The 137,462-nt window shown below is 56.0% G+C and overlaps 5 protein-coding genes and 1 long non-coding RNA gene across 35 annotated transcripts in view; 3 read left to right on the top strand and 3 right to left on the bottom strand.

The window, feature by feature from the left end:
- Positions 1-7,729, bottom strand: part of TRIP13 (thyroid hormone receptor interactor 13) — a 17,659-nt gene extending 9,930 nt beyond the window's left edge. For 2 of the 4 annotated variants that reach the window (XM_031442455.2, XM_031442446.2), the window contains exons 1-5: positions 7,490-7,729; positions 6,552-6,717; positions 2,290-2,419; positions 1,538-1,593; positions 761-851 (exon numbers count right to left, since the gene is read on the bottom strand). In XM_031442455.2, coding sequence (XP_031298315.1) covers positions 761-851; positions 1,538-1,593; positions 2,290-2,419; positions 6,552-6,717; positions 7,490-7,581 — 535 coding nt within the window. In that variant the 5' untranslated portion in view covers positions 7,582-7,729. The remainder of the gene's footprint in view (positions 1-760; positions 852-1,537; positions 1,594-2,289; positions 2,420-6,551; positions 6,718-7,489) is intronic. The other 2 variants (XM_031442439.2, XM_031442433.2) reach the window with 2 other exon arrangements.
- A 62-nt stretch (positions 7,730-7,791) lies between these two features.
- Positions 7,792-34,394, top strand: BRD9 (bromodomain containing 9). 14 transcript variants are annotated; one of them, XM_064479160.1, is made up of 17 exons: positions 7,792-7,942; positions 8,497-8,711; positions 9,003-9,135; positions 10,545-10,605; positions 10,999-11,143; positions 13,541-13,576; positions 14,120-14,230; positions 14,878-14,990; positions 16,195-16,327; positions 17,868-17,943; positions 18,593-18,688; positions 19,287-19,419; positions 20,934-21,045; positions 22,553-22,591; positions 30,399-30,498; positions 32,431-32,711; positions 33,632-34,394. In XM_064479160.1, the coding sequence occupies exons 1-17, from the start codon at positions 7,891-7,893 to the stop codon at positions 33,671-33,673; spliced, it is 1,878 nt and encodes a 625-aa protein (XP_064335230.1). In that variant the 5' UTR covers positions 7,792-7,890; the 3' UTR covers positions 33,674-34,394. The 14 variants fall into 14 exon arrangements, with proteins under 14 accessions (XP_064335230.1, XP_064335240.1, XP_064335225.1 ...); XM_064479170.1 differs by having other exon boundaries at positions 14,875-14,990; positions 32,431-32,598; XM_064479155.1 differs by having other exon boundaries at positions 14,875-14,990.
- A 31,131-nt stretch (positions 34,395-65,525) lies between these two features.
- Positions 65,526-73,165, top strand: LOC116149983 (uncharacterized). Its single transcript, XM_064484599.1, has 5 exons — positions 65,526-65,609; positions 67,019-67,040; positions 67,148-67,328; positions 69,705-69,780; positions 72,774-73,165. Exons 1-5 carry the CDS (start codon positions 65,526-65,528, stop codon positions 73,134-73,136), a joined length of 726 nt encoding a protein of 241 aa, XP_064340669.1. The 3' UTR covers positions 73,137-73,165.
- Positions 73,166-74,842: 1,677 nt separating this feature from the next.
- LOC105102183 (uncharacterized) lies at positions 74,843-79,202 on the bottom strand. Of its 4 annotated transcripts, XR_010377827.1 has the most exons (4): positions 78,013-78,984; positions 76,738-76,847; positions 76,242-76,353; positions 74,843-75,338 (listed from the first exon to the last, which is right to left on the bottom strand). It is a non-coding gene; the product is annotated as an uncharacterized LOC105102183 (long non-coding RNA). The 4 variants fall into 4 exon arrangements; XR_010377824.1 differs by lacking the exons at positions 76,242-76,353; positions 76,738-76,847 and adding an exon at positions 79,011-79,202 and having other exon boundaries at positions 78,013-78,749; XR_004133599.2 differs by lacking the exon at positions 76,242-76,353 and having other exon boundaries at positions 78,013-78,983.
- Positions 79,203-79,442: 240 nt separating this feature from the next.
- Positions 79,443-102,838, top strand: TPPP (tubulin polymerization promoting protein). Of its 2 annotated transcripts, none has more exons than XM_031442532.2 (4): positions 79,443-79,544; positions 93,330-93,647; positions 98,914-99,067; positions 99,188-102,838. In XM_031442532.2, exons 2-4 carry the CDS (start codon positions 93,331-93,333, stop codon positions 99,380-99,382), a joined length of 666 nt encoding a protein of 221 aa, XP_031298392.1. In that variant the 5' UTR covers positions 79,443-79,544; position 93,330; the 3' UTR covers positions 99,383-102,838. The 2 variants fall into 2 exon arrangements, with proteins under 2 accessions (XP_031298392.1, XP_031298398.1); XM_031442538.2 differs by having other exon boundaries at positions 79,457-79,544; positions 93,327-93,647.
- Positions 102,839-106,821: 3,983 nt separating this feature from the next.
- On the bottom strand, positions 106,822-135,361 carry CEP72 (centrosomal protein 72). Of its 10 annotated transcripts, none has more exons than XM_064479081.1 (13): positions 135,265-135,361; positions 130,425-130,552; positions 129,576-129,768; positions 128,709-128,817; positions 121,382-121,560; positions 119,891-120,058; positions 118,550-118,851; positions 116,410-116,548; positions 115,247-115,443; positions 110,093-110,219; positions 109,083-109,159; positions 108,329-108,520; positions 106,822-107,259 (listed from the first exon to the last, which is right to left on the bottom strand). In XM_064479081.1, the coding sequence occupies exons 1-13, from the start codon at positions 135,341-135,343 to the stop codon at positions 106,948-106,950; spliced, it is 2,202 nt and encodes a 733-aa protein (XP_064335151.1). In that variant the 5' UTR covers positions 135,344-135,361; the 3' UTR covers positions 106,822-106,947. The 10 variants fall into 10 exon arrangements, 6 of the variants coding, with proteins under 6 accessions (XP_064335151.1, XP_064335162.1, XP_064335156.1 ...); XM_064479092.1 differs by having other exon boundaries at positions 119,927-120,058; XR_010377812.1 differs by lacking the exon at positions 109,083-109,159 and adding an exon at positions 109,871-109,968 and having other exon boundaries at positions 107,244-107,259; positions 108,329-108,440.
- Positions 135,362-137,462: the final 2,101 nt, after the last annotated feature.

Here is a 137,462-nt window from a genome sequence, read left to right as displayed (position 1 = left end):
AACAGGGAGGGCAGGAGGGCCAGTGCCCCACTAAACAGCTTCTTGCCCCACGTGTGTGTCACTCAGAACAAGGTCTTGCAGGACCCGGGTGACCCGTGTGGAAAATGCACCCAAGAGGGAATGCTGACTTTCTGCAAGTGTTTTTCATAATTCAAGAGAAAATATGCAACCAATTCTAAATGGAAAATAATTCATCACACTAATTAAAACATGTTGATTGTCTACTCTGACCCTGGTATTAAGACAACTTGCCAGCGTATATGTTATTTAAAAGACACTAACTACTCTCTTAAAATTGTATACAAGCCTACAATCTTTGGGTTGTCTCTCAATTCCTTTCTCTCTGGGGACTTAAAGAAAAAACAAAAAGGTACTGTTCCCCAAGAACCAGACAGGGTTCTATAAAGTGTGGCCTTTGCGGCTTACTACCTATCTAGTGAAGCTCTAAGGATGTCACAGAGAAATATGAGGTGACTGCTACCTTCAGGAGTCTATGACCAGCTGGGGAAACAGGCAGTTACTTGAAAGTTTAATAATAGTATAAAAAGTCACAAGGCATAATCAGGTGGCAGCCAAATGAAGGGTCAAGTAACCAAAGCCCAGAGAGCGTGAGCCCAGTAGGCTTCACAGGGGAGAATGTTCTAGGGCAATTCTGAGTCCACCGTAAGAGGAGCTACAGCTCCTCACAGAAGGACAAAGGTCCAAGCAAAAGTCTGATTTTGTGCAGCTTCTCTCGCCACGTGAAACCTGGACGCTTTACCGTGAAGCAGCACCACCCGGTTCCAGGTGATGAGGTTGCTGTCGACATTCTTGTCTGAAAACAGTAACGTTGTCATCACATAATCGAGGAGCTGAGTGAAGAAAGGAAAAATTCAGATAAAGGTATGAGGAAAGCCAAGGCTCCCACTACACGTGCCCTAAGTGAGCAGAGGGGACGGAGGTCCTCCAAGACTGCCAGCACCAGACACCGGCCGGACCCCGGTACTATTGTAAGGTCACTTTTATTTAAAATCCTAACCAACAAAACAACTGAGGGACACACCAAGTAAAAGCAAGCTCCTTCCTCTGGGACGACACGGCAGTGGACGAGCACATGGCTCGTTCACTAAAGAACAGCAGCCGGGCTCTGCAGTCAGCTGTGGCGGCCCCAAGTGGCCTGGGGTGGAGCAGGGCGGTGGGGACAGACTTCTAGTGTCCCCCTAGTGTGCAGAAGGACCCTTCCCCTTGGAGGGGGTTCAGACATGGTGGAACTTGCTCAGACCTGCCCACCTGCTCTGTCCACCCCTTGGCACTGTGGGTTCCTAAGAGTGTGACCCAGCGCAAGGGGTCTTCACACTCTGAACCCTCCCCCTTCTCCCTCGGGAACTCCCCAGAGACCAGCTCCACTCGGAAGCAATCCCAGAGGACAGACATCAGGACACGGGCTGCTAGTAAGCAGCATTCCCAGAAGTCCATCTGAGTCAAGTGTGCCAGAGAGCAGCACAATAATGATTCTACTTCAAATAATGGGGCCTTTTGGGAAAAAAGCGCAACTCACATGAGATTTGACTTCCACATCATACACCAGGCTGTCCCAAAGCCCATGGAATTCAGCTGAGAGAAAAAAACAAAAACCTAACTTTAGGAAAGCAAGCCTTGCCCCTACTGGTCAGGGCTGCCCTGAGCCGCTGATGCTCCCCACTGCTCCATGTGTGGTAGTCTAAGATGCTGGTCACAGGGATTTCAAATTTTTTAAATTGTTCTTAAAATTAAAGATGTAAAATAAATGATAGTCACATGTGACTCAGTAGAGGAGTGACCTTTCCATCGTATTATTATGCACAGCTGTCCTTGTGGACCTGCACCTGGACACAAGCACACACCCTAGACCCACCAGCCTCCCCACAAGCTAACACTTGGGCAAGGCAGAGTGGCAGGTCTAGTCTACATGTTAGGATGCCAAGCATAAAACTTGATGACTGAATTAATCCCAGGATTCTGTCTGCTAGAACCCATTGGCAAAGTTCATGGAGAAGCATTGAGAAGGAGGAAGGAGTGGGCCCGCAGGACTGACCAACTGGGCAGGAAAGAAGGGCACCACTGTAATTCTCAATGAGTGACCCACCCAAATGGTCTTATATTGGAAATCTCTCTTCTTTTGCGATATACTTTCCAGTTCATAACAGATAAAATGCCCTAAAATCCTATAAAACAGACAGACAAATCTTCTTGGCAAGTCCAAGGTGTGTGCCATCTTCTGACCCCCCCCCATATTTGGCATGCTCCACCTACTGTTAATGTCACAGGTACCTGCAGGCAGAACCCAATGATTTGCTGCAATTATATTTTCTGTCTCTTCCTCCAAATTTTCACTGCTGGGGCCATCTTCATTTAGCTGGAAGATGTGAAGTGCAATAGTGCATGCGCTCAAATCAATGGGCTGTGATGAGAATGAGAAGAAAAAACCAAATAAATCTACATAAATTGAAGATAACTCACTTTTAAATTCTAGCTATAAAAATTAGGAGCTATCCAATAAATTCAAAAAAACCAAAAAGAAAGGAACTCAAGCATAATACAAAAGAAAACCATTAAATCACAAAAGGAAAAACAAAAAGAAGAAAGGAACAAAGAATTAATATAAAATCTACTGGAAAACAAGGTTTAAAATGACAATAAATACATACTTATTAATAGTTACTTTAAATGTCAATGGACTAAATGCTCCAATCAAAAGACATGGAGTGGCAGACTGGATAATAAAACAAGAACCTACAAGAGACCCACTTAAGGGATACACAGTGAGGGGATGGAAAAAAAGATACTTCATGGAAATGGAAATGACAAGAAAGCATGGGTAGCAATACTCATATTAGACAAAACAGACTTTAAAACAAAGTCCATAAGGAATAACAAAGAAGAACACAACATAACAATAAAAGGATCAATACAAGAAGACATTACACTTGGTAACATATGCACCCAGTAAAGGATTACCTAATACATAAAATACTAACAGACGTAAAGGGAGAAATTGATGGGCATTCAATAATAGTAGATTTTAACACCCCACTGACATCAATGGACACATTTTCTAGACAGAACATCAATACGGCAACAGAAATCCTAAAAGACACAAGAGAACAGTTGGGCTTAATTGAGATCTCTAGGACACTACAACCAAAAGAAACAGAATACACATTCCTTTCAAGTGCACATGGGAACAAACTTTAGGATAGGCCACATACTAGGACACAAAATAAGCCTCAGCAAATTTAAGAGGATAGAAATTATTTCGAGTATCTTTTCTGACCACAATGGCATGAAACTAGAAATCAACCGCAGAAAGAAAAATGAGGAAAAAATGATCACATGGAGACTAAACAACATGCTACTAAAAAATCAATAAGTCAACAATAAAATCAAAGAGGAAGTAAAAAATATCAAGACAAACAACAATGAAAACACAATCATACAAAATCTGTGGGATGCAACAAAAGCAGTCTTAAGAGGGAAGTTCATAGTGATGTCTCCCTCAAAAAACAAGAAAAACCTCAAACCACCTAATCTACCACCTAAAAGAACTAGACAAAGAACAGACAAAACCTAAAGTCAGCAGAAGGATGAAAATAACAAAGAACAGAGGGGAAATAAATACAATAGATTAAAAAAAATAGAAAAATCTATAAAACAAAGGGCTGGTTTTTCACAAGGATAAACAAAATCAACAAACCTCCAGCCAGGATTATCAAGAAGAGAGAGGACCCAAATAAAGAAATAAATGAAAAAGGAGAAATAACAACTGATACCACAGAAATACAAAAGACCCTAAGAAAATACTATGAATAGTTTCATGCCAAAAAAAATGGACAACCTAGAGGAAAGGGACACGTTTCTAGAAACATACAGCCTGCCAAAACTGAATCAAAAAGAAACAGATCATTTGAACAGACCAATCACTAGAAGTGGAAAAGGATCTATTTAAAAAATAAACAAACAAACAACCTCTCTGAAAAGGAAAGTCCAGACCAGATGGCTTCCCTGGGGAATTCTACCAAACATACAAAAAGTAACTTATACCCATCCTTCTCAAACTCTTCCAAAAGACTGAAGAGGAGGGAAGACTCCTGAAGTCATTCTGTGAAGCCATCACCATCCTGATACCAAAAGTAGACAAAGACACTACAAAAAAACTTACAGGCCAATATTTCTGATGAATATAGATGCAAAAATCCTCAACAAAATATTACCAAACTGAATCCAACAACACATAAAGAGGATCACACACCATGATCAAGTTGGATTCATTCCAGGTCACAAAAATGGTTCAACATGTGCAAATCAAAGTGATACACCACGTCAACAAGGACAAGATGAAAGCCACATGACCATCTCAAAAGATGCAGAAAAAGCATTTGATAAAATTGAACATCCATTTATGATAAAAACTCTCACCAAAGCGGGTATAGAAGGAACATATCTCAACATGGTAAAAGCCATTTATGACAAACCCATAGCCAATATAATACTCAATGGTGAAAAGCTGAAAGCCTGCCCACTAAATTCTAGAGCAAGACAAGGATGCCCACCCTCCCCACTTCTATTCAACATAGCATTGGAAGTCCTAGCCACAGCAACCAGATGAGAAAGAAACAAAAGGTATCCAGATTGGAAGGAAAGAGGTAAAATTGCCATTATATGAAAGTGACTTGATACTCTATGTAGAAAATCCTAAAGATTCCACAGAAAAATTATTAGAATAAATGAATTCAATAAGGTAGCAGGACACAAGATTAATATACAGAACTTCTTTGCTCTAACAGTGAACTATCAGAAGAGAAAGTAAAAGACAAAAAAACCCTGTTTAAAACTGCATCCAAAAAAATACCTAGGAATAAACCTAACCAAGGAGGTGAAAAACCTATATGCTGAGAACAATAAAACACTGATAAAGGAAACAGAAGACGATTCAGAGAACTGGAAAGTATCCCTACTCTTGGGTTGGAAAAATACTGTTAAAATGGCCATAAACCCAAAGCAACCTACAGATTTAACATGATTCCTATCAAAGTACCCATGACGTTTTTCACAGAACTAGAATAAGTAATCCTAAAGTTTGTAAGGAACCAACAAAAGACCCAAAATTGCCAAAGCAATCCTGAGGAAAAAGAACAAAGCTGGAGGCATAACCCTCCCAGACTTCAAATACTACGTAGCTACAGTAATCAAAACAGCCTAATATTGGCACAAAAACAGATACACAGGTCAATGGAACAGAATAGAGAGCCCAGAAATAAACCCACATAACTATGCTTAGGGTGACATTCCTGGAAACCTGTCCTGGTATAATGTTATCGATCATAATTCTAGTCATTATCTTAAAGTGTTGTGTGTCATAAAAACAACCTAATTTCTTTTCCATTGCATTCTAATCAGATCTTTAACCGGTCATTTTTAACTCTTTTGTCGTTTACAGAGTTATTATTTTACTCTAATAGTGATACTTCTACAAGTATGTCTCATCTTCAGAGACATTCATAGAAAGGACTCTGAGTCCCAAAAGGGGAGGAAAGAATAAACATTTTAAAATAAGCTAATCTTAAATTTGAAATAAAGTAAGTCTTTTCGTCCAATCTAACAACTTCTTTTTAATACTATATAATCTTTATTTTCGACCATTAATATCTAATTTTTTATCTTTAAGTTTTTTTTAATTGAACTATAATTGATTTACAATAATGTATTAGCTTCAAAATGATTCAGTTATACAATGTTTTATAGTTCTCAGTGTACAGTTCTCTCACATTCCTGGTTAGGTTTAGTGGCCAACACCCACGACCTCCAGTTAGGCTGTGCGGACCTGCCCTTCTGCAAGAGCGTAGGAAGGCTCTCCTGCTCCCTTCAGGCTGGCCAAAATTGAGTACTGTGGCATCGGATTTCAGGGTGAAAAACTCTGACAATGCCACAAACATCAGTCCTAACAGAAGAATGGGGAGGCCCACCTCATCAGCAAATTTTAGCGCCAAAACAATTCTTCCAAAATGATTTGTTGTAAGGCAGGAATTGTACAGGTATAAGTGATGCGTCCTCCTGAGGCAGCCATTCTGGGTCACACTCAGCCTCTCACACAAGACTCGTCTTAACTCCCCCCCACCTGACACAGTCTCGGTAAGGCGGTGGGTGACACAGTCTATACGCTGGACTAGACGAAGAGCCCCCAGAACTCTGAAGGTCCTGACACACGCTGAGCACCCCACAAACAGCTGTTGACTGAGAGAAGAGAGAAGGCACAGAGGCCTCATTAGCATGGCCCACTGCTTCATCGTGGTGCACTCCCAGTCTCAGTTTCTGGTCTGTCTCCTTCTGCACCAAGAGCATCCTGACAGCAGGGCCACGTCTTCTCCAGCACCTGGCTCCTGACTGACAGCCAGGACCTGTCTGAGGCCAAACCAACAGATGAGCCAACCAGTTTCTGACAACACACTACCAAACAGCAAGCACACGACCACGGTGCCGACTTTGTGACCAGCTAGGGGCTGGCTGTTTCCTGGCACTGAGAATCAGTAAGTTACCTGCGAGTCTTTAACCTTCAGCTCTGTGTCAACAATAGACACAGACTGCACATTTCTGGTCAGAAAAGGCTCATCAAACTCAGTCCACGTGTAATCACCAAACACGATGTTATGTCTGTTGAGTAGCTTTCTGACACTCAGCTTTATATCTTCTTTTTTTGCAGTGCTAGGAAAACAAACGAAACACATAAATCAGGTTTAAAGTAAAGCACATTTTAGTAGTAAGTGTCTAAAACTCCAGAGCACAGGTGAGAAAGTGCAGCAGTTAAGGGTGTGGGCCGAGTGGGCCAGCCTGGGGCCGGAACCCGGTCGGCCCCCGCGGGCAGCCGCACGGCTGACCGGGAGCTGCCTCGAGTCTCTGTCCTCAGCCTCCAGCAGAAGGCAGCAGGCGACAGCTGGAGCTGGTGCTCGCTGGGTGCCGCTGAGGGGTGGTCAACCCGCCTGGCCTGCTGGGGACAGCGCCCCGCACACGGCGGGCGCTCTGAGCAGCAGGAAGCGTGCTCGCTGTGACCCAGGAGGGAACGAACCCGCACCGAACCCGCACCGCGGCCGTCAGGCGTCTGCATCTGGCCAACTCCCCGCCAGCGGAGCCCGCTTTCAGCCTGGCGCCTCCGGCCGCCGCTGCCCTCCGGTCAACCCCGGCCCTCCTGCTCCCGCTCAAGGCCAGCCGCTACCCTGCAGCCCTTGGACTGCGTCGGGGGCCAGTCCCACGCCCCACCGCCGGCAGCCGAGGGGGCTCAGGGCGGGGGGCCACGGACGGTCCCCGCACTTAGAGCTCCCGGGAGAGGCCGTCCAAGCGCCCGGCTTTCCTGGGCCGGGTGGGTCGGGTCCTGTCAGGTCAGGCGGGGCTCGGGGAGCGGACTAGGCCCGGGGCAGGTCCGGCCAGGTCGGGGTCGGGCTCAGGGTGGGGACCAGGCCCGGGCCGGGGCCGCGCTCACCTCCCGCTCCGCTGGTGCACCTCCACATGGACAGTCGGTGCGTCGGCCACGCAGGACAGCGCCTGCTTCAGGTCGCCCACGGCCTCGTCCATGGCGCCGCCGCCGCCGCCGGGAGCCCCGGGGGCCCGGCCGGAGCGTGGCCGCCGCCGCCTCTCACCCCACACCGCTGCCACCGCTGCCGCCACCGCCGCCTCAGCCCGCCGGCCGCGCCCGAGCTTCGAACCTGCCGCGCTCGGCAAGCCGCCCCTTGACCCGGAAGCGCTGGCGCCGGCGGGCGGGGCCACTTCCGGCCGCGGCGTCCGCTTCCGGTGCGTCCCGGGGAGCTCCGCGGGCGAGGCGGGCGGCCAGCCGGGGCCGCGGGGGCTCCGGCCAGGCTCGCTGCTGCCCTGGGCGCCGCCACCATGGGCAAAAAGCACAAGAAGCACAAGACCGAATGGCGCTCGTCGTACGAGGGTGAGGCTTGAGGCCGCGGGCGCGCTTTGTGACGCCGGGCGGGCGTTCGCGGCGGCGGGGCTCCCGGGGACGCGGCTCCCGAGCGCCCGGCCGCTCCACTCCCCGCGGCGTCCTGGAGAAGCGCGCTGAGCGTCTCGTGTTCCGAGGTCTCCCGCCGTTTCCCCGCCTGTGCCCTGGTCCTGCCGCGCCCGGCCCCCTGTCAGGGACGCCGCACGGGGGCGGCTGCAGGGCAGGAGCCGGGGGACAGGAGAGCGGTCTGGCGCGCGCTCCCTGACAGAGACGGAGGGCCTCCCTCCTGGCTCCCCGAGGATAACAGCCTGAGGAGAGGGAAGGGAAGGGGAAGGAGCGCCCTGCCACTGCCTTTCGCCGGGCATCTTCCCCGATGGTTCTGGCGTTCGCCTGCGGTCCACCTTAGTTCAGCCAGTCCCCCCTCTTCCTGGGCCTTGGTGTTCTTCCTGTGACTCCCACCTTGGAACGGCCATGCCCCCGTCTGGGCAGTACGTGTCTTGAAGCACCGTAAGCACACAGGGTGAAGGCACCACCTCTGCCTACAGATTACGCAGACAAGCCCCTGGAGAAGCCCCTGAAGCTGGTCCTCAAAGTCGGAGGAAGCGAAGTGACGGAACTCTCGGGGTCAGGCCACGACTCCAGTTACTACGATGACAGGTCGGACCATGAGCGGGAGAGACACAGAGAGAAGAAGAAGAAGAAGAAGAAGAAGTCTGAGAAGGAGAAGCACCTTGACGACGAAGAAAGGAGGAAGCGAAAGGTGAAGGAGGGCGCCCAGAAGGCCTGGGGGCAGGCGGCACAGGTGCTTCCCCGCCTTGGGAAAGGGGCGCTCTGTCTGTAGCCAAGCGCGCACCCCACAGAGTCAGTCGCTTCAGTTCTGGCTGTTGGTGAAGCGGCCGTCGCCTGAGCCCTGTGGGGGGGTTGCTTGTCAGGGCGGGACCCTGGAGCAAGAGGAGTCTGGAAGAGGGCTTTCTCTCTTGGCTCCCCTGAGAAACAGGAGATGTGTTTAAAGCTGCTTGGTTGCTCTCACTGCCTTGACCCTGCCTGACAGGAGGAGAAGAAGCGGAAACGGGAGAAGGAGCACTGTGACACGGAGGGGGAGGCGGATGATTTCGGTCCTGGGAGGAAGGTGGAGGTGGAACCGCCCCCCGATCGGCCAGTCCGCGCCTGCCGGACGCAGCCAGGCAAGTGCTGGTGTCTCCAGATCCTGGAGCTTTAAGCTGGTCGCTGTGATGCAGTAGTCGGCTTCCTCTCCTTCGACAGAAGGAGGAGGGTCTTCTCTTCTGGGGCCTCACACAGAGCAGCTGAACCTCAGGCTCTTTAAACTTCTAGAGCTGGCCTTGGCTCACCCCTGTCCTGCCTTTTCTTTTTTTGAGTCCCTGAGCTAAGAAGAAGTTCATCGTAACAGGGGGAGGTTAGTGCTGAGGTCAGTTATTTAGGCCATTGAAACGTGCAGCTGCACTGCCCCCAGCAGAGGAAGGCTTCCGGAACGCTCAGGACCCTGTGACCTGTGTTTGGTCACTTCCCTCAGTGCCCTTGGGTGGTCAGGAGGGCCTGGGTCGGAGGCAGGTTTGCTTTCCAGGCATTTCTTTTCTTTGATTTGCTGGGGGAGGTGGGAGGTATTGCAGTCATGGAGTGTTGTTTCCTGATGCCACCCCACCCCTATGTGGAGTCATTCCTGTGATGAACTGGTGGCGCTCAGGCCCGTGGGAGCAGAGGTCAGGCACAGAGCAGCGCACCTGCAGAGTTACTGCAGTGACAGGTAATTACGCGCTCAGTCTGGTTACCTGCCTGTTTGAGGCCCTACGACTCGCGTTTCCCCAGTGTTCCGGAAAAGCCAGTGATCTCATGATGCTTTCTTGGACCTATCCTGGTCACTCTCAGGGGGTCACTCTTATGGGCCTGCTAGTCTGCGCTCATGTTGCCCTTTAGCCCTGGAATGAGCTGTTTCTCCAAGGAGCCCTGGCTCCTTCCCGACGAAACCGAGATCTGGGTGCTGGGTGTGGACCCCAGTGGACGGAGCCAAGAAAGACCACACATGCATACTCTTGTAGAAGGAAGCCCATACTGACCTCTTGGTTTACATCTCCCAAAACCATGTTTTCACACTGTGGGTCCAGGGGCGGAGTTCACAGTAGGAGTCTCCACAGGAGCTCCTCTGTGGGGTGTACTTTATTCCCATTTTACAGATGAACAATGGCCTGACCAAAAGTTTAGAACTCTCAAGTGAAGTGGTATCGGTGCATCCAGGGTCAACTTCTATGTCCACAGCCTTTGCTTGCTCCTCCTCACCTGGTCTGGACTGTGCCAAGAGGGAGAGGGGCCGGGGACAAGCTGATGAGTGTAGCTCCCTGTGGTGGTTCTGAGGAATGTTGGCAGCCTGAGGGGTTTGGGGGACCAGTGCCGGGGGTGCAGCCGAGCTTTGTGGGGACCAAGGCCGCGTCTGCTTGTCTTCATACCCAACTCTCATTTGAACCTAAAAAAGTGTGAAACAGGAAGTAGGTAAATAAGTACCATGAATTGGAAGCCACTTTCTAGTGAAGTGATAATGAAGTCCTTTAATCCAGTTTTTTTCTGCTTTTTAAACTATCAGCTGAAAACGAGAGCACGCCTATTCAGCAGCTGCTCGAGCATTTCCTGCGCCAGCTCCAGAGGTAAAGAGCTTGTGCAGGGACATTTGGGCTGTCTTCTCTCTGCGGCAGGCTGGCCCCCCATCACTTCACCTCTCCTGGGGATGTCCAGGCCGCTGGGGTGCACGTACCGTTGGGAGCAAAGCTGGGGGACCCAAGCACCCCTCCGTGCTCCATCTGCCGTGAGTCAGCACGGGGGTATCAGAGACGCCCTGATGTAGCTGTCACGGCTGGAGCCAAGGATGGTAGTTTTGGAATTTTTAGTGTATCCAAAAACAATTTTAAGGAACGTAAATTCCATTTGTTATTTTTAAGAAACAACCTTAAAATTTGGTCAGTTGTATCAAATGTTTTACTGTGAGAGATTTTGTTTTTTAGTGGTTTTCCAGTGTAAATAAAGATGTTTTCTGTTTTCAGGAAAGATCCTCATGGGTTTTTTGCTTTTCCTGTCACGGATGCCATTGCTCCTGGATACTCGATGATAATAAAACATCCGATGGATTTCGGCACAATGAAAGACAAAATTGTAGCTAATGAGTACAAGTCAGTCACGGAATTTAAGGTGCGTTAATTTCAGCTCCTGAAATCATCGTGAGGAAGCTCCATGTGTGTTCACGTCCAGTGGATGCTTCCTGCGTCTTCGGTCTTTTCCAGTCTCAGGTGTCTGTATGTGCTGCACCAGCACGGCGTCAAGGAGGTGGGTGGGCTGTGGCCTTCTCCGTGTTTTGGTCTGGAGCTGGCCTGGCCCGCATGTCGCTCCCTTCAGGCGCGCTGCTCTTTAAGCTGCTGTGCTGGCGCGGAGAGACGTGCTGCCCAGCAGGGGCGCGTTCCGTGTGGCCTGGCTCCAGAATGGGTGTTTATAGAAACATAATTTTCCTGATGCTTAGTTTTGTCTTGTAATATCTGAGAGTTTAATTTTTTTTAGGATAACATATTTTTATATTTTCTGAGTACTATGTTCTTAACTCTTTTTTTATTAGCGGCTGTGAAAGGTATGGCTTGTTGGCTTTGAAACTCAGGGGAAAATCAAAATGAGTGCTTGACAGCACACGACAGCATCATTTAGAAAGGGCATTCGGTTTCTCTCTTTGGTTCAGTAAACTTTGCAAAAGCTTGGCTTTTCTGTTTTTACTGATTGGAGGCATTTCTGAGGGGGTTTGCTGACCTGCCGGAACAACACAACAGACTGAGGAGAGAGTGAGAGAAAAGGAAAGTTTCCATAGGCCGATCAGGCAATACCCCCACGGGCAGGCAGTTAACAGTAATCCGTGCCCTGCCATCCTCGACCTTTCGTACCTGGGAGCCCCCAGTGTGGTCACTTGCCCAGTGACAAAGCCAAGATGCGAGTAGCATCCACCTCGTTCTCAAGAGAGTTTTGCACCCATCACAGTTGGGCCCTGTAACGGGGGGGGGGGGGGCTTTCTGGCATCAGTCCCAGCCCTGGAGACCCTGGCACAGCGACCCGAAAGGGGTCCAGGTAGCGCCCGCTCCATTAGTGTGGTTGGTGTCGGTGGTCATTGTCCATCCTGATGTCCAACTCACCTGTGCCAGGTGGGTGCCAAGTGACTTGGTTAGCATGATATACAGGTATTTCGTTTAATGTGCTTTTAGTGTAAGTTGCTCACTGAGAGGGAAGGTGTGTTTCTGACGGTACCAGAGTAACTATCTGTAGACATAGTTTTGAATTCTGTGGAGAAACCCCAGTGGTAGAGGGCATGCCCACCTCTCCTCCCCTGTTGCTTAGAAGAGCCAGGTGTTGGCTCTCGCTCCTGTGTACGTCTGAGCTCCTCCCAAAGAGAGGGAGGAGGCTGTTGGGAAGGAAGCGAGGGACCTGTTGCTTTACTCCTCTGACATGCATGTGTCACACTCAACACCAGGTACAGACTGTGGCACACTTCCACTGGAATACTTTTTATGCAAGTAAAGACCAATCAACAGTTACGAAAATTTTTCAGAAAAAGTTTTTAAAAATTATTCTTTAATTACTCAGCCATAAAAAAGAATGAAATGCTGCCATTTGCAGCAACATGGATGGACCTAGCAATTACCATATTAAGTGAGGTCAGTCGGACAGAGAAAGGTAAGTATTATGTGACATCACTTATATGTATTTATGTAATATGTAACTTTGCTGTACCTGAAATGCAGTTTTTTTTAACATTTTTTATTGATTTGTGATAATTTTACAATGTTGTGTTAAATTCCAGTGTAGAACACAATTTTTCAATTATACATGAACATATATAGTCATTGTCACATGTTTTTCTCTGTGAGCTACCGTAAGATCTTGTATATATTTCCCTGTGCTACACAGTATAATCTTGTTTATCTGTTCTACATTTTGAAATCCCAGTCTATCCCTTCCCACCCTGCAGTTTTTTTAAAATTGAAATATAGTTGATTTAAGTGTTGTGTTAGTTTCACATATATGGCAAAGTGATCCAATTTTTTGCATATATGTGTGTTCTTTTTCAAATTTTTATTACAGGTTATTACACAATACTGAATACAGTTCCCTGTGTTATACAGTAGGCCCTTGTTCATTTTATGTATGATAGTGTGTATCTGCCAGTCCTGAACTCCTGATTTATCCCTCCCCCTTTCCCCCCAACCATAAGTTTGCTCTCTATGTCAGTGAGTCTGTTTCTGCTTTGTAAATAGGTTGACTTGTATCACTTTTTTAGGTTCCACATGTAAGTGATACCGTATGGTATTTGTGTTTCTGTGACTTTGTTTAGTATAATGATCTCCAGGTCCATCCATGTTGCTGCAAATGGCATTATTTCATTCTTTTTTATGGCTGAGTAGTATTCCATTATATAAATACACCACAACTTCTTCATCCAGCCTTCTGTCGATGGGCATTTAGGTGCTTCCACGTCTGGGCTATTGTAAATAGTGCTGCTATGAACACTGGGGTGCGTGTGTCTTTTCAAATTCGAGTTTTCATTTTCTCCAGATAATGTGCCCAGGAGTGGGATTGCTGGATCATAGGGTAAGTCTAGTTTTAGTTTTTTAGGGAACCTCTACTGTCCTCCACAGTGGCTGCCCAGTTTATACTCCCACCAGCAGTGTAGGAGGGTCCCTGTTCCCCACACCCTCTCCAGCATTTATCCTTTGTGGACTTTTTGTTGATGGCTATTCCGGCTGGAGTGAGGTGACACCTCATAGTGGTTTTGATTTGTGTTTCTCTAATAGCAATATTGAGCGTCTTTTCATGTGCCTGTTGGCCACCTGGATGTCTTCTTTGGGGAAATGTGTGTTTAGGTCTGCCCATTTTTGGATTGGGTTGTTTGCTTTTGGATATTGAGTTATATAAGCTGTTTGTGTATTTTGTAGATTACACCCTTGTCGGTCACGTTGTTTACAAATACAGTATTGTAAGTCAGCTGTACTTCAATTCTAAAAGGTTTATTTTTTAAATCAAAGAGCCAGATTGTTTTCCACTCCATTTCAGCCTCTTTTGATAGGATTCTCAACTCTTTGCTGTCACCTGTGTGATGTTTCAGACATGACGGGTTCTTTCCTTCTCCTTCAGGCCGATTTCAAGCTGATGTGTGACAACGCCATGACGTACAACAGACCAGACACCGTGTACTACAAGCTAGCCAAGAAGATCCTCCACGCCGGCTTTAAGATGATGAGCAAAGTAAGATGCCTTCTGACGGCCAGGGGCCTCCGCCAGGCTCCTCCTCACTTCTTTAGGCCAAAACAGAAACACAGCAAATGACACACTTCTATCCATGCGTCACTGGCCATCGCGTGGGCCCTTCCACACTAGCGTAGACCTCCCAGCCGCCCTCTCCTCCAGGCACCTCCTCTTCTGCTCCTGCACGCGGCCTGGCCACCCCGTCTCCTGTAGGGTTGGTGCAAGGCTCCAACCTGTTGGTCTGACTGGACCGCAGCCTGCCCTGCAGGTTTGCTTTGAGCGCCGCTCTCTGAATCCAGATGGCTGTCCTGGCCGTCCCAGCAGCCTCCCCGATCTCTCCCGTGAGCCGGGCTGCGTGCGTCAGGTGGCCAGGGCAGTGCTTTGCGCCTGAGCAACCTGTAGGTGAGGCGCGGCTCGTGCCCTCTGGCCTGTGCCTGCCCTGCTGACTCTGCCCCTTGGGCTGCCCCACCGTGGAGGGCTAGCGGTTAGGCCAGGTGAGACCAGCCCCATCCCATGCCATCGTCACGGTGCCTCGGCTGGAGGGAGAGGTAAAGTCCCTGCTGCTCTGTGCTTTCTGATTCTAGGAGCGGCTGTTAGCTCTGAAGCGCAGCGTGTCGTTTATGCAGGACATGGATTTCTCTCAGCAGGCAGCTCTTCTGGGCAGCGAAGACACAGCCGTCGAGGAGCCTGTTCCCGAAGTCGTGCCTGTGCAAGTAGAAACTGCCAAGAAATCTAAGAGGCCGAGCAGAGAAGTCATCAGGTAACGGCCGGCCGCCTGGGCCCACTGCTCCGCGGGCTGTGGGCGAGGAGGTGCTCCCGTGTGTTGCCGTGGCTCATGGGTGGTTGGGCCACACGTGCAGCCTGGTGGGAGCGTGCCCTCCACAGGAGCTGGGTCCCTGTGCCAGCCCCAGGTCTCGCCAGGCAGCTGGGACATAGCTCAGACCCAGTGCCCAGAGGAGAGGGGCCCTGCTCCTTCGCCCATCTTGATCGTGAGCGAGGGACATGGTGGGCGGGTGATGAGTGTCACTGTTAACACCGGGGTGTCAGGAGACCTGGGCCCTGAGGTTAGTTGTACGGGGCGTTGACCTTTCCACATGCCAGTGCACCACCATCCTGCAGCCAGCACGTCACTTGTCCTGGGAAGGGTCCCCTGAGAGACATAGGCGGCAAAGGCTGGGACAGCCCCCCACCACGTGTGCGCTGTGTCCCAGGTGTGGGCGCCAAGCCCATCTGTCGGCCCTGCGCAGTGCCCCCACTGACCTCACTGCTGTTCCACGTGCGTGCTGTTTAACAAGTACTCGTTGGCCCTCTGCTCCCAGGAAGTGCCCTCCATGCAGGACCTGCGCGGGGTGTCCCAGGGACACAGTCGTGCCGCATTGGCAGCCAGCATGCATCATGGTGGGGAGGTTGCTTCTCTCGGCACGCCGCCCCAAGCTCTCTGCTCCTGCTGCTGTGAAGCCGGGACCTGCAGGAAGGCGGCCCTGCCACAGGCTCCAGGTCCCCACGGAGGCCTTGCCCCATGGCGCCTTGCAGGGACTCCGCCCACCCCTGCAGCCCTCCCTCAGGGCTAGCGCCCGGGTCCTCCTCCCACCCTGGCCCAGCCCACTGCCACCGCCTCAGGGCCTCAGCCCTGCGTGGGGTGGTTGTCACTTTTGCTGGTGGCCCCTGGAGTGACTGGAGTGATGCTGTAGTGCAGGAAGCTCCCGACGAGTCACATTTTTTCTCTTGCTCTTAAAGCGATGAAGCGGGCAGGTGCCTCATCAGAAACGCTGACTCTGACTCAGCTTAGTGAAAGCGTTCGTTTGCTGTGGGTAGAGGTTACGGGAAGGAATTTAAAGTGCGCTTGGCGCTGCCCCCAACAGCCTTCTGGTGTGACCTGGCGTGGGCATTAGGGACTGACCGGGGCTGAGGTGTTAGCTGCCTGTGCGCCTCCTGGCGACTTGGGTGGTATTCCTGCCTCACAGCTGCGTGTTTGAGCCGGAAGGAAATGCTTGCAGCCTGACCGACAGCACCGCAGAGGAGCACGTGCTGGCCTTGGTGGAGCACGCGGCCGACGAGGCCCGGGACAGGATCAACCGGCTCGTCCCCGGGGGCAAGGTAGCACCCCCGCATGGCCGTGGGCTTTCTGCCAGGACGGTGGCACAGCTGTCACCTTCTAGAGGTGACCGTCAGGTCTTGACAAGTATCCGGTCGGAGCTGAACCCGTGTTCCAGGGGTGCCCTTGTCCTCCCTGGCTCATCTTGGGATGCAGACAGCACGGGGGGACCTCAAGGGCAGGAAGGGTGTGGTGTGCCTACTGGCAGAGGTGCTGACCCCATCACTGCAGAGGCTGAGCCCCTTTCCCTATGTATCATGTCTCTGCCCCACCACGGTCACTTACGGGCCTGACCATGGTGTGACAGCCGTGAGCCTGTCCAGAGGCTGCTGGTCCTCAAAAGGAGGCCCCACCATTCCTTGAGCGCCTGCCCTCTGACACGAGGACGTCCTAGATTGGCCCCTACAACGGAAGTAGTGTGAGTCACTGCATGTACAGTTTCAGACTTCCTCGAGGTCACGTTAACCAGGATGCGGTGGAATTAACCCTAGTGTGTTTTATTTGACCTGATGGATCTAAAGTCTTATTTCACGTGCAATCCACAGGAGACCTTACTGGGCCTCACAGTATTTTTTCGTGCTGAGTCTGTGAAGTACACGCTGGGTTGTGCGTAAAAATTTTAAAATGGTAGTTTGGATGTGGCAGGTTGTATAAAACACATGAAGTTTAGCCGCACCTGTTTCTTTTGATTTCTGACGTGCCTGCTAGAAAGTTTGCGGCCCCCGTGTGGCTTGCGTCAGAGTTCTCTCTGTTGGGCCCTCTGCTCTGCACCCCTGTTGCCCTTCAGTCCTGGAACCAGCGTTTCTCCACGGAGCCCTGGGTCCTCGGTGGAGGGTGGCACCAGATACCGAGGCCTGGGCGCTGGGCAGGCACATGCGTGTTCACATTCACCCACAACTGTGTTTTGCACAGTAGCCTCCACGTTGTCCAGCACCTGCTTCAGATCTGCTCTGCTTTTCTTTCAGTTTTGTAATTCTGCAGTGAGAAACCTGACATCTGTCACCCTTAATGCACTTACTCGATCAACAGTGACCAATCTCCCCCCACCCCCATGCCCTGCACACCTTGCTCAGGACCTGGTTCCCCTCCCAGGCCGCTGCTCCTACTTGGACACCTGCCACCCCACACCCCACACACAGTGCCTCCCCTTCCTGGGCCCTCCTGACGGGAGCCTGTGCAGGAGGGGCTGGTCTTGTTTGGTGGCTGGTTAAATGGAAGTAAGTCCCCACGTGCTGTGGAGGTGGGGTGTCTGGGCCTCTTGACCAGTGTCTCGTGCCAACTTGTTCTGTCCGGGCTGTTTCTGGGGTCTCAGGAGCTCCTCTTAGAGGGGTCACGAGGAGTTTGATCGCACATGAGTGCAAGTGGGTCTTCAGTTAAAATCCAGGGAAGGTGTGAGGGGCGTCTTTTGGTCTTGTTTGTGGGAAATGAGTGACCCCGTGGCCGTTCGGGATTTACCCGAGTCAGGCCACGCTCACAGGCCTCTGCTCAGCCGCGGGAGCCTAGGGCTGCCCGGGGGCGGGACTCAGGCCTGCTTCCTCGCAGATGGGCTACCTGAGGAAGAGCGGGGACGGGAGCCTGCTGTACAGCGTTGTCAACACAGCCGAGCCGGATGCTGACGGTGGGTGCCCACGCACATCCTCCTGCCCGTCACATCCCGTGACCTGGAGACTGTAGCCTGCCTGGGGGACCCTTTCCTGGCCCCATGCCTGTCTGGTGTCCCGCCCCTGCACGCTCCCTTGGCAGGACACGGATGTGGTCAGCGGACAGGGCGGCCATGCCCGGGGTTGGGGGAGGGTTCCCCATCCGGATGAGTGGGTGTACTCGGCGTTCACGATGGGTGTGGAGGGTGCGTGCTGACCACTTTGACATTTAGCTGGAACGGATCCTGACGTTCTCGATAGAAGAGCAGATGGGTGGTCTACGCTTGGAGAACGTGGGATGGTCCCCTGGGGGACTGAGGGGTCCCACTCAGCCCATGCAAGCAGCACCCACAGCACAGGAATGTGCTCTCGGGTGTCCGAGGTGGAGGTTCTCTGTTGCTATGACTGCACATGGGGGGCGCAGGGGTCTGCTGTGTCCTGGGACTGTGGGCTGACTGACTGCAGAGTCAAACTGCAGTGCGGTTAGGGTTTGAGGGGGCAGCCGGCTTCTGCAGGCCTGACTTCAGAGGGGCTTCCCAGGGAGCCCCCAGGCTGCCCGCCTGCCCACTGCACTGCCCTGGGCCAGGGGCTCCGAGACCACGTGCTCACGGCCCTGTCCGCTTGCAGAGGAGGAGACCCACCCAGTGGACCTGAGCTCACTGTCCAGCAAGCTGGTCCCAGGCATCACCACCCTGGGCTTCCGGGAGGAGCGGAGGAGCAGAGGTGAGTGTGCGCCACGGCCTGCCCACCGGGGTTGCCCCCATGTCCTGGCTGGGAAACTGACCGCAGAAGTAGGTCATCAGAAGTCTCGGGACGAGAAGCCGTCTCCCCAGCCCTTCGGGTGGGTGGGTTTCCTCCTGGCGCATAGAGGCCGCCCTCCGAGACGGTGGTGGAAATTTCATTTCCTCGACGAACCATCACATTTCATCCCCTTGGAGGCTTGTGACGCTGCCGGCAGCAGAGAGAGACCGGAGCGTGAGGCTCTCCCCAGAGTGGGTGGACAGCATGGGCGCCTTGGCTGCGTGGGTGCTGGTGCCGGGCTCTGTCTTGTGTTGGCATGCTCGCCTGCACAGCACTTCTTCCCAGGGATGTTTGGCCATGTCTGGGGACACTTTGATTGTCACCCTGGGGTGCTCCTGGCATCTAGTGGGTCAGGCAGCGATGTTGCTCCCTCTTCTGTGCCCAGGACACCGCCCTCCGGCCCCGAGTCCCCGCGTGTCCCCTCGGCAAGGGCAGCCCTGGGGATGTGCCTGTGGCTGGTTGTGCGCGGAGGCGTCTGTGGGTGCAACCTGTGTCCTCACGTGTGCCTCCCCTCTCCCAGTCACGTTTCTGTCCAGCGCCAGCACTGCACTCTCCCTACACAACAACTCGGTGTTCGGGGACCTGAAGTCCGACGAGGCGGAGCTGCTGTACTCAGCCTACGGGGACGAGACGGGTGTGCAGTGCGCACTCAGGTGGGTCGGGGCGGACATGCAGCATGGCCGGAGCCGTTTTCCTGTGGGTGGTTCGGGCCAGTTTGTGGGTTCCAGGAAGGTGGTGGCCCAGGCTGCAGCTTGAGGAAGAGTGTGTGTGACCCACTGGCATGTGTAGTAACAGTCGTACACAGGGTGGCCCTGGTGGCTCTGCTCAGGCCGCCAAGACAAGGCTCCACGGCCGGCCGCTCAGACCACAGTCACCATCTCCCGTCCAGGAGGCTGGAGTCTGAGACTAGGGGTCTGGGCTGGATCTCCTGGTCCTTGGCCTGAGGGCACCGGTCTTCCCTGGGTTCCGGTGTGGCCATCCCTCCGCGAGTCCCTGTCCCCACCTCTTTCCTGTAAAGACACCATTCTAACTTACCACCCCTAGAGGGTTTGTCTCCAAGGGTGGTCACGTCCTGAGGTACTTGGGGTCAGGGCTTCACTGGGGGAGTTTTGGGGACAGTTCAGCAACTCACCGGCTAAGGTGTCAAATTAAGATCATAGACGTAGCACTGCGTTTCTGGGGAACTCTTTTGTATTGTTTTCTGTGACAAAGTAGAAGTGAATCACTCCTGCAGAGCTGCAGTAATTTCTGTGGGGAAAGTAACAGCCTTGCTGTTCTCTTCAAGAAATGGAGTCTGTCCTTATTAGATCTGCATCTTACTCTAAAAAGAGTGCAGAACGTGACTGAGAAACACACGGGGTGCGCCGCTCGCTGACAGTGGGCGGAACCCAGGCTGGGCCCTGTGTGTGAGAAGAGGTGACAGTGGAGACCCAAGGACAGGATGGCGTCACGGTCCTCCTGCTGCTCCCTGTGAGCCTGCCACCTGCTCATGGCTCTTTAAGGGCCCCAGGGACCCCGCCCCACCCCACCGCAGTGCCTGCTCCCGCCAGCCGTGGCCCCAGGACAGCGGCCGCCCCGGGTGCTTTGTCCAAGGAGCTCCCGGCCAAGGCGCCCGGGCTGGTTTTGCTCCCGGGTGCGCTGCCGCCCTCCCTCTGTGTGGGAGCCGCTCGGAGCCTTCCCCCGGCTGCGCGGCTGGGACAGGGCCTGTCTGCCGTGTCCTCTCTGAACGCTCTAGTTAGTTGTAGTTTGGTTTTTTGGAAGTCGGAACAGCTCTGAGAGGTGTTGGGGAGGGTCTTACTCCCTTGCCCTCCCCGTGTGGCCCCCACACTGTGTTCTCAGTCTACTTGCATTTTTAAAACCAAAACAAACAGGTGTGGAAACGCTCCTGTTGTGAGGTTAGCATGAGGTACATCTGTGTGCGAATACACTCTTCTTCACTTGGGTTTATTTTTACCAGGTTTTTCCCGAGATGTTCATAGGTTTTTTGGGTCGGGGGCCACTTTGAAAATCTGGTGAAGACTATTGTCCACTCTCCAAAACCACTCCATCTAGGGGGGCTGTGGCTCAGGGAGAAGCTCCCCTGTGGAGGGACGTCTGGGGCATACGGCTGGGATGGCATGTGGGGCCCTGACCCCCCCCCCCGGCCCCATCTTGTCGCGGCCCCCAGCCTGCAGGAGTTTGTGAAGGGCGCAGGGAGCTACAGCAGGAAGATGGTGGACGACCTCCTGGACCAGATCACGGGCGGAGACCACTCTCGGATGCTGTCCCAGCTGCGGCAGGTGGGCTGTGCCCGGCGCTCCCGTGGGAGGAGCGTCCAGCCTGGGTGCGGGTCGGGGCTCCTCCCTCGCTGGCTGTCATTTACCGTTTGTCTTCACTGTGAACGGTCAGATATCCTTCCAGGAAGCTGACAAGTACTGAGGCCCCTGGGGCGCACAGGGTTCCTGTCACTGTGCAGCCATGCTTCTTCCGGACGCTGTCGTTGTCCCTCGTCTTGAAGTTTCCTTTGCTGTTTCTCAGAGGACAGATTGGCTCAGGTTTTCTTCATCTGAAGAAAGTCTTTATTTTACCTTCATCTTTGAAGCTCGTCTTCCCCGGGCGTGGAGGTCCAGGTGGACGTCTTTTCCTCTGCGTACAAAGACGTCTGACTTGCATCGTTTCTGAGGACGTGTCTGCAGTTGCTTTTATCTCTCTCCCACGTGTAACGTGTCTTTTTTGGTGAAGATTGAGGATTGGCAGACTGGCCCACAAGCTAAGGATAATTTTACATTTTTTGAAGATTTAAAAAAAAGAGAAGGTGCTGCAGCTGGTGTGGGGCCGCGAAGCCCACGTGTTCGCTCTCCAGCCGTTTGGAGAAGAGGCGCGGCCGCTGCTCTGGCTGCTCCTGAGTGTTTGGCTTCCTGCCTGGCGGTGCAGTTGGTCCCTGTGTGCGTGACTGTGTGCGTCCTTGTGTCTGATCTGCTTGACGTTTGCCGAGCTTCTTAGGCCTATCAATTTGTAGTTTTCCTAAAATCTGGAAGATTTTCAGCCCTTGTTTCTTCAGATGTAGTTTCTGCCCACACCCCCCTTCCGTCTTCCTAGGTTCCAGTCTGATCACTTTTCTGAACGCGAACCACATTAGAGTCGCGTAAATGACGTCCAGTACTGACACGTGCACGTTGGCGGGAGCTTGTGTGAGGAGATAGTGTTAGTGTTTACTTTTTCTACTTAAAAGTTGTGAAGTTTCTAACACAAGCAAAGCTCAGGGACATTATCTTGAACAAAAGATCACAGATACAGAAGCATGTGGGCTGACTGTTCTAGGTATGTTCACAGAACAGGGGTGTGTTAAGGACAGGCTCCTGCCAGGTTACAGGACAGCAGCTCAGTGCAGTGAGTGGGCTGTGGTCACAGAGTAGTGGTCAGATGCATGCCACCTTCCAGGCTAATCCTCCTCCAGGTTAAGCCACCGGGCCGGGTGATTTACCTGAATTGCCCTGGGACCAGTGAACCATGTCTGATTTTTTTCTTTTGTTTTATGCCACCCAGGGCTGTGGACCCAAGGTTGGGGTGCTCTCACTCCATCTCCTCGCCCCAGGGTGGTCTTGTGGGCCCTCAGCTCCCAGGTCTCAGGAACCAGGCCCCTGTGGGCCAAGTTAGTGACCTCACACTGTCTCACGCAGGGCTGCCGGGATCACAGCATGACGTGATCTGACTTGACAGCTCAGAGCTGTGGCCAGGTGGGTGATGGGCTGTCCTTCTTTGTAAAATTGTTTCAGAAAACTTGTTCTTGTCTGTCTTGCTTTGCAGAGGAGAAACGTCCCGATGAAGCCTCCTGACGAAGGGAAGGTGAGTTACACGGCCAGTTAGTAGAAGCCTGGTAGTCAGGGTCTCCGTAAGGATGGTTGTGTTTGGCTTTTGAGATGGGGTGCTTGAGAAGAGCTTCATGCTTTAGTTAGAAACTGGTGAAGTTGCTGACGAGATGATGTGGTGGTCCCCCGACCCCCAATTGCAATGACTGGGGGTCAGGGTGTGAAGCCACGTACCACGTGTGGGCAGAGGAGTTTAAGGTGCTTGAGGGGCGGCCCACGCGCCAGGTAGCGCACTTCATCTCTGGTGCGGGGGTCGCCCAGCTCTCCTGGCAGGCGGAGATGCCAGCCTGCGGTGCTGCCAGGCCGGTGCGTGTGCACCGTGTGCTCGGAGCGAGACTAGGCCCTGGGGCCTTGCCCAAGCCTGGGACACATGCTTCCTATCTGAGGAAACTGTCCTCTGTGGTCCAGCCTTAGTTTCCTCTCCTGCCCTGGAGTAATGTGCGCACGTGGGCACACCCATCTTTGTACATGGCCATACCTGGCTGTGCTCACGCCCCATGTTGCCAGGACACTGGGCAGGGCGTGAGGCCCAGGCTGCGGGGTCACCAGGCCTCGGTGACGGGCCCACCCTGGGCAGAGCATCAGGTGCTTATCTGGATGGGGGCCCTCTGAGCCACGGATACCCGGGGATGGTGCTGTGGTTGTCTCCTGTGAGGTGTGCGAGGTGGCCTGGGTGCTGCCGGGGTCTCTGGGTGACGCAGCCCTGCACCGTCTGCAGAGGGCTGGGACAGGCTGCAGGTGCCTTGAGCGGGATCCACACACCCTGCCCAGCATCAGGGCCTCTGCGGGTCAGTGAGGGAGCTCCTGTCACCTTGGTCGTGCCCACCCCTCTCCTCGGCTCCACTCGGCCTTCCCCTGCATGTGGCTGCAGCCTGGTGTGGACACGACAGGCCGAGGCTGAGGCCTCTGCCTCGCTCAGCTGGCGGCGCCTGTGCCCTCACGGCATCTAGCAGCCTGTCCCGTCAGCACTCGGCTCCCAGGCCTTTCCTGCAGATGTAGTGTTCACGACGCTTTTATTTTTTTCTTTTAACACCTTTATTGTGATATGGTTCCTGTCCAGTAAACTACACATATTCCACATGTACACTTTGATGAATTTTGATAGCTGTATACACCCACAAGACCACCACCACAATCAACATAGCTAATATTTCCATCTCTCCCCAAGAGATGCAGATCTCGAACTCCCAGTTTATCCTTCCCACCGTCTTTACCCCCTGGTAACCGTAAGTTTGTTCTCTGTGTCTGTGAATCTCTTTCTGTTTTGTAGATAAATTTATTTGTGTCTTTTTTTCAGATTCCATGTATAAGTGATACCATATGGTATTTTTCTCTTTCTGACTTACTTCACTTAGAATGACCATCCCAGGTCCATCCATGTTGCTGCAAAAGACATTATTTCATCCTTTTTTATTGCTGAATAGTATTCCATTGTATATATACCACAGCTTCTTTATCCAGTCATCTGTCGATGGACATTTAGGTTGTTTCCATGTCTTGGCTATTGTAAATAGTGCTCCTGTGAGCATTGGGATGCATGTGTCTTTTCGAATTAGAGTTCCCTCTGGATACGTACCCAGGAGTGGGATTGCTGGATCATACAGTAAGTCTACTTTTAGTTTTTTAAGGAACCTCCATACTGTCCTCCATAGTGGCTGCACCAATTTACATTCCCACCAGCAGTGTAGGAGGGTTCCTTTTTCTCCACACCCTCTCCAACATTTATTGTTTGTAGACTTTTAATGATGGCCGTTCCGGCTGGTGTGAAGTGATACCTCATTGTAGTTTTGACTTGCATTTCTCTAATAATTAGTGATATTGAATATCTTTTCATGTGCCTGTTGGCCATCTGTATGTCTTTTTTGTAGAAATATCTATTTAGGTCTTCTGTCCATTTTTTGAATGGGTTGTTTGTTTTTTTGATATTAAGGTGTATGATCTTTTTGTATATATTGGAAATTAGTTCTTTGTCAGTCACATCATTTGGAAGTATTTTCTCCCATTCTGTAAGTTGTCTTTTCATTTTGTTGATGATACTGTTAGCTGTGCAAAAGCTTGTAAGTTTAATTAGATGCCATTTGTTTATTTGTGCTTTTATTTCCATTACTGCAGGAGCTGGTTTGAAAAAAATATTGCTGTGATTTATGTCAAAGAGTGTTCTGCATATGTTTTCCTCTAAGAGTTTCATAGTATCTGGTCTTACATTTAAATCTTTAATCCATTTTGAGTTTTTTGTTTGTTTTTGTATGTGTGTGTGTGTGCGTGTGTGTTTGTATATTGTGTTAGAGAATGTCCTAGTTTAGTCCTTCACAGGTAGCTGTCCAGTTTTCCCAGCAGCGCTTTTCTCCATTGTATATTCTTGCCTCCTTAATTAGTTAACCATGAGTGCGTGGGTTTATTTCTGGACTTTTTATATCCTGTCCCACTGATCTGTGTGTCTGTTTTTGGTGCTAGTACCATGCTGTTTTGATTACTGTAGCTTTGTAGTATAGTCTGAAGTCAGGCCCGTTCCTCTTTCTCAAGATTGTTTTGGCTATTTGGGGTCTTTTGTGTTACCATACAAATTTTAATATCTTTTGCCCCAGTTCTGTGAAAAGCGTCATTGGCAATTTGATAGGATTGCATTGAATCTGTATATTGCCTTGGGTAGTGTGGCCATTTTAATGATACTGAGTCTTCCAGTCCAAGAACATGATATATCTTTCCATTTGTTTCTTTCATCTGCAGTTTCCTTCATCATTGTCTTACAGTTTTCAGAGTACAGGTCTTTTGCCTCCCCAGGTAGGTTTATTCCTAGGTATTTTATTCTTTGTAGTGCTTTGGTAAATGGTATTGTCTCCTTAATTTCCCTTTCTGCTATTTCATTGTTAGTGTATAGAAATCCAGCTGATTTCTGTATATTAATTTTGTATCCTGCAACTTTACCATATTCATTGATGAGGTCTAATAGTTTTCTGGTCAATTCTTTAGGGTTTTCTACGTATAGTATCATCGTCTGCAAATAGTGACAGTTTTATTTCTTTGTTTCCAATTTGGATTCCTTTTATTTATTTTTTTTCTCTGATTGCTATGGCTAGGACTTCCAAAACTATGTTGAATAAAAGTGGCGAGAGTAGGCATCCTCATCTTGTTTCTGATCTTAGAGGAAATACTTTCAGCTTTTCCCTGTTAGATAAGATGTTAGCTGTGGGTTTGTCGTATGTGGCCTTTATTATGTTGCGGTGTGTTCTGTCTGTGCCCACTTTCTGGATAAATGGATGTTGAGTTTTATCAAGAGCTTTTTCTGCATCTGTTGATGATCATGTGGTTTTTATTCTTCAATTGTTAATGTGGTGTATCGCATTGATTGATTTGCAGATATTGAAAACCCCTGCATCCTTGTAATAAATCCCACTTGATCATGGTATACGATCCTTTTAATGCATTGTTGGAGTTGATTTGCTAGTATTTTGTTGAGGATTTTTGCATTTATATTCATCAGTGACATTGGCCTCTAATTTACTGTTTTTGTGATCTCTTTAGTTTTAGTATCAGGATGTTGATGGTCTCATAGAGTGAGTTCTGAAGGGTTCTTTCCTCTGCAGTTTTTTGGAGTAGTTTCATAAGGATAGGTGTTAACTCTTCTCTAAATGTTGGGTTGAAGTCACCTGTGAAGCCAAATGGTCCTGGACTTTTTGTTTGTTGGGAATTTCTAAATTACTGATTCAGTTTCATTACTGGTAATTGGTCTGTTCATAGTTTCTATTTCTAACTGATTCAGTCTTGGCAAATTGTACCTTTCTAAGAAGTTGTCCATTTCTTCTGTGTCGTCCTTTTTGTTGGTGTATAGTTGCTCGTAGTGACCTCTTATGATCCCTTGCATTTCTGTGGTGTCAGTTGTAACTCTCCTTTTTCATTTCTGATTTTATTTTCTTAGGCCTTTTTTTCCTGATGTGTCTGACTAAAGGTTTATCAATTTTGTTTCTTTTTGAAGAACCAGCTTTTAGTTTCATTGATCTTTTCTATTTTTTTTTCAGTTTCTATTTCATTTATTTCTGCTCTTATCTTTATGATTTCTTTTCTTCTACTGACTTTGGGGTTTGTTTATTCTTCTTTCTCCAGCGGCTTTAGGTGTAAGGCTAGGTGGTTTACCTGAGCTTTTTCTTGTTTCCTGAGGTGGGCTTGTGTCGCTGTAAGCTTCCCTCTGAGAACTGCTTTTGCTGCATCCCAGAGGTCTTGGATCATTGTGTTTTGTTTTCATTTGTCTCAAGGTATTTTTGAGTTCCTCTTTGATTTCTTCCGTGGTCCACTGGTTGTTTGGTAGCGTATTGTTTAGCCTCCACGTGTTTGCAGTTTGGGCAGTTTTTCTTTCTTGTAATTGATTTCTAACCTCGTAGAATTGTGGTCAGAAAATATGCTTGGTATGATTTCAGTTTTGTTAAACTTGCTGAGGCTGGCTTTGTGGACCAGCATGTGGTCAATTCTGAAGAATGTTCTGTGTACACTTGAAAAGAAGGTGTATTCTGCTTTCAGATGGAATGCTATATACATTATCAGTTAAGTCCATCTGGCCAAATTGTCATTTATGGCCTCTATTTCCTTACTGATTTTCTGCCTGGCTGATCTGTCTGTTGATGTGAGTAGCGTGTTAAGGTCCCGCACTATCACTGCATTACTGCCTATTTCTCCTTTTATGTCTGTTAACAATTGCCGTGTATACTGAGGTGCTCCTGTGTTGGGTGCATATATATTTACAGTTGTCACATCTTCTTGGATTGACCCCTTAAGCATTGTGTAGTGTCCTTCTTTGTCTCCTCTTGAGTTCTCTGAACATCTTTGCCATCATTCCTGTAAACTCATTCTCAGATAAATTGCCTGTCTCCTCATCGCTTATTTCTTTTTCTGGGATTTTATCTTGTACCTTGGCCTGGGAGATATTCCTCTGCTGCCTCATATTGTCTATCTTTCTATTTGTATTTTTAGGTAGGTTAGTTACATTTCTTGAGCTTGGAGAGGTGGCCCTCTGTGGGAGACAGCCTGTGCGTCCCAGCAGTGCACTCCTCTTTTGTCATCCGAGGGCCAGGGTCCAGCTGGTCCCAGTGTAGAGTCTGGCCTGTGTTTGTGGCTTTGGGATTATTGTTTTCTTATTTCTAGTATCTTCCCCTAGTGGGTGAGGCTGGACTAGAGGCTTATGCAGGGTTCCTGGCAGGAGGAGCTGGGGCCTGCTCACTGCTGGGTGGAGCTTGGTCCTGGACCTCTGGTGGGTAGGGCCGCGTCTAGTGGCCTTTGTGGCTCAGGAGGTCTGCTGACGGGTGGGGCTGTGCTCCCACCCAGTACGTTTGGCCTGAGGCTTCCCTACAGGCTGTTGGGTGGGTCTAGGTCTTGGTGCCAATGATCCAATCACGATGTCAGCCTCCAGGAAAGCTCATGGAGATGAACATTCCCAGAATGCCTGCCACCAGCTTCTGTGTCCCCTTAAGTGAGCTGCAGCCGTCCCCCACGTCCCCAGGAGACCCTCCAGATCCAGCAGGCAGGCCTGGCCCAGGTTCCTACGAAACCACTGCCTCTGCCCTTGGACCTGGTGCCCACTAGACTCTGTGTGAGCTTCCCAAGGGAATGAAGCCTCTGTTTCCCCCAGTCCCTGGGGCTCCCGGAGCTAAGCCCCCTGGCCTTCACAACCAGACGTCCTGGGGGCTCCTCCTCCTCCCAGTGCCAGAGCCCGGGCTGGGGAGCTGACGTGGGGCTCAGAGTGCTCATGCCTGTGGGAGGGCCTCTACACTCAACTGGTTTCAGCTTGTGGGTCTCCCACCCCCAGGGATATAGGGCCTAGTTACATTGTGAACATACCTCTCCTACCATCCTGCTGTGGTTCCCTCTTTATGTTTCCATTGCAGAAGATCTTTTTTGCTAGGCTCCAGTCTTTTTTCACTTGTGGTTTGTTGTAGTCATGAGGAGAGGCAAGCTCGTGGTCCTGCCACCCAGCCATGATGACCTGAGATCCCAATGTTTACGGTTCTTTTAGATTTAACTTTTTTTTTAAACATTTTTTACTGATTTGTAATGATTTTACAATGCTGTGTCAAACTCCAGTGTAGAGCATAATTTTTCTGTTATACATGAACGTACATTCATTGTCACATTCCTTTCTCTGTGAGCTACCGTAAGATCTTGTATATATTTCCCTTTGCTACACAGTATAATCTTGTTTATCTGTTCTACATTTTGAAATCCCAGTCTATCCCTTCCCACCCCGTTAGATGTAACATTTTTAACACACTCAGAAGCATAGGTTTTCAACAGCGTCTTGGGATGTAGGTCCTCACACGTGACAGGTTAGCGGAACTGGCCAAGGAATAGGTGAGCACGGCACTTCCCTGTAGGCGGCCGGGGAGCACAGGCTGAAGGGCGCCTGGGTGTGTGTGTGTCTGCGTGTGTGTGCACACACATGTGCCTGTGTGTGCATGTGTACACGTGTGTGCCTGTGTGTACACTAGCTGTTGTCTGTTGTGCTGAGGAGACCTGAATGCCCTTTTACTGACGAATAAGATGTGAGCAAACCAGTGTTTTCCAGATTGTCTTCACCAGCTCCCAATGGCGTCACGCTTCAGGGTCGTCAGGCGAGCTGTGAAGTGGTAGCCTCCGTGTCGGAGGAGCAGGGGCTTTGGCTCTGCCCTGGGTGCGTAGCTAGTAGCTGTAAGCCTCAGTCTCTGGTGAGGAAACGGTGGCGGTGGTGGGTTCTGTAGGACTTGGTGGTGACAGTCGGCCCAGGGGCCCAGCGCATCGTGGGCTCTGTGACGCGAGCTCAACCTGTTTGCCCGTGGCCTGAGCCAGCACTGTGACAGTTCCTCTTGGGAGAACAAGAACCAAGTGAACCAAGCTAGTTCCCAGGCCGCTCAGGCCAGGACAGCCGGGTGCCCCTTGCTGTGTAGCCGAAGCCTCCACTCCCTCCTTCGCGGTTCCTGTGACTTGCTGGGTGGCAGTGGACCCCTGTCCCCACTGTGCAGGCCGGAGAGGGCCTGTCTGACGTGGAGCCTCAGGAGAGGGCTGGAGGGCAGGCCTGTGGCCTTAAGTGTGTGTCGTGACGTGCGGGCTTGTTTGCTCTTCCGTGTCACGCGGGGAGGGCACTGTCATTCGACAAGAACTTCCCAGCAGTGACTTAGGGTTCAGCAGAAGCACGAATGTGTGTGACTTGACAGAACTGAGGGCCTCAGGGTGAGGTGGTGCCCCTCCCTTAAGGTACTGAAGACGGCCCCTCGAAGACTCACTCCGAACTTAGCAGCATGTCAACTGTAAGATCCTAACGTCCTGAGAGCAGCACACCGGGGTGGGAGATCGTGTGTGTGGCGGAGAAGACGGCCGTCCTGAGTGGCGTGGAGCGGGAGTGGGTGTTGGGGAGGGCTTCCAGAGAGGAGAGGGGTATGCCGAGGGCCAGGAGCGCGGTCAGCCACAGAGTGCACCCTCTGGAGGGATGCGCACCCTCCGGACAAAAGAAGGAGGGAATGTGCTGGTTTGGAATCCGCCGCGCCTGCTGGGGGGCTCCTGAAGAAGAGCCCGGGCCCTTCAGGTCTCGTGTCCCCCCCGGTTCCCTCAGCGCCCGTAGGTCCCCAGAGGCAGCAGCCGTCATGGTCGATGCAGGTAGAGGCGCCCGCTGCTGAGCTGAGGCCCCGAGGGCCCTGGGCACAGGTGGGTCCTCCCCGCGCCCCAGCGTGGACACGCCGTCGCAGGCCTGTCCTACCTGTGGGTGCGGGGCTTCCTGCTCGCATTACCTGCTGACTTGGGAACACCTTTTCTTCTCTCTCCTGCAGGCTGGAGACCCTCTAGGGGACGGTGGCTCCGCCCTGGACTTCATGGCCGTGAAGTCGTATCCGGATGTCTCTCTGGACATCTCCGTGCTCGGCTGTCTGGGTAGGTTGTGCCGGGTGCTCTGTGCGGCCCCTGTGCTGCCTTTCTGCACAGCCGGGGGTGGGGGTGCTGCCCGACCCTGCTTCTGGCCCCCCGTCCTCAGAAACACCCTCCCCGGTGGCTCCGGGGGACCTCAGGCCCCGTCCTCAGGGCTCATCCACTGGGCAGTGGATTGTGCGTAGGCACGGTTGTGTGTGGTCCCTGGCCGACCCCCTCGGGGGAGGTGCCTCTATGCTCCCCGTAGACCCCCTCGCCCACCACTGGCACAGCCACCCCACTCCTGGGGACCAGGGGTTTTCATGCTGCAGCTTCCTCCCCCCAGGCCTGCTGGACACGCTGTGTGCTGCCGCAGTGGTCTCCCCGACAGCCTGTCTGGAGACATCTTTGGGGTCACATGGGATCTGGAGCTTCTGGCGTCAACTGGGGAGAAGCCGGAGATGTTGCTGAACACTCTCAGGCCCCAGGGCAGCCCCAGAGGTCACTGAGGCTGGGGTTGGAGGACCGCCCTCGGTCAGCAGGGCGTCCGTGAGACCGTTTCAGAAGGCACAGGCCATGTCCTGCCACCACCCAGCCTGACAGCCTCCGCCTGTGGGTGGGAGTGTTTGGACCTTCCGTGCTCAGTGCAGCTACTGGCCCAGTGGGGTTCCAGTCACCACCTGTCGTCTCCTATATTCCCAGCTGACCAGGGACCACCCCAGCTTTGGTGACTCCCCGGGACTCGGCACGTAGTCACGGCCACGGCTACAATAGTGGAGAACACAGGCTGCGGGGTGGGTTGGTGGGAGTCCGCGGGTGCGCCGCCTGCCTGGCCTGCCCCGAGCCCAGACGCGGGGGGTGCCAGCGGGTGACTGGCACAGCGCACATGGGCTGCACGGCGGTTGGCCACAGCCCGCCCCTCAGTCGCGCAGGTGGGAGGCCCCTCTTGGGCCGGCTGTGCCTTCTCACCGACTCTGCCTTTTCTCGGGCTGCGTCTGAGTCTTCCTCTTGACCACTCGTCTCCGGAAGCTTGGGTCGTGCGGGCCCCGGTCTGCTCTCCTGGTTTGCTCTTCTTGGATTGTGCTGAGCTTGTCGGACCCGGAGGGCTGTGGCTTCTGTCAGATGTGGGGGTTTGGCTGTCGTCTCTTCATCCGCTGGGCCCCTGACTCTGCCCATTTGCCTCAGGCCTTTTTCTCTCTGCTTTGCTGCTTGCCCCGTGCGGTGGCCTGCAGGCCCGGGGCCTGCCTTCCACGGTGACCAGCTCAGCCCCCGGGGCCCCTGCAGACACCACTCCCGCTGGCTTTCCTGCACCTTCCCCGTCTCACCTCGTCACGTGTCCTCTGCCTTTTTGAACACGTGGCACGTGTCCCCGGTGCTGTCCCCACATCTCGTTTGCGAGGTTCCTTCCTGGGGGGGCCGCACATCCCTGCTTCTCCGCCTGTCTGGTTGTGGTTTTTCGGGGGTCAGACTCGGGGGCTACCTGTTGGGCGTGAGGTTGGTTGCACGCCTTTGGGTGCAGTGGGCCTGTCCTGACAGGCCGTTAGGCACCTGAAACGCCAGACCCGGTCCAGCTATTGTTTGAGGCGTTCTCGGGGCGGAGCAGAGCCGGTGTCCAGTGCAGGCCGCACCCTCCTGGGGGCTCTTGGACCCCCCCAACCCAGCCCCTAGGGGTCCCAGCTCGCCCAGGCGGGCCTGTGCCTGCCTGGTGTCTGCAGGGCCTCCTCTGCTCACCGCCCTGCTTCCTCCTGCTCAGGACAGGAGAGCGGCGCCTCTGTGTCCGGAGGCTTAGATGCGACATGGTGCTGCGGCCGCCGCCCACCCCATCGTGGGCTGTGCCGCCCGGCCTCCAGGCTCTCCCCGTGCCCGGCTCCACTCGGGGTGCATGGTGACAGTGAGGCCCACGCTGTGGACCGGAAGTGCAGGCCAGGCTGGGCCCATGCCGTCGTCCCATGTTTGCAGGGAAGGTGAAGAAGGAGCTGGACCCTGATGACGGCCACCTGAACCTGGACGAGACGGCAAAGCTCCTGCAGGACCTGCACGAGGCACAGGTGGAGCGCGGGGGCTCCCGGCCGTCGTCCAACCTCAGCTCCCTGTCCAACGCCTCCGACAGGGACCAGCACCACCTGGGTGAGGGGCACCGGGAGGGTCCTGGAAAGCCGGGGCTCTTGTGGGTGCCCAGTGCAAGTCCGCAGGCAGGGCCCTGGCCCCTGGTCACAGCAGATCACCACGGCTGCCCCGAGGTGCGGGTTCGAATGGAGTCAGCCTTGCACGGGTGCGGGTCCAGGTGCTGGCTGTCTGTGGGTTGTGTCCAGGGCCGAGGCTGTGGGCCCGGCGGCCTCTCGGAGCTGGGCATCGGGAGCGTGGGTTTCTCTCTGCTGTTCCTGCTTTTCGTCCTGGAGCAGCGTGTGGACAGGCGTGCTCCTCCAGGACCCTCTCTTGGGGAGAGCTCATGACCTTTCCTGGGCTGGGGACCCCATGGTTACTGAGCGAGGGCGGGCAGCTGTTTCAGGCCCCTGCAGGGGTGTCACAGGCCCGCCAGGAAGGGCGGCAGACACTTGTCCCCTGGCCCCGTGAATGAGCTTGGTGGTGTGTCCCTGAGCCGCTGTCTCAGCCCCCAGGCACAAGTGCTCAGCTACTCTCGCACACAGTAAATCTTGACGTGTTTGGGGTGAGGTGGATGATCAGCTGTAGGGATTTGGCTGAAACGGTTTGAATAAGGACCAGCATCTTTGGGCCTGTTACCCTTGTGAGAGGTGGCACGCAGAGGAGCTTCCAGGTGACCCTGGGTCAGCTCCAGGGATGGGGACTGCAGGATCCTAGTGGACTCAGTGACCCTGGAGCTGCTAAGGGCTCGGACTTGTCTGCAGGGCCCCTGGCCAAGGAGCCCTCGTTCCTGTGGAAGCAGCAGCCGTGCTGTGTGGAGGCTCAAGGCAGAGTGCTTTCTGTAGGGTGGCCATGGCCACTGCTGGGGAGAGACGCCCTCTGCCCCTCCCGGGAGCAGTGAGGGGTGGCCTGGACCCTGGGAGCCGTGGCTCTGTGGCTGAGACGCTCTGCTGGCCTGGGCTCTGGCAGCTGTGGTCCTGCAGACACATGGGCCTCCTGGGCCACGAGGGCGTGTGGAGATCCTTGGGGTGAAGTGTCTGTCTTCCCACAATTGCAGGAAGCCCTTCTCGCCTCAGTGTCGGGGAGCAGCCAGAGGTGACCCACGACCCGTACGAATTTCTTCAGTCTCCAGAACCTGCGGCCTCCACGAAGAACTAGCCTTGTAGTGGTCACTGATGAGTGTTTATTTTTTAAGTTTTTATTTGCATGTACAGAGTTTTTGTCACGAGACAAAAAGTTTGGTTTTGTCCCCTTGGGCGTGCGGGAAGCAGCCCCGGGGAGGTGGTGAGTGTCCCTGAGGTCCTGTCAGCCGCGCAGGGGTGCAGTGTTCCTGCAGAGAGCTGCGGAGGTCACTCATAAAGGGTGTGAGACCAGATTCGGAAAAGCTGGTGTGGTCTGTGTCCGAGCTCCTCAGGGTCGGTGAGGTCCTCCTCTGGACGCACCGGTCCTGCCCCACGCCCTCCGTGAGCGGCCCTCAGGAAGTAGACGTGGGTGGTTCTCTCTGTCCCGTTGGGGGTCCTGCCTGTTCTTTGTCCTCCCATGTCCCCACATTTCTAAGGCAGGTCTCGAGGGTTATGTGGGAGGGAGGGTGGCCACCCCTCCTAGCCTGGGACAGACGGGAGGTGGGGCAGCGCCCCCTGGTGGCCTTTTAACCCGCGTGTGAGGGGAGGAGTGCATTCTGTGGGAAGACGGGCCTGTCCTGCCGAGTACGACGAAGTGTTAGGTGTCCGTAACACGCCCTTTGTTCTGGATGTGTTTACTGGATGCCTGTTTGTGTGTGCAGAATATACATACAGATCTTAATAAAAAGATTCACTGTGTGATTGCACGTGGTTATTCACAGCGTCGCTCGGTGTCCACTTGAGTGACTTGAGTAAAAACCTATCATGTAGGTTGGAGGTGCTCCTTCCTCCCGGTGTCTCCTGCCGTCTCTCGGCTTCTGGCCCAGTTCCTGGCATTGCAGTGATGTCCAGAGTGGCTCTGCCACCACTGGACTCAGGAGGCGGGGCCCCACAGTGCAGCCTTGTGGGCGTGGGTCCTGGGGCCCCTTCGGAGCCCTGCTTCTCCCTGGCCCGCAGCCTGAGTTCTCCAGTCTGTGCTAGCGTGACTGGGGGTAGGGCTGTGCTGGGCTGTGAGGCCCAGACTCCCCGGGGGTGTGGGCTCCACCCTAAGGGCTACGTCAGACAGAGTGGACACGACCCCCACCCAAGCATGGGAGAGGCTTCTGCCTCTGGACCCAAGCAAGCCGTGGGCACACCCTAGGGGTGTCGCAGCCATGAGGTGGGGCATCTTCCTAAGGACACCGGCAGGACCCCAGCCGACACCCACAGACACTCTGGGGATCAGAATGGCTATCCAGGTGGCCGGGGTGGAGGGGCCTCGGGGCCACACTGGCCAGGCGTTGGCCGCAGGCCAGCCCAGCAGGCCCTCAGGTGCCTCAGCCCAGGGGACTCGACTCGCCGAGGAGGGCAGTGCCGGGAGGTGGAAACCACGCCTCACCGAGAACAGACCAGCAAGGGCGTGCGTGAGCGCCAGGACTGTGCTCCACCTCCGTCCACTGCTGCCCGCCTGCACCTCACCTGCGGTGAAGACCCCCACAGTGAGGAGTGTTTTTTCTGGACCTCGGACGTGGCCGAGCAGGCTTGAGCGTGACTTACAACGAAAGGTGTGAGCAACCTGGACTCCGGGCCTGTTGCTCAGTCACTCTGAGAACGAGGTGGCGGGTCTGTGCTGGGGACGGAAGGGCACACTGCAGCTCCCGGGAGCCAGGTAGGTGGGTCTGATGCTCCCCGGACACACGTAGTGCAGGGAAAGGCTTGGTTGCCCCGGGTGGGGGTCATGGCTTCGCAGATTTGCGTGCTGAGCAGGCCCTGATTTTGTAGCTTCTAGTTATTTTCATGGAGCAAGGTCACCCCTGAAGGACAGTCATTTCTCAAAGGTGTGAGCAGCTGAGGCCACCGGGCGCCAGGTCAGCCGGGAGGCCCGCACCTTCTGCAGACTTGGTATATTCCTGGTGGCCTCCTTCAGAGTCGCGGGAGCCGCCCTGGGGCTGGCTGGACTTGGGGGGCACCTGGCGTTGAGGTCATCGACCCCCTGCATGTGTCTGGAGAAGCGTGTTCTGTGCAGGATGTAGACACACAGGTCTGCTGGGGTCGGAGCAGCGCCTGGCGGGGAGCTGCCCTTTCTGCGGGCACCTGTGTTTTCAGTTACCAGAGAGCCTGGTTCTGGTCTCCCCCACAGCCTGGGGCCTCTGCTGCACGGTCAGCTGAGTTTCTCGGGGCCTGGGACGTTTCTCAGGGCTGGATTGTGGGCAACACCGTGGACAACGGCGAATTGGAGGCTGTCTGATACTGTCCTGGCTCCCACCTCCTGGGAAGGGGCTTCTGGGTGGGGAGCAGCGCAGCTGAGCTCTGCCCAGGCCTGCCCACAGGCAGGTGCTGTGAGCAGGCAGCCCTGATTCCTTGGGTCCCAGGCTGGTGGTGTCAGAGGCATCTGGGCCCTCAGCTCCTCCTGCCCGCCCACGCCAGCCATGGCCTCCAGGGACGCGTCCCTGCCGTCCTGATGGAGGCTTTCTCTGAGGACGGTGCTCTTGGGCCAAGGGCACGACTGTGGTCTGAGGAAATGGAGCCCCAGGTGAGCAGGACGGTGAGGCTGGGCGGGCTGGGTGGTGCAGGACTGACCTGGAGCGCCAGCCCGGTGGGCCTGGCTCCCCGCCAGCAGAGAGGCCCTGGGCCCCACCCACGGAGAAGCCCCTTCCCTCATGGTCCTCGATCCCACACAGAGGGTCTCGAAATCTGCTGGCTTCCTTCGCCTTGTGCCTCTGTCCGTCCGGGCCAGGCCGAGCTGCCCGTCGGGAGGCCGACCGCTGGCCGCCACGGGCACCAGGCGGCAGGGCTGCAGCACCACATTTCAGACGGCTTGGCCGGCCTTCTGCCTCCGAGACGGCCCAGGCAGATGGGGCCTGTGGGGCACGCCTCCATCCACCATCCCTGTCCCCCTGGGGAAGGGGGGGCATCGATGATGAACCCACATTCAGGCCCTCAGGCAGGAGCCCTCAGACCCCACAGGCAGGGGCCAGGGATCTCCTGAGCTTAGGAATTGAGACCCAGACGGGAGACGCCTGACCCAGTGGGCTGGCCGTCCTGGCCTGAGCTGCCCGCTCAGCTCAGTGTCCACGTCCCCACGCTCCCCAACTTGCCTTCTGCTGTTGCCCTTTCATGGCCACAGAGGGGGCAGCCGGGCAGCAGGCTTGGGTGGCACTGTCTGTGCCACACTCCCCAGGGTGACCCGGAGGCACCGCACCCTGGACAGAGCCTGGATCTCAGCTCCTGGAGCAAAACCAGCTGATGGGGTCAAGCGTGAGGAGCAAAGTTGGGACAGACGCCTTGGCCGCCCTCCCCCCACCCCATGAGCCACCGAAACAGACTCCAGCTGTTAACTGAGGGCTGAAGTTAACTGAGGGACCGTGGGGGTGGTGGGGGTCTCTCCCCCAGGAGCTCTTGGGCCCATCCCCCCTCAACCGCCCCGCTCTGCCCCTGCAACTGACTGTGATGTGTCCCCAGGGGCGGGGCCTCAGCTTTATGATGCTTCCTGGGTGCTGTCCAAGTGTCCACCGGGAGGCCCAGCCCTCTCACTTGCGCCTGGACTGCGCAAAGGTAGTTGTGCCTTTCCGCTCTGGAGAGGCCAGCCACATCGGACATGGCTGCAGCACAGTTCCAGAAGCCGCTGGGACCTATGCCCCGTGACAGGTAAGGAAGGGGTCGTGGTGTCGCCCAGCCCGGCACCTCGTCCTGGGAGGATGGGGACAGGGTGGGACGGGGCCATGTCGCACTGTGGACAGGAGACACAGGGACAACCTGCCCCTGGCTGGCCGGCACCATGGCTGGCTCAAGGGCCTGTGGGGAGCCTGTGGACCCCGGCCGTGGCCATGTGGGGCACATGGAGTTGACAATGACCTCAAGCGTCACCCCAGCACCAAACAGCCCAGAGACCCAGGGTCGACAGGAAACGAGTCAGGAATCAAACTGGGGCAAAGAGGGGACCCAGGCACCAGCATGCCCCAGACAGGGCTCATCCCCGAGCCCAACGTAGTGGTCTTCCCACAGCCCGGTCAGACGTGTCCCAGAGGAAGTGACACCAGGACAGGGCACCAGAGGGCGGAGGAGGTGGCTGATGGGGGACCCAAGCTTCCACGCCCAGGAAATAGTTCCGAAAAGGTGGAGAAGTGAGAACTGGGCCCAGAAACCTCAGAGTGCGTGTGTGTAGTGTGTGTTGTGTGTGTGTGTGGTTGTGGGTGTGTGGGTGTGTGGGCGTGTGAGGTGTGTGACGGACGTGGCATGTGTGTGGTGTGTGTGTGTGTTCACAGGCAGCAGCTATGTGCAGCTGCGTCTCAGGCCGGGTTCGGAAGGGAGCCTCTGCCTGCTGGCCCTGACCAGTTCTGTGTGGCGGTTGCGGGACTCCTGACCGCCTGCTGTTGCTCACTGAGGCCCTTCTGCCAGGCGGGCCCACCTGCCGCAGCCTGGGTCCTCACCAAGGCACCCCTCTCTCCGCCACCCTGCATCACCAGGATGCACCACTGTGTCCATCCCCAGGGATGCAGGTGGGGGACAGTCCATCTTGGGGTCAAGGCCTGGCCCCAAGTGAACATTGCACGATGTTGGATGGAGGGGTGGCTGGAGGTGCAGGGAGGTGAACAAGCCCTCACAAGCCAGGCGTGGCTCTGACCATGTCCTCTGGGGGGCCCTTGTCCACACAGGGAGACGGCAGGGGGTGCTACTCAGGCCTGGCCACGTGCTCACTAGAGGGGGCGGTGGGACGAGGCAGTGCCAGCCTGCGCTGTAGGGAGAAACTTCTGTCTGCTCCCTCCCAGCTCCCAGGATTTGGAAGAACCCACGCTGGCCCAGATCTCCAGCACTGAGTCCAGCAAGGAGAGGCCTCCAGCCGTGGTCCGCCAGGTCTGTGTCCACTGCGTTTGGCTGGGGTCCTGTCGGGTCACTGCGGTGTGGGCCTGGCGAGGGGCTGGCAGACGAGGCCCAAGCGGGAGCGGTCAGCTCTGCCGGGTTTCCTGCAGACCCGCAGTCGTCTCTGTGCCCTCTGCTGTATCAGCACAATTTTTGCCAGATTTGATGGAGAAAATCTTTTCAGAAAATCTCTCAGAAAGGTTGAGTTGGTGCACCTGGGTCTCCACACCTCCCAGGCCTTTCCCGCCCGCTCCCTTGGGGACAGCCCGGCTGGTCCAGTTCAGGACTGAAGACGTTACGAAGCCCGAGGCCAGTCAGAGCCGGTGGTGGGCCATCCCACTCCTGGACGTCCGCAGGCCTTGCTTCCTCCAAGTTCACACTTTCATCACCGTGGGTGGATTTCTTTTGTTCATGGTCTAATTCTTGGTGTACAGCTTAGGTCCAAAACCTGAGGTCTCCTCGCAGGACAGACATTTCTTCACTTTTTCTCTTTGTTTCTTCTCTTAGAACCTCTTCATTTCCTCATCCAGAAACCCTAACAGCTCAGCGTCCACGTTGTGTAGTGCTGTGTTGTGTCCACGGCACTTGAGTTCACTCAGGGGCACTGCTCCCCCAGCTGTCTGCCCCGAGACGCGCGCCGGCCCCTCAGCGCGACCTCCTGGATCCCCAGGGTTCGCCTGGGCAGGACCTCCCCTGCCGGTGGTTTCTCCATCTGAGTGTTTCTATTCGGGCTCATGTTTGAAAACCAAGCTGGCCCTCCTGAGCACTAGTCCCCTGGTGCCTTGGTCTTGTTTCATGAAACTGAAGTCGCCCATCTCCCTGAGGCGCACGCAGCTGCGTCTCCACACAGTGTCACATCCAGAGAACCAGGGTGGACAACCAACAGCAGGGGCCGGCCGCTCAAGCCCACTCTCGGGACGCTCCCCGGGGCAATTCACAGCCCACAGAAGAGGAGGCGAAGCATACTTCTCAACATTCCTGTCTCTTCCCAAAGTAACACATTTTTATCAACTACTTTTTCTCTGTGTTTCATGCTAAAGAGACAGTGAAGGCTGCGTACAGGCCCTAATGTGGCAAAGTTTTCTAAAACTCCTCAAAGTTCCACCTATGGCAGCTGGTAGCATCACCCACCTCCTCCGACACCCCAAACACCCCACAGTCTCCCTGACTCCACGGTCCCCCTTCTCGGCAGCCCTGACCACCTGACTGGCCAGAAGTGCCATGGTCCCTCCCAGCTGCCACAGCCAGGGACTCCCAGGTGCCCGGAGGCCCCGTCCCTGCAGAAAGAACACAGGACCCTGGAAATGTGGCCTCTCCCCTGGCTCCAGGGAAAAGTGCAGGGCCCCTGGTGGACACGTGTCGCGTCACACCAGCGGAAGCTGGCTTTTCCTGCACAACTGCTGGTGCCCTGGGAGGAGGGCCTCTTTCTGACGTGGACCCCCTGCACCTGAACGGTCTTCTGATGAGTCCTTGTGCCCTGTAAACCCTCCCTGACTCGCTGCTGGAGGTGGTCCCCTGCCTTGAGGGATGGTAGCTGCCCGCCTGGGGCCCGGGGGACACTGTCACCACAAGCCACCCTGGGAGATGCTAGGCGGTGGCTCCAGCCCCAGGGTCTCCCCGGCCACACGCACCGTGGGCAGGAGTGCTTGGCCAGCCATGCTTCCCGTTGTCTTGCAGATGCCCTTCTGTGCCAGGAGCTTGCGGCGGGTCATCCCGGAGGCCTCAGCCATCAAGGCATCGCAGACCTTGCCGCCCCGCCTATCCAGGGTGAACGGCTGGTCGAGGCCCCTCCACTTCTTCCAGGCCATAGCCTGGGCCATGTTCCTGTTCCTGGCCTTCACTACCTTCGGCGTCTTCATCCCCTTCCTGCCACCCAACTGGAGATACATTGCCTACGGTGTATCCTTTCACGGCACCGCTGCCATCTAAGGCGAGGGATGGCGCGGCCCTGCCCTCCAACCCACTCCCACTCTCGGCCGGCACCCCCAGTGTCATGGTGCCTGAAATCCCCTCTCCGTCCTCCGTCTGCCTGCTGGCTGGGGCTTCTGGCTACAGGTCAGAGTTTCACGGGGGTGCCTTCCGGCAAGGGTGCAAGGGGGGGTCCACAGACCCGGCCACGTGCTTTCCCACCATGACGAAGCGGTCGGTCCGTGTCGTCCAAGAGGAATGGTGAGTTTCCCCAAGGAGGGACTTGAGGCGTGTGTGTGCCCACCGCCCTCCACCAGGCACCTGAGTCCTGCTCCCCCACAGACCGTCCACCAAGGTCACACGTTTGTGACCCCCTCCCATGGCAGAGCTCTGGGCGCCGAGATGTCTGCTTGGATCCCTCAGGGTGGGCATCAGGGTAGCGAGAGACTCGACCAGGAAACCTGGGCCCACACAGAGGGGGCCACACCTTAGCACCAGTGGACGAGCTGTGCTGCTGCCCACTGGGCACTGGAACCAGTTTCCAGAAGCAGGGTGTTTGTGCCCGCATCAGGCCCTCCTCAGCAGGGAGATGGCCACACTGCCCGCTTCTTGGCCTGGGAGACCTCACTGCTGGCCAAGGAGAGGGGCCCGGGGTGCAGAAGGGGGGCCGTGGGTGGGCGAGAGGGAAAGGGAAGGACACGCGAGCCTGACCACGGCACCTTCCAGCTTCAAAAAAGCAGAGGAGAGAGGCGGACCCCAGGGGCTCGGCCCTCGGCCTCAGCGTGAAGACCCTGCCGCCCTGTGGCCGTCTCACACACACACTGTCCTTAGAAGTCCCAAACACCAGGAACCTTCAGTGGGACTCCCGGTCTGTGTCTGGGACTTCTGTCTCCATACCACCAGCCTGTTATCCCACCTAGAAAGTCCCATGGGCTGCTCGCACGTATTCCTTAATATCAGACTGACGTTCCCCCGTTTTCTCAAGGAGTCCACGCAAAGTGTGGGCTGCGCAGGCCGCCCGCGCCTCGGCTGGTCAGAGAAGACCGGCCTCCACGTGGACTGCCTCTCATGCGCCTGTGGCTGGTGCTGAGGCCACGGATCCTCAGTGGTAAGGTTGTCGAGGATCAATTTCCTTAACAGAGAAAAGGCCTCTCAGCTTTTCTGTTTCATCTTCTGTTTTGGCCAGCTGTGTTTTTTAAGAAATTTGAATATTTCATCTAAATTGTCAAATTCTTGGAGGAAAGCGAGTCACTGGTTTCCAGCTGTCCTTCGGAGTCTGTAGGGGCCGTGGTGATGTCACCGTGGTGTGTGCTCTCGGTGCGTCAGGCCTCCTAGGGTTTGGCAGTTTCACTGATTATCCGAAGAATCAGCGTTTGAGCTGACCGACCTGCTCTGCCTGTTCTCTTTTTTAAAATTTTCTGCTTTTACTTTTACTGATTCCCTTTCAAATTACCATGGATTTCATTTGCTCTTTTACTACTTTCTCAAGGTGGAAGCTTAGGTCATTGATTTTAGACCTTCTTTCTTTTTATTATACTTAAAGCTGTAAACTACCCTCTGGGCCCAGGCACACTCAGACCCACAGACACACAGATACACACAAACAAACACACACGTGATGCGCAGCCACAGACCAGCCACACCGTGTACGCCCACACTGCCACGCACACGGGCGCAGGGACAGAGGCCTCCTCTGTCCTCCTTGACCATCCCATCTGGCCGAGACGATTCCGTCTCTAGGGCCAGCTGCCCTGACCAGGCCCCACTGTCGGTGCTGGGGTGCCCTTCTCTGGCCACTGGGGGGCACCAGCGTCATTTGGCGCCATAGGGCCAGGCGTGGAGGTGACCCCTGGGCTCTGGGAAGGGCAGGGTCCCCGGGTCATGGTGGTGGGACTTTAGTGGGCCGAGCCCAGCTGGTTAGCAGGGGAGCCTTGCCAGGGGTCCAGGAGAGTGTTCTGAGGGGAGACTAGTTACAAAGGGACCCCTTTCCAGCCACTCACCCCCATGTTCCCTCGTTCGGTCCTTCCTGCAACAGCATCCTGTTTGCAGGTGGCAGCCGGGCCCGTGTGGGCCGGCCCTCTGCCATGGCCAGAGAACAAGCCTGCTGGGCCGGCAGGACCGCAGCCCAGGCAAGGGTGAGGCAGTGTGCCCTGCATAGCCCTGCTTCCCTGGGCCCCGGGAGGAAGCCGTCGTCCAGAGAGGCTCCTAATGTGCCAGGTCCCAGGGAGTTCCAAGCCAGGTGGGCAGGCATCCGGTGCCCTGGACACACATGGGGGAAACGCAGGCCCTGCCCCTGCCCCCGCCCCACGCCCAGGTGACAGGTCTTTGTTTCAGTGATGAGCTGTGGGTCCCCACTGTGCAGACCCTGCCCTGGCCTGAGGTCTGAGCCCTCGGCCCGGCCTCCCCCATTCCTGGGGCCCTGAAAATGTTGGACCCACAGGAGCCGAACAGCAGCACGACCGGTCCTGGGTGCCTCCAGCCTCCTGTCCACTTGGGCCGGGCAGCTTTCTGAAGCCACAGTCACAGCCCCACGTCACCCCACACGACTTGTGTCTTGTCACAGTGAGCTGAGCAGTCGCTGTACGACCTCTCAGGCACCCTGTCTTGTAATCTAATGGCCCAAAACGTGCTTCCTTGGAGGTCAAGCCCAGGGTCTGGTCAGGGCTCAGGCCAGCACAGCATCCTGCCCCACAGTCTGGCGCCCCGGGAGGCTGCTCCTTGCGGGTGGGCCGTCCCTCCCCATGGTTGGAGCACTTGCAGGGGTCCTGTCCTCCCATTCTCCCATCCTCTGAAACTCCCGTAGATGGTAATTACGCCCGCAGCAGGGCAGCTTAAACCGAGAAACGTATTGTCTCTCAGTTCTGGGCCCAGAGGCCCGAGGTCGAAGCGTGCCAGGACCTGGACCCCCTCGGCTGTAGCTGCTGCTTCTCTGCACCCTCGCAGGCCGCCCTCTGCGTGTGTCTGCGTCCTGATGGTCTCTCCTTATAAGGACCCCTCCCCTGACGACCTCATCTTAACTTGATCATCTGCAAAGACCCCATTTTCAAGTAAAATCCTCACAGGCCCTGGGGGTCAGGACTTCAGCATCTCTGGGGACACAGTCCGGCCCCAGCAGTGGGTGCTCACGTGCTGGGCTGTGACCCACTGTCTGCACCCTCCTTGGACCGTAGCTTAGCTGAGTGGCCTTGTGGTCTTGGTGGTGGCCCCTCTCTCTGCGAACAGTCACTCCACGTTCTCACCAGCTCTCTGCCGAGCTCGGAGCTGTCCCCGCCCATGGGGACTGGCACCTTCTCCTGACAGCACTGGCCCCTGGTGGTGCCCAGTCTGCGCGGCCCCTCCTGCCTGACCCAAGTGGTGTGTGCAGGATGGCGTCCCTGCCTGTTCAGAGCTCAGACTACCTGGGGGGGCGTGTTTTCCAGTCCAGTTTCCTGCCTGGCACCCGCCACTGGCCCAGCGGTGTCCCTTAGGCCCTGGCAGCTGCACTGGGGTGCCCTTCTCTGGCCACTGTGGGGCACCGGCGTCATTTGGTGCCCACAGGGCCAGGCATGGAGGTGACCGCTGGGCCCTGGGAAAGGCAGGGTCCGTGGCCAGGGCAGCGGGACTTCAGGCAGCCCAGGGGAGCCAGGAAGGAGCAGCGCGGCTGCCCGCTGCGTGCGGGAGGGAGGGCCTGGGGCGTGGTGGGGACCCTGTGTTGCGGTGGGGACGCTCGGGTGGGGAGGGGGTGCCGCTGTGATGAGACGTGACTGGGGCAGCTCGAGCTCCGCCCGCCGGGCTCCCGCCCTCCTGCCGCAGGACCGGACGTGTGTCCTGGGCTGGCGCCCGGCGCTGTTTATTTACTGAACGCAGATAGTTGCTAGGGGACCTATGGCTTGTCCTCAGGGCTGCCCAGGGCCGCTGCCTCGCTGTGGAAGTGAGACTGGGAACCCGGTTCTTTTTATTACTAACTTGAACCTAAGACTCTCCTGAGATAAAATTACAGCCAAAAGTGAAAGCGGGCAACTGAGGGTGTGGCTCGCACCCTGTGGCACCCTCTACCCGGGGGCCCCGACGGCCACTCGGTGCCTGGCCCATGGCAGGAGCGGCCAGGTCGTCTTGGGCAAATGCAGCCAATTGTCGCTCACCAACGCCTCTCCTGGGGTGACCTGGTGGGTCAGACGGGGGGCTGGTCTCCACTCACAGAGGTGGGTGTCACAGTGCCTGCAGGGGACACCCGATGTCCAGAGGCCGTGACTGCTTCTCCCACTGTATCCAGGCAGCACACTGCCCTGGGATCTCGGGGTCCCCCAGAAGCAGCGCCCTGAGAAACGCCTGCTCATGGCACCAGCAGGTGTCAGGGGCACAGGAAACTAGCTGCCTGCTAGGTTCAGGTCAGGCACCCGGGCCCTCCGCCGTGAGGGCTACTGTCCCAACATGCTCTCCCTGGTGCTGGCCTCGTGTGGAGCCGAGTGTGGACGTGCAGGTGGATTGCTTGGGCCACACTTCAGCCACCCACCTGCTGCCCTCCTTGCATCCACCTCCGGCCCCTGTCTGCCAGCATCTGACAGCGACAGCTCCCCTCTAACTTCCCAGAGGAAGGGGCTGCACCTGGGCTTCCTGCCGCATCTCCTTGTCCCAGCTGCCATCCGCGCTCCCGTTGCCCTGGTAACCACACAAACAGTGCTGCGCGTCAGAGGAAGCTCCGGGGGTGGGTTCAGGGGACCAGCATGCTGGGGTGGAGTTGGGGTCACGCGCTATGACAGTGCGGCCTAGCCACTGACCTCCTGCCCACGGGCCCGCCCCCTGGACAGGAGCACAGCTCAGTCTGCTCGTCAGCAGAGGCCCAGGCTGTACCCACAGCCCCTCCTGCAAGGTCCTGCAGCCACGGGAGGAGCCTCCGTGTCACTGCATCCTTGGTGGCACTGAGGGATCTGGCCAGTCCTGTCCCCTGTGGGCTCCCCCGGGCCTGACTGGTTGTCACCCATCTCTCCTTCCCTCTTTCCACATCCTGCTGGCTGTGTGCCTGCCCACCCTTGGCCTGGGCACCAGCCTCCCGTCTGGACCCTGGCCCCCAGCTCCCGCTCGCCCTCATGGTGGTCTCTGTGTCCCCAGCCAGGCCCAGCTGGGCCCTGTCACTTCTGCACCCACAGCTTTGGCCAAACCAGCTCACCCTGAGTCTCGCTGTGCACTGTGGCTGTGTCCTACCGGCCTTGCCCAGGCAGCACCACGCCTGTGAACACAAGCCCTGAGCCCCTGGGCGGCTCCGCAAGGCTGAGCGTTGCAGGCGAGGCTGGCAGACCCTAGACCCAGGGAGGACGCCCTGCTCAGAGCCTGCGCTGCCCATGGGCCTCTGTACAGCCCCCCTGGGGCCTGAGCCCACACAGCTTTGCACCCACTCCGCCACACAGAGGACACCTCGCAGGCGATGGGGGAGCATTTCCCCGCCACACCCAGGCCGCCCTCGCAGGAGCCGGGCCTGTAAACCCTGAACCCTCCTGGCTCAAACTTCATCCTGGGAAGCAGGGCAGGGCTGACAGCGAGGCCAGGCTGGCGCTTCGGCCCCTTCTGTTTGGTTTCCATGGGGACAGTGTGTTGGTCCCTGGAGAGGAGGCGGAGCGGGTGGGGTCTGAGGGCTTGATTTTACCCTGGGAGCCCTGGAGGGAGGGGGAGCTGGAGAGAGCCTGAGGGTCCTGGAATGGGGGAGAGACAGACAGAGACAGAGACAGAGAGACAGAGACAGAGACAGAAGCAGAGACAGAGCTCGTGCCCACTTGCCATGAGGCTCACGGGTGGGAGTCTGCACCCTCCCTCCCTCTGTCCCTCCTCCTTTTCTTGATGACACATGTGGTCAGCGCGGCCCCTCTGCCCCAAGTATCCCCCCACCTCCGATGCCCATGGCACACGCTGGCCTCTCCCGCTGCCTCAGTGAAGTGCGGGCGAGCCACAGCCTCCAGGGTGCCCTGCTCTGTCCCTTGAGAGAGAAGGATTTGGGCTGGGTCTGCTGGCCGCAGGGGTGCAGGAGGGGTGTCCTTGGCCCCTGCCGCTGGCCAGGCTCTGGTGGCTCCCGGTGGCTGGGGGGCCCGACACCGGGCCTCCCCTCGCAGGCCCTGGTGGGGTGCTGACCAGGCCGAGTCTTTCCTTGACGCACCTTCTGCAGGTGACTGGTGGACTTTTCTTGTTCCACTTCTTGGTCCACGTGATTGCGGTTTCCATCGATCCGGCTGATACCAACGTCCGCATGAAAAAGAACTACGCAGAGCCTGTGCCGACCTTCGACCGGTCCAAATACCTGCATGTGATCCAGAACCGTTATTGCCATCTGTGCGAGGTCACCGTGTGAGTGCCGCGCAGGGCCCCCAGATCCGGGGCAGGAGAGCCCTCTGCCTTGGGTCTCTCAGATGAACCCCTCTCCCCACCCAGGTCGCAGCCCAGGCTGGTCAGGGCCCGGGGACCTCGTGGGTGATGGGGAGGGATCTGACTCCGGCCTCAGCCTCAGGCCCGGCTGCCACATGGCAGGCGCACATGGGGAGGCATCGCCGCTGCGGGCAGATGGGGACTCCGGCATCCCCACTGCACAGCCTGCTGACAGGTTCCCCCCTAACTCTTCCTTCCAGGAGCGCAAAAGCCAAACACTGCAGCTACTGCAACAAGTGTGTCGAGGGCTTCGACCACCACTGCAAGTGGCTAAACAACTGCGTAGGGACCAGGAATTACTGGTGAGGGCAGGGCTGGGCCCTCTCGTCCTCCCCAGAGGAGGAAGCCCAGGACGGCAGGGCTGGGGGGAGCTCCGGCCTCACTCTGGCTGGGTCCCTCCTCCCCCAGGGTGGGCTTCCTTGCTGGCTGTTCACCTGGAGGTCTGGCTGCCCTCGGTGGAGGGGGGAGGGGTGTGGCTCTGACCATGAAGAGGACCAGGTGGGCCAGGCTCCGAGGGGCCCCACAGGAGGTTCTGACAGGGGCTCCAAGCACAGAGCAGGCGGAGCTGGGCATTCCCAGAGGGGCCAGGAAGCCTCGTGGACAGGGCATGGGTCCCTGGGCAGAGTCAGCTGGATGGGCCGGGGCCTGGCCTACAGCAAGGGTCACTCAGGGGGACAAGAGGCCCCAGACATCTTCCTCCTGAGCCGGTGGGGTGTCCACCTGCCCCTGGACAACATTCACGGCTGAGCCCTCACATAAAGACAGGAAAGAGTGATGAACCAACTAGATTTCAGGTGAACAAGAGACTTTGTTCAGCACTGAAGCGCTCAGGGCGAGTGGCAGACAGACTGGAAGAAGGCGTCTTAGAGCTCCTTCTGGGTGCTGCTGCCCGGAGTTTACGTTTTCGATGAACAGACCATTCTCTGTGTCTTTGTGCAGGAAACGTGTTCGGGTCTAATAGCGAAGCCCAAGGGCCCTTGCGGGTGTGTGGTCCCTAGGCACAGAGTGGCCCAGTTCCCGAGCGCTGAGATCAGCACGCTGGCTTCTGTGCCTGTGGGCCCGTGCCCTCCCCACAGGGTGGCCCGCACGCCCACCACGTGGCCACGTGCGGATTCTGTTCACCAGTCCCGGCTCCAGGCTGAGGGCCACAGGGCTCATCTGCCATGATTTCAGAGCTCGGTGGGCCCAGCGACTCGTGGCCAGGAGGGAGCCCCACAGGGGCTGGGCCGGGTTGGGCTGGGCCGGGTTGAGCTGAACGCGGTCCTGCTTGGATGGTCACACTGTCTCTGAGCCTCAGTTTCCCTGCTGTGAACTGGGTGGTCACCCTCCTCCAGCCTCCTGTGGACTGAGTGAAAGGTCACGTGCAAACTGCGCGGCAGGTGGGGCCGCGCGGCTCAGGGATCGGGGGGTCACCTCTAGAGCTGGAGAGAAAAGCCCAGAGGAAAGAGTGAGGGGAGGAAGATCTGAGGGTCAGGCGTGGGCTTAGTGGGGCCGCCGGCCCCATCCGTGCGCACGCCGGCTGGCCGTCTCCCGGCGCTGAGCCTGGCTCTGCCTCTCCCGCAGGTTCTTCTTCAGCTCCGTGGCCTCGGCCTTCGTGGGCATGCTCTGTGTAGCGGGCATCTTGCTGTACATCTTCATCCAGTACGTAGTCAACCCTGTGGAGCTGCGCGCGGACCAACACTACCGAAGTACGTGCTCCTGCAGCCCCGCTACCTTCCCAGTGAAGTCTTCATCCCAGGGGAGGTCAGCCTGGCTTGCCCCAGGCTGGGTGGGTGGGGTGGGCACTGCAGCCTGGCGCCCCCACCCCTGCAAGGGCCACAGGCCAGGACCCACCCCCCAGCCCAGCAGGTTCCCAAGCCCACAGGGGGCAAGTTTGGGACCCAAGGACACTGGTGTGGTGGCTCCAGGCTGTGCTTCCAGTAGCATCAGGCACCCAGAGTGGGGTCTGCCCCCCGTGACTGCCGTGGAGGGAGGCAGGGCCTGCAAAGCCCTGTGTGATGGGCCGCCCGCCCTGAGCCGGCCGTCACCTGGGCGGGGAGGCTCTCCCTAGGCTGGCATTCCCTCCCCCACTGCCAAGTTCTGTGGCAGGTGCCACCTGGGGAGAGGCGCTGTGCGTCAGCAGGTGCTGGAGGCGCGCCCACCCTGTGTCCCCATCAGGCATCTCCAACGAGCACACGTGGGTGCTGTTCCTCCCACTGTTCCCGACAAGGACGAAGACGCCGGTGGTGCTGACCTTAGGGGCGTCCATGCTGCTGCTGAACGCTGCCAACCTCCTGCTGCTGGGGCATCTGCTCTTCTTCCACCTCTACCTGAGTACGCGCCCCCGTTCCCCCACCCCTGCAGGCCTTTCCCCGTCGTGCTCACACGTGTCCCGGGGCAGGCAGTCCCTCGGTCAGTCTCCACCAGAAGCCAGCTCAAAGCACAAAGGACAAATTACAGGAAGAGGAGAGACCCCCGAGAGGGGCAGCAGGGCTAAACTGGTCCAAGGAGACCTGAAAGGTGGTCGAGCGAGATGTTATCCACTAACCGACCTGCTGAGGGGAGGGCGGTTTCCTAGCATCTCTGCGGCGCTGCGTGTGGCAGGACCTCCCCCACCCTGGGAAGCGGTCCCTGGAAGAGAGGCTCGCAGGAGAGGGGCGGGGGCCCACTGTGGCCGTGGGAGCCGGGCCGGCCGCACGCCCCCGGCTGAGCCAGAGAAGGGCACAGCACCAGCACTGGGCGCCCCAGGCTGCAGGCGAGGCTCTCCTCGCTGCGTAGCTGGCGGGGGCGGGGGCGACAGGCAGTTTGCAGACAGAATCCCCGAGCACCAGGGGCTGGGGCAGCCACTGGGGATGACATGGGGAGTCGGCAAGGACGAGAGGGGAGCCCGGAGAACAAAATCCTCCGGACTGAGTGCCGCTGGAGATGGAGGGACAGGAACCTCCAAGAGGGCAGGTGTGCGCCCTCACTGATTAAGGGGCCCAGGAGGCCCTCAGGACGGGATACACTGTGTTCAGGACTGAAGGGGCGATTTTAGGGTCTTTGAACATCAAAGAGTAGATTTGCAGGAGAAAGTCGGGCTGTTGGTTATGGTCAGTTATAGTTAAATTACCCTAAAAGGCAGCTCCTTTAAAACACGCATCCATGACCCTCAGTTTCTGTGGTCCGGAGTCCAGCAGAGCTTAGCTGTCCCCCGGCCCTGGGTCTGACCCAAGGCCTCTGTCAGGACGACCCTTCCTGCTCACCCCTGGCTGCTGGCCAGGCTATCTCCCCAGGAGCTGTTGGCCAGTGGCCTCCCTTGTCCTGCGTGTGGACGCCCCACGCCGGAGTGGCTCAGGCCAGGGCATGGTGAGAAAAGAGCATGGCGGGGCTGGGACCACGTGGATGGGAGCGCCCCGAGGCAGGGCTGCTGAGACAGCAGTGGGGTCAAACTGTGACGCTTGGCAAGGGACATTGTGACAAGTCCTCAGCACTGAGTGTGTGTGAGACCCTTGGTGAGGACGCAGAGAGAGCCAGTGATGGTCGGAGGAAACCCCGAATCACGGAACAAACAGGAGAGAAAACGCCTTGAAGGGTGTGGGGGGAGTCAGGGACCCCCAGCTACCAGCTACCTGGGCACCTGCCACCTGGGAAGACCAGGCGACTTTCACTCAGTGTCCCCGGCCCCGGCCCCGGCCCCTGCCCGTGGGGTGCTGAGTTCTGTGTCTGCAAATCATTTCTGACTCCCATCGGGTTACGAGGTGTTACAGGAAACTCGCTCGGGAGAGGGTGAGCTCTGGGCGTGCTGACACCTGATTCTGATGGCATTTGTGCAAACTCGGGCAAAAGAGTGAACAAATGTCCACTCATCACTGGAATATAGACAAGTACGAGTTTACATCCTCAAACCGGCTGGGTCTGACAGGGACGGAAGACGGGGCGGGGGAGGCATCAAGAGAGATAAGTCAAGCCAAACAAAACCAAAACCAAAACCAAACCCAAAACAGAACAAAGCCTTGGAGAAGCCCCAGGGAGGGGCCGGCCAAGAGGGCTCCGAGCCCAGGGCAGGCCCAGTGGGGCGGCAGCCTCCGTGGTCCATGGGCTGTCGGGGCCGCAGCCCCGCTGCTCCTCCGGCTGCAAGTAGGCTTCTGTGGGCAGCCCTTTTCACTTCCCAGGAATAATTGTAAACCATCTGTTCTCACGTCTGTCAGTTTTTAGAGAAAGAAAGATGGAAAATTTGGCCCGTCTATGAAGGCACGGGGCTGAAGCAGGCCCAGAACCCTTTCCAGCACCAGGGTTTCTACTGACAGATGTGTTTGACATTCACTGTTAGTGACCTGAGCACTTCTGCCCCAGCCAGAGCCAGCCAGGCACAGCACTCACCACATGTGCACGTGTGGGCAGGGGGTGCAGGGGACTCTCCCCAGCGGGGCTGAGCGGGGCCCCGGGCACAGGTGGGCCAGCGTGCGTGGACGGATGGCCACCTGCCCTGCTCCTCTCTCCCTTCCAGTGAACAAGAAGTTGAGCACATATGATTATGTGATCTGGGGCCGTCAACAGCGCAATTTGGCTGCGTCGCAGACAAGAGACAAGGCCTCACAGGTGGGATTGCTACAGGTACCACCATCTGTCCTTCCCCACAGGCTCACGCGGGCAGGAGGCCCAGGTCACCTGGCAGCCAGCACCTCTTCAGCGCAGTGCTTATTCCTGGGCATGTATGTGGCTGTGTGTGTGCGTGTGTGGTGTGTGTGACACAGTGCGTGTGTGTGGTGTGTACGCGTGTGTGTTTGGCGTCTCGTGTGCACGTGTGTGTTGTCGTTTCCACACTCACTCACCACAGGATCAAAGCACAGGGCTCACCTCTTGCAGGCCCCCCATTTCTGCAGCTGATCTGCATCAAAATGAAAAGCATTTACTCTTCAAAGGTCACCACTAAGAAAGAGACAGAAATTATTTGCGAGTCATATACTTGCATCCAGAATATGTATACAACTTTCAAAACTACGTCACAAGAAAAATGGCCAGTTTTTTTCTAAAAAGGGCAAAAGACTTGAACAAGCCGTTCACCCAGGAGGATCTGTGGGTGGCAGATAAGGTCAGGAAAAGACAGTCAGCATCATTCAATGCTAAGGAAACAAATTAAAAGGGCACTGAGACACCACCACACAGCCATCAGCGTGGCCGGAACCAGAGACCTGCATTGCTGGTGGGGATGTAAAATTGCCCGGCTCTGCACCGAAGTTTGGCATTTTCTAAAGAGGGGAATTCAGATTTCTCATGTGACCCAGCCAGCCCGCTCCCCGTTCCTATCAAAGTGAAGACACGTCTGCGTGTTACAGGGGTTGAGGGGAGAGCTGCCTGCAGTGAGATCCTGTCCCAGGACCCAGGAGAATCTGAGGTTCCATTGCTCAAAATCAACTAAAATTAACTTCAGTTTTGAATAAGAAGAAGCCTAGTGTCTACCACTTGTTTTTCACTTTATGAATTTCCATTTATTCCCACAGAAGGCACATAACATCCTGAGTTCATCTGTACGTGGGTAAGTCGTAATCATACTAGTTTTGTGTCTGAAAACAGCTATTTATCTTCTTAACTGGCTTGCTTTAAATTTTGTTGTTATTGTTAACGGAAGTACTGGGGATTGAACCAGGACCTTATGCACACTAAGCATGTGTCTACCACTGAGCTGTATATCCCTCCCACCCCTTAGCTGGCTTGCCTTAAAGAGTCTTTCTTACTCCAAGGACTACCCTCCACATTCTTTGCTAGTATTTTCATAATTTTTATTTTCTTTCTCTACATTTTGGCTTTCAAGTCATCTTGAACTTATTTTCGTATTCACTGAGATAGGGGCCAAGGGGTTTTATTACAGCATGACTACTGGTTGCACCTCACTGAAGAAATGATACCCCTGTTCTCATCAAGCTGCAAAGCCCTCTTTCTGATTCCCCGAGTCTCCGTGGGCTCTGGGCTCAGACCCACTGTGGACGTGTGGGTCTGCCCCGCTGCCGTGGGTCCTGCGGGAACGCCCTGTTGCTCCGGCGGGACTTCTTTTAGCTGCCTCTTTTTGTCTAGCAGTAGAAAGCCCCCTTAAGACTTTTGTTTTTCATTACATTTGACAAGTCTTTCACATGTTTGTTTTATCATATAAGCTTGAAAGTCATTTTGCGCAGTTTCAAGAAACCTGGAATTTGAGCTGGAGTTACATCAGGTGCACAACTTTATGAGGTAGAGGGGGTGGCGTCAGCCTGCCTCCCCACCTCCACAGCTCAGCATCCTGCAGAGACCCAGCCAGGAAGTCAGTCTCCTGGTGACGGGCGGGGCCGGAAGTGCAGGCGCACACTCCCCACTGCGCTTGGAGCTCCAGCCATCCTGGTGGGGAAGATGGGCTGGGGTCCGGGGGCTTCACTCCTCCCCACCCTGCAGCCCAATTGGCAAAGAGACTTTGTGAGTCAGAAAAGGGAGAAGTCCCCATTAGTCAGTTTCTGAAAAGCTGAGAGTTACTGCAGATCTTTGCTGAGTTTAATGATCCAGGAGAACAGTTGAGTGTGGAAAGACCATTCCCTTTCAATTAACCCGCTGGTTTTTTCTTCTAAACATGTTAGAAACCTGATGGGCACTAGCACCATGAACACCTAAGTCATTTTGAATTTCACTTTCAAGTCTCGTTAACTGTGGTCCTTTCAATAAAATCTAAGAACATTTTTCATTTACCCCTTTCTGGCAAGAATGATAGAAAACTAACTGGAACCAGGGTGGTAACTTACACTCTAAAACCTAACCTAAACAAAACCAAAACCTTTTTTTTTTCAGATTAAGTCTAATCAATGCACGCTCATTATAGAAAACTTGGAAACTGCAAAACTTCCCAGTGTGGAAATGCGTACCCCTAACTGCTCCCTGCCCACCAGCAGCCATTGTGGGCGTTTTGATTAATATCTTTCAAGTCTCCCTTTTAAATATTTTTCCGTGCATTATATGCACAATGTTTTGTTTTATAAAATTATGATCATACCGTAGAACTCTTTAGAAGCCTTTAAAAAAAAAACTCCATATATTGTGAACCTTGTTTAAAGAAAAAACAAGATTTTTATGAATATAAATTACTCCATCTTTGGGAAGTACCATATTCCTCATTTGGGGAATATTATTTCTTATTATCAATCTGGTCTTTTGCAACAGGGAAATGAGCGAACCTTACTTACTGAGAGGATTAGTTATGTGGGGAATGTGGCTCAGCACCACGCGCGTCTACAAGCCCTCCAGACCCCGCAGGCACTGAAACGCCAGTGGCCTTTCTTGTGGCAGAAATGTCTCTGTGGTGATCTGAGAGTCAGGCTGGTGGCCGACCTACAGGGGCTCACAGCCAGATCTGGGGGGAAGTTTGCCGTGCACGTCAGAACTCAGGCCTAGAGATGTGGGAACACGTTTAAATCGTGGTGCTGGGCTAATACCAGAAAGAAAACTCATGCGGTGGAGTAAGATGGCGTGTTTCGGCGGAATCTCCGGGGGAGCTTCGCAGAGTGGGGCTCTGGTAGCTGGCGTCACACTGACTGAGTGGCAGCACTTCTTCTGGGCTGTTCACCTGCAGGGGCACCGTGAACACAGCCGACCGCAGCGGCTGACCAGACAGGATGGAAATGAAAGGGAGACTCTTTGTGTCCAGTTTTAAAGGGGTCCCCTTCAGCTGGCGTCCAGACATAGCAAAGTCCACCAATTTAGTGGCTTAAAACAAGACTCACTACCGTGTGGTCCCCAAGGGTCACAGGCCGGTGAGCCCGATGGGGCCTCTGGTCAGTGCTCCTCAGGACAGCAGTCAGGGTTCACAGGGCAGCATTCTTTTCTGCAGATTTAGGGGAAAAAATCTGCTTCTAGGCTGACCTGGAACGTGGACAGTCTATTATGTCCTCCCACGGCCATGCTGCCCCTCAGTCCCCAAGTCGGTGACAGTGGGTCAAGTCCTCCTCATGCCTGAGGCCTCTCTGACTTCCTCCTCCTCCTTCAGAGTCTCCTACCTGGAAACAGAGGACAGTCCTAGAGCCTCTGCAGGACGTTGGCACAGGCCCCCGGGGATGCTGTGGCCCTGGGGCATGTCCCCGCGCGTTTGTACAGGAGCCGGGCAGCACTGTACCCAAACTTGAGTGCACGGCCCGGGGGGGCCCGGGAGCAGAGGGCCCCTCTGTGGCACCCCCTGGCAAGCAGTCGCAGGGCTTTACACATGCAGCCAACTCGGGCACACAAACAACTCCCAGGGCCGCTCCTCTGAGGCCCTGCAGATAAGAGGAAACCACAACCAGGGTGCCTGTGGGGTGCTTTCCAGCCAAGCGAGCACCCCCCTCACTGACATCAGTCTTCCCTTCCTCATGCCCCACCCTCGCAGGGACAAGAGCAAGTTGTTCCTGCCCTCATCCGGGCACCTGAAACAGTTCACCTCCCCGACCACAGAACTGGAGAACCACTCGCTGCGGCTGAAGGTAAGCCCAGGCCACCGGCGAGAGTCCGACCGGGGCCTCCAAGAGTGAGGACAGAGCAGCATTTGGAACTGCTTGTTGCACTGAATCAAAGCATGTGCGTGGTACCCAGGGTGCTCCTCAAAGCTCCTCAAGTTGGGGCAGAGGTGGGTGGGGAAGAGAAGAGAGAGCGTGGGACAGAGCTGCTGTTTAAGGGTGGGGCTCGTGCTGCGAGAGATGCAGGACGAAAAGTGCTTCAGTGAAGGAAATGGATGTCCGCGTGCGCCAGCTTGGAAATGCACCAGAAAAGGACGGATGCGACAAGAATACACCGAAAAAGGCCAGCAGCAATAGAACCTAGGTGCTGAGTGTTTGGGTGTTCTGGACAATCCTTTCAACTTCGCTGGATGTTTGGAAATAAATGTTAGGAAGTAACTCTGTGTAGGTGACAGACGTGGATGGGATTGCAGGCTCCGTGTGTGTCTGAGTGTGCCGTCCGAGTGTGCCACAGCACGCCTTGTCTTCACAGGCTTGTGCAAGCAGGGCAGGCACCTTTAAGGCCACCCACAGGCCAGGGGCCCCAGGGGCTTCTGAGGGTCATTTTCAAGTGGGGTTTGTGACTATGCTGATTACTAAAGGTTACAGGCCACTTCGTTTTCTCTGTGTAAGAGTTGGAATAGACTTTGTCACTTAAGAAAGGGACTTACTAGTCTACTTAATTGACACAAATGATCAGACTGAGAAGAAGAAATAGATAATTTGAATGGACATATAACAGGTAAAGATACTGAACTGCTAATTTTAAATTCCCCACAAAGAAAATCCCAGACCCTCATGACTTTATTGGTGAATTCTACCTGATATTTTAAGAAAAAAAATTATGCACGAACTCTCAGAAAATAGAGGAGGAAGAAACACTTCCCAACGCATTCTGTGAGGCCAGCACATAATACCAAGGCCGGATAATGTCACCAAAAGCAGATTAGCAGAAGCCAGTATCACCCATGGACATAGAGGCAAATACCATTAACAACACATTAGCGAACCAAATGCAGTCCCATATATGCAGGGTCGCACACCATGGCTAGGAGAGGTCTGCTCCAGGAATGCAGGGTCGGCTTAACACCTGAAAATAAAGTACAATAAACACATGACATGTCAATCAGAAAGAGCATTTGCTAATAACACATTTATGATAAAAACAATTTCACAGCTGAGAGGGAGAAACACCCTCAGTCTGACCAAGAGACTGACAACACTGACAGTGAACATGTATTAGCTCCCACCAAACGCTTTCCCCTTGATGCTGGGGCCAAGGTAAGAATGTCCATTCCACACTTCTCCTGGACATTTTACTAAAGTTCCAGGTGGTGCAGTAGAGAGAGAATACTAAATTAAAGGCATATAGATTTGAAAGTGAAACTGCACTTAACTACATGACCCTAACAAATCTGCAAAAAAGCTCGTAGAAATAAGGTTGCTTGGCCAGGTGGTGGGATACAAAATCAATATTAAAAACAGTCATACGTCTATATACTAGCAATAAAAAATCTGAAAATGCTATTAAGAAAATTGTTTCATTCACAGTAGCATCAAAAATAATAAAATAACAAAAACAAGTACAAACCCGTATGTGTAAAGCCAGGAGCTATTGCAAGAGAAGTTAAACACCCTCCAGGTGAAAGGCTTACCGTCTTCACGGGCTGGAGCGCCCAGTATCGTCACGATAGGAAGAACTTCCCCCAGCTGATCTACAGGCTGACCATGGTCCCCGCTGAATTCCCAGGAAGTTTTTTTCTTTAAGGAAAGAGCAAGTTGATCTCAAAATGTATATAGGAATTCAGAGGACTTGGAGTAGCAGGAATAATTTGGAAAAAGAACTTCAAAATTCACTGTGAAGCTACAGTAGCCAAGACAGTACGGCGCCAGCATAAGGACAGACACACAGACCAATGGACAGAATGGAAACTCCAGAAATAAAACCTTCACATTTCTGGCCAATGGACTTTAAACCAAGGTATCAAGGCAATTCAATGGGGAGAAATGTGAACATTTTCAGTAAATAGTGCTGGAATAATTGGATAACCGCATGCAAAATTAAAAAAAATGAACGTAATGCCCCACTTCACAGCACCCACACAAATAGCTCAAACTCACCCACGAAGCTAACTTTAAGAGCTAAACTACAAGCTTTAGGAAGAGAACAGAGGAGAATCTTTGTGATCTTGAGTTAGGCCAAGTTTTCTTTAATATGATACCAAAAGTACAATTAAAGAAAAAAATGAAAAATTGGGCATTATCAAACTTAAAAACATTTGCTCTTTCAAAGTCACCATTACAAAAATTAAAATGTAAGTCACAGACTGGAATAAATATTCCAAACCATGTACTTGTATCCAGAATATATAAAGACTTCTCAGAACCCAATGACCCATTTTTTTTTAACGAGCAAAAGCCTTGAACAAACTGCAGCAAACGGGTGTTTGGGGGGCAAATGAGCACGTGCCAAGGTGGGCAGCATCGCCAGGGTTGGGGGCGCCAGTTTATAGCCCTGGAAGACACCGCTGCCCATGAACTAGAGGGGCCAAAGTACAACAGACCCATGTGCCAAGCGCTGGTGAGTCAGAAGTCTGACTCCCAGGCCGCACAGCGAGCCGCGGTGGGCGGGGTCTAACACCTCCGTGCTCCCTCCGTGCTCCCTCCGTGCTCCCTCTGTGCGGCCCCGCCGTCCCACTGCCGGGTCCTCGCAAGCTCGGAACACGGCTGGGGAAAGGCACTGCCCGACCTCAGGAGTCCCTGCAGTGCCGTGACTTGAAGTCAAATGACAATAGGTTTGAATTTTCTGCAAAATACCCTAAGTAGCAACAATTTCTCCTTTTACAATGTCTTCATTTTCATTCCCCCTCACAGGAAGCTGCCATCAGCAAGAGCTGGTCGGTGCAGGGGTAAGTCAGGGCTTCCTCCAGATGCTCTGTCTGAGGAACAGCCACATTCTCCTCTCAGCTCAGGTGATGGAACGCTTTTAGACGGCGTGAGAGCGCAACGGGAGACAGAGCTCTAGCTTGCCATTACTAACACTGACGGCCGCGCCTGTAGCTCGTTCTCAACTTACCTCACTTACAAAACGACAGAGCCTCTGTCCCTCCACACAACTGACCGGAAGTCAGGCCATGCCCGTCGCCCTCTGCCAGTCAGAGAGCAGGGCCTGCTGGCTCTGAATGTCTTTCTATGACCTTCGATGACGTCTGGTCTCATCCAAGCTCTAAGGGTCAGGCCTATGCACCTTGTGTCAGTGTTGCATATTAGCAAACGCTAAGTTAATGACCTCTCTGTCCCGGAACACTGCACACACGCACATGAAGTGCGCACGGCCTTTCCACCTTCAAAATCACAAAGCAGAGAGTGGCCCACTATGAAGGCCAGCATCGCGGGGACGTGCGCACAGTCTCCGCGGTGAGCCTGTGAGCTCATCTCTTCGTCGGATGTGGAGAACAGGGAACGTGCTCGGTGCTACAGTAGGTGCTTCCATTTGCTAGGGCTGCCATGACAAAGCACCGCAGGCAGGCGGTTTAAAAACAGAAGCGGATTCTCCCGCTGTCTGGAGGGCAGAAGTCTGGAGTCAAGGTGTCAGCGAGGGGGTCCTCCTGAGCACGCGGGGCCCGCTCCGAGCCCCTGTCCGTGGCTTGTAGGTGGTGGTCTTCTCCGTGTCTCCCCACGTTGTCCTCCCTCCAAGCCTGTCTGTCTCTGGAGACAGACTCTGCCTTTTTATAAGGCTGCCATTGGTATTGGATTATTACCCACCCTCACGACCTCATTTTAAGTTCATGGCTTCTGAAAGACCCACTCTCCAATTAAGGTCACGTTCTGAGGTCCTAGGAACTAGGGTTGCAATGCAGTCGTCCCGTGGTACCCTTGGGGGGTCGGTGTCAGAAGCCCCTGCATTCACCAAAACCCACAGATGACCACGTCACACGGTCAGTCCTCCGTGTCTGCAGGTTCTGGATCTGAGGACTCAACCAACCACAGATGGAAATTTCAATCCAAGCTTGGGTGAGTCCTCGTACGTGGAACCTGTGCACACGGAGGGTCCAAAATAAGCACACATAAGTGGGCCCACACAGTTCAAACCCATGTTGCTTTGCCCTCTTCCAACACATGAAGTAATTCACCCCATCACAGCTTCCCCCAAGTCAGACACGACTGACTGGGACACAACGAGAACGTTCACCTTTAGGTGAGCAGTACTGGTCACGGGCTGGAGAGTGGCTCTGAGAGTAGATCTTAGAAGTTCTCCCCTCAAGGGAAATAACTGCAGCTACCTGAGGTGAGGAGTGCTGGCTCGCTGTGCTGATCGCTCCGCAGCACATACGAAACCGAATCGTGTCGTGAGCCTTAAACCTGCACAATGTGCCAATTATTTCACAGTAAAACCGGGGGCAAAGCTACTTTTATCAAACGCTTTTCACGAGTGTTTAGCTAATGGGTTTTTAAAAAGATAAAAAGAACGAGCCGCTTGCCTGCACCGTCCCGTGTGCACAACGCCCCTCTCCAGCCCTTAGGTGATGCCCTCCAGGCCCTCCCAGCCTTCCCATCGCGCCGCAGGGGCACTGACTGCCGAGCCGTGTGAGAGAGGCCACGCGGGGTCCCTGTGGGGCGCCCACCCCCACCCTGCACGGCACAGCCCTGACCCCTACTCTGGACGCTGCTGCTACTCCCCTGGCCCAGTCCCCCAGAGGTTACAAACTCTGCTGACAGGGTCCGATGGCCACATGGGACCACTCAGAGATGGGGAGGGCCATGGGGGCCACATTTGGATGGTAGGAGGTGGTCTTTAATACTAATAGTACCTAACTGAGTCTTAAAAATTAAACCCGTGACACACACTCAGGTGTGACTTCAACGGCAGGGCAGTGGGTGAAACCCCCACCCCCGACGCCCCCAGTGCCAGCTCGAGGGGAAGGTCTGTGCAGCTGCCGCTTTCTGCCACGCGCACAGGCCCCACAAGAAGCCCGGGTGGTGCCGCACGAGCCAGCCTGCAGCCTCCTATTTTATACGTCCCCCCAAAATATCGTGGGCAACTTTTATGACACCCCACACAGGTGCCACTCCTTGTGCCCAGGGACATGGTGCCGGTGCATGGACAGACCTTGGGTTAGTCAGCCATGCCCCCGGGTGAGGCAGACCCCAACCGCCCTGGGCCTCCGTGGATAACTCAGCACAGCTCTCTTGTGATAGTTTAAGGTTTAACACCACAAACTCCCACAGCCTCGTGGCTTACCACGAGAGAAATTCGTTCTCTTTCGGGTTGGCGGCTAGAAGCCCAACCAAGGGGTCGCAGGGCATTGTCCGCAGCTCTGAGGAGCCTGCTGCTGCCGGCCCGGGCCCCTGTGTCCCAGGCTTGAGGCACCTCCCGCTAGCCCTGGCCAGCCTCTCCCTGGAAGGACACGGTGAGTCAGGGGTCGAGGGCCCACCCTCGTCCTGGGATGAGGACACCTCGAGGGCCCTAATCACATTTGAAACAAGGAGGTCGTGGGGGGACACGAGTTTCTGGAGGACACTATTCAGCTCACTTACCCCGTCTACGTTCACCAAGGGACCCACGACCTCCGAGCCACACCACCGCTCCTCTCAGAGACCCCGAAACTCCTTCCCACCAAACCCAGGCCTGGCCCAGCCCGGCCCTGCTCCGCATGGACCAGCCTCCCGCTGTCCAGGCTTCTCCCCCTGCTGCCCTTCCCCTCCCCGGGGCCCGGAACCCGAGCACAAACGCAGCTTCCCAGGAACTGCCGGCTTCCCGGGTTCTGCAGGAGAAGCAGAGCCACAGTGTTGAGCGCTGGGCGGTACCGCAGCCTTCGGCGGCCCCCCGGAGCCTCCCCCACCACAGACAGGCTTCGCTGATGCATGTGCCTTCCCCCGCCTACCCCCACCAGCCTGAAGTCCCTGGAGCTCCTGTCGTCCACTGCACTCTCCATCCAGCCCTCCACCACCAGCTGCAGCGAGAGCTCCTCGCTGAGCCAGGTGAGCCTCAGGCCTGGGGGGAGCCGGGTGGGGTCCCGCCCCCGAGAGCGGGGTGAGGACGCCAGCATCGGGCTTGCTTGTCTGATGGGCTTGTCTGAGCGTCTGTGGTGGCCCCAGGAGGCTGCCCAGGTGAGGAACAGCAGAAAAATCAAGTGAGTGACACAAAGCATTCTCAACTGCGGGGCCGTGTGTGAGACAGAGAAACAGGCAGGGAAGCGTGTGGCTCAAGCCTGGTGCAGTGAAACCAGCCGGTGTCCCCGACAGCACTCTGTCCCCGTGGTCTCCACGGGCCACTTATCATCCCAGACAAGGGCTGCCCTGAGAGTCTCTGGGCAGCAGGGGCACAAGGTCCCTGCATTCATCACCGAGCCGTCGGAGCCCGGGGTCAGAGTTCAGTTGGAGAGACTGGGGCTGGTCCTCAGTGGGGCTGGCATGACCTCCAGAGGCAGCTTCCGTGCCCAGAGAGGGGTAGAGTCTGAGGGTCTTCGGTTTAACGCCGTGACGAGGTCACAGCTTAAACTATGGCCAGTTACGGCATGACCTCCCCCCCAGCCACTTCCCGTGACCCCTCCCGGCACAGCGGTGGCAGAGGCACTGACCATCTGGTGGCGCCCCAGCCTGGCCCTGCCCTCTCATGCGGTGGATGTCACACTCAGCACAGGGGCCCAGACAGTGCGCTCAGCCTCCAAGAAGCAAATGATAAAGGTGCACGTGCGGACCAGGCCCGCCTGGTTGTAACGGTCTGTCTGAATGGCCGAAGCCCTTCCGTGGGCGCCGGCACTGTCACTGTGTTTCCCCCGACTTTGTGCTCCTGGAAGAAGTCACACACTAGAACGTGTGCGCTCCTGTGTTAGGCACAGCCTTCCCTGATGTGGCACCACAAGCATGACTCTGTCACCATGTGAGACGATTACACAGCCTGCTCAGCTGGCACCCCCAGCATCCGACACACAGCGGATGCACACCGTCCACTCTCTTAGATGCCCAGTACCGCCACCATGATGTGCATTAGCACATCAAGGTTATTTTTAAAAAGGGCTTCCTTTGGGCAAACCCGTTAATAAACTCGCGACCCAGGAACTGCCCTCCCGAGAAGAAAACAGACCCTAAGGGTTCCTGGTGCAACCCAGTGCTGCCGGCTCCCCGGGTGGGGAGCCTGTGCAGACCTCCTCCTCTGTGAGCCGAGGGTGACAAAATCATCTGCCTCCAGGTTTTCTGGTAGAGATTAAACAAGATAACCCACGCCCTGGCACAGCCCCCCGCACGCAGGAAGCACTCGAGTGCCTGTTACTAGCAAAGACCCAGCCACGAGTGCGGACTGCGCTTCCCTGCAGAGGTGCTCACGGTGACACGCTTATAATAACGAAAGCCTGAAGTCACCAACAACCCAAATTTAGGTGAACGATTACGTAGAACAGGCCGGATGCCCAGTCCTGATAGACGATGAGGATTCTGGCTTTGAAGACGAGGCAATAAAACCGTGCATGCTTGTGATCTGGTAAGCAGGGAAAGCAGGGTCTAGATCACACGTGCGGCATAGCTGCGGCCACATGAGCAAACCCCAAACCTGTGACTAGGGAAGAAAAGACTGACAGGAAATGCGTGAAAACACATTAGGGTGACTGAACCTCGGAAACTGTTAGCTAAAGTGTCATGTGTGCTTGCATGATTTTTAGAGTAAAAATGTATTAAGTAATACTTAAATTGTTTTAGTTGAAAAGAGAAGGAAAAAATGGTACATTGGGCCTCATCAAAACTTAGAGTTAGGGTTGAGGTTAGATCTGAACAGACTTCACCAGCGGGACCCGTGGCAAGTGAGCACGTGGACAGACGCCGACACCGTCAGGCGGTGAGGAAACGGACTAAAGCCACGGTCACGGCCGCCACGCCCCACCGGCGGGGCTCTAACCGGAATGTGCACCGACACCCCGTGGGGCTGAGACACGGGGAGGCCAGGCCATCGGCACCTCGAGTCAAATTCGTCCTTTCATGTGGCCCAGCCACCCCGTGCCCGGCTTTACTGAGAGAGTGGAGGATGGGCACATGGGGCCGCCATCACAAAGGGCCAGAGCCCAGGGTTTTATGTCCTCAGGTTCTGGCAGCCAAGCTCTGAGTTCAGGGCGTCACTGAGTTTGGAGTCCCCTGAGGCCCCATCCTTGGCTGTGCCCTCCGTGCTGTCCGGCAGCTCGGCCCTGATCTCCTCTTGGCACAAGAACACAAGGGGCAGGACCACCCCCGCCGTGGCCACATTTAACATCATGGCCTCTGCGGAGGCCCCGTCCCCAGATGCGGTCACGTTCCAAGTCTCCAGGGCCAGGACTTCAGCACATGAAATGGGAGGGGACACAGTTCCGGCCGGAACTCGGGGGTGGGGGGAGGGGCCATGCCACCAGGGACCCTTCCCTGGACCCAGGAGCCCCCGAGGTAGCGTGACTCGAATCCACCAATACTGGGCTTGAATGTGGGGGGAGGCAAGCGCAGGTCAGCAGGGCTCCTTCCTAACCTCAGGGATGACCGTTCCCACCCTCTCGCCAACAGGAACTGGCCGCCCAGCTGAGCTCACCTGCACTGAGGTGAGTCTGAGAAATAGCTCTAAGCCCATCTGAACTCAGATTCCTCGGGACAGTAATTCCTCCGCAGAGGCCACAGGGCATGGACAGAACACGAAGCTGTTAGTGGCCGCCCCCGCCTTGCCGGCTCCTCCGTGTGCCCCCACGCCTCCCCGGCTCGAAGGGCCCTCTTTCCTCCTCCGCGTCTTCCTGCACTGACGTCTGGGCTGACACGCAGACACAAGTAGGGCTCACGCATTCCTCTCCCTGTGAACGTGCGTGGGGCCAGGTCTGCATCATGATGGGTCGGGGGCCAGCGGGCTCCAGCCGTCCCGGCCGGCAGCCCTGGGTCGGGGCGACTTTGAGATGAGGTTTGAGATGAGGGGAGCCTGAGTCTTTAGTACCCAACTAGGTGTTCGTTGTACCCATCTAAACACAGCAGTAACAGCGTGCGAAATAAAAATACCCCCGCCGCGGAACACCACCTCGAGGGCAATGCCCACACAGAGCATGAACACCTCTCCGTCCCTCCGCACGCTCACAAACCCACTCACGTCGACAGGCTAGGCCAGTGGGCACGGGGGTCTGGGGACCCGTCCTCCTCCCCCATTTTATTAATGGACGTGTTCTGGGGGGACCAGCGCCGTGTCCCCAGCAGCCCAGCTCCACGAGGAAGTCCCACCGCCTTCCTGAGTCTTGGTCTGGAAGCTCCAGCGTCCTGGGCCTCGGCCCTGGCGGCGTCCCTGTCTCCGCAGCCTGCAGCCCAGAGGCGCAGGCTTCCTGGACAAGACTTTGGAGACCAGCCTTGAAAGCCTCCGTGCCGAGAACACCCTTCTGCCAGGAGGAGGGCAGGGTGGGATGCTGGCGGGTGGAGGCCCTTCCAGCTCTGAGACGCACCCCTCCCTCTCTGCTGGAGCCTTCTGTTGTCTTCAGTCCAGACTTTACGTCTCCAACAGGAAAATGAGCTAACCCTGTTTCATGGAAGGGTTACCTGTGTGAACAGTAGTTACACTAACACGGTGTAAGTTTGCAAATCCCCTGGCCGGGATACACAACCAAGTCTGGCCCTTTTTTGCTGCAAAGTGTTTCTAGGGTAAACCTGGCAATTTGCTCAGGTGAACAAACTGGCATCTGGACAGCCGCGGCCAGACTCACTCCAACCACACTGACCGCACAGCTGAGCCCCTGCCCCTGGACACCAGGGCCTTGGGCTCAACCTGGCCCGAAAAAGCCCCCTTAGGTGGTGCCTGGTGTGTGAAGATGCGGGCCTGGGACACTGAGTGGAAGGGGGGCTCCACTCCCAAAGGCTTGCGGATGGACGGGTGGGGCTTCTGGGCTGTTGGTCTGAGTGGCAGCCACATTGGTGCAGAAGCTGACCCGGTGGAGGGCACGGAGGAGTGCAGAGGGCCCGCTGCGCACGGGAGCTGCTTGTCCAAGGGTGAAGGGGCTTCAGCTGCTAGGACCCACCAGGCGGTTTGCTTTAATTTTCTACCAGCGGGTGGAAGGTCTCTCAGCATGGACGTCCTTCCCATGTGAGCCTTGGGCCTGTTTCTCACAAACCCCGAGCCCCTGAGTCCCCCCCACCACCATCCGAGGCTGTGCAGGCAAGCGGGAGACCACAGCGGCAACACTGCAGGACACAGCAGCCCTGCGAGAGCCCCCCCACAAGGAGGGGCTTCCCTGTTGACGTGGGTCTTGTCCCCTGCCACCCCAGCAGAATGAAGCGTAAGGAGTTCCTGTCGCCGTCCAGGTGCCCGAGCTCCGTCAGCAGCCGCAGCCTGGAGGGCTCCCCGTCGCTGCAGGTAAGGCCGGGCGTGGTGGGGCCCACGGAGGAAAGTCAGGCCCCTCCAAGCCTGAGGCTGACAGGGCTGGATGGCCTGTGTGACAGCGCAGCGGGGCGGAGCGGGCGGGGCGACGCTCAGACGGCGGGAAGCTGAGTGCGGGAAGTCGTGTGTGTGTGCGTGTGCGTGTGCCTGTGTGTGCGTGTGCGCGTGTGTGTGCGTGTGTGTGTGCGTGTGTGTGCGTATGCGCGTGTGTGTGCGTATGTGTGCGTGTGCGCGCGCGCGTGTGTGCGTGTGTGTTTGTGTGTGCGTATGCGTGTGTGTGTGCGTGTGTGTGTGCGTGTGTGTTTGTGTGTGCGTATGCGTGTGTGCGTATGCGTGTGTGTGCGTGTGTGTGCGTGTGTGTGTGCGTGTGCGCGTGTGTGTGCGTGTGTGTGCGTGCGTGTGTGTGCGTATGCACGTGTGTGTGTGCGTGTGTGTGTGTGTGCGCGCGCGTGTGCGAGGGCGCGCCTGGTTCCCGACGCCCTGTCAGGTGAGCGAGTTGGCGGGCAGAGATGCCATGTACTCGACTCGCTGTTTAACGGAACAAGACCTTTGATGAGCCTGAGCCATGAGTTTTGATACAGCCACATTTACAAACATTTTGGAGATAGTGCTGTTTGGTCTTGGTTAATAACTCTTACACCCGAAGATCTACCAGAGAGACTTCTACACTTTATGCCAAAAGTGTTAAATTTTTGATTTTGAGACCAGAGTCCTTATTCTGCTGTTTATTTGTATGAAATGAGGCAGGGGTCCAGGTTCACCTCTTCCCACAGGATTTCTGCCCTTTCCAGCTTCATTTATGTTTTGGGGAGTTTTTCGTTTTTGTCTTGTTTACACCGCCATAGACCACCGAGGGCCGCGCAGACGAGGGGGTCTGTGTGAGCCCAGCTTCATTTATGTTCAAAGTAATTACCAGCAGGGACTTACTTCTGCCAACAGCTGTCTGTATTCCGGAGGTTTTCTGTGTGTTCTCTGTTCCTCAGCCCCTGCGTTGCTGGCCCTCTGTATTTAGCTGAACTTTGTTCCTTGCCATTTTGAGTCCTTTCTCCTTTCCCTTTCTGTGCATTTTTGTGCATTCTCAGTGGTTGCTTTGAGGCTTATAAGTAACATCTTAAATTTACAGCAGCCGCTCTGAACAGCAGCGGCTTAGTTTCAACAGCACAGACACTGCCCCCACACAACCTGGCCCTCCTGCCGTGGAGAGCGCCACACCGTGCACCATGAACAGAGACGTGTAGTTGCGCCATGCATGTAAGTCACATGGGGGGGGCGTCACCAGAGAAAAGCACACTGCCACCGGCTTAGGCGTTGACCTGTACAGGCACCTTGCCCTGCTCGCCGCCGCTTCTGTGGCTCTGAGTTGCCGCCCAGTGTCTGCATTTCAGCCTGAAGACTCTGGAGGGCCATGTGAGCTGTGCAAGCTCCTTCAGCGTCTCTGTAGGGCTGGTCTGCTGGTGGTCAGCCCCCTCAGCTTTTGTGTACCGGAGACTGAGTTTCTCCATCATTCTTAAAAGATCGTTGTCTGGGGTGCTGGAATCTTGGTTGGCGGGCGTTTTTCCTCCAGGACTTCCGCGGTGGCACGCCCTGCCTGCCGGCCTCCGTGGAAGCTGCCCAGCAGTCGGCTGTTGGTCACGCCGGAGGTCTCCTGCCTGAGTTAGCAGCTTCTCTTGCTGCTTTCAGAATCCCCTCTTTAGGGTAAGAATCCAGCTGTTGCAAATCTGTGTGGATTTTCTGAGTTTGTCTTGCTTGGCGTTTGTTAAGCTTCTTGGATCTGTAGATTCATGGTTTTTAAAAATCGGATTTGGGAAGTTTTCAGCCATTATTTATTCAGCTATTCTTCTGCTCTGTCCCGGGACCCCCACAATGCGTGTGCTGCGCCCCTGGGTGGAGGCCGTGGGTCTGCCAGGCTCCGCACACCTGCCTCCATTCTTTCCTCTGTGTGGTCAGAACGGAATGGGTGACTTCCGTTGTCATCAGGTTTTCTGACCCTCTTTTCTGCCCGCTCACGTCTGTTGTGCTTTTGTAGTGAACTTTTTGTTTCAGTGTTTGTGCTTCTCAGCTCCAGGGTTGGTTTGGCTTCTTTGCACGCTGCCCGCCTCTTTGCTGCTCCGCTCCTCTGTCCATGCTCCAGTCTCCTTATTTCCTTTAGCTCTGTATCCGTGATGTCCCCCGGCTTCCCGAGCGTGTTTAAGACTCTAAAGCTGATTTAATGTCTTTGTTAATTTGGAAGTCTAGGCTTCCTGTCTCTTTGTATGTTTTATGGCTTTTTGTTGGTAACTGGACATCCTGAGTCTGGCAATGTGGTGGCTCTGGTAACGGACCCTCTCACTCCTTAAGTGTTACAGATTGTTGCCTGTTGAGGGCTGGAACTGTGTGTTTGTGACTTTTCCAAACTGCTTTGGCAAAATGCGTATTTTGAGTCACTGAAGTTTCTCTTCCATTATCCCTGTGGTCAGCCAGTGACCTGACAAAGATTTCCTTAAATGTCTGGCTGCAAATGAAGGGGGAAAGATTCTGTCTCTTTACACATTCAAGTAGATGGCACGGAGGGAAGCTGCTGCCACCAAGGAGGCCAAAACCTAGGCAGGCGCCTGTGCCCACCGTTGGGGCAAGGCCGGACCAGCCAAAGCTCACAGCCTCAAACCCCCACAGTGCAGAGTCCCCAGTGGTCGCCTCAGCCAGCTGCTCCCCACGCAGCCGCAGCAGGGCTCGAGGGCCGGGGCAGGGGCTCCGTCCCCCCCAGATGCTCCAGGACCGATTGGGCTCCCAAGCGAGATACAGTGGTCGTTGCTCCTTTAGGCAGCACGGTCGCTCAGTGGAGGGCCGGCCTCTGAAGCCGCCCGCCGCACCCCTTGTCCTAAGGTAAACTGGCGCTGCATCATTCGGCGCACGTGGAGCACACCCCCTCAGCACGCCGTCTTCTGCCTGTCCTCCCTGCTGCGCCTGCCAGGCTTGTCACCCGCTTCCACTTCCACGCGAGGCAACGCTTCGCTCCCCTCACCGTCAGAAACCTTCAGGCTTCTGTGGCGGTGCCTCGGCCCACCTTTCCTTCTGGAGCCCCCCTTCCTGCGTGTGTTTCCCTCCCACGTCCGCCCCGAGGTTACCGCCCCCACCGCTTTCCTCTGGGGGCAGACGCTCTGTGGCTCCTGCAGATCCAGAAAGCCTGTCCCAGCACCCAGCGCCCCGCTGCTCAGCCCGCAGGTGACCCGGCGCGCTGGCCACGGGAGCCGCGCCCAGCCCCGGGGCTCCGTGAGGGCCTCTCGTGCCTCCACAGCACCAGCCTCCGACCACGTCTCTGGGCCCGTTTCTTTCTCCTCTTCGGGGAGTTGTCATTTCTGGCCCAGCAAGGGTTTCCCTTCTACTTTCCCCCTGAAGTTATATTTTTACTCATTTATGTATCTGTTTACCTCTCAACTATAAATCTTAAGTATTGGATCAAGGAAGGGAGCCACACCGTATTGCAAATGTGCTGTTTTGGTAAAGACGTCTCCTAGTGACGTTTTTCCCTCTAGGTCTTGCAAAACTTCCAAAGAAAAACCTTGCATAGTCCCAGCCGCTGGTTCATGCCACACGCAGCACTGAGAGTAGAAGTACCGTCCCTGGCCCTTCAGCGAGTCTGGCAAGAACTCTGGTCACCCCTCCTGTCTGTGACGAGCAGGCACCAGTCCGCTGGGTCAGGGCAGCACAGGGCAAGGAGCAGAATGCTCGCCTTCAGATGTGGGTGAGAAACACTGGGGCTTCCTGGTAGCCAGAACTCAGCACCATCAAGCGGCTGTGTGGAGAAGGTACCCTCACTTCCCTCCGTTTTGGTGCCCCACCTACACGCCAGGCGAAGCGCTGGTGTCTGTCCTGACGCACATGCAGACAGAAAGCCGACACCCTTCCCCCAGTGCAGCCATGGTCCTCGCCCCACACAGAGACGGGCGTTCTGAGAGGTGCGGTGCTGCCCGGGTCCCGTCGGGGAGAGGCAGGTCTGTCTTTCTCCACGACGCCTTCTTGCCGCCACGTCGTCCCCTCTGGCCGTATGACGAAAACCGCATTGTATCTTCCCAATTATTCCTCTTTCTGTAGGTTGCAAGGGATCAACAACAGGAAACAGGGCAGACAGCAGCCGGAGATGCTGCTGAAAATGAAGTGTTCGCTTCAGGTAAGACATTCTGTAGTCTGGGTCATTTGAGAGCTGCTCAAGTTTGATTCTCTAGAGAGTTAGATGTTTGCTAAAGAAATAGGAGGAAAGAGAGAAATCACCGTGGAAAGTCAGGGCTGGAGGCTTGTCTCCGTGTTGTGCAGGACACACTCGAGCCCACCGGACGGTCAGCAGCCAGCTCCCCGACGCCCTGCGCGTTTGCCCTGCCCCGCCCCCGCCCCCCCCCCCCCCCCAGTGCCAGGAAGCTGGGCCCAGGAGGTGGAGCTGGACGCCCACTGAAGCAGCCGCCTGCAGGCGACTGCACCTCACCAAGGGCTGCTCTGGGCGTCCTCCCGCCCGGCCACCAGTCTGGGCTCTGGATCCCGATGAGGGACGGGGACCACGCAGAGCAAGGGAGCCTGACCTTCAGTTGAGACAAGAGGTCCAGCGTGCAGTACGCGTGCTCAGAGTCGGCGCCGCCGTGGCCCGCCTGCCAGAGCTTCGAGTAGTTTCAGGCAGAGTGTTCATCATTGGCACGTCTTCATCCTGCCAGACTGCTTTTGAGATGGTGTCACTCAGCTTTTAAACAACGGACTCCGGGACGATTACGTTCCTTCAGGGCACACAAGGTGCTTCTGGAGGGCACACGTCTTCTCAGCATGCCTGCGATGTAGGACTCAAAGACTCCGACTGCTGGGAAGGAGACAGAGACTGGGCTTGACTCTGACGTAAGTCCACGTAAGGTGGACTACAAGGGCCACGAGGTACGGACGGCTTAAACGAGAGGGAGAGGAGCAGAGATGGAACAATGGAGTCTGCAAGTTGATTACTGGGACGTTCACGCTCTGGACAAAGCGCCGGGGTGTGGGAGGGAGCGCCGGGCCCGGCGCAAGTCTCCCTAGAGGGGATGGTGAACTGCCAGGCAGTGAGGGATTCTCAGGCCGGGGACGGCGGCAAAGAGGAAGCCCAGAGAGAACCCCAGGGCACCTGCCAGCCTGCTGCCCTCGGTTTTCACAGATGCACAGGAGGCCAGTTCAGAGCCAAAGTTGGGGTAAGTTGTCCTATAAAACTGGGACCCCCAAATGGCTGTACCCCACTGTGGAGGTGAACCAGAGGGACCCAGCTCTGTACCCACAAAGGACACAGGAACAACTGGCCTTCTCAAACCTTGGAGGTGAGAGGAAAAGAGGAGATCACTCACTGCTGACTGCAGGGAACTCCAGGCTGTCCCCGGCTCTGCGGCAGGCGGGTGGTCCCACAGACCCACCAGCTGAGACCTGACACAGAGGGAGCCAGGCCCAGCCCCCTGGGAGCCAGGCCGAGCCCGTCCGAGGAATCACCAAGAATCACAAACAGAATTGCAAGAGAATGAGCAGCTTCAATAAAAAGTGACTGACCACACATGGAAACAAAGCCCTTGAGTGAGGCCAACAGAAGCACAGCAGAAACAGACACACAGAGACTTCAGGCCGGAGGCAGAAGATGGAAGCACAACGTGACTATGATGATTTTCTTTAGAGAAATGAAAGGCAAAGTTTAGAATATCTGGAGAGAACAGAAGAATGTTTTAAATTACCACTTTTGAAAAAGGACTGAATAAAACACACAGAAATGCAAAAAATACCCCTGAAATGTACAAATTGACTGATGGACTCAACAGCGCAGCAGTCACGGCTGGAAACAGCCCCGGTGAGAATGGCAGACGAGGACCCTGCCGGAGTCGGTGCACCGGGGCCAAGACACGCCGAACATGAAGAGGAGGGCCGGCCGAGGGCGAAGGCTGTGCTTCCTGCGAGCCGAGTCCCAGAGAGAGGAGAGAGAAGGTTGGGGAGAGGCAATCTTTAAAGAGACAATGGCTGAGAATTTGCCAACCCTGTCGTAGGATACAAATAAAATTAAATAAAATTCTAGACATATCATGAGCAAACTGACAAAAGGAAAGATACTTTAAAATATCTAGTGACAGATTATCTTCCAAGGAGTCATTCACGAACTGACCTCGCTCATCCTAATGGAGGCCAGAGCAAAGCTGAGTCGCACCTTGAGCAGCGAGCGTGCTGGGAGGGCCTCGGCAGCAGCACCCCACCAGCGGGCCTGGTCAGAGTGAGGGTCACACGGACGTTTCCACACGTGAGTCACAAGCGTTAGGGGAAAATGGACAACAGCACTTCTAGAAAACGAGTCACTGGGAGTAACTCTGACAGAAGACGCGCAGGACCCGTGGAGAAGTTACAAAGCTCAGGGGTGCTTTCCAGAGGGGCCGTGTCGCGCTCACCGAGAGCAGGCAGCGTCGCAGACCCAGGCCCACCGGACAGGCTGACGCGGCCTCCATGCCCTGGGGAGGAGGAAAATGGAGAGGGCTTTGGTTTCATCTGTGATGGTGAAAAACGGGCGGTAGACAGCAAAGCTGTTTAGAGAGCCTGGCTGCGTGTGCGAGGCACACTGGACGCGTGTGACAGCGGAGGGAAGGCTGCCCGCGTGCTCACCTGTTGGCCACGGAGGTGGGAGGGGACGTGACCAGAGAGGACGCACAGGGTCCCCACCCGGGGCTCCTAACCTGGGCTGTCACTCCTTCATTTTTCTCTGATGTGGTGAAAGTTTTTATACTTCGCAATGAGGGTCGTGGAGACCCTCGGCTGCTGTGACTAGGGTCGGGCGGGGGGAGCCGGGCTGGGGAGGAGGGTGCTCCAAGCCCCAGCTGCGAGTGGGCTCCATGTGGGCCCCCAGGTGCTCTCCTGGGGGCCAAGCCGGGAGCCAGCCCCACCTCCCAGCAAGAGGTGCAGGAGCGCCTGCCAGTCTTCACGGGAAGGCCAGCCATGCGCTGTGGCCGTGGGGGCTCCATGCTGTGTGCCCCCTGCGCCCCTTCCTCCTAGGTGCCCGTGGTAACAGTTCCTTTACCCACAGGAGCTGAGGGTCCTGCACTGGCCGAGTGCCCCATCCAGGAGCCCCTCTCCTCCGAGATCCCGTCTGGGGAGTCGGCTCTGGAAAACCTCCCACTCCCGCACTCTCTGCAGGATGGCAACCAGGATGTGCAGCCCCTGAGGCCCCAGGACGCCCTCCCTGGACGCCAGGAGTGCTGGGTGCTGGAGACCACCGTCATCTATATGCCAAAGCTGGAGGAGGAGCAGGCCATCCAGGAGACGCCCCGAGGACAGTCAGAGCCTGAGCAGGAGGCAGCTCTGTGGGCCACCCGGTCGGCCCAGGGCCTGCGGGCCGCTCAGAGGGAGTGTGGGATTGAGATGACCTCTCTCATCCGTCTGGAGCAGGGCTGCCCCCTCCAAGGGGCCACCAAGCCTGGGGACACTACCTCCTTCACTGTGATCACGATGCCCAAGGACTCGGAGGAGCCCAGGGACGGGCCCCCTCCGGGCGTTTAGAGCAAGTTCATCCCCCAAGACCCCCAAGAAGCCCCCCCCCCCCCGCAGAGCTGGCCCGGCTTCCACTTGGAGGCAGAGACGCTGGGCACCTGATGCCCACCTTCAGACGCCACCTGCACAGGGCCTCACGCTCTTCCTAAGCAGGGGAAGAGGAGGGAACAGAGCCCCACTCCGGTTTGGGCCGCTTGGAAAGGTTTGAACGAGCTCTGCGTCTCACTCGCTTCGGAAGCTGTGCTTTAGCGGCAGCGCAGGTTCCTAATCACGTCTCTGTTGTTCCAGAAGGAGGGCGGACTCGAGGCGGGCGGGGTGCAGTGTTTTCACTTTCATTGATTGTCAGTGTTGATAATGGTGATGAATTTAAGTAGCTTTGAAGAAAATTCTTCAGAATTCCTTAGTCAAAAAAAAAAAAGAATTCCTTAGTCAGTTTTATAGAAAGTCATAAAACTGAATTGTAATGGCAATAAGCTTGAACTCAGTCTTGGTAGACTTTAAGTCCTTGCTTCCGGTGGAGGGCTGCCGGTGAGCCGGGCTCAGAGCTCTCGGGTCCCCCACACCTGAGCCACCCAGCGCTGGGCTCTGAAGCCCGGCGTGAACAGGCCTGGTCTGGGCCCAAGCCAGGCCCCAGGTGGGAGCGGCCCCAGCCTCGTAACCGCCACTTCCCTGCCCCCTAGCTGGCCAGGCTCTCGCCTACACTGGGTCACCACAGGAGGTGCCCTGGTGGGCCCAGTGGCAGCCACACTCTGGTGCCACCGTGGTCACGCTTGCTATGACCATGTTTCCTGGAGCAGGTGGCCCTGGGGCAGGCTCCTTAACATTCCCGTTTCCTCCTCCGTGGGCTACGTGAGCTACGTGGTAATGACGTCTGCTTCCCAGAGGCCTGACCCTGCAGGACCACCTGTGTGGTCCCTCGTCAGGTGAGCACACGTGGTCGAACACCAGTAGACCCTTGGCCTCACCTGCTCACTCCCATGATCTTCTTCAGTCGCTGAGTCTGTCTCCAGGTCCTTCCTCCTGACAGCTGTGTTCTCCCTTGGGGACCACCAGGAAGACCCCCGTGGGCCCTTGGGCCTCTCCAGGGTGAGCCAGCCCTCCTGCAGCCACGCCCCACCCTCCCTGTCCCCATCAACGTGGTCAGTGGGCCCTGCCTCCAAGCTGGAGGCTGCTGACCCCTCCTGCCTGCCTCCTGGGGCACCCACCCCGCACCTTCTCCCTGCCCACCCCCAGCCCCCTCTGCCTTCCTCCACTGGGGCAGGGTCCCTCTGGGCTGCTAGCTGCACTCTGGCTCCTGCCCCAGCCCCCTAAGTCTGCAGAGACCCGTCCCCCCCAGACCTGCTAGTGGACCTGCTGTCACCCGAGTGACTTGACTGGATTGTGGTCACAGGAGCGGCCTTGACTGCACGCGTAAGAAAGTCCATGTGGGCTCCTGGGGGAACCCAGCCTCTCACCTGACCTCGACCTGAAGAAAGGTGAGCCTCCAGCATCCGGGGGGGATGGTCTCTGCCTCCCACTCAAGCCCAGAAGCCAGACGGCCCCCTAGTAGGAAACAGGTTCAGAAGCTGGAAAGCACTGACCAAAGGATGGGCAATACACCCATGCCCACCTGAGTCACGGATTTGAACTAAGACCCAGCAAATGAGACATGAAGAAAGGGTTTCCAGGCTGCAGGATGGAGGTTTCACTACAAAACAATTAGACTTGCTAAAAAATGCTTTTTTTTTCATTTTTCAGTTTTATTAGGTAGAATTGTTACACTTTGCACATATATAATGTATTATATGTAAATACACGTGTACAACACACTGCACATATTTGTTTCCGTTTACATACATGTGCTGTTCATTGTTTCTAAGAACAGTTTAGATCTTTAGCTTTTTAAACTTACTTAGTCATCAAAGGAATAAAGCCAACCACAAAATAAGGATCAACAGAATGCGGTGATCCAATTATAAAGCACAGTCAGATGTGCTTCACATGTTCAAGAAATCAGTCATTTAAGTTACAAATAATTAGTTCATTTGTGTCCCTTTTTTCAGATTCCAGATATAGTGATGTCATGTGGCACTTTTCTCTCTCTGGCTCACTTCACCTAGAATGACGATCTCCAGGTCCATGCATGTTGCTGCAAATGGCATTACTTTACTCTTTTTTATGGCTGAGTAGGATTCCATGTGTATATATACCACAGCTTCCCCATCCAGTCATCTGTTGATGAAAAAATGCATCTTTATGGCATCCTCAGTTAAAGAAAGTAAGAAAATCGTCAAGAAACTAGAGAAAGAAAGTGAGCTTGGAGGTGAAGCGTGAGCACACAGAAGGATGGGGCTTCTTGGAAACCAGGCCTTGAACCAAAAGCAGGGCTGACTGCAAGAGTCCAAGGCTAACTCGGGGGCTCGGGCAGAAACGAGCTGAACTAAGGCTAAGAGCTTACACCGCGTAGGTTTCTAGGCTTCAGAGTTTAAGATCGATCCAAATAAGCTCACGAACAAAGGCCACAAAGAAAACACACCAATGTGAGTGGGAGTCAAAGGCGACAATAAAGGGGGTTTAGGCCCAGAAGCTTCTGGTCTGGAACTGGAAATGCAGAATATTCCATAGGATGCATGATACATTTAAATGCAGGAAAACCCCGAGAATGAGCCACAAGAAGGCTTTCTACGTGTCAGGAAGGTACGTAAGAGACCCAAACAGCTTTCAGGAATAAATACACCTGTTAAATTAAACTTAACAGCTAAATTAAACAGCAGATTAAACACAGCCGAAGAAAGAATGATTAAACTGGAAAGTAATCCTAAGAAATTACTCAGAAAGCAGATGCAGGAGAGAGGGTGAGAGATGGACAGCATGAAGGAGAGGTTAAGCACTGGAGGACAGAATGGGGCCTAAGACAAGTCTGGCTGGAGACCAGGGAGACAAGAGACTGTCGGGGGGATTCTAAGAGATGCTGTGGGTGTTTCCCTGAAATTACACGGCATGATGAGCAGGTGCAGAAGGCCTCATCTATAACCAGCTGCACAGATAAGAAATCCACTCCTGCACATCTTGTAGGGAGAGGCAGACACCACAGACAGTGTGACTTTAAAGGCCATCAGACAGAGGGAACATCACCTACAGAGGAAGACCGACGGACAGCAGCCTTCTCGACGGTGAAAACAGAAGGAGCGGTGCACGTGTGACAGAAAGTAGCTGTCAGCCTGGACACGTGTACCCAGCAATGTCTCTTTAGGAAAAAGAGCAAACCCCACATTTTTAGATAAATGAAAGCTGAGTTTACCACTAACAAATCTGCACCAAGGGGACTTTGCAAAGATAAAAACCAAGAAGGAACAGATGCAGAGCAAACGTTGACAGAAGCCAACAGGGACGCTGGAGAAGTGCTTTCAACACACCCCTCACCCGCGTCAGGCCCCTGGACTGGGAAAGGAGCGAAAATGCAGATTTGGACAACACAGCGAATGAGCCGGGTCCACCAGGCGTCTGCGGGACACTGGACTCCCTTTTTAGGAAGTGTGCCCTCTCCTCAGGCACGCGAGTGGGGCCATTTCCCAAAGCAGAGCCAGCGTAAGCCTGCCGTCCGGGCACAGGTGGGCTGTGTCCCCCGCACCTGCTCTGCTGCCCTTGCTGTTTCCACAGCCTGTGCTGAGCAGGGTGGCTGGGACACCATGCTGTGTCCCCCACGGTCCTTATGTCCAGGGTTCCTCGAGCTGCTTGCACCTGTGGTTTACAGTTTACATCAAATTTGGAAACATTCTGGCCATTGTTTCCTCTAGCATTTTTTCTGCACCCCCAACCCTAGTATTTTCTCCTCCTCTTCGAGGACTCGGATTAAACACGTAGGCAGTGGCAGCTGTCCCTCAGATCCCTGATGGTTTTTTAAAAATTCTCTTCTCTGCTTCACTCTGGGTAGCTGCATTGCTGTGCTGCTTCAGTGCCTAATCTGCCAGGCATCCTGGTCAGTGTGTTTTTCTCATCTCAAGCCTTGTAGTTTTTATCTCCATGAATTTTTTTTCCGTAGGGGGAGATAATTCAGTTTATGTCTTTCTTTAGTCTTAGAGAAGGTCCTGGGGATTGAACCCGGGACCTCATGCATGCTAAGCACGCCCTCTGACTTCATGGATTTAATCTACGGCAATCTCTCCCATGTCTCTAACTCTTAGCACATGTGGAATAAGTCATAATTCTGTCTTACTGCCCTGTGTCAGTTCTGGGTTTGCTTCAAATTAGAACTATCTTCTCATGATAGGTCTTATTTTTTTGCTTCTTTGCACACCTACTAGTGCTGATGCACTATGTGGTGATCACATTTACCCTTAGGCCCTAGGTATTTCTATATTCTCACACATTTTCTTGAAGATTGGTCTGAGATGCAGCCTGGCCTCTGTGCCTTGCTGCTGAGAAGTGTAGGCAAGCCCAGGACAGAGCTCAGACTGCAGCTGATCACCCCTCCTACAGAGCGGTCCCCTTGCACAGGTTTTGAAAAATGGATTAAACGCTCACCTCATGGCTAACACAACAAGGGGAACTTAACAGTGAGCAGTATTTCTCGTTATTTCATTTGCATTGTTAGTAGTAACTTCCAGCAATGGTGCTGCTCAGAGCCGTGTGGGACAGTGAAGGCACAGCCCAGCTTCAACCTAGTCAGGACCGCCACTCATGGGGAGCAGGACCCAGGTGACTTTGTGTTTTCCCTGTTTTTCCGACTCGAGGATTTTGTGTTTTGTTTTTGTTCGTTTTTAAAATTTTTTTTCTGGTGGAGGAGGTAATTAAGTTTATTTTTAGGGGACGCACTGGGGATTGAGCGCAGGACCTCCTGCATGCTGCGCGTGTGCTCTGCCACTGAGCTACACTCCCCCCACCGACTCTAGAGTTGTGGACTTGCCTGCTTTCCGGAGTGTGCAACTTTCCAGGGAACAAGAATTAGAAGCCTAACTTGAGCCAGTTTTGTGCAGAAGTAGAAGCCAGAGGGGTTGAGTGGAAGGCACTGGGACCAGGACCACATTGGTGTTGGTGGGGTGAGCCTGCTCATCCTTGGTTCCCGAAGAGTCAGGAAAACCCGTCCTCACGGACAGCAGCACGCATGGCCCCTTCTCTGGTTCAGCTCTCCAGCTTCCTCTGCTGCCTTCGCCGGGCTCCCTGGCTTGGCTGGAATCTTGGGCGTAGACAGGAGCTGCTGCCGGCACTTCTGATTCAGATGAGATCTGGGAGCAGGGCCAGGTACAGGGTGGGGGCCCGGTCCCTGCAGCCAGGACCGAGGACAGAGCCTGCAAGAATGCTGTGGGGTTGGTGGTGGTGGGTGGGCTCTGCAGCTGGGAGGGGAGGGCAGCCTCCACTGGAGGGGGTCCCGGAGGATAAAGAGGGAGGCCCTGCGCCCCAAGTCCCAGCTCTCAGCATCAGTCCCTCCCGTTAGCCCGGCCCCAGAACCTTCCGCTGAGCAACCTCCTGCCCAAGGATGGGACACTCCCTCGCGGCGCAGAGCCTGCCTGGTGGGGAGGGGCAGCAGGTGTCCCGAGAAAAGAGGAGAAAAGGGAAGAGACAGGACTGCGGTTTTCTCACGGGTGACCCGCGGAGGCCCATGTCGTACGCAGGACTGCAGGCCTCCAGCTGGAGTTGGCGGGGCTGTGGAGGGGGGGGTGCGCAGCCGCCGCTTGTTCCGGGGAAGACGGCCCAGCTGCGCACCGCGCCTAGTGCCCGGCACGGATCCGCCTCCCCGCCTCGGCCCGACCCCACCCAGGCGCTCGCCGCACGCTCCTGCCGTCCACCAAACTCTCGTGGAGCGGCCGCACTTCCCGCCCCACCCTGAGCCCCCTCCGTTGGGGCCGAGCCCCATTACCCGGAATCCCCGTGTTGGCCCGCGAGTCTCCGTGGAGAGGCCAGTACCTGGTCGCCCCGCCTGGGAGGCCCATCGGGGAGCCCATCCACCCACCCGCGTCCGGGGTCCCGGGGGGCCAAGTGGGCCGCACAGGCACCGCCCCCGCCCCGCGCCGCGCGGAGCTGCTTGGCCCCGGGGCCCGCGCCGACCCGCCTTGTAAGGCAGAGGCTGCGCTCCGGCTGCCTCAATCGCCCCGCGCTCCCGGGCGGGAGGGGCCGGGGCGGAGCCGCCCAGAGCGCGCAGGGAGGGCCTGAGGGGCGTGTCGGGTGGGGGCCAGTGGGGGCCGGCCAACAGGCCGCGTCCTCCAATGAGAACGCGGGCCGGGCAGGGCGTGGGGCTGTTCAGGCGCGGAAGCGGGGAGCCGGGGCGGGCCAGTGGTGGGGCCTGGAGGGTCTGGGGCGGGCTAGAGGCCGGGGGCGGGGCTGGCCGGTCTGTGGGTGGGGCCGACGGGCTGGGGGCGGTGGCGCGAGCGCAGGCCGGGCACCGGGTCGCGCGCGACCGAGTCGCGGAGGCGCCGCCGCTGCAGTCGCCGCATCTCCGAGGTAAGTGGCCGCGGGGCTCGGTCTCGGGGAGCGGTGCGCAGGACCCGCCGCTTCTCCTGCCACCTGCTCCCGCAGGCCGGTGCGCGCCACTCATTCCCGGAGCGCGCCCGCGCCCCTTCCCCAAGGCCCAGTGCCTCTGTGCGCCCCGCGCCCGGAGCTTGCAGGCGATTCGCCCGGCGCTCTGGCCTCCGCGGCTGCATCGGGGCGCGGGTCTGGGGGCGCAGGAGCGCGGGCGGGAGTGGCCGTCGGTGCAAAGGACAGGTTTATAATTGGGCCCTGAATGAGGAGGCGCTGTGGCCTTTCTTCGCGTCGGTGCGTAACGCGGCGGAGAGCGCCCGTTGCAGCCCCTCCCCTCTCCGTGTCCACCGACATAAACACTGTTCCTCAACGCCCAGGCCTGGGGTGGTGGCTGCTAGCCAGGCGGCGGGAAAATAGGGCTTAGAGGGTCTGAAATGAGCCATTGTCATATGGCCCGAGTTTTAGGAGACCTAGGGCCACAGGAAGGGCTGTTTGTGTCCAGGGGCCCAGAATGAGCGTGTTCCTTTGGCGGGGACTCTGCCGCCCCTCTCAGGGTCTCAAGCCCCTCTCAGTCGGCATTAGCTTTACAGTTCGTGATCGGCGCAGGTGAGAGTGTCAGACTGCGGTTTGCAAATCCAGAAGCTTCCCGGGAGGGGTGTTATGTTTTCTTATCGCGTGTGGGCACAGAACCCGCAATCAAGATAAAGAGGTTGGCTGCCAATATATTTTTTCCACACCCCTCTGGGGACCAGTGCCCCGCTTTTGAAGGAGGATCCTGAGGAACCCTTTATTCTGCGGCTTCAGTTACGTAAATGAAGCCTTGAAGTGAGGTGGGAAGAAGCCCCGTTTGGCTGCCCTCCCCAGACTGTTGTTTTGATAGGCGAGCTGTGTTCTCTGAAGATGAGACACCTTTTAGGAGAAGCTGCCTATGCAGTCATCCGTCTGCATGTTTATTGGCTAATTTGCCTGACATGTATTGGATGCTTGCTGAGTCCGCAGGGGACGCCGATAAAAGGGCCTAGCTCCCATGGCCCCCACCACTTGCCAGCCTGCCAGGACTCCCCATGGCTAGGCTCTCAGGGAGGGCAAGCTGGGGTGGGGGCCTCCCCAGAGCCCAGGCCAGCCCCTGCCGCCTAGGAGGTGGCCAGTAAACCCTGACCTGAATTCCAAGTGCACTGGGACCACATCCGGGGATGGAGCCATGGGGCTGGAGGTGGGGGGTGCTTGGAACAGGCCGGAAATGGGGGGAGAGAAGGGGCCAGTGAGACAGGCGGTTTGTGGCACCTTAAACCGGACTCCATGATTCCTTCTCGGGCATCAGCCCCTGTTCCCACCACATAGTTGGAGACAACGGGCTGGGTGATGGCTGGGGGTGGGGGGCGGTGTTGCTGGTGAATCTCTTGGGAGCGTCTGCAAAGTGCTTGTCACTCAGTCTGTGTTTTTCTGGAGAAAGGGGCTGTGGCTTCAGTGATTTCCAGAGGGACCCATGACTCAGAAAGGTACCATGATTTAAGAACCATATTGAAAATTCCTCTCCATCTTTTCGGAATCACGAAGTGATGGAGATCAGAGGAAGCTGTGTTGGCGTCTCCTTATCTCCTCGGTGTGTTTGGCTGATCTTTCTGAATCCTTTGAAGTTGCAGTAAATAAACTGTTTTAGCTACATACAAAGTTATAGATGCTTGTTGTGGGAAATGTGCAAATCACAGGAGAATTTCGTAAAGAAAATTAAAATCACTTACCACTGATTGAGGTTTAAGAGGAAGCTTTGAGCAGCCAAGCTGTCCTCCGGGGCAGCGTCCACGTGGCTTCCCTCCCTGGTGGGCAGTGGAGCTACTCCCTGCAGAAGAGGCTGAGAATTAAAAGCTTCCTTGGGGAGAGGCTGTGCTGACTTAGCGCCAGGCCTATTTATAGCTGGTGATGTTGCTGGTGAGGCTGGAGGAGCATGTACAAGAGATGCCATCTGGGGCTACTGGGGCCATGAAGCCTGCACTTTGAAGCGTCATGTCCTCCTTGGCCAGGAGGTCCGTGCCCTGAGCCTGGCCTGGCACCATCCAGAAAGCAGGCCAGACCGAGGGGGCTGGGCACTGAGCCAAGTCCACCCAAGCCCACAAAGCCCTGGACCAGGCGGGCCTGGGACCAGGCAGGAGGAGCAGCGCTGCCGCTGTCCCAGCGACAGAGGTGTCCTGGGAGGGCAGGCGTGGAGCTGCCTGGCGGGCCTGGCCGCGTCTGGGGCTCTGACGTGGTCTCTCTCCACTGTTGACCCCCCCACCCCGAGACTAGCCTCCTCTTCGGGTGGAGAGGTAGCCGTGTGTCACAACCCGTGGGATCCCCGCCACTGCACCCGACCATGGCTCAGCAGCCCCTCTTCAAGAGGAAGCTTCCTGAGCGGCAACTGCACATTAGTTCCTGGAAGTGGCTTTGATTGGCCCTTTTGGCGTCACAGAGGGGGCGCAGCCCCCAGGAGGCGTGTGTGGGGGAAGGGCAGCTCCCCCAGGGCCGTGTCGCACTGTCTCCAAATCTTGTTTCCTGATAGGGAGGCAAGACTGGTTCCAGGCCCAGATTTCCCCTCTAAGTGGGCGGCAGCGTGCGGCGAGGCTCCCTGGAGTCTGAAGTCTCAGTGTCCAACCCTGAGGACCTTCTTTGATGAAGAAGTGTGAAAAGTCTTTCACAGGGCGCAAGGAAAGGGCGGTGCTTTGACTTTGGCACCGAACCAGGGTGTCTTCTGCGACCCCTTCGGCAGGGGAATTGCGAGCTCGCCCTGGGAGAGCGGCTCATGCCCGGGTTCCTTTTTCCAGTCAGAGCTGTGGAACGGAGGGCGGCCCTCGCCTCCCTTCCAGTCTAGAAGTTAAGACCCCTCGGAGCCCTTTCTCGGCCCCCCTCCACTCCCTCTGCACAGCTTCTCTGTGCCCTTGGCGTGTCCCCGGTGTGTCCCTAGTCTCTGTCTCCTGCCCTGGGCCACATTTCCTGAGGTCTCATCCTGTGTCCCTGTTGCACCTATTTGTTCAACAGACATTTGTTGACACCTGCCCAGTGCCAGGTGAGCCAGCCCAGGTGAGCCAGTGCGACCTCCGCCCTAGGAAGCTCTCACTCCAGCGAGAATGCCACAGAAGCCAGCATTCTCCAGGCGACCTGGTCCAGGCCTTACACATCGCCCCCCTGAGTCTCTGCGCCTGCGAGGTGCGGGCTGCAGACCGAGCCGCTTTTGTAGGAAGACGGTTCACCCAGCTCACCTGGGCCTCACCTCATGTCCACCAGGCTTTGCTGGGTGCTTGGTCCCCAGGTGTCCCCAAGGCTGCTCCTTCTGGACCCTTCAGATGCAGCACAGAGGCTGCCAGATGCGGTGGCTGCCCGCCCCTGTTCCTGGGGAGGCTCTTCCTTTGTTGTGGCTTACCACCTGAGCGCGTTTCCTGGGCCTGCGGTTTAGCGCCGACCGTCAGCCCTGTGACATCGCAGAGCTCTGCTGTGCTGGCCGTCCTCGCGATGCGTCCCCGCGGGGAGCCCGCCCGCAGCCGTCTCCAGGCCGGCTGTGTGGGTGGTGGGTTTGGTTACTCCCGTTTTCTGGCTCCTGTGCACGGGGCTGCTGAGCCTTCCGGCCGCTTTCTCTGCAGAACCGTGCAGGTGACTCTGCTGGGCAGACCCCGGGAGTGGAGGGCCGGGGCCCTCGGCGTCCCTCTCTCCAGCCCGGACGTGCCGGCAGCTCCCCGAAGTCGGGCTGGCGCCTGCGTTTCCGGCTTATGGGGCAGAGCCCCGCACCCCCCACCGTCGCGGGGCGGCTGGAGTGCTGGGGCCCTTCTAGCCCCCTGGCTGCGTCTCCAGAGCTGTCATTCTTGCTGCCTGCCGTGCTCTCTGTGGATTCTGGAGACAAGCAGCGTTGCCGCGTGCCGCCCACCTTCTCACTCCCTCAATGATATTTTTTGGTGAACAGAAGTTCTTAATTTTAATCTGGTGCCATCCCAGGACCTTTTCCAAGGAGGTGGTGGGTTTGTGTCCTTTGTAGGGAGCCTTCCCCACCCCCAGGACGTCAGATACCCTCAAGCCTCACCTTCCTGAGGTTGCCTTTCCTGCAGCCTGAATGTTTACCTGAACCTGCATGAGTTTTCATTTTCCCCACGTGTCTATTCAGTCAGCCCATTTACTGAGAGCATCTCTTCCCCCCGTCCCTGCAGGGCACCCCTGTCGTAAGCCTGTCGCTGCACGTGTGTGGATGGATTGGGGCTCTCCGGCCTGGTGGTTTACTCTCTGTCCTTCCACCGGGACCACACACCGGGCCGTCCTCATTTCCAGGACCTCCTGGCAAGTCCCCAGCAGGGGCAGACCCTCCACCTGCCCCTCCTTCAAGATCTCTGGTTTATTCATGGCCCTTTGCCTTTTCGTATGTGTTTTACATTCAGCTTGTCTCAATACCCAGACATAAGCAGTTTTGGAAGTTTTATTTGGATTAAATTAAAACTGTGGATGAATTAGAGATAATTGATATCTTTGTATGTTACGCATGAACCAGCATTCGTAATACTATTCTTTCAACAGTGCTTCAGTTTTCTTTGTCGACTGTCTTAACCATCTTTTGTTTCTTTTGTTACACTTTTTAGTAGCTAATTGCTGTTTCCTCACAATATTTTAGTGGTGTACTTTTAAATACCTTTTATTGTCTGTTTTTGCTGCTACAAGGACGTAAGATAGAGTTTTGTGTGTTGACCATGTATCCAGAGGCCTTGCTAAACTCACGTTGATTTCAGCAACCTTCCTGGGATTGCACAGCCATGGAAACTGCAGATAATGCGAGTTTCATTCCTTCCCCTGTGACGCTTGTATCGTCACTTCCTTTCCTTGCCTTGTCACTGACGGTGCGGAGAAGTGGTGATGTGGGCCTGCGTCCTCCTCTCACTCCAGCTCGAAATCTTTCAATAGTTTATTGTTAAGTATGATGATTTTTGTAGTTCTTTTAAGGCACTCAGTATCAAATTAAGGAATTTCCTTCTTTTTTTAATTTGCTGAGACGTTTGATGGTGAATCAATGCTGAACTCCATCAAATGCTTCGCCTGCATTTATCAAGACGGTGACCTGATTTTGGGTCTCTGTTCTCTTATGTGATGAAATATATTGATTAATGTTAAACCAACCTTGCATTCCTGGCATATGCCCAACTTGACTGTAAGATGTTGATCTTTTTTATCTCTTACCAGATTCAGCTTTTTAGGATTTTGTGTAGTGTTTTTGCATCTTTGTTCGTAAACGAGATTGGCATAAAATTTTCTGTCCTTGAGCTGCCCTTACCAGGTTTTGGTACCAAGATTATTTTAGCCAAAATGAGTGGGAGGTGGGGTGTTTCATCTTCTGCTCTTCTCTGGAAGGATTTGTGTAAGACTGACATCATTTCTTCTTTTAACATAAGGTAGAGTCTGCTGGGGAAGCCGTCTAGGCCTGGAGTTTTCTTTGTGAGAAGAGTTTTAAACAAGGATTTGAGTCCTTCATAATTATAAGAATTGGTAGTAATTATAAGAACAATGATAAGAGTATCTATTTCTTCTTGTTACCTTTTGGTAAGGTGGCTTTCGTTTTGTTCTTAGAATTCTGTGTGTTTCATTTACATTATCAAATGTACTGGATTAAAATTGTTCATAATATTCTCCTACTGTATTTTAATCTCTAGGATCTATAGAACTTGCAGGGACGTCCTCATTTTCCATTCCTATGCTGCAGTTTTGACCTTCTCTTTCTTTTTCTTGATTAACGTCCCCAGTTGATAAATTTATCAATTTTATCAGTGCTTTCATGGCATTAACTTTTGAGGTTGTAGGCCTCTGTATTGTAGATTTGTTTTCCGGTTTATTAATTTTTACCTTTATCTTCATTGTTTCTGTTGTTTCTGTCCCTAATTTGCTGAGGTTTCTTCTTAACTTCTTAGGTGGCAGTTGACCTGCCTGATTTTCATGTGTGTACACAATACACACACACACACACGTGTGTGTGCACACACGTTTCCACCACGTTGAGGTGTTGTCTTGGGATATTTCCAATTCCCACACATTCTTTTTGCTGTGTTGAATCTACTGTGCTGTGAAACCCATCTGCCAAATTCTGAATTTTAATTGTTGTGCTTTGGGGGCTGGAATTTCTAAGGTGTTCTTTCTTCAGAGCTGCCTCTTACAGCTCCCAGTTCTTGGCTGGAATTCCTCACCTTGTCCTTTTCTCCTTTGCACATGGCGTGCACTGCCCCTTGCTTCTCTGCACCCGGCACTCAGTTACTTTAAACTCCATGACTGATCCAGCGCCAGTAACTAGCACCTCTGGTCCTTTCTGTCTCCCGAGGTCTCTGCGAGTTCCTGGTGCTCCCTGCCCCCCCCCCAGGCCTGGTTATTTTTTTATCATGTGTAGATGCTGTTATCAGAAGAAGTTCATAGCAGTGTTTTCTGTTTCCAGGAGCAAGCTCTTCCGCTGGAGTGTGTGTGTGTGTCCTGCCGTGTTTGGGGCTCCAACGGTCCAGGTCCCCTGAATCCAAGTTGTGGGTTCAGAGGAGTGGATCTGACCTGTCCCCACCCTCACCCACATGGTGGCCCTTCAGGGACAGCCATCCAGCAGGCTCAGCCCGTAGGGCCCCGTAGCCCTTGTCCTTGCCCGCGAGCAGGGCTGGGCTGTCCAGGGTCCCCTCTCCCCAGGGGTGTTGGGCTGGCCTGCACCCTGGGAGGCCAGAGAGCCTCCTCGTTGGTCTGGGGGCTGTTTCCCATGCCCTCCACACCTGCCCCTCACTGACGGTGTTTGCACGTCCTGCCTGTGTCTGCCTGTCCCCTCGTGGGCTGCTCGGGGCAGGAGGAGCTTTGAGGCCTGAAGGTGGATGCTGTCCCCTCACCTGCAGGCTGGTCAGACCTGGTTGGCGGCGTCCAAGGTCAGGGAGGTGCCGCCCTTCTCCGCAGCGCCTCTGCCTCCATGTTCCTGTGGGCAGCCGGGCAGCCTCCCAGGTCCGGCCGCAGCTATGAGCGGACTCCCTGTTGTCCGGGAGGCTTGGGGCTGGCCCTCGGTGGCTGTTTCTGTCCGTTTGGTCTCGGGCAGCGTCTGGGCCTGGGAGCAGAGCCCTACAGCTGCCCCAGAACCTGGCTGTGCAGACCCGCAGCAGCGGCTGGGCACCCTCGGTCCGGAAGAGGCCACGGGCACCCACGTGCAGCTTAACTTCTCGAATTAACGGATTTCCTGTTGAGAGTCTCGGTGTCCTGGTAGAGACACTCCAACCGGAGGCCACAATGGGCATCTTGGGGGCAGGTCCCTCCTGAAAGCCTCTCCTCTGGGGCCTCTGGAACCCACCCGCCTAGACCCCTGCCCGGCCTCCCTCCAGGCTCTGTGCCACCTCCCAGGGCTCCACTCATCTGCCTCTGGAGCTCTCTTCTCTGGGGGAGGGACCCCTTCTGGTTTCCCTGCTGTGGGAGGGTCCTGGGGCTACTGTGACAAAGGACCATAGAATGTTGGCTTAAAACAACAGAATTCATCCTCTCCCAGTTCTAGGGCTGGAAGTCTGAGATCCAGGTGTGGCTGGGCCACTCCCTCCCTGGGCTCTAGGCTGGGTCCTTCCTGCCTCGTCCAGCTCCTGGTGCTCCAGGCGCCCCTGAGCTCGTGGCCGCCTCCCTCCAACCTCTGCCTCTGTCTTCACGTGTCTTCTCCTCTGTGTCTCCTCTTGCAAGGTCACTGTTGGATTTAGGGTCACCCTCATCTGGAGCGGTCCCATCCCGAAGTCCTTAACTTGATGACGCAGCAAAGACCTTTCTTCCAGACAAGGTCACGTCCACAGGCTCAGGGCTGAGGGCATGAGCACACCTAGTCCAGGGCCACCATTCACCCACTACTCTTGCCCCTGTGTGGGCCCACGTGACCCCCAGGTTGGCCGCACTGCTGTGTTCACGGGGTTGGTAAGGAAGGCGCTGACAGACAGTAGAGGCCGGCTCTGTGGCCGGGGGACTGGGGCCCAAGATGTGGCTCATGGGAGGCCAAGCATCTTAGCAGAGTGAGTCCCCCCAGAACTCTCAGCTTTGTGGTGGCCCAGAGATGTTCCTGCTGTTGAACAGGAACCAGTTCTCCTGAGGGGCGGGGATGACGACCCTGGGGGCCCTGTGGCTGCAGTTGGAGACACCCTAACCCCCAGCCCCTTCCCCACTTTCCTTTACTGGAAAGGCTCCTAGGTTAGGCCATCTTTTGAGGATCGAAAAACTGTCCTTTGTTCTCCCCACCACCTCCCACCATGTCCTGATCCCCTCCCCCACCTGCCCAGCCATGTCCCAGGGCAGCTCCCAGGACAACACAGGATGGAGGATGGGCCATGGCCTGCCTGCAGGTGTAGGGGGAGCCTCGGGAAGATGCCGGCTTTGCCCCGGGAACAGGGAACCGTGTGGCTGTAATTGTGGTTCTCAGGCTGCTCTGAGGGGCAGGAGGTCCCAACTCTGTGGGCCCTTCCCGGCCAGTGGTCTGAAGCTGCGTGGCCAGCACCTGAGTGGCATCCGGCTCAGACAGCGCGGCCGGCCCATCCTGTCGGGATCTCCACAGGGACTGTGAATGGAGGTGCTGGGGGTGGCAGGGCCATGTCCACGCCGGATGGACTCCTGAGACCGCCTGTGCTCCGCATTCAGAGAGGCTGCTTTGTGCCTGCCCGGGAGGCCCTCGCTGCCTGGGATGAGTGGTCATTCACATCGAGTGTGGGGCAGCAATGGAGTGGGTGGCCGTGTTGTGACTGAGATGTGCACAATTGCCAGAGGGCTGCCTTGTAGTCCAAAGACTGACACGAAGAGCTGGTGGTGCGGGGCGGGTGACAGGCAGGGCTATGGGCCTGGGACGCCCTGGTTCCCCTAGGGCCATTTACGAGGAGGCTGTGCCCTCGGCAAGGGCAGCCCCGGGGGTGAGGCCAGCCCGAGGCACTGGGGGCCTGAGCCCTGTGGACGGAGGGGAGCAGGGAAGCAAGCTGGCAGTCTGCGTCCATCCCCCGGGCTTCCAGCCACTTGGTCTTTGCAGTCACTGTCCCTGCAGAGGACCAGGTGTGGGGCCAATGCGTGCACCTGAAGGGCCTCGCAAGGGTCGGGGTAGGGCGGGGTGTCCCTGGACCAGCTGACCAGGCGCCCCCTCCTCCGTGGGGGGTTTATTTGGGGCTGTTCCACAGTTCCTCCAGCCCCCTCCCTGTGCCCCTGTCCTGGGACCAAGCCCTGACAGCGCATCTCAGAGGCTGGGCTGCCCTGGGGCTTGTAGGCCCCACACCTGCTCCTCCTCTGCACACGGGGAGAGAGGCTGGTTCAGCTGGTGTTTCCCAGAGGGGCTCCCTGGAGGCGGGGGCAGGAGGAGGGTCTCACAGCGCCCGGGGAGGTGGTGTGGTAGGGCTGGAGAGGGTTCCCTGCTCTGGTCCCGGCCCAGACACACTCATCCTGCCACATCTGACACCATCCTTAACCCCCCACCCAAGTGCTCGCGCAGCTTAGCCAGGCCCCCTCCAGTGAGGCTGGGCCGTCCGAATGTGCCCAGCCCTGCCTGGGAGGGCCGTGTGTGGATCTGTCTGGTAACATCCAGCAGCTGCGGGCAGAGGCAACAGAGGACACAGGAGAGGTGAGAGGGCTGGGGGATGGAGGGGCCTTGGGAACTGGAAGGCATCTGCTTCCCAAGGGACAAGGAGCTGGGCCCCACTGGCCTGGTCGGATTACAGAAGTGCCCACAGGTGAGTGTAGATTATGGGCAGGGTGAGGGGGCTGTGTGGACACTGGGAGCGAGGTGCTGAGAGCTGGTTTGCGGGAGCCAGGAAGTGGAGGGGCATTTACACCTGTGGAAGGAGGAAAACATTCCATCTTTACTTTCAGGGCAGACCCACATTCTGCTCCAGGAAGTGGAACTGGGAGAAGCTGTTGTTGCCTTTAATACCACACCTGGCCCAGCTCACCGACACACCTGGCCCGGCTCAGACACACCTGGCCCGGCTCACCGACACACCTGGCCCGGCTCAGAGACACCTGGCCCGGCTCACAGACACACCTGGCCCGGCTCACAGACACACCTGGCCCTGCTCACCGACACACCTGGCCCTGCTCACAGACACACCTGGCCCTGCTCACCGACACACCTGGCCCGGCTCACAGACACACCTGGCCCGGCTCACAGACACACCTGGCCCGGCTCACAGACACACCTGGCCCTGCTCACCGACACACCTGGCCCGGCTCACAGACACACCTGGCCCGGCTCACAGACACACCTGGCCCTGCTCACCGACACACCTGGCCCTGTTGCAAGCACGTCACTACCATGGGTTTCCGGCCTCTCTGGGGGAAGGGTGCTGGTGTGTATGCAGAAGCTGTGACCGTGATGTGTAGGGTCTGTTCTGGGTAACCTTTTCTATAGGTTTGGCTTTAGGTAGTCAAGTCTTAAGGGCCTTGCCCAGGAGAGTCATTCTGATACAGGCCTCACCCTGGTGCCTCTTTGGAGCATAGGCAGCCCATGAGGGAGAGGTGGGCGGGGGGACCACGTGGCATCTGAGACAGCCCCGCCCCCGGGTAGGACGGTCCCTGGGGCCTGATGGACACTTGTGGACCAGGCTCCCTAGGCCCGCAGGTCCTGCAGCTCCTGGAGCTCTGTGGTCTGTCACTCCCCCTCAAGGCCTGCCCTGGCCTCTCCAAGCCTCCTTTGAAAATGCGAATCCAGTAATACACCCACTGTGAGCACTTCATCAGGCCTCTCCTCCTGAGCCCTGGGGTTGCTGTGCCTCAGCAGGACCTGGCCAGCGGCACTCTGCGCCGGCCCCCTCACCTCACAGGTCTGTCCACCCGCTCTCCTGCTCATCCCTCCTGCCCGGAGAGCAGGTGCCCCTTCCCCTGTCTGCTGCTGGGCTGGCGCCTGCATTTCACAGGCCCGTCCCGGGCCTCTGGCCACCTCCTCATGCTGGGGTCCTCGCCCTCTGTGCCCCTCCTCCTCCCTCCCATATAGGCACACACCCAGGAGTCCGCGGTCTGTGCAGGGAAGCAGGTGGGTGAGGGCCAGGAGAGAGACTGGGTTTTTGTCTGGGAACCTGGGTGTTGAAAACTGGAACGTGAATTTAGTCTGTTGGGGCCTCCCCAGGCTGCCGACAACCCTCACAGTGAGGGAGCTGGGCATCCAGGCCACTGTGCCTGCAGCCGCCAGAATGACACCTGGTGCAGGGCACAGACCCGGGGTGCAGGGCACACAGCCCACACCTGGGAGGCCCTCCCTTTAACACTGCCCCTGGCGGGCTGGCATTTTGTCTCTCTGGCAGCCTCTTCTACTAAGTGACTTTATTTCTCCTGACAAAAGTGGGGCAGCGCAGGTGGGAAGGGGGGCAAGAGCAAGCCCGCCCCGAGTTTCCCCCAAACCTGTGGGGGCAGGAACGTGGCGGGGGGTGCTGCCTCCCCAGGGAGGAGTCAGACGGAGGGGCAGCTGGGAGGGAGGGCCCAGCAGGCCAACGTCAGTGAGGAAGGGTCTCTCTGGGCACCTGCGTATCCCAGAAACCTCTGGCTGAGTCCCCATTTCTTTCACAGTTAAGCTTATTCTGTCATCACAGAAACAGCACAGGGGTTCAGTGAAGCAGCTCAGGCGTGGGAAGCAGGAGGGCGGAGAGCGGAGGCTCGGGTGTGGGGCCTCTTTCGCTGCTCACCCGCCTCCTGCTCTTCCCTGGACGAGAGTGACCTTGGACGTAGGGTCTCACTCCTGCTGTTTTTGTTAAAAGAATTCAGTGTGTTGTGCTAAGGTAGCACCTGTTGACAGTGGAGGTGAGGGCCCCAGGACAGGAGCTCAGCTGTGCTGAAAGCAACGCCCCGCGACTCCTAAGTGGAGCCCCACCCGCAGCCCAGGTCAGCGCCGAGGCCGCAGCTCCTGGGGTGCAGGTTCTGAGTGGCCGAGCCCGGCTGGGGCTGGGGGGATTCTGCTCCTCCACCTCGTGAACCCCGTGTGGTTCCGTGCTGCCCCCCCACCTCCGGCCAAGACCCTGGCATCGCCAAGATCCTGGCCCACGGCCCCCTCCTCTGAGATGATCTCATCCGCCTGAGTTTCTGCTCCGAGCACTTCCGATCCGACCCATTTGTTTACTGGCTTATTTATCACCTGTGCCCAAGCAGGAGGCCAGCTCCGTGTTGGATGGGTAACTTGTGGTATCTTTGAGTCTTTCTGACTTTGTTTACGGTGGAGGCTGATGGCCAAGCATGTTAGAACTGTGCGTGGAGCACGGGTTGTCAGCTGGGGGCATCCTGAGCGGGGGCTGTGGGTGCGCAAGCACTTGTGGGGTCCCCCGCGGCCCCCTCTCTTCCTTCTTCTCAGGGGCCCTGGCGCCCAGGTGCTCAGGTGACCCGTGGGCGCCCCGAGCGCAGGCTCGGCCTGGACCCCTGCGTCCTAACTGTCGGCACTTGTAGGATCTGCGTAGTCGAGGACATCGTGGGCAGAGCTCCCTGCCACCCAGCTGACCTGCACCCGCCTCTCGGCCTCTGCTGCTCCTGCTCCACCGTCCTGATGGGAGGACCCCCGAATCTGAGGCTCAGAAAGTGGTCCTCACCAGCCGTGTGCCGTGCTCACCAGCCACTACTGCTTCCAGTGATTTCCCAGCAGCATCTGCGACTTGGGCGTCGGGCGCCGATGCCCGAGGTGAACTCAGGGCCAGTCCCACAGCAGCTCTGGTTTCAGAGAAATGGAGCCGAGATAACACCTGAGCAGTTCCGGCGACACCCAAGGCGCTGGTGGCCTTGGTGACTGTCCCTGGAGAGCACTCTGCGACCTGGCGGGCGTGCCCCCTGAGTGACGGCACCGCCCTGGGGACGAGAGGAGCCCTGGCGGTTCTGGGGTGACTTTCTCACGGCCCTGCTCCTCGCCTGCCCCGCCCTCGAGGAGGGGAGCAGCAGGCGCCCTGGCCCTGTGGACGGTCATCTGTCTGACTGCTGGGGGACTTGTGGGCGCTACGACCGGCACGGCCCTCCGGACCCCCTGCTTCCTCTACCCTGACTTGGACCTGAGGGCTTCCAGGGAAGCTGTCCCAGCCTGGCCCTGAGCTTGTGCCGGTCTGCGTCTCTCCTCCCACTGACCCCACAGTGGTTCTCAGTGAGGCCCCTGCTCCCTGTGAGTCAGGCTCTCAGGGTCCTGCCCCGGCCACCAGCCGCGACTCTGTGGGCACGGTGCTCAGCCTGGGCTCCCCAAATCTGCCAGGGTGGATGGTTTCTGTCTCCTCAGCCCCACGGGGACCCAGCTTTGGGGTTTCACTGAGCTCCCAACTTGAGGGCCCCATGTCAGCCTCCCCCGCGGCCTGAGGCCCCCACCCTGGGCCTGGGGCACAGCTGCGCTCAGCCTTCAGGGTCTGCACAGACCCCCACCCATGCCTGGGGCCTCTCTCTCCCATCAGCACCCAGCTTGGCCGTCCGGGTGGGGGCGCCCTGGTCAGCAGGCTCCGCCCTCGAGCGGGGGACAGCGGTGTGACCTGTTCTGGGTCCCCTCCCTGAGGACAGTGTCACCCCATGGATGCCTGGAAGGGTGTCACCTGGGGAGTCCCCAGGGCAGGAGTGCCCGGGCAGCACCAGAGAGGGGCCCCGAGCCCCGTGGCTGAGGCTCTGACTTAGGGGACGCTGGCGCTGGAGGGCCACGTGTGTCCAGAGCAGGTGGATGCTCACCAGCCCGCGGTCCTGCAGTTGCTCTGCCCCCGTGGGGCCCGAGGGCTCTGCTGTGACATGCGCTGGTGGCCTCCTGTCCACAAGTGGTAGCGGGGGGCCTTGGGCAGCTGCTGCAGAGGGTGACCGCTTGTCCCTTCCTCCCAGCAGGATGGCTGACGGCAAGCCCAGGCCCGCCAAGCCCGCCAACAAGACGCCCCCCAAGTCCCCAGGGGACCCTGCCAAGGACAAGGCGGCCAAGAGGCTGTCGCTGGAGTCAGAGGGTGCTGGTGAGGGGGCGGCCGCTGCGGGCCCGGAGCTCAGCGCCCTGGAGGAGGCCTTCCGGAGGTTCGCGGTGCACGGGGACACCAGGGCCAGCGGGAGGGAGATGCACGGCAAGAACTGGACCAAGCTGTGCAGGGACTGCCAGGTGATCGACGGCAGGAGTGTCACCGTCACCGACGTGGACATCGTCTTCAGCAAGATCAAGTAAGCGTGCGCCAGCTGCGCGGGGCCGCAGGGCTCCGCAGCCCCTCGGAAGAAGGTGCCAGGAGGGAGTCTGAACCAGGAAACGCCAGAGCGGGGCGGGGGCCCATCGGGTGCTGGGGGGCAGCTCTGAGAGGCGGGGTGCCTGGGGCGCAGCCGGGAGCCCGACCCACTGTGCGCTCGCTCAGCCTTGGGGGAAGAGCGAGGGTGGCAACCTGGGCTCCACTGGCTCCCTGGAGACTCAGTGGCACGCGTGGGTGCTTGTCCGCGCTCAGCCTCTCCTGGGAGCACGCCAGGCGCTCTCGCGTGCCGTCCACACCTGTGACCACACCCGAGAAAGCCCACTTGACGCCAGGCCCTTGTTGCTGGGAACACGATACGTCCAGACACGTGCACTCACGTGTGCGCACATGCAGATCTCACGTCTCCACACCCTTGGTCGCGGCTCGTCCAGAGGATGGACGTTCTGGTCAGGCCCCGGAGACCCCGTGTGCAGGAGTCACGGGCAGTGGAGGGACCCGGGGGGTGCTGGCACCCCATGACTGGGCATGGGGAGGGGGGCCCTGTCTGGCCCAGGCCCTGCTCCAGAAGGTGGACGTTTAAGGCTGGAGGCTTGGCTCTGGACTCTGAGGCACAAGGGGCTCCAAGCTGCAGAGCCCTGGACTGCTCTGGACCCCCGGCATCTGCCTCAGCTCACCGCATGGACACCATCTGGGGAAGCGGGCATCTGCAGCCCCAGTCCAGCGAGGGGTCGTGGCTACTTCCCTGCTGCCCTCCTGCAGCCTGGACTGCCTGTGGGGGCCCTGTGACCTTGTGTCCCGCCTGGGAGAGCCCTGTCTGCGGGGAGGGTACCCAGCCCTTCCAGGTGTGCGAGAGTGAGGGACCTGCATGCACGCCCTTGTCCTCAGGAGTGGGGCCACGGGGGGCTGGGCCCTGGCTGGGGTCCCCTGGGGGGCCAGGTCTGAGGCCGGTGGTGGGTGGTGGGGCCTGGGACCCTGGTTGCTCCACGTGGCAGCCCCGGCAGCAGCGCGGCACTGTGGAGCACGGACTAGGGCAGCTGTTTTGTTTGGTGCGGTTGCCGTGGCTCCGCGGCCCTGCCGCCCGCCCGCCCGGTGTCTGCAGCCTTTGTTTGGCCGTCGTCAGGGCAGCGCTTGCTTGTTTTGATGTTACCATGTGTGAAGTTCTAAACAAATTCTAGCCGCTCTGCCCGAGGCCTTGTTGAAGACTATTGTTTCCAGGACAGGCGCTCCCCGTCCGCCCCGCCTCCCGGCCCGAAACACTAATTACTCAGACTCTGTTCCCACCAGCAGGAGTGTCACTCTGACGGGGGCAAAGGCGGCCTTTCCTGGCCGTGCACCTGCCGGCTCTCTGGGAGCTGAGTGAACGGCAGCCACCTCCGGGTTGCAGGTTAGGAGGATGCAGGCCATTGGGGACGCTGCTCCCTCGTGACACACAGGCCTCGGGGTGGGCACGGCTGCAGCAGGGAGCTCGGATGTCAGCAGAGACCCAGGCCTGGAGCCGACACCACCCACCACACAGGAGACGCCCCGCCTGAGCGACTGTGGGTGGCAGGTGGGGTGGGCAGGGCTCTGTGTCATGTGTCATCCCAGACATGCCAGTGGGACATGCGTCTCCACAGCCTGGAGCCTGGGGCGGCACCTGCTGGGTGCCCGGTGCCAGACTGGGAAGGCAGCGGTGTGTGGACCCTTGGACCCTGATCCCAGCTTCTACTGCTGGATTGGGTCTCAGTGTCCTTCTTGGGGAGGTGGGGTGGCGCCCGGCGTGTGTGCCGGGGCCAGGGCCGGGGCCGGAATCGGGAAATGCCCGTCAATGTCCATGTTGGACGCTGCACACGCGGGTCGTACAAGAGGGTGACCGCCCCCAAACACCCAGAGCCGGTTTTGCTGACCTCAGGTGCACCTGCCCCCAAGGCCCAGCCTGCCCGAGGCTCACAGGGGTCGGGGAGCTCAGGATGTGCTTTCCTGCTCAGAGCCACTGAATGCTAGCGTCACAGCTGCATATCACGGCTCGGGCCATCGGCAGCCAGGCCTGTAGTGGGAGCGGCCTCTTTCCAGGCTCCCAGCAGTGCTGTCACTGGGGCTCCGGGCTAGTAGGGGAAGGCCAGGGAGGGGCGCCCGCGCAGCAAGAAGCTGGTGTCTGCCCGCTCCCAGGCCTGGCAGCAGGCACGTTCCCCAGGCTGGGCTTCCCCACAGCCTCCACCCTCAGCCCTGCTGGCCCGGGGCTCCCCTTCCACACTGTTTCCTGCTCTCTGGATGGGTTGTCCGGGTCCCAGCTTCTGCTGGTTGGGGGACCTGAGAGTCAGCTCTCTCCGACTGCCGAAGTGGCAGGTTATCTATGGTGGCCAGCGGGGCCCTTGCTCCAGCCTGGGGTGTGTCGGCCAAAGTCCAGGGGCCTTTGTGGTGTTGGCCCTGGAGGCACAGGCGCCTGTCCTTGGAGGGCTGTGCTGACCCCCCACCCGGGCCCCAGGCACCCCTGGCTGCCTGCACTGTCCCCGGGTGACCTGCAGAGTGGCTGGCCCCAACCCCGCCTGCCCTGAGCTGGGCCTGGAGGTCTGGGGACGGGGCCTGGGAAGCACTGCTCACACGGCCTCGTGTGTGACCGGTGACCCCGTTACTGTGGGATTGGCTTTCGGGCAGAACAGCAGCCTTCTGAGCAGGGTGCTGGCTGCCCTGGCGCTGAGCTGAGAGAGGAGGGGGTTTGGTGAGGGCACACCCTCCAGTTGTGTGGACTCTGGAGAACAGGACCGCCCTGTGTCCAGAGAGCCGTGTGAAGTGACCGAGTGTCTCAGGGAAGAGATCGGCATTGTCACCCGCGAACTTCCCAGTCGCTGCTCTCAGCAGCAGGCGGCAGGTCCCCGAGTGAGAGCTCCCCGCCAGCCCGGACTGGGCTCTGAGATCCTGCCTGGTGGTCATGGCAGGGACATGTGGGGACACCGGGGCTGGCTAGGTGGAGTGGGTGGGTCAGGGTGCTGGGCCCACATGTCCCCTCGATCTGAATGTGGCTTCTGACGGAGGCCCCATGGCCGTCTCCCCCCCCCCCCCCACCGAGTGACTCACACTGGTGGCGCCTGGTGCCGCGGCGCCCCGCGAGGGCTGCGTGTTCTGGGCTGGTCACCGGGCTGGCAGTCAGGCCGGGCGTCCGTGAATAGAGACAGGAGCGTCTTTGACGACCCAGGACAAACAAATGGGCCAGGGCCGCGGAGGGCCAGCGACCAGTGGGGCCTGACAGGTTCCCCGCCCATGGTGATGACTGAGCCACGCTGCCTGGGAGGGTCCGCCCTGGGACCCAGCCGGCCCGCACTGCTGAGGCTGGCCTTTGCCAGGCTCAGTGGGTCTGATGAGGCCTGCAGTCCTTGTGGGACAAGTGTCCCTCCCGACAGCCATCCAGGCCTATGGGCTCCGTCCCTGCTCCTCTCCCGCGGGGCCTCCCTGCAGCCAGGTGGGCTGTGTCCCCAACTACCTGGCGTCGGCATGCCGCACGTCTCCAGACGTGTCCAGTGTGTGAGAGAGTGCCCACGTGAGCTGGCGTCATACTGAGGTGTGTTCGTTGGTTCACGGCTGGTGGACACCTGGCCTGGTTCTGAGCTCTGGTGACAACAGAACACAAGCGACGGGGTGGGAACACGCACAGGGGCACGTGTGAACTCGCTTTCACTCCTCTTGACTGAGACCGGTCGGGTCGCAGGGCCGGGCGTGCCCACGACCTTTGTAAGAAACTGCCAAATGCCTTCCCAGTGGATGCCACGTTGTGGCCCAGGGGCCCAGCCCGCAGCCTCCACACCAGGGTCGTCGTCTACCCCCAGGCTCCTCCCTTGCCCGCGGCTTTAGCCCGATCTCCCTGACGACAGGGACGCCGGCGCCCTCCATGTGCTGGCTGCACCCACAGGTCTCCTTTGACGAAGTGTCGGGCCGGACCCTCCCCCAGCCTGCAGTCGGGTTTTCCTCACTGTCGGGTGTGAGAGTTCCGTGCTTACTTCAGACGAGAGCCCTCGGCGGGGCTCTCCTCGGTCTGCGGCGTGTCTGTTACTTCTCCTAACAGTGTCTTCTGAGGCGCACAGTCTTAAAAATTCCGGTCAAGTCCAATTCATGTTTTTTCTTTCATGGACTGTTTTTTGGTGTCGCTTCTAAGAAATGTCTGCCTAAGCCAAGGTCACCAAGGCTCTCCCAGGTGTCCTTCCGGAAGTTCCAGTTTGGTCCCACACTACGCGCAGGGCCGTGGCCACGTGGTGCTAGTCACACGCGGTGCGAGGCGCAGACAAGCCCTTTCCTCACGTGGCTGCTGTGGCCTCATCTGGTGAAGAGCCGGCCCCCACCCCCTGCTTCTGCACCTTTGTGGAAAACCCAGACGTGGGCCCGTTTCTGACCGTCCCGTCGCCAGCCTGGGGACTGTCCTGCGGCTTTGCAGACTCTTGAGGCTGGTGCCTCCGTCCCCTGGCTGTCGCGGGCCCTCTGGGCACCAGCGCCGGGCTGTCCTCCAGTCCTTGGCTCCTGTGGGCAGTCCTTCAATAACGGTTACGACCCAGTGTCCCTGGGGGGCCTCCCCACACCTTCACTTCCTGTAAAACTGTGAAATCCTCACTGAATGGATTAGCTGGGGAAGATTTGGTCAAAGTGGCAAAACTGTTTTCCAGTTAAAATGATCAGATATGAAGAGCCAGTGTAGAGCTGTTTTGAAATTGTGGGGCTGACTTACCAGGGTTCTGGGCAGCCGCAGACCATGTTTGGGTGAGCACTGCTCCCGTGGGCTGGCGCCGGTCGCCCCGGCGGCGTTAGCGGTGGGGCAGCGAGTCCCGGGGAGGGGGCCCCCATCCTGTTTCTGTGTGGTGACCAGGCCCCCACCCAAGGGTGACCCCTGCACAGGCCGGTGGCCCCTGCGCGGTTGGAGTCTGACGAGCTTCTCACCGACTTTCCCTCTGGATGTCCATCTCTGACCGAGGCCACACACACCTGTCTTAGAACCAAACGAGGGTGTTCAGTCATTTTTAAAGGACATGCTTCCTTTAGGCTTTTTTCCAAGACAGTTTGTATTTGCTGCCGCTGCTGGTGGTGACCGACTGTCGGGCGTAATCGCTAGACAGGGGCGGGGAGGGACGGGCGTGCTCTTGGCTGCAGGAGAGGCAGGGTGGGGTCCCCCAAAGCCACCGGGTCCTGAGTGGGGGGTGCCCCAGGTCGCCGGGTGATCGGGTCGCAGCCCGTCACCGTGGGGGGTGTGGGCCTGGCAGGCGCCCCCTGAGCCCCTCTCCCCGCAGGGGTAAGTCCTGCCGGACCATCACATTCGAGCAGTTCAAGGAGGCGCTGGAGGAGCTCGCCAAGAAGAGATTCAAAGACAAGAGCAGCGAGGAGGCCATCCGCGAGGTGCACCGGCTCATCGAGGGCAAGGCCCCCGTCATCTCGGGGGTGACGGTGAGTGCAGCAGGTGCAGGCAGGTCCAGGGACGGAGTGCAGAAGCGTGGGCCATGGCGGGGCCCTTGGGCTGACTCTCCCCGTGGCTCCACTAACCGCTCCCACCCTGCTCTCTTGCAGAAAGCCATCTCCTCGCCCACCGTGTCGCGGCTCACGGACACCACCAAGTTCACGGGCTCCCACAAGGAGCGCTTCGACCCGTCTGGCAGGGGCAAGGGCAGGGCGGGCCGCGTGGACCTGGTGGACGAGTCGGGCTACGTGCCGGGCTACAAGCACGCAGGCACCTACGACCAGAAGGTGCAGGGGGGCAAGTAGCCGGCGGGGCCTCCTCCCGCCGCCCGGTCCCCGCAGCCTCTCACTTCGTTACATTCCTGTGCTCTTGGGCAGAACGTGGATGCGGGGCGCCAGCCCTCCCTCCTGCCCAGACCCCAGCTTTCCTCGACCCCAGCACTCACCTCTTCTAACACACCTGCCTCGTCCCTGCTGGGAAGTGGACAGACGGCCCTTTCCCAAGTGTGTCCCGGGGCCAGCCTGCACCAGCCATCTGGTGTGCAGGCAAAAGGGGCGTCTTCACAGAGCTGGTGGGACAGACCCGGTTGAAGCTGTGCTGACCTGCTGACCCAGGGCCGTGAGGGCAGCCGGGCCAGCGCACTAGCCGGCAGCACCAGCAAAGCGGAGGGAAACCTGAACAGGACGCCGCCGTGTCTGGGGGGTCCTGTGCAGGTGTGGGGGGCTGGGCACGCCGGCACACGCTTGCACACCCACGCACACATGTGCACACACACACACACAGGCGCGCACACCTACAGACCAGGCCTGAGCCGAGCCAGATGACCGGTCAACGAAGAAAAGAAGCCTCCTCAGTGACCAAAGGGGACTCAAAGTGTGAAGTTACAAGGTTTTAAAACAGAAACCTGGGGCAGTTCATTTCATTTTGCTTTTCTGAGAAAGAATAAGAAACAGTGACTGCGTGTTTATCGTCAGAATGGCTCAGGGAGGACTCAGAAGACCCATCTCTGTGACCAGCTCTCCCAAGCAGGGCAGGCGGACACGCTGGACTCTGGGCCTTAGTGAGGCTGCAGGTCACCTGGCTGCTGCCTCCTTCCTCCTCCCGCTGCCGCAGCCCTTCCAGCCTCTTTGGAGTCTCCTGAGGGGCCTTGTCCCTCCTCTCCAGCCCCGAGCACAGAAACTGCCTGGTGAAACCAGGCCAGGGAAGGGCCCAAGGCCGGACATGTCTGTGGGGTTTGGTTTCTCCTAGAGGCCAGAAGCTGCAGTGGCCTCTCGGCGACGTGCCCATTTGTGTGAACATGGCCACAGCCTGGCCTGTGACCCGCTGGGCCCTGTGGTCCTGGGAAACGCCCAGGGTGGCAGGCTGTTGAGGGGCACTGCCTTTCCTGGCCGCCCCCGGGGATGGTGGTGCCTGCACGGGCAGCTCTGTCCCGAGGCTCTGGGGCTCCACAGCACATGGCACCAAAACCCAGGGAAGGACGGGGTAGCAAGCTTCCCGCGCCACTTCGAGGGCGTGAATCACTCTTGTCTGGGCAGTTCCTAACTTGGGGACACTAAGGTGCCCGGCTAGTCCCCCCCACAGCCGGGAAGCAGGCCCCAGAGCTGGGGCAAGGCAGGTGGGATGCTGGCCCCCACCTGGCTCTTCTCTCCTCCCCTGGAGACCAGAGTAATGTATGAATGCACCTGAAGACGACCCCAAAGCTGTGGAGTGTTTGGACAGTGAGCTGACCACGCGCCGGCCAGTTCCTCATCTGTGGTCTTGGAGAGGGCTTCTCCCTGGGGCCCGATCATCTGCCCAGAGGCTGCGAGTCTCCTGGTCCAAGGCTGCTTTACTCCCCTGCCTGCCCAGTAGCGCGGCCCCACCGTCACAGCTGTCCCAGAGCAGGACACGAGTCCAGCCCTCAGTCCCAAGCCGTGCATGCCCACAAGGGCAGGGAGTGGCCCCACGCTGCTGCTCAGGGAGGGCTGTTGCCTCCTCAGCCCTTCTAGCCGGGTGGGGACCGGCCTGCCAGGAAGCGCGTGCAAACTGGGGCCTAAGCGAAAGAAAGGAGGCAAGCAGTGTCCGGGGGACGCATCCTCGCACAGTCCACCCACACCGCCCGTGCAGGCTGGAACGAGCTCTGGGACGCGTCACTGCTGGCGGTCACCACAGCACCTCTCCTGCAGTTTGAGAAGGAGGCTGGGTGCACACAGTGGCCCCCAAGACATCATCCCTGCCCTGCGCTGGCGGCCCTGGGGGCTGGGGCGCCTTCCCAGGCTTCCTTCTCAGTCGAAGTGTCGCTCTGGGAACACCGTCCCGGCAGGGCAGGAGGCTGCCCGTCGCAGCCTCCGTACCCAGCCTCACGGGGCTCCCCAGGCTCAGGTGCCGCAGCTGCACGGGCAGCAGCGGCGCGTCTTTGCTGCATGTCTCTGAGCCCCGTCCCCAAGCTTCTACTAACCCGCCCAGTCAACTAGAAATGAGATGTCTGCCGTGAGGACAGGCACCGCACAGCAGGCTGGCCGGGGAGCAGGCGCGGTGCAGCCAGGCCAGGAGAGCGGGAGAGGTCTGAGCACGCCACCCCCACGACACCGAGTCATCCTGTTGGCACCGTAGGACTCCAGGCAGGGGTTCGTTCACCAGAGCGGAAGTTCAAGCTGTGTAAGTTTAGAACACTATAGGAAGAGGTCTATATTTATACTGGAGTATTTTTACACCTCGAAGACCCTCAGCCTTAAGGTTTGAGGCAGGTGCCGTGGAGTCAGGCAGAGGCACGCAGGGGTCCCCGCCTGTGCTGCCCACGCCCATGGCTGGGCGCTCGGGGCAGGCCGGGCGGCCCCCTGAAGCACCAAGTGGACAGAGGCTCACAGCCCCGAACCTGGGCCTGCTCAGTCCCCAGCTGTCATAACCACTGAACGCCTCCCCCCCGCACCCCCCCCCCCCGGCACTTCATCGCCTGGGGCTGCTTCTGCAGCTCTGTCAGCCATGGGGAGGGGATAAGTCACAGGCGCCTTGGCCCACGAAACCTAAAACCTAAGTCACAGGCACCACCTGGCCCCTCGCAAGGAAGTCGGCTGGTGCTGGCCAGCCCCGAGGACCCAGCCAGTCACTTCCTCCTGCACAAGCTGGCACACCCTGTCCTGCAGCACATGCAGGCGGGAACACCGTCATCACCTGTTCCGTACGGCACAGGCTGACAATTCAGCTGTACTGTGAAGTCACCACAAGGCTAGAACGTCCTTTCAAGTCTGACCCTGAATAGCTTCCCTCACTGATTTACTACTGAACACTCTGTGAGATCCCATGGTTCAGGGGTGTGGCCTTGGTCCGTGGGCGTGTGGCTGGCGGTGGCCCCAGGCGGTGGTCGCCCTGCACGTTGAGATGCTTTAGTTAACTCTTCCCAAACCAAGCCAAACAACGTTAACGCATGTAACTCAAACTTGAAAGGGATCCTGTGCTACTCGTTTGTACTGTTTTTTCAGGAAAGGGAGATAACGTGTGTATATACATGCGATCTATTTTTGCACTGTTTTCTTACTGTTCGGGAGCGATGAGGGCATCACTCTGTGTTGATGTCGGGGTGCTGTGCCCTAGACCCACCCTCACCAGGAACTCTGGGGGCATCTGTGGGGCCAAGGCAAAGGGTCACCTGTTCAGAGTTGCTGTCCAGGCCTGGCTTGCGAACCTGCAGCGAAACAGCTCGTGTCTGTCTCCACCCCTCGCGTGTCCCCGTTGTTAACACTGTGTCATCCTGGTCAAGTGACAAATAAAGGTGTTGAATCGTAGGTCTGGTGTCCTCCAAGAGCGCTGTGTGCATGGGCAGTTGCATGGGCCCCACATTAACACGGACGTGCCCAGCAGAGGGGGAGGCCTGGAGTGGGGTCTGGACACGAACCACTTCCCAAACACCCACTACAGCCCCAAAGACAGGAATGACACCAACAGACATGACCAAGACAAGGGCGTTTTTTAGACTGTAACAGGGCGGTTTCATCCAGAGGATGAGGAAAGAAATGCTAAGTGCAGAAGGTGATGACAGATGGGAAGTCTGAGATGTGAACAGGAGAGTGGTGCAAACAGTGAACAGTAAATAACAAACAGGGACAGCCGTTCACCTAAACAACACCTTTCACTGCAGCACGTGAAAACCACCGTGTCAGCCAGAAGGGCTGCCCGGGGCCATGTGCTCGTGTGGGACACGGTCTCAGGAGGTGCATGTGCCGGGACAGGACAGGTGTGGAGGTGACACCAGGAACCGGGCTCTCACACTCAGGCTTGCACAGGTGAAAACACGGGTGACGGAAAATAGTTAAAAATGGCAACAACAGAGAGAAAAAACACAGAAGCAGAACAAACAGCACAAAATAAGATGGCAGATTTGAACCAAAATGTACCAATTACATGAGCAGATAAAAGCGAGAGACCAGCCCGACGGGGAAGAAGACCGGAGAGCGAGCTGGGCCCCGCGGTGCTGGGCGGGGAGGGTTGGGGCCGGCACCATCCCTGAGGATGCGGGAGGGACCTGGGCCTGCCCACTTGGCAGCAGACAAGGGTCCCAGCTCCAGGGCCGAGGCAGAGCCTGACACCTCCCTCCACGTCCCTGCCACAGGGACACACCTGCAAATGCTGGAGCCATTAAAGCACTACTGAAAGATTGAGTGTTGTGCCAAAAATCTGAAAATTAGGCAATGTGAACAAATTCCTAGAGACACAGAACTCCAGGAGGACTGGGGAGGCCGCACAGTCCTGACCGCTGAGGAACTGCCAACCTCGGCCGAGAAGCCCAAACCCCTGGGCAATGGCACCAACGCTCGGAGTCCAGGGGTCAGCAGGGCCTGTGACCAGCCGCAGGCTGCTGGCAAAGGGAGTTTCTGGATGGCCACCAGCTCTTCCCTCCTGCCTCCCTCGTAGCTGGAGGTCAGAACCCGTCACATGGCCTGAGCCAGCTGTCGAGAGGACGCAGACGGTCCCTGAGAACGTCCTCCCAGAACCACTACTCAACTGACTCAAGTAAGAAGTCAAATTCCAGGCCCAAGTGACTTCCTGAGATGCCCCACCCAACACTCAGGGAAGAGACAGTTAGGACCTTTCAGATTCTCTGAGGGAGCAGAGGGATGGGGAGTGTGATGGCACGAACCGGACCAGAGTAGCATCAGTGGTGGATCCTAGGCCCGCGCCCCCTGGAGACAGAGCCTTGGGCTCCTCCCCAGAGCCGACACGTCCCGGGACTGCCTGGTCACAAGCCACCCGACCCTCACTGCGCCTGGGAGCAGGCCCTCCAGCGAGGAGGCAGGGAGCGGCACACCTGGGACACAGAACCCTGCACAAGGTGCCCCCAAACCAGGCGCAGCAGCATGTCTGCAAGGAGAGGTCCATCCTCACTGAGTGGTGCCCGCCCCAGAAATGTGCTGGGATTAGCCACATTAACAGAATGAGGGAGAAGAGCCAAACAGTCATCTCAGTAGTGGCAGAAGAGTGTCCATTCACAGGTGACAAATTCTCAGCAAATTCACAACTGAAGGGTGAAGGCCGTCCACAGGAAACCTACTGCAAATTCAGTGCTGAGACTGGAAGCTCCCCTTTGATTTCACACCCAGAATAAGACAGACACCTACTCTATCACCACCTATAATCCACAGCGGTGCCGCAGGCGCCAGCCAGCACGGAAAAGCAAAATCAGAACAAAACGAAAAGAGAAGATAAACACCCAGAGTAAAGGGCTGCACAGAAAACAGAGAACATTACTCACAGGGAACACGACCTCCTGAAAGGCCCGTGCAACTCCAGGCGAAGTATTAGGACTAAGAGTTTAACAGGATTGCAGCGTACAGAATTGACATACAAAAATTCAACTATATTTCCAAATAAAAGCAACCAATAGTTAGAAATGTGAATTATTAGGAACAGATAGAAAAACGAAATCCAAACAGATTTTTAAAAATGTATCTTTTAGAAATGGCATCACAAAATAAGGAAAACCTGGGAATAGATACAAAAGGCACACGAGCCCCCATGGAGAAGACGATAAAGCTGCAACCCGTGGGCGTGGAAGGAGACCCAACACGTGGAACAGGCTCTCCGTCACACTGTGTGCAACCCCGTTAAGTCAGGTCCTCCCCAACTGACCGATGCGGTCTCCAACAAAATCCCAGCTTGGCCGGCTGATTCTGAAGTTTATGAAATGCAAAAGGTCAAAAACAGCCAAAACATCCTGACATGGGGTGGGAGGCTCGAGCCGCAGAGTGTGTGGCCCTGCAGAGACGGACAGGGACACACGTCATCTCTGACAACAGAGGCTCATCAGTGAAGGGGGAGGTCACGGGGCAGAACCCTCACAACACGCACAGAAGTCAAGTCCAGCAGACTGTGCACCTAAAACTCGAAGTAGACAAAACTAAAGTCTTTTTGAAGATAACGTGGCAGAATACCTTTATGACCACAAACAGAAAGATCTTCAAAAATTCAGGTCTAAAATTCTTTAGTAATCATGAAAAAGATTGATATACTATTATTAAAATTAAAATTTTCTCTTCATCAAGACACGATTAAAATGTGAAGATGAGGAAAGCTCTTTGCAAATGTAATCCACAAAGTACTAGTATTCAGAATTGTAAGTAGCTCTGCAAACAAGTAAGAAACAGAGCATCCACGGGGGAAACAGGAAAAGCTGAAGAGGTGCCTGGGAAACCCAGGCAGATGACACACTGAACAGGTGCTCAGCCCTAGACCACAAGGGGCAGGTGCCTCTGGATTAAAAACGTGACGCTCAGTGCTGGAAGCGGAGACCAGCGGGTAACTCCACATACCCACCCCCATGTACCTGCCAGTAGGTGGGTTAGCTGGTATCACCACTTTGCAGATGATTTGAAATTAGCTGTAGTAAAGATGTTAGGAATACAATTAAGGGGTGAAATGAAACATGAACATCATGGGAAATAAAAGCTGACAGAAAAGAAGCAAACGTCACTTTGGAACTAAGAAACGTATCATTTCTGAAATTAAAGAGTCACTGCACAGGCCCAGCTGCAGAGCAGGTGTGTGGAGCAAAGACCAGTCAACTCCAGCAGGGCGACAGAGGCAACCCGACCCGAAGCGCCAAGAGAACCTGACAAGACCCGAGTTCAGGGCGGGGACCAGTCCTGGGGTCTGACCGGTGTCACTGGGGTCCTGGGGGAGCAGGAAGACTGGGTCACGTAAGAAATACAAAGAAATGGTGGCCAAAACTTTTCCACATTTGATGAAAAATAGAAACTCAGGTCCAAGAAGCTCAACAAAATCCAAATGAGAAACAGCATGGTGCTACGTTTCTATGAACTTAAAATGGATTAATACGAAACTCTGTAAATTAAAAAAAGATCTGATGATGAAAAAACCCACCACCACCACCTCCTCCCACCCCCACCCCCGCCACAACTGGGATGACACTTCCCTGCAAAGTTACAAAAACACCGCCATGACTGAGGTGACCAGCAGGGACACCAGGAAGGCCAGGGACCCCAACCCCCACCGGCCTCCAGAGCACCTTCATCCAGCGGCCTGCTCCCGAAACCCACTGCCCTGTGAGGACGTAATTTAAGAAATGCACTGCAAAGAAGACAGGGGCCGGGGCTGGGCACACAGTCCTCTCGGGGACACTGACGCCACCAACAGTCTTCTGCACAACCAGACGGCTACTTTCTCATTAAGTCTTGGAACTCGGAGCCCCTGCTCACCAGCCACGGTGCTCAACGCACGTTAGAGAAGAATTCAACCAGAAACTCAGGCACAATGAAGGAGCCGCCCTTTCAGGACGTGTTAGTTTATTAAACAAAACTGCTTGTTCCATATGAGCTCTTTTGTTCTCATCCACATGGCTCTCTTGCACATCAGGCAGAAAAACACAGCATTTTTTATCTCAAGCTGCATGATGAAAAACGACTGATCTGTTTGTCTCAACGTGAAGGGCCTGGATTAAGCCTGTCTTCTTAGGGTGCTTCAGAGCACCGAGCCACAGGCCCTGAACACACCCCCAAGCGCTCAGACACCGCGGGCACAGCGCGGGGCGCAGGGCTAGCGGCGGCCTGGGCTGGCGACCCCGGCAGGGAACAGGGCCAGGGTCTTCTTGAGCTCCTTGTAGCTCCAGTGCAGCTGCTCCACCTCCACCCGGTGCTGCGCCCGCACCTGGCCCAGCTCCTGCAGGAGGCGCTCGTTGGTGCTGACCAGGGACCTGGGGGAGGCAGGGGGCAGCACTTCAGCCCCCGGGGACCCCGCCCGCTCATCACACACCCACAGGCGCGGCTCAGCACCATGGATTCACGAGGCCCCTGACAGCCCACCATAGGCTTCCTGAGAAGGACACCACTGTCTTTATGGCAAGAAAACAATGTTCCAATTCTAGAAAAGGTCTGGAGACTGAACTGTTTCTACTTCCTGCTCAAACATAAAGGAGCCTCTTGGTAATTCTGACACGGGAACAGCGTAACTGGGAGTTCTGACTTTCTGGCCCGTGAACCGTGTTTCCCTGCAGGGGAGTTAGGAGTGGGGTGGTGCTGCCCTCTGCCAGCCTGTCCTCGCCAGGCTGCCCCACTGGCCCAGCCAGCACGAGCTGAGGGGGACACGCATGGCATCATCAGCGACAGACAAAGTAGGGCCACTGTGTCCACAGAGCGGGTCTCCCCAGCGACAAACCCTGTTTGCTGGAACCACCGGGATAGCCTGGGCCAGGCAGAGCCCCCAGGGGGACCCACCCGCTGCCCTCAGAGTCTCCGAGCCCTGCCCTGTCCACATCAAGCCCACGGGGCCCACCCATCCCTGCCTGTGTCCCATCTCCCTCCCCTCCCCTGACTGGCTCTTGGCTGTCATCTCCCAGGAGCCCCTCCCTCTGTCACTTGTGCTGTGAGGGGCCCATGGGGCGGTGACCTTCAACCCCTGTAAGGTCATGGCCTGGTTCCGCCTGTGCCCAGACTGCACCCCCCCCCCCAGGGCGGGTGTGGTGGCCTCAGCTCCAAGAGTGAGAGGGTGTTGGGGGAGAAAAGAGAGAAAGGGAGGTGGGGGGCAGAGCGCTGCCCACAGGCCCACCTCCCGCTGAGGCCACAGAACCAGGGCTCCCACGCCTGCACCCCATCCCCAGCCAGACAGCCCGTCTCGAGGCCGGCTTAACCTCTGCAGCCTCCACCCACTTCCCAGCACACAGGCCTCTGAATAAACGGGGGCTCTGCCCTGTGGCGGCCCGCACACACAGCTGGGGCACAGGCAAGCGGACGGCACCTCGCTGGGGGCAGCGGGCCCGGGAGCACCTGTGGCTCTCCTGGAGCAGCTGCGTGAGCTCCTGCACCCTGTCGTCGTGCTCCAGGTGCTGCCTCAGCTCCAGCACCTCCCCCGACAGGCTCTTCACATCCGCCTGCAGCGCTGCAGGGAGACAACAGTGATGTCCAGCGGCACTCACTCCCTTCTTGAAAGCTGAAACCGCTCCAGAGTCTAAAGGGCACCTGGGGCGCAGGGAAGGACACTGGTAAGGGCACCAGGCACGGACAGGAAGCCCCCACCCCCCCTTTCCACAGCCAGCCGCTCCCCCAGCAGCCCCCGCCAGCCCTCCTGGGGCAAAGCCACGGGACGCTGCCTCCGGACACCCTGAGGGGCGCGGAGAGGGCAGGCGGGTGGAGGTGGGCCTGGCACCCGCTGGAGGTCCCTGAGCCGGATCTGCCTGCTGGTGGAGCTGGGCCTCCAGGAAGAGCCTGACGGGGCCCACGGCTCTGGGGAGGGGCGGTAAGAAGACCCTGGGGCCCCTGGGCCCGTCCACATGTCTCCTGTCTCTCTCTGGGTTTCCAACTGAGAGGGGAAGAAACACTTGTTGGCTGCTGGGCACGTAGAACTCTGAAGGAAGACAGGCCACCGCACAACTCCACACCAGAAACAACGCAAGCCGGGGAGAGGTCACAGGCGGAGGGGACCTGACACCAACAGCAGGTCCTCAGCAGCCACGGGGCACGTCCTCCAAAGCGCTAAGCGGGGAAAACACTGCTGAGAGTCTGCACCCACCCCAACCCGCACCTGAGGGCTGATGACAGGCATCCCACGGGGGGAGGCGCCCAGAGCCCCCACGTCAGTCAGGCACCAGGAGCAGAACCCTGCTGACGACAGGCCAGCACCTGGTGACAAGGTGGCCTCAAGACCCCAAACACGAGGCAGGCACGAGTCCTGCGTGGTGTCCACATCTGTGGGGGAGCAGGGGCCGGCAGATCTGAGGACGGAGAGCCCAGTGTCCCCACTGTCACGGGAAACCCCTCAGGCCAAGTGGGCAGCCATGCTGTCACGGGGCATGCTCGGGGAGAGCGGGGTGACCCCTTGAGGCCCACCCGCCAGGGCTCCTGGATCAGGGCCGCACTGCAGACCGGCTGGTGAGGGGCTGGGTCCAGCAGGACAGGACAGCGGGGAGGAGGGGGACAGGGCCTGGATGACCCCGAGGGGGCGCCGCATTTATCTGGGGCTCCTGGAGGCCGAGGCTGAGGGCAGCCCCACACAGTGTGGACCAAGCACGGGGCGCCCTTCAGACGATGGAAGCCAGTCCCAGGACACACCAGGCCCCGCTGACTGCTTCAACGAGACCAGGAACAAGAGAAGCCCAGAGCCGGATCAGAGAACCAGAGGCAGCCACAGGGCTCGAGCAACAAAGAGCGACTTCGCGAGAGACAACGTCACGAAGAAACGGGGAAAGAAAGCCAGAAAGAACTCTCGCACTCAGTGAAACAGCCAATGGGGCAGCGAGGGGCTGAGGGGACCCGATGGGCAGGTGGCCGCACAGGGGCTCACGGGGCTGTGCTCCTGCCCCAGACACTCACCATCTGTCTTTCAGGTCCCCAAGAGGCAAGAACGCAGGAACCACTGGACCACGTGTCCCCACATCACCCCACATCACCCCAGACAGTGAAGACAGGGTCTGGGAGGAGCAGAAGGGCCTCTCGGGGGTCAGAGAAGCATGCAGCCCAGCCACCACCGCCTCCCCGCGCTGCCCCGGAGCGGTTCTGGCGCCCGAGAAGCACGCACAGGCGCCCCCGACTCACCCGCGATATGCACGCTCAGCGCGGCCGGTGGGTCGGCGCTTCTGGCCGCCTCCTTCACGCTGCGCAAGAGCGACTTCAGGCTGCTGCTCTCCTCCAGTGCGCGGTCCAGGTGCTGCCTCAGGTGGTCCTGCAGACCCAGCACAGAACAGACAGGGCCGCCTCAGTCCACCTCACAGAAGCACAACGAATCCACCAAAAGCACCGGGGTAGGGGGTGGGGGGGCTCGTGGATTCACGCACCATGACGGCCAAACTGGAGGGAAGGGCAGTCAGCCTGCCTCACGGCACCGCTCCCCGCCAGCACGCTGCCCCAGGCCGGGCTCGGGGACCCTCAGAGGGGTGGCTGCCTCAGCTCCACCTCCTCCAGGAAGGCCCTGGTTGCCACAGCCAGGCCTGGCACCCCCTCCCCACCCAGGAGCAGGTCAAGGGTGGGCCCTCCACACCTGTGCTCCACACACAGGGTTCACACCAGCCACTGCCATCATGGGGAGCTGCGGCCCAAGCTCCTCCCCTGTCCTGGGTGAATGAAGGGACGCCCAGATGCTGATGGACAGCAGAGTGAGAGGAGGGGACCAAGGCCACCCACAGGCACAGGGCTTCCACCAGAAGTGAGCCTCTCAGCCTCGAGGCGACAGGACACCCCACCTGCTCACCAACCCTTGTCTGCCTGGCCAGTGCCATCTGACAGCCTGTCTCCCAGGGACGTGCTGAGTTCCAAAGGGACAGGGACTGGGTCCGAGGTCCTGATGAAGATCTCAGCCAAGCAGGGTGGTAAGCAGCAGACAGGCCACTTCTGCTCAGAGCCACACTGGGACGGCTCCAGAGCGCCCTGGGCACTGGGGCCTCGCGAACATGACACAGCACACGTGCACAACCACGGAGTCCCATCTTCACAGGACGGGCCCTCAGAACTAAGGGGCTTCCCCGCAAAGCGCAGACCCGAGGAGGTGCCGAGCAGGGCTCTGGGGCTGTGGATGGTTCTGTAAAGCATCCATGGCAGGGCCTCTCGGCTGGCCTGTCCCGTGGCCCCCAGCCACCCTGTGGGACAGGGCCACTCACACTGCCCACCACGGCCACACTTCTGTGCAGATGGCATCAGGGACCCATCTGTCTGGACCTGCGGTCCTGGACCTCCCAGGGGACGATGCATTGCATGCAACCATGCCCAGGCCGGGGGCTGCAGTCCTCGTGTGCACTGGCACCCCTGGCTGCACAGACCACTCATTCACTGTCATTTTTCTCTCTGAAAGGAAGCCTGCGTGGGACCTCTTTCCTGACAAAACCACAAGCACCAACATTAAGCCTCGTCCCCCTTTCACTCCCATTTTACAAACGACAGCCTGTGGGGGCCTCTCCTCACCAGCTGCCAGGTCGTGAGGCCTCCCATGTGGCATGCGGCGAGGACGCCGAGGTGAGTGTGGACAGCTGCCTGAGCGACAGCCTGGGCAGCCCCAGGAGCCCCGAGGCAGATGTGGCAGCCCCGCTGCGCCAGGCCTGACCCGGAGAGACCACTCGGTGTAAACAGATATCGCTCCAAGTGCGACTCGTTCCGCACAACACACAGTCCAGCCCAGGGGGCAAGAACCCGCGGCAGCTCACGACGCATCCTCTCAGCCGCCCAGCAGAAACCAAAAAGCGTCTGCGCCACAAACCAGTCAACACAACGAAAGGCAGCCTGCAGACGGGGAGGGCTGTCTGCAAACTGCTGTCTGGTGCGGAGCCACTGTCCAGGATACGCAAGAAACTCACAGCTCCACAGCCAAAGCCAAACAATCTGATTTAAAAATGGACAGAGAACGTGAACAGACACTTTTCCAAAGAAAACATACAGGCGGGCAACGGGGACACGAAAGACGCCCGATGTCGCTACTAGACAGCAAGTAAAGCCAGAACGCGACGACTCCTCACGCCCGGCAGAGCGGCCGTGCTCACGGAGGCCTGTGTGACGGACGCTGGCGTGGACGCAGAGAAGAGGGGCCCCATGCCCTGCAGCCACCGTGGAGAGCAGTCTGGCGGTTCCTCAGAAACCCGACAACAGCACTGCGACATGACCCAGCAACCCCACTCCCGGGTACTTAACTGAGGAAACCAAAACTCTAACTCAAAGAGACACGTGCACCCCAATGTTCACAGCAGCACTGTTTACAGTAGCCAAGACATGGAAGCAACCTGAGTGTCCATCGACAGATGACCGGATAAAGAGGCTGTTGTGTGTTTATACGATGGAGTACTAGTCAGCCATTAAAAGAGTGAAATAATGCCATTTGCAGCAACATGGTTCGACCTGGAATATTAAGCCAAGTGAAGTGAGTCAGAGAAACACCAACACCGTGTGATCAGATTCGTACATGGAATCAAAAACAAAACCAAACCAAACCAAGCTCATGGATACAAAGAAGAGACAGGTGGTTGGCAGAGGTCAAGGAAGGAAGAAATGGGTGAACCTTTTTTTTTCAGTTTAATTAATTTTTTTAAAAAGCTACTGAAAATAAAAGGCAGAGATCGTTAATTACAGAAAAGAGAGATCCAGCTATACGCTGCCTAAAAGGAACCCACTTTAAATGTAACTGCACCAGTAAACTAGAAGGACAGAAAAAGGTCTAAAAATACTAGTGGAAGCAAGTGGGGTGGCTGCGCCGAGTCTCATGGGGCAGGAGAGCGCGCAGGGTCAAAGGGAGGAGCGCAGGCAGGTGCCAGGTGGCAGGTGCCAGGTGGCAGCAGCGTGCGGAAGGCGGGGTGGAGAGACGCTGAGGTTCGAGGGCCACAAGAGACCAGGAGGCCTGCTCAGCAGGGTGGTGCTGGCCTCGGGCCCAGAGCCACACCCAGGCAGCCGAAGTCCGCAGCCCATGCGCCCAACCCCGATGCCGTGTGCGTTCTCACCACAAAACAACACTTTTGTGAATCAGATTTACTTTTGCTGTAAAGTAAAAGTAAAAGTAAAATAATAGATAGTTTCCATACAATAAAACCCAACCACGGTGATCAGGGAGTAAATACGTCAAGTCACCACACGCACAGGTATTCACGCCGCAGGCTGCGCACGTTCAAGGTGCGCAATGATGCGACATGCGGCACACACCCGAGGGACCGGCGCTCAGTCAAGCTCAGGCGCACCTTGTCGTCTGCACGTCTGGCCCTCCCACAGGTTTCTGGACTCGGGGCCTCTCCCTAAGCGTGGTCCGTGCTCCGAGGCCTGCAGAACCACCTCCCGCTGCTGGGGACCCCGCCCTGCTCTGTGCCTGTGAGTCTGCTCCTTGCCACACCTGAGTCACTGCACTTGGCATCAGGCCTTCCAGGTCCGTCCGGGCTGCTCAGAGGCAGGATGTCCTCCCCGTGAAGCGGAGAACATCCGTCCCGCCTGCACACGCCACATGCTCTTTATTCATTCACGCTTGTTTTTTTCTTTCGAGTTCTTTGCACATTCTAGACACTCTTTATCAGACACGTGCTTTGCAAATATCTTCTCCCCATCTGCAGGCTGCCTTCTCGTTTTGCTCACGGCTCCCTTGGCTCTGCAGGAGTGCCCTACTTCGATGCAGTCCTACTAGTTTATTTCTGCTTCCGTCGCCTGTGTTTCTGGTGTCACCCCACATCACTGCCGAGGCCGCGCCAAGGAGCCTCCTCCCTGCTGGCTGAGGGCTCTTCACAAGCGGCCTTTATCGTGTTGAGGACATTTTCTTTTACACCTACTTTGTTATTTTCTGGTTTAACTATGCATGGCTGTGCCTGCATCTGTTGCGGCGCCTGTGTGGTTTCCATCCTTCCACAGGCCCACGTGCTGGATGCGCCTGCACGTGTTCAACCAGCCAGCGCTCCCGGGAAGCCCCACCTGGTGGCGGTGCGCAGCCTTTCTGCCGTGCTGTTGAACTTGGTCCACGAGCACTCTGCGGAGCATCTTGACGTCTCTGCTCACCAGAGACAGTGGCCTGTAGGTTTCTTTTCTTGTGGTAACTCTGGCTTTGGTGACAGGGTAACGCTGACTTTTATAAAATGAGTTTGCAAGTGCTCCCTCTACTGCTGCTTTCTGGGAAACTTTAAGAGTGAGTGTTAGTTCTCCTCTGGATGTCTGGGAGAACTAGGCCAGCAGCCACCTGGTCCCGGGCCTTTCTGCTGGAGGCTAACCGCTGCTCAGTCTCCCTGCGTGCTCCTGTCCGTTCAGGCTTTATTCTTCTCCGTGCAGTCTCGGTGGGCTGCGTGTTTCCAGGAATTTACCTGTGTCTTTCTAGGTTCTCCATGTGCCTACAAGTGACCATCCTCTGGCCCTCCTCACTTCTGAGGCGTCCTCCACTGCAGCGTCTCCTGTGCTGTTTCTGATCTTGAGTCTGTCCTCTGAGCCTAGGAAGGGTTTGCTGACTTTGTATCTTTTCAAAACCCAACTCGGTCTAGCTGCTTTTCTTCCTGTTGTTTTCCTGCTCCATTGATTTCTGCTCTGATCTTTATTACTTCCTTCCTTCTGTTTGTGACGAGTCTGGTTTGTTCTTTTTTCTACTTCCTCAAGGCGTAACACTAGGTTGCTTACTTGGGATCTCCTCTTTGTACGGCAGGCACTTACGAGTGTCGGCCCTGGAAAGGCGCCTGCCTGGCCAGGACGCGGCTCCACCACCAAGCCAGGGTGCTGGCTCCGGCTGCCCTTGGGCACCACCTGGTGGCGAGGTTCCCACAGGGCCAAGAGGACACCAAGGGTCCCCCGCTGGCTGGTGCAGGCAGGACGGCAGCAGGGACCCAGGGCCACGCAGCTAAGTGGACCTCCTCATCAGTGGTCTGGGGAGCCTGGGCCGAGGAACACTGGCCACAGAAGCTCCGCCTTAAGCTCAACTCCACCCTTTGTCCTCTCCCCTTGGCCTCTCTCAGAACAGATGGCCGCTGCCCAGGAGGGGCCGCGCAGAGACGAGCAGGAAGCAGCCATCTGCAATCACTGTCACATGCAGTCTTGGAGGACAGAGTCAGGGAACACCCTAGGGGCAGCTGGAGTCCCTGGGGTGGGGACAGCCTGGGGTGAGGGGGTTTGTGTCCTGGAAGGGCAGGAGGGACCTGTGCTGCAGCCGCCAGCCGGAAGGGGATGTGCAGAGTCAAGCGGCTACCCTCGCCTGTTCCGTCAAAGCGGCGTTTCCACCCCATCTGTGAGTTCACGGGACGCACACCGGGGGCGGCTCACCATCTCCCTCCGAGTGTCGCCGAGCTCCGACACCACCTCGTGCATCCTCACGCTGTGCTGTTGCTGCAGCTCGGCCAGGTGGCCATAGAGGGACTTATTTTCCAGAGTCAGGTAGCTGATCTCTTCACTCACAGTTGTGGAACTGTCCTGAGTGGCTGTGAATTCTTGAACAGATGACAAAATGTGTCTTGCCTGAGCTAGGAGTAAGAATAAAATATTATGAATATTACGAGATCAAAGGATGAGTATACACAGATCATTCAATGCATTTTCAACACACAGGCCCCACGCCTCGAAGCACCGACAGACATGGGGCCAGGTGGAAGGGTCCAGACAGTGCAGGCCTCTTTGCGAGGCCTCTTCGCACCCAGCCCACGCGGGGACACCCAGGAGCAGAGCAACAGGGCTGTTGACAGCAAGGGGCCCTCAGGACAGGCCAGGATGAGGTGGCTTGTCGGACGTTCTCTTCGACAGCACCTTCTGTCCCACGACTGCAATGCAGACCAGTGCTGAGAAGGGGGGACTGACGGGCTCGGTGCCCTGATTCCAGGAGAAGCTGAGGGGCCACAACTCTGAGTGGAGGCTCAGGAGCCCCTGGTGTGGCTAAGCTGGCAGGTACCTGCTCCCCCGGGACACGCAAGGTTGCATTCAGGCTGCAGAGAAACAGGTGGCCCCAGGGATGCAGCACCTCCCGACTCTGGAGGCGGGTACCCAGCATGCCCTGCACCCAGCCACTGGGCGGAAGCAACCCCGAGTCCTTGCTGGGGAAGGACCACCCTCCTGGGCCTCAGGTCATTCCCACCAAAAGCTCAGCAAATCGGGGCCCTGCGCTCAGTCCGTCAAGTGCTCAGAGGATCCGAGAGCACAGCTGCCGCTGTCTAACCTCTCCAAGTCCCCGGGTAAACACGGAGCAATAGGAGGCAAACACCCGTGAAGAGCTGCGCCAACACCCCCATCGACAAGGCGCCTCTGGGAAGGCTGGTGGCCAGCAGGTGGGAAGCAGCCACAGGCCCCGTGGAGGCCCCATGTCTGTCCGTCCCCACCCCAAGAGCCCCACCACTGCGAGGACCGTCAGGATGCTCCCTGCAGCACAGAGAGGCAGTGACGCCAGCGAGCGTCCAGCACCTGCCCGCAGAGCGCTGGGCCGACGGCCCCCCACTCACCAAGGAACACCTTGTTGCTGTGCAGGGACCTGCAGCCACTCCAGTATCGGTCCACCAGGTCGAGGAGGGCTTCCAGGGCCAGTACCTCCAGGGTGGCCTTCTTCCCGGGCGGCGCGGCCAAGTGCCGCCTAGGACACACCTGCACAGGACAAACCACAGCCTGGCTTTATGCTCCCGCCACCGGGGCTTGACGTACACAAGACTTCTGACGCCGCCCGCACGTGCATCCTGCTGATGCTCCGTCCACCACCCACACGTGACAGGCTGTCCACACGCCTCAACCTGCAGACGATGTCCCACCCAGGAGGCATGGCTGACCCGTCACCAGAGTCCAACAGCCATGAAACCACTGGTTCCAGTGCAGCTTTCCCAGGCCTTCCAGAACCAGCCAACACAATTCCAGGAGGACAGAGGCCTCGTGGAGCTAGTCCCAGTCTGAAAGGCCACTCGCGCCCAGAAGGCCCCGAATGTGACAGATCCTCACACAGGGCCAGAGGGAGGGTGGCCAGGGTGGTAGGGCTCGGGGACGCGGGCAGGACCGTCATAGCTCCACGCCGGGGCCCAGAGCTGCCAGCACTCAGGTCAATGCTCACTTTTCCTCCCTTTAGAAATTATTTACCAAGTTTAAGGAATTACCTCAGAAGGGGGACAGTTCCCGCTCTCCCGCCCACTTCCCAGTGTCCTGGGAACACCTCCTGGAAGCTGGGGTTTGGGAAGGGAGTGAGGGATGGAGGAAATGCCAGTGATGCCAGTGCTGGGGACGAAGCCCCCTGCACAGCCTGGTGTCCCTCACCACCACTGGACAGATAAAGGGCTCTTCTCCCAGATAGTGTGTGCAACAGCGGTGACACCCGGCAGGGAGTGTGGGAGCCACCTGCGCCCAAGCTGGGATGGCCCCTACCCCCACCATCCCTGCCACCCACGGGAGCACTGTGAGCATGAGGAACACAGGCCCATGACGGGGCACTGCTCTGCCCAGGGTCACCCCAGGGAGCAAGTCAGCATGGTAATGCAAAGGCCTGGCTGCTGGCCCTAGAAGACTGAGGCTGAGAGCACCCCAGTGAGTATCTGTGCGAGCTCCCCCATCAGGAGCTGCACCTGGACGCTCAGTCTTGGGCGCAGGAGGCAGAGCCAAGGCCCCCAGGCTGGACCCCACTCCCCGGTGCAGCCACAGCCTCTGCCCTCCACCTGAGCACGCAACCTGCCCTCTCCAAGGGGACGATCACCACCAGGTCACAGCACACGGAGTGGGTGCCCCAGGCAACACCCCCACCCTCAAAATCCCAACCCCACAGCAGGAACAGTCCACCAGGCAAAGCCCCGCATGGGGCAGCATCCATCCAGGGACAGGGTGATGGGACAGGAAAGGCCCGAGCACCTGCCCGACTCAGGCAATCCCTGTTTCCCTCCTCCCCTCAATTATGAGACCGAAGATGCCAATGGACGACTGCTGGCCAGACTAGTCATTAAAATGGAACCTGCCCCACAGCCCGCAGCGGCTGGCCCAGCAGCCACGCACCGCCTACAACTAGCAGCCAGGGCTGGACCCGTGCCTGCCACTGCCCGGGTTCTTCTCCAACTCCAGCTCCGGCCCAACCTCAGAGCCACCGTCACCAACCTCACTGTACCCCCGTCCTCCCCAGGCCACAGTCCCGTCAGGGTACTTCGCCCCTCTCGGCGGGGTCCCTCTCCTGTTCCTCTGCCCACTGGTGTCTCTGCCAAATGGGTGACCTGGCAGGAAGCCCCCCGCCCCGCAAGCTTGGGGTCTGGCAGGGGCGCCTGGCCGCTGCCTGTCCACCAGGTGGTCTTCACTCACGCCCACAGCCGTGACAGGCTCTCAGTCTCCCACTCTGCCAGCAACAGGGCCACGGAGCCACTGGCCACAACCCCTGTGGGTGGCTCACAACAGGGCCACGGGTGACTCTGGCTGAGGACACTGTGCAAGCAAGCACCCCTCTGTGACGACACCTCCCCCTCAAGGCACTTGGCACTGGAGCACACTTGCAACGAAACAGGGAGGCACAAACTAGCGAGCGCTGTCTAAAGGCTGCACACATCTCGGGGCCACGGTGGACACCGTGGACAGACGACGTGGCGTTACCAAGGACAGCGGCCCCTCCACCTTCACACCCCGGCTCACCTCTCCAGAGCCACTTGTGCTGGGGGGCCCCTGCTGCCCGGGCCCCAACGCCACTGGGTGAGAGAAGGTCCCCTCGCTCCACGCCTCAGAACCATTCCTCCTGCTCAGACTCTCCTCAGGGCTCGAGGGCCCGTCGGGTGCCTCCAGGCAGCTCAGACACTCCTGGTCCGCAGGTGCCTGGAACCTCCCGCCAGGCATTCTTCGCTTCCTGTGCTTTTCGGCAGCAGGCAATGGATTTAACACCTTCTGTGTCGACAAACTTGACTTTTGAGAAAGGGCTGGGTCCTTGTCGTCCACGGAGTCTGTAACGAAGAAGGGGCGGCACCCTCACCGCCAGGCTCTCTGGGCGCAGGGACCAGCGCTGCAACTTCAGCAACAGCTGCGTGCGCGCATGCACTGATGTGCGCGACTGTAGATGTGTGTACAGGTGCCGGCGAGCGTGTGTGTGTGGACACCTATGCACAAATACGGAAAATCCATCAAAAGGTGACAGGACTGAAGCAATAACCAACAAACAAGTTGACCAATCACTATGTTTTCTGGCAAAAAGTATGTAAAACAAAGATGGGCCAAGTGAACAACTTTGCAAACTACAATTTAAAAGCTTGTTTCTACAGGAAACTAAAGACCCTCCCTCCCCCAGGTGCTGAACCGCCTCCCCAGGCACCCCAAGAACCAGGGAGGTCCCCCCCCTCCCGGCAGGTCCTGTTGAAGCCCCTCAGCCGGAGCTCTGGGACCGTCCTACACGCGGACCGTGCAGGCACCAGAGTCTGAGATCCACCCCACAAGGCTGTCCCCGAGCCGGGCCTCTCTTCAAGCCTCAGCCTGTGTCCCGCCCCAGCCCCTCAGGCTCTCCGTGAGCAAGGCCACCTCCAGGGCTTCCCAGCAAACCTGGGGCCACGAGGGCTTGTGATGAACTTCTCATTTAACTTCCCTTGTTTTTTTTTCTTTCTTGTTTTTGTGAGTAGAAGTGATGTGTTACATTTCTTGTTTTTGTTTTTTTGGCAGGGGGAGGTAATTAGGTTTATTAATTAGTTTTTTAACAGAGGTACTGGGGATTGAACCCAGGACCTCATGCATACTAGGCATGTGCTCCACCACTGAGCTACACCCTCCCTCTAATCTCCCATGTTTTTAATTTCTAAAATGTAGCTGCCATGATAACCTGGCCCATGTGTGCACTGAGAAGAAAACACGTGTGAATGAGAGCGTGTCAGGAAAGCACCGAAGCACCTCCAGACCAGGGAGCTGGACGCGGAGACGTCTTAGAGTTGCACGCCCACCCACCCACGATCATGAGGGGGGAGAGCGTCACAGCGTCGGCAGACGTGAGGTGCTCACCGGGGCGAGGCGGGAAGGGCTGCGCAGGGGGCTCACCGCAGCGTGGGTCCTGAAGCCGCAGCTCCGCACACACGCCCCTGGCGCCGCTCGTCTTCCCGCAGCCCTTCCTCCGGGAGTCCCCACACTGGTGCTGCGCCGACAGTGGGCTCAGTGGACGCCACGACTCCACTGCATTGAAAACATTTTTAAAATTTTATTCCATTAAAAACTACCTTTTGAGTTTCTGACAGTAAATGATACCTGTTAAATGTGTTCCTTACATCGGGTAAGCAGGGAGACGGCTGGGTGAGTGACAGTGCCAGCTGTCCCGACTGAACCCGCAGCGGCCTGGGGAGAGGGACCTAGCCCGACTCAGGAGCAGCCGTTCAGCAGGGCACCAAGGCAGACGCTACGGCCAACAGAATGCAGAAAGGGACTGCAGCCAACTGGATTAACTAGCGTGCCAAGGTGATTAAGGGAGAAAAAGACCATCTTTCCAGTAAATGGCCCTGGCACAACCGGGTACACATGGGGGACGGACACCTTGACCCACACGCTCACAGCACATCCATGAGCTCACTCCAGGACGGAGCTCAGGCCTGAGCACTGAGCTGCAGGATGTCGACCTGCCCCTGAGCAAAGGCAGCAGCACGCAGCATGCACCGCCAGAGAGAGAATGGTGCCCTGACTTCAAAAGCCTTCTCTCTGCAGCACTGTTAGGAAAGTGGAAGGCAAGCGGGAACGGAGACACCCTGCAGTACTAATTCTGAGAAAGGGCTCGCATTCAATCACCAGGAAGAGCTCGTGTGACTCAACTCCAGGAAGACGCGGAAGAGAAGACGCGGAGGGACGGCCACGGAGAGAAACTGAGGGAGAGATGTGGGCACGTGAGGAGGTGGTCATCACCCGCCTTCAGGAAATGCCACTTTGAACCACCACGAGACCGCCGTACCCCCCAGGACAGGAGCCAGTGGGAGGGAGACCGACGGTCCCACGAGCAGCAGGGTCCCGGTGGGCAGAGGTGACCCTGTAGCTGGGAGGCCTCAGCCTGTTGCGTCTTCAGGGAAAGCTCTCAGGAAGCTGGCGGCAGCCACAGGGCTGACTTTCACACACAAGTCCTGGTAAAAGAGCCCCCAGCGAAGGGCGTGGAGCTCATGCCCACAGCCCCGTTGGGTCTGAGTCCCATGTGCAGCAGGAGCTGGGAGGGGCTGCCTGTGGCCAGTGGGGGCTCAGTCCCCCGGGCGCAGGACATATTTCCTCATTGTCTGTGACTGGTCTGAGGAGGGCCATAACTGGGAGTGCCATGCAGCATGACGGCCCACCTCAGATACACTGACTTCTCCATTTATAACCCGTGACCCAAGTCACTGGTAGTTCCTGGTGCACCAAGACTGCAGGGAGAGGCTGCACGAAAGGTCAGTTTTCGATGCCACCATGCATCCTCAAGCTGGCGGATACTGACATCTGGGGCGGGCCGGCCGCGCCGACATTCTCCGTGGAGCAGCAGCCTACCTTGGGAGCCCTGGAAGCTGACCTCTCGCTCCTTCTGGCTGGAGCTCCTGCTCCCGGGAGGGTTGCTCAGGTCCCACTCACACTCGGCAATGAGGTTCAGGACCGCCTCGTCGTCCGTGTCCATGACCAAGCACTTCCCGGCCGAGGGGTCGGCGCACGTGGCTCTGGAGTGGCGCGGTCTGCAAAGACAGGCAAAGACAGGCAAAGCCAGTGCCGGAGCAGCAGCCCATGCGACCCCACGAGGGAGCCTCTGCCGCCAGCAGGGCCACAAGGTCTCTGGGCGGTGGCGCCGGGGCGTCTGCTGCAAGGAGGCCGAGCGGACTCAGCCAGGACCACGGGACGGGCAGCAAGGTCTCGTGTCCCCACACCAGCCCGGCACGGGCAGGGGCCACCGGGGCTTGCTCAAGGACAGAGGTTCTGGAAGGCTCCGCCTGGCCATCCCCTGCTGCCCCATCCCCCCCCACGCACCAGCAAGGCGATGTGTGTGACCCAGACGGCCCCCGGTGTGGAGCCCCAGATTCCTGCTTCTGCATTAAGTGAAAGCACTTCCCAACCAACTGAACGGTGAGCATCTTAGAACAGGATGTCCCTCCGTGAAAGGCGAACACACTCAGAGGGACCTCACTTCCAACAGGGCAGTGTGAGAAGTCACTCTTCAAAACAGCACTCAACCACGTACTATGAATACTGATCCTGTGGCACCTGGTCTGACTTTGAGAGGTCTGAAACATTCCCCACTTTCTGCTAGGAAAGTCCTCCAGACGCCCTGCAGAAAGAAGGGGACTTCGGACTTGGCTTTCCGCAGCCACCCTGGGTGATAAGGACGCTGCGCCAGATCATGACACTCTGTGACTGTTCAGTCTTGAGATTATCAAGGACAGGTAAACTACAAAACTTTGATGAAAGAAATTAAAGGAGATGTTAATAAATGGAAACACATCCTCATTCATGGACTGGAAGACAAACACTCTTAAATGCCCATACCACTCAAAGCCATCTACAGAGTCAGTGCAGTCCTATCGAAACCTCAATGACGTTTTTACAGAAATAGAAAAACCCACCCTAAAATGCATGTGGAATCTCAATGAACTCCAAATAGCCAAAACAACCTTGAAGACGAGTAAGCCTTAGAACCAGACTCGGATATGGCAAAAATGTTGGACTGAATCCGACCTGGTTTTAAAGCAACTCTGAGGAATAATGCTAAGAGATCTACTGGGAAAAAATGGAAGAACAGATGGGGAATATAAGCAGAGAGACTGAAATTCTAAGAAACATTAGAGTCAAAAACACTGTAACAGAAATGAAGAACGCTTCTGATGGACTTACTAGTGGACTGGACACAGCTGAGGAAATCATCTCTGAACCTGAGAATTAATCAACAGAAACTTCCAAAACTGAAAAGCGAAGGAAAAAAGGACTGGGAAAAAAGGACCCAGAACAGAATACCCACGAATCATGCGGCATACAAAAGGTGTCTCACACACATAATGAGAACACAGAAGGAGAAAAGGGAGAGGAACCAAAAAAACATTTGAAGAAGACTTAAAATTTCCTCAAATTAATGTCAGACCCCAAATCACAGAACCAGGAAGCTCAGAGAACGGTGGCAGAATTAATGCCCCCAAATCACACCAAGGAATATATTCAAACTGGAGAAACTCTGAGACAAAGGAAAAAATCTTGAAATGAATCAGAGGAAAGACTCATTACTACAGAGAGTAAGACTTACATCTACCTTCTCCTTGGAAACCATGCGAGCAGTAAAAGAATGGAGTGAAATATTTAGTGTTGAGACCAAAAAAACAAAAACAAAAACAAAAACAAAACTAACCTAGAATTCTGTACCTGAAAATTATCCTTCAAAAGTGAAGGAGAAATGAAGACCTTTTCAGATAATCAAAAACTGAGGGAATTTGTGGCCAGCAGTCCTGCCTTGTAAGAGGTGTAAAAGAAGCTCTTCAGGGAGAAGGAGACCGAGAGAGGTCAGAAACTGACTGACAGGGCAGGAAGAGCCTCTAGGACTGAGTGAAGGTGGATAAACCTCCACTTTTCCCCTTCCTAATCCACCTGGCAGATACCAGTTTGTCTGAAATGACCACACGTACTCGGCCACGTAACTTCACGTGTTCCTCGCAGGATTGCAGCGTGGGCCCCAGAGAAGCGGGCGGGGAGGACTTGGGAGTCTTCTGTGATCTCGAGGCACCTGCTCCGTCTGAGGCGGGGCAGGGTATGAAAGTGGTCTTGGGTCTCGTGACTGCAACAGGCAGGCCTCGAAGACACTGCGCGTCCAGCTCCAGGCGACTTCAGTAAAGCGAGTACTGCGAGCACATGGGCCACACGGTCGTCCGCCTTCCTGGTGCACATAGAAGTTACGTTCACACTACAATGCCATCTGTTAAGTGTGCAATCGCTTATGCCAAAAAAGAATGAACATGTCTTAAGAAATACCTTATTGCTAAAAAATGCTAACCATCACCTGAGCCTTCAGCAAGCTGCAGTAGCAACATCAGAGTTCACTACCAGAGATAACCATGACAAGCATAATGAAAAAGTGTGAAATATCATGAGAATAACAAAAATGTGACAGAGACACGATGTGGTGCTGGAAAAATGGTGCCAACAGACTTACTCGATGCACAGCTGCCGTACCCCTTCGATCTGTAAAAACGCTGTCCCAGGAAGCACAGTAAAGCAAAGCTCAGAAGAGCACGGCTGCCTGGACCGTGGGCTCCAGTCTGCTGCCGAGAAAAGTAAAACTATAAGGATGACTGACGTGCTAAGAAAGGAGAGGAAACAGGATCGTAAAACGCTCACTTAAAACCGTAAAGGGAGAAAGAGAGCAGGAGCAAGAACGGAAACAAAGAGCAAGGCAACGCGCAGAAACAGTGACAAGCACGGCAGCCACTAACCCAACTGAACCGACAACCACTGTGAGTATCACTGGTCTAAACGCACCAACTGAAAGAGACTGTCAGTGTGGATCAAGATTCAAGACCCAAAGAAACCCACTTTAAACATAAAGACATGGGGACGAAAGGTAAACAGATAGAAACAGACCATGCCGACAGTAATCAAAAGCAAGTGGAAGCTGCACTGCTCTCAGAAGAGCTGACTCCCGAGCAAGGAGCACGATCCGGGATAAAGAGGGGCCTGTGTAGACCGCGGGGTCAGTTCGCTGAGACAACGACAGTCCCTGACATGTCTGCACCTCTCAAGACAGCATCACATTATATGGTGTGAAAACTGACAAAACGGCGAGGAGAAGTGGCCGGGCCACTTCAACGGCCTCCACCAGAGCCGACCAGGCCAGCAGGGGGATGTCCTGCCTTCCAGGACACAGCTGAGCTCCCCACCCAGCAACTGGATGCAGGGACATCCATAGCAACCTCATCCAACAGCAGCAGGGCACACAGGCTTCCCAAGCTCACCTGGAACACTCACCAAGACAGACCACATGCTGGGCCACAAAACACACCTTCACAAATTTAAGTCACGTGATATTTGCTCTCAGGACACAGTGGAATTGAACTAGTAGTAAAATAAATAACAGGAAGATAACTGGGAAATCTCAAAAAAAAAAAAACCCACAGAGATTAGACAGCTTATTTCCAAGTGACACATGAGTCAAAGAAATCTCAAAAGAAACTTAAAAATCTTTTGGAAGGTGCAGAGAAAAAGGAACCCTCCTACACTGTTGGTGGGGATGTATATAGGTGCAGCTGTTATGGAAAACAGTTTGGAGGTTCCTTAAAAAACTAAAAATAGACCTACCCTATGACCAGCAATCCCACTCTTGGGCTTATATCCAGAAAAGATGAAAACTCTAATTCAAAAAGATACACGTACCTTAATGTTCACAGCAGCACTATTTACAATAGTCAAGACATAGAAGCAACCTAAATGTCCATCGACAGATGACTAGACAAACAAGTTGTGGTGTATTTATACAATGGAATTCTACTCAGCCATAAAAAAGAATAAAATCATGCCATTTGCAGCAACATGGATGCACCTAGAGATTATCATACTAAGCAAAGTCAGTCAGAAAGAAAGAAAAATACCGTATGATATGACTTATACAAGGAATCTAAAAAACGGACACAAATGAATTTATGTACAAAACAGAAACAGACTCACAGACACAGAAAATACACTTACAGTTACCAAAGGGGAAAGTGTAGGTGGGAGGGATAAATTAGGAGCCTGGGATTAGCAGATACACACTACTGCACGTAAACTAGATAAACAGATCAGTAACAGGGTCCTAGTGTACAGCACAGGAACTATATTCAGTAGTTTGTCATAAACTACAATCGAAGAGAACCTGCAAAAGAACACACACACACACATATATATATAAAACTGAATCACTTTGCTATACACCAGAAACTAACACAACATCTTAAATCAACTGTACTTCAATTTAAAAAAAGTGATTTACAAAAATAAATATGTTCAACTAAATGAAAAAGAAAATACACCTTATCAAAATGGGTAGGATGTAGTAAAAGCAATGTGCAGAGGGAGATTCACAGCACTGAACGTAAATATCAGAAAACAGTAAGATCTAAAATCGACAGTCTAAGCTACCTTAGGAAACTGAGAAAACAAACCAGATCCAGTGTAGGAAGAAGAAAACAAACACTAAAAACCAGAGCAGAAACCAGTGAACCTGCAAACAGGAAACCAAAAAAGAAAAAGCAAAAAACTCCAAGGTTCGTTCTTTGAAAAAAGGATCAATAAAATTGAAAAACCTCTATGCCAGGTGAACCCCCCCCCCCAAAAAAGACAAATTACTAATATCAAAATTGAAAGAAGAGGCACCCCATGGGCATCGAGAGGATAAAAGAGGAATACAAATATGTCCCAAATGAAATGGAGCAATTCCTGGAAAGAAACAATCTACCAAAACCCACACCAGGAGAAATAGATAATCTGAACAGACTTGTGCTTATCAAAGACATCGAGTCAAAAGTTAACAGCCTCCTGAAATACCAGGTCCAGGTGGGCTCACTGGTAGATTCTATCAGACACTTAAGGAAGAAATTATATCAATTCTCTACCATCTTTTCCAGAAGACAGAAGCAGCAGCAGAGGGAATACACCCTAGCTCATTCCAAGAGGTCAGCATTACCCTGATCAGAACCAGCAAAGATCACACAAGGAAACTATAGAGCAGTACCTCCCATAAACACAGATGCAAAAATCCTCAACAAAGTATCAGCAAATTGAACCCAACAACATACAAAAAGAACTCTGCACCATGACCAAGGGGGATTTATTCCAGGAATGTGTGGCTAGTTCAACATTTGGAAAAAAAATCAATGTAATTCATCACATCAACAGGCTAAAGAAGAGAAGTCATATGACCAGATCAATACATGCGGAAAAAGCAACTAACAAACCCAACACCCACTCATGATAAAAGCGGTCAGCAAGCCAGGCACAGAAGGGAAACTCCTCAAAGTGATCAGATACGAGGCAAGGGTGCTTTGCAACATCCCACTCCAAGTCCCAGCTCACGTAACGAGACAAGAAAAGGAAATACAGACTGGGTACACAGGCTGGGAAGGAAGACGCGAGACTGTCTTTGTTCACAGATGACGTGATTGATCACCTACGCAGAAAATCCCCAAGAAACAACCAACCAACAAACAAAAACTCCTGGAACTAATGCGTGATCACAGAGAGACTGCAGAATTCAAGGCACAGGGGTCACACTGTGGCCCCTAAAACAGATGCGCAAGTCCCAACACCCCAGAACATGACCTTATTTGGAAATAGGGTCTTTGCAGCGGTAAAGGAGTTAAGACGAGGTCGTCAGGGTGGGCCCTGATCCAGTGTGACTGGTGTCCTTGCAGAGGGGAGACTCGGACACAGGGACGGATGTGCAGTTTGGGGAGCTCCGTGAAACGGCCAGAGTGGGGCGCACATACCAGCCAAGGAGCACCAAGACTGTGAGCAAACCAGAGATGCTGGGGTCGTGGATGGATTCTCCCTCAGAGTCTCCAGAAGGGAGCAACCCTGCCAACACCCTAACTTCAGACTTACAGCTTTAACTGGAAGACAATAAGGGTCTGTTATTTTAAGCCATGTTTGTGGCACTTTGTCACCATCAGCCCTACAAACTTCTACACAAAATTAGTCTGGTCTGAAAGAGGGAAGTGAGGGAAGAGGGCACCAGGGGAGGTATCTGCGGGAACAGACCCCAGAGATCTGAAACTGATCACAAGCCATCAGAACAGAAGCTAGCTCAGTATGGACCACAGCTCAAATCCAGCCCACAGCTTGTGTGAACAGTTCTGCTGGAACACAGTCATTCACCGGTGTATTGCCTATGGCTGCTTCCCTGTCACACAGGCAGGGCTGAGGAGCAGAAACACAGATCTTATTGTCCACAGAGCTAAAATATGCACTCTCCAGCCCTTGACAAAAAAGTCAGCTGACCCCTACATTAGAGGAATTTATGGATGAGCTAAGGCATCCATAAACTGCAAGAAAAAGAAAGCTATTGAAAGCTTCAGACAAAACAAATGGCATCCAAGAGTACGTAATCCTGGCACCTTACAAGCCAGGTACACACCGCTGACTGGCTTGTACGCTTTAGAACCAACCCATACACATGAGGACTCTTATGGCTCAGACACCACCAACCCTGACGATCTAAAGTCAAACATAGGAGGAGGGTACACCTCAAGTGATAGGGTGCATGCTTAGCATACATGAGGTCCTGGGTTCAATCCCCAGTACCTCCTCTAAAAATAAATAAACAAACCTAATTACCTCTCCCCCAAAAAAGAAAGAAAGAAAGAAGAAAAATAAATAAAATTTAAAAAATAAATAAATGAAGTCAAACATAAGATGCAGGAGCCAGGAGGCAGCGAGAAGCAGGTGGGCGCAGGCCCCCATGGCCGGGAGCGGGAAGAGGAGGCTCCTCACATCCAGAAATGGCAAAGCGTCTGCACTGCTTGGAAATGAGAAAGTCACTCAAACAGAACCCGGAAGCAGAAACAATGACAGGAGGGAAAGCAGCTGCCCCTGAGGAGTGGGCCAGGACTCGGGAGAAGACTTTTGTGCTCCATGTTTTACATGAGTTACTTTAACAGACATTTTTGATACTGCAAAATAATGTAGAGAAAATGTGGACGACAGTGAGAGAGACTGTCCCGCAGTCTCCTTGAGCCCCAGGTGGTACCCGGCACCTCTCCTTCCCTCTGCCCCTGCATGTCTGCCCTCTGACGGGCACTCGGCACAGAAAGAAGTTTACATCTTTCTATCAACCTCGACACTCCTCTCCATGTTCAAACCCCACTTCTGCTCATACCTTTCGACTCTGAAAGCAGTTGGGAAGCTCTGCTTTGAGTCCAGCGATTCCTCCGAAGCAAAATGCAGCTGGGATGCTTCCCGCTCACTCTCCCTCACAGGGCGGTCATCTAGAGGGAGGATACCACAGAGAAACTAGCAGACAAGGCCATGAGGAGGGCACCAGGCCCGACAACCAACCCTCCTGGTGCACCTACCGGCCTCCCCTTGGGAGTGCGGTGTCCCTCACCTGTCTGGCCGCACAATGCGTGACCAGGACTGCCACCCCCTGCTCCAAGGACTTCTGTCCCCTGGGGGCTGAGCCTGCCATTGCATCCCCCAGAGGACTGGGCAAGCAGGTAAAGCAAGGCTGGGCTCTGGAGGCTACAACTGGTTTCCCAGAGATGCTGAATGCGGATTCCCAGAGGGTGGGCGGCCACACCAGGCTCGCTCCTCAGGCCCCTTGGAAGCAGGAAAGGAAAAACGTGCAAATTTGCACATGTGCAAGGCCTCCTCGTGTCCTCTGAGTGCACGTCCTGGGGGCTGTGTGAGGTTCCCAAACCGCACTGAGCACCCCTGACAAGTGTCCCTGAACATACTCGAGAGGACCCCCAGCGGTGGGCTGACACGCAGGTTTGCATCCTCAAACCCGCAGGACTAGAACAAGACTTTCAACTGTCCAGTGTGTGCCCTGGGCCCGAGAAGACTCCACTCGACCACAATCCTCTTCCTTCAAAGCTCCGAAATGCTAGGGTTGGCCCACGGGAGCTTGCCCCCAGCCCCCTCCCCGGGCAGCTCCCCTGCGAGAAGAGGAAATCAGCCTCCCTTTCCCGAAGGTCCAGAGTGCAGCGCCGGGCAGCCCCGCGAGGGCGCGTGCAGCCGGCCCTACCCAGCCGCCGGAGCCCCGGGAGCAGGTGCACCATGAAGAGGCGGTAGCCGGGCTCGCTCTTCACCACGGGGTTCAGCCGGAAGTCCGCGTCCGAGAGCGCGGGCAGCACACGGAGCCGGAACAGCTCGGCCGGCGAGGAGATGAGGTTGTAGTAGAGGCTGAGGCGCTGCAGCGCGACCAGGTGCTCGATGCCCTGCGGGGAAAGGCGCCGGGGCGGGTCACTTCACACCAGCACGAGACCCCGCCCGCGCCATCCTGGGACAGAAGAGGAGCATGAGCTCCCAGTTCGCACACGGTGACACGCCCGATGGGAAATGGGCCAGGCGGGCTCTGCCGGGGAGAACTCACACCGGACTGAAGGCATCGCGGTCCAGGGCAGCCACGTCCTGCCCTCCTCTCTCACAAGGCTCCCACACGTGCCCACTCGCCGCCCATGGGCAACTTCTGACCCCACCAGGACAAGCACCTCCCGTGTCAGGCACACAAGCCATTCAAGGGCCGGAGCACAGTGCATATGGATGAAGAAAGGGCAGCTGATAAAGCGAAAGGAGTGACACCCCCACATCGTCTGCCAGGCCTTATCCTGTTCCCTTGAAAGATACAACCACCTTCATCAGAGCCGTGACTTCTGGTTGTCCCAGGAGTTCAAAAATGCAATGTGATGCCTAAGAAATCCAGCTCACGGCAAACACAAGAAAACCAGCACAACGCTTGTAACCATTGTGAAGCGTACAGTTTACAAGCACTGTAAGCACAGTTGCAAAGCACACTGCATTCTTACTATAAAAGTACCCTCCACTGCTATTGACAGCAATGAATTTTCTCTTAAGAAACAAACCTAAAACTTACCTCTAGACTAACCAAGGAGTTGCGTGACAGATCTAGAGATCTCAGACCTGTTAAATTCATCAAGGAGTTTCCTAGGTGAGTAATCTTTTCTCGGTAAGTTCCAGGAATAGATAATGACTGAAGTTCAGCTAAGAATAGAAAATTATGAGATTTTAACTTTATTATTTTATTGGAAATCAGTTATTGCAATAAAAGTGAGATAAAGCAACCTCATAATCTGAAAAAGGCACAAACACAAACACACCTCACTTCAAGTCTGAGTGTCAACACTAAAGTGCGGGAACCACATGTGAAGTTTGAGCTCACTGACCTCCAACACGTCTCAGGCCCAGGCCCTGCCCAGGCTCCGTACTTCACCCTCCAAAGCCCTCTCACCAGGAAGCCCTCCTGGGGAGTTCCCGCTTCCATGCCTGAGTCCTCAGCCCTGCAGCCCATGTAGCCCCAGTGCAGGGATCTAAACCTGAAACCCATTGGTAGTTAACCTGCCCTCAACATGCCATGACACGTCAGGGCCCACCGCATGCTCGGTCACCACGTGCCTCCACATGGCACACCCAGTAAGCAGCCGCCCAACAAATGCCATTACAAAAATAAGTTCCTGTCATCAAATAGACAGTTCGTGTCTGTGTACACCAATATTTTCCCAAGAACATCTATTTTTAAAACACGTCTTGATTAAACTTGAAACTGGTTTGGGGGCTTCCAATTCCAGACAAGACAGAGTAGAAACATTTTACCCTGTTCCTCCCCACTTATTAGACCTAAAAACCCTGGACAACACGGGAAGCAAACACCAGGTGACTCTGAAGGGTGGGGACAGAAGGCCGACTGTCCGGGGACCTCAAGAAAAAATGCCTACACATCCTGGTCTGAATGCCAGAGAAGCTGGCAGCCCAGAAACACGATGGACACTGACCAGAAGGTAAGGGTGAGCATGCCACTCAGGGTCAGAGTGACGGGGGTGGCCTTGCAGAAAGACTCCTGACAACCTCGGCCCCACTCCAGCCCAACACCAAGGAAAAAATGCACCTTGTCCCCCTGTCCTTGCACAGTGGCCAGCACTGGGGCCATGTGCGGGGACCCTAATGACCGCCTTGGGCTGCTATAATGAGGTAGTGCCCCATTTTCCTGGTCCACAGGCGTCTGCAGAGACTGTGTGTGACAGGAGCCTGGCCACCACCTCAGCACCAAGGCAGCACCCAGTCAGTGCCCATACTGAGTAACGAGATTCAAACAGAAGGCAGAGTCCCAATCAAAATGACTAATCAAAAATGACCCAGAATAGGAAAATCTCAGTTTGAATGAGAGAAAATAATCAACAGACACCAACACTGAGATGACAGAAATCAGAACTGTCCACCAAGAATTTTAAAGCCACTGATAGAAAAATACGTCAGTGAGCAATTATGAATGCTCTTGAAACAAACGAGAAAATAAGAATTCTTGGCAAAAAAATTGAACCTAAAGAAGAAATAAATAGAAATTTCAGAAATGAAAAATACAATAACTGAAACCAACAAAGAAAACACCACAGGAGCAGTTCAATAACAGAATGGAAAAGACAAAGTAAAAAACTCAAAGAATAAATGCAAAGATAAACACAGTTGTCCTATCGGACCCGCAGAGAGAAAACAGCCTTTATACACAGAGCCTCAGGGGCCCGTGCAGGAAGGAAAAGCAATCTAACATTCATGTCTTTGAGGTCCCAGGGGAGTTCCAATTAGAGTTTCAACAAGAAGAGAATGATAGTATGGCTAAAATTTAAAAATTTTTAATTAAATCATGGCCAAAACCTTCCAAAATTAGGCAAAACACAGAAAACTACACATTCAAGAAGATGAGAAAACCCCAAACAGAATAAAGGTAAAAACTGACACATCAGAATCAAACTTCTAAACATTAAAGACAGTGAAAAAATCTTGAGAGCAACCAGAGAGAAAGGTGTTACCCAGAGGGAAAGCAATTCCATGGAAGCCTGAAGGAAGTACTGTCACACCTTTCAAGTGCTGAAAGAAAAGAACTTTCAACCCAGGAATCTATATCCACCAAAAGCAGCCTTCAGGACAGAAGGTAAAATAAAGATATTCTCAAAGAGGAAACACTAAGAGAATCTGTCACCAACACACCTGCCCTAAGATAATTGCTAAAGAAAGATCTTCAAACATTAAAGAAAGATTAAAAAAAAGGAAACCTGGAACATCAGAAATGCAGAAAGAATAATGAAACAAGCAAACATGTGGGTGTTTCCTCCCAAGCTATTTAAAATGTCAGGTGACTGTAAAAAAAAAAAGTTGTATCATTACTGTGGTTCTTGAGTACGCAAAGGAAATGTCTAGACAACTAAATTATAAAGTAGGAGAATAATGAAATCTAAATTGTGGTAAAATTTCTACATTCACCTATGCGGTACACTGTCCACACAAGTAGACTGTGTTAAATCACATAAACATACTCTAATTTGTAAAGCAACCACTAAAAAAGTTATACAAATAGCTATACTCAGAAATATAATATATAAATCAAAATGGAATATTAAAAAATACCACAGGAGAAATGGGAAACAAAGAAAAAACAAAGGGAAAACCAGAATAATAAATGGCATGCTTACACTCTGCTACATTAATATTTACATTAAATGTAAATGGCCTAAATACATTATAAAAGACAGAAACTGACAGAGTGGATAAAAATGATCTACAGTATACTCTGTCTACAAGAAACTCATTTCAAATATTATGATATAGGTAGGGTTAAAGATGAAATTGTAAACAGATGGATAAAGATACGCCCTGCAAACACCAAACAAAAGAACACTGGGGTGGCTACACTAATATCAGATAAAGCAGATGTCTCACCACAATTACCAGGGAGAAGGAGGAACACTACATATGCTACAAGGGTCACTCCAACAAGAAGACATAGAATCCTAAGCGTGGATGCACCAAACAGCGCAGCTTCAAACCAGATGAAGTGAAAAGAGAAACAGACAAATCCACAATTACAGTTAGGGGTTTCAACACCCTTCTCCTGGTAATTAACAGAATCACCAGACAGAAAATCAGCAACCTATGAAAGAACTGAGTATCATAAATCAACAGGACCAAACTGACATTTACATAACACTCCAGTCAATAAGAGAGTACATATTCCTTCCAAGTGCACTGGGAACACTCACCAACATAGACCAGATCTTAGGCCATAAAACAAACCTCAACAAATTTAAAGCAACTTAATCATACAGAGTAAGTTCCCTGAACATAGTGGAATCACACCAGAATCAATCAAGAAGAAAAACAAACTAAGAAAAACTCCAAACACATGAAAATGAAAAAACACACTTCTGAACAATCCATAGGTCAAAGAGGAAGTCACAGGAAATCCAAAACATACTGATTATGGGGTACACCAGAAACTGACACACTGTAATTGACTACAATTTAAAAAAAAACACATTAGACTGAATGGAAATGAAAACACAACATAACAAAACTTGTGGATGCAGCTAAAGTTGTGCTTAGAGGGAAATTTATAGCACTAAATGTTTATATTATATGAAAAAGTCCTCAAATCAGTAATCTAAATTTTCATCTCAATAATCAAGAAAAAGAAGAGCAAAACAAACGCAAAGCAGCAGAAAGAAGAACATAATACAAAATACAGGATAATACAGAATCAATGAAATCTGAAACCAGTAAACCAATGGAGAAAAACCCATCCAACCAAAAGCTGGCTCATTGAAAAGATTAATAAAATTCATAAACCTCTAGAAAGGCCAACGAAGAGAAGACAAAAATGACCAGTATCAGGGATGGAAGAAGTCCACACAAACATTATAAGCTAATAAGAAAATACCGCAAACTCTATACACATAAATTCAACAAGATGAGTCAGTTTCACAAAATCCCAGACAACTATAAGCCACCTAAGATGAAGATGATAATAGGAATAGTTCTGTAACAAGTAGAGAAACTGAATTTGTGACTCAAAAGCTTCAAATACAGGAATTTCCAGGCCCATAAGGTTTCTATGGAAAATTCCCTCAAAGAAAAATGAACACCAATTTACACAACATCTGCTAGAAAACAGAAGAGGAGGCAACGACCAACTACTTCATAAGCTCAGCATTACCTTGACGCCAAAGTCAAACAAAAACAGGAAAAACAAAACTAGCAACCAACATTCCCCCACGAACATAGGTACAAAGATCCTCAGCACAGGAGGGGCAGAGTCTGGGAGTACTCTGGAGGAGGCCTAGGACAGGAGGGCGGGCTCCTCACTCCAAGAAGGAAGGCGGTTCAAGCTTTTTGAGAACCAATCTCATTCACCTTATTAACAGGTGTAAGAAAACCCGCTAGGTCTTACCAACTAATGCAAAAAGCGTTGCCAAAACCGCGAAGCAAACCAGGCCTGTAAGGAGCTCCCTGCAGACAGTCTGCGAGGGTGGGCTGGGTCCGCATCTTTCTCCGGCTCAGCGCAGAACCCCCAGCCCCCTCCACCTCTTCCCCACTTCCGCCCCCCTCCCCTCCCCTCCCCGCCTACCTCCACCCCGTCTCCCTGCACGGCCCCGACCCCCACTTCGGGCTCCCCTCCCCGCCCCCAGGCCTGCCCCCTCACTCTCCGACCCCTCCCCTCCCAGCCTACCCCCACCCACCCCACCCTCCCTCCCTGCCGGACCCCCACCCTCACTTCGGGCTCCCCTCCCCGCCCCCAACCCCAGGCCTGCGGCTGTTCGGGAATCGCGAGTTTGTGCTTCGGCACCTCTGGCCTGACGGGTCCGCCAGCACCGCGGCGGGAACCTCGCGCCTCAGTCGGCGCAGTCCGCCCGCCGCCCGGCACGCACCCAGGTCGCAGTGAGGCGGCAGGCCGCTCTTCTCCCGGATCTTCTCCTCGCTCAGCACCAGCCGCCCCGCCGGCGCCATGCTTTCAAACGGCGCGCACCTGCCCGCGCCTGCGCACTAGGGCCGCCAGGGGCCGCGGGGCGGCGGGGGGCGTGGTCAGAGATTCGGGGCGGGGGCGGGCTTGAGGGGCGGGGCCAAGGACAGCAGTCGGGTGCAGGAAAGTGGTGAGGTCTCCGGAAGGAGGGGTTATGCAAAGTCGGAGCGCGCCCAACGGCTTTCCTGGGGACCCGTCGTTCCTGGGGACCCGCCCCACTTGGAGACCCCGCCCCACCTGGGGACCTCCCCAACCTGCCCACCTCCAGATTTGCCGGTGTCCTGCGTTCCAGGTGCCCCAGGTTCTGCCCATGGCCCCCTCTACATGCGGTCTCGGTGCTCTCCCGCCGCGGTCACTGGGCGGCTGCAGGTCCTGCTCTGTCCCCTTCCTCAATTTCCAGGCGATGAAATCTGGAGTCTGAAGTTGAGACTCACCAGCTGAGCAAGGGGTTCACAGAGTGTCCGTCGTCCCACTAGGCCTTTAGGGAAGACCTCCATTCCAGGCCCAAATCAGCCCCAGGCAGCCCAAGCCCTACGGTGCTCCCTCCCTCCCAGGCCTCCTGGTGTCTGGGGTGCCCCTACCACCTCACCCCACATTTGACTGGCTTGCTGGTAACATCCTCCAGCGTGTCACATTCTGGGTGGTGACACAGAGGGGTGGCGATGGGGCTGTGGGCACAGAGGAGAAGGGGAGGTGTAGACAGGATGTCAGCACGGGGGGTAGACAGGGGTGTAGGGGAGGGGTATGGGGGTGTATGCAGGTGGTGCATCAGGGCACAGAACCCCCCCATGAGCAGGGCAGAGCCTCAGGACTGATGTGCCAGGCTCAAGGGGTCCTGTGCCGAGTGGCTTGTTGAGACCCGCAAACACCCGATAGCACTTTGAGTTAAGATTGCTGTGTAACTGAACAAATTTCCATCCAGATGCTGCCCAGGGTTCTGCTTCGTACAGGACTGTGGAGGGACTCTGGCACACCTGAAGTTGGGAATGCAGTCACCAACCAGGTGTCCCCTGAGTGGAGCTGTTGCAACCAGGAGGCTAGGAACAGTGAGCAAATATCCTGGCTTTTAGAAGTAAACAGAGGTAAACAAAAGGTTTGTGTCACTGCCCCCCAGAGAAGTCGGCCAAGGCCCAGCCCACACCAAACATGGCTGCTGCCTCCTGCTGCTTGTCACTTCTGGCCAGGCAGCCCAGTCTCAAGCCCTCCACAGCTTTCTAGAGCATTCCGCAGAGGCTTCCAGACCATCATCCTCGAGCCCCAAACCACAGGGTCAGTCTGGAGGGGTCCTCCCAGGCAGTGGCAGCCTGGGATGTCTTGGAATTTTCCTATACTTTCCAAGTGTGGGTCCAGCCTGGCCGGGTCCAGGCAGTTGGTGTAGATGACAGAGCAGATCAGGGTGAAGTACAAACAGAACCTGAACTTAATTAACTGGTTTCCCAACTACAAAGTGAGTGAGAGTTCTGATAGCCATCCCTCTTGCCTCTGTCATCTGTAACTATCAACTGCTGAAATGGTCACTGACTACTGACTGAACCTGAGTGCGGACTGAACCTAGGTGCTATCAGAAAAACAAAAGTGGAAGGAGATGTTTGCCTTCAAGAAACTTACAGTTTATAGCACAGCGTGTGCTTGAAACGTTGTTTCGGGAAAACTTTTGTGAAACTGAAAAATGCCCCTTTTCCTCCAAAGAATCCATGCAAAATCCTTGGACCCTACGAATGTTACCTTATACAGCAAAAGATGAGCTTAACCTAAGGATGTGGAGAGGAGTGCATCCTGGATTTTCTGGGTGGGCCCTAAACGCAATCCTGTGTCCTTAGACAGAAAGGAAGACTCGGGGAGAGACACACACTCAGGACCTCACAGGATGACAGAGGCAAAGGTTGGGGTGATGTGGCCACAAGCCCAGGGATGTCTGGAGCCACCAGCAGCTGGAAAAGGCAGGAAGGACCCTCTCCTAGCCCCTGCAACACCTTGATGCCAAACTCTGGCCCCCCAGTCTGTAGAGACTAGTTATGGCCGCCCCAGAAAACCTACACACACATTCCAAATTCAGTCGCATATCAAAACACAGGGCTACCTCAGCAGTCACCTCGGTCTGTCCTC

The sequence above is a fragment of the Camelus dromedarius genome, chromosome 3 (genome assembly GCF_036321535.1).
Source record: "Camelus dromedarius isolate mCamDro1 chromosome 3, mCamDro1.pat, whole genome shotgun sequence".
In the NCBI taxonomy this organism is placed as follows: domain Eukaryota; kingdom Metazoa; phylum Chordata; class Mammalia; order Artiodactyla; family Camelidae; genus Camelus; species Camelus dromedarius.
Note: the sequence above shows the minus strand (reverse complement) of the source record. Positions and strands in the feature narration are given on the sequence as shown.

Excerpts from the sequence above, each read along its gene's own strand:
- BRD9 (XM_064479134.1), top strand. The coding sequence starts at position 7,891 with ATGGGCAAAAAGCACAAGAAGCACAAGACCGAATGGCGCTCGTCGTAC. Across the intron at positions 11,144-13,540 it reads AGTCAGTCACGGAATTTAAG|ATAATGTGCCCAGGAGTGGG; the intron begins GTGCGTTAATTT and ends CATTTTCTCCAG. Across the intron at positions 17,944-18,592 it reads AGCCGAGCCGGATGCTGACG|AGGAGGAGACCCACCCAGTG; the intron begins GTGGGTGCCCAC and ends GTCCGCTTGCAG.
- TPPP (XM_031442532.2), top strand. The coding sequence starts at position 93,331 with ATGGCTGACGGCAAGCCCAGGCCCGCCAAGCCCGCCAACAAGACGCCC. Across the intron at positions 93,648-98,913 it reads ATCGTCTTCAGCAAGATCAA|GGGTAAGTCCTGCCGGACCA; the intron begins GTAAGCGTGCGC and ends CTCTCCCCGCAG. Across the intron at positions 99,068-99,187 it reads CCGTCATCTCGGGGGTGACG|AAAGCCATCTCCTCGCCCAC; the intron begins GTGAGTGCAGCA and ends GCTCTCTTGCAG.
- CEP72 (XM_064479081.1), bottom strand. The coding sequence starts at position 135,343 with ATGGCGCCGGCGGGGCGGCTGGTGCTGAGCGAGGAGAAGATCCGGGAG. Across the intron at positions 128,818-129,575 it reads CCCGGGGCTCCGGCGGCTGG|ATGACCGCCCTGTGAGGGAG; the intron begins GTAGGGCCGGCT and ends TCCTCCCTCTAG. Across the intron at positions 108,521-109,082 it reads TGCCTGTCATCAGCCCTCAG|GTGCCCTTTAGACTCTGGAG; the intron begins GTGCGGGTTGGG and ends CCTGCGCCCCAG.
- LOC116149983 (XM_064484599.1), top strand. The coding sequence starts at position 65,526 with ATGAAGCGTAAGGAGTTCCTGTCGCCGTCCAGGTGCCCGAGCTCCGTC. Across the intron at positions 65,610-67,018 it reads AGGGCTCCCCGTCGCTGCAG|CCTGAAGACTCTGGAGGGCC; the intron begins GTAAGGCCGGGC and ends TCTGCATTTCAG. Across the intron at positions 69,781-72,773 it reads AAATGAAGTGTTCGCTTCAG|GATGGCAACCAGGATGTGCA; the intron begins GTAAGACATTCT and ends CACTCTCTGCAG.